General features: G+C 35.7%; 5 protein-coding genes and 2 long non-coding RNA genes across 14 annotated transcripts; 1 reads left to right on the top strand and 6 right to left on the bottom strand.

Annotated features, from left to right (window-relative positions):
• Positions 1 to 1,201: 1,201 nt before the first annotated feature.
• Positions 1,202 to 20,853, bottom strand: LOC126977945 (E3 SUMO-protein ligase PIAS3). Of its 3 annotated transcripts, none has more exons than XM_050826644.1 (13): positions 20,576 to 20,853; positions 19,466 to 19,633; positions 18,690 to 18,843; positions 18,001 to 18,140; positions 16,477 to 16,654; positions 15,998 to 16,099; positions 15,614 to 15,854; positions 14,626 to 14,860; positions 11,181 to 11,338; positions 9,557 to 9,754; positions 7,747 to 7,875; positions 6,203 to 6,305; positions 1,202 to 4,688 (listed from the first exon to the last, which is right to left on the bottom strand). In XM_050826644.1, exons 2-13 carry the CDS (start codon positions 19,603 to 19,605, stop codon positions 4,682 to 4,684), a joined length of 1,785 nt encoding a protein of 594 aa, XP_050682601.1. In that variant the 5' UTR covers positions 19,606 to 19,633; positions 20,576 to 20,853; the 3' UTR covers positions 1,202 to 4,681. The 3 variants fall into 3 exon arrangements, with proteins under 3 accessions (XP_050682601.1, XP_050682602.1, XP_050682603.1); XM_050826645.1 differs by having other exon boundaries at positions 18,001 to 18,131; XM_050826646.1 differs by lacking the exon at positions 19,466 to 19,633 and having other exon boundaries at positions 20,576 to 20,852.
• Positions 20,854 to 23,486: 2,633 nt separating this feature from the next.
• LOC126977943 (probable beta-hexosaminidase fdl) lies at positions 23,487 to 25,653 on the bottom strand. The gene is made up of 2 exons (XM_050826643.1): positions 25,400 to 25,653; positions 23,487 to 25,318 (listed from the first exon to the last, which is right to left on the bottom strand). Exons 1-2 carry the CDS (start codon positions 25,504 to 25,506, stop codon positions 23,635 to 23,637), a joined length of 1,791 nt encoding a protein of 596 aa, XP_050682600.1. The 5' UTR covers positions 25,507 to 25,653; the 3' UTR covers positions 23,487 to 23,634.
• A 1,477-nt stretch (positions 25,654 to 27,130) lies between these two features.
• Positions 27,131 to 42,036, bottom strand: LOC126977880 (uncharacterized). Its single transcript, XM_050826510.1, has 7 exons — positions 41,947 to 42,036; positions 41,724 to 41,873; positions 41,495 to 41,645; positions 36,195 to 36,279; positions 33,598 to 33,709; positions 29,450 to 29,634; positions 27,131 to 27,408 (listed from the first exon to the last, which is right to left on the bottom strand). Coding segments are annotated over exons 1-7 (963 nt in total). The 5' UTR covers positions 41,949 to 42,036.
• Positions 42,037 to 45,205: 3,169 nt separating this feature from the next.
• LOC126977971 (phosphorylated adapter RNA export protein) lies at positions 45,206 to 57,961 on the top strand. Its single transcript, XM_050826694.1, has 6 exons — positions 45,206 to 45,365; positions 45,474 to 45,725; positions 45,835 to 46,186; positions 48,603 to 48,694; positions 52,132 to 52,306; positions 53,077 to 57,961. The coding sequence occupies exons 1-6, from the start codon at positions 45,315 to 45,317 to the stop codon at positions 53,382 to 53,384; spliced, it is 1,230 nt and encodes a 409-aa protein (XP_050682651.1). The 5' UTR covers positions 45,206 to 45,314; the 3' UTR covers positions 53,385 to 57,961.
• Positions 57,962 to 59,266: 1,305 nt separating this feature from the next.
• LOC126978029 (uncharacterized) lies at positions 59,267 to 60,070 on the bottom strand. Of its 2 annotated transcripts, none has more exons than XR_007732455.1 (3): positions 60,034 to 60,070; positions 59,743 to 59,955; positions 59,267 to 59,394 (listed from the first exon to the last, which is right to left on the bottom strand). It is a non-coding gene; the product is annotated as an uncharacterized LOC126978029 (long non-coding RNA). The 2 variants fall into 2 exon arrangements; XR_007732456.1 differs by having other exon boundaries at positions 59,743 to 59,952; positions 60,034 to 60,067.
• An 8,977-nt stretch (positions 60,071 to 69,047) lies between these two features.
• On the bottom strand, positions 69,048 to 99,298 carry LOC126977915 (GON-4-like protein). 5 transcript variants are annotated; one of them, XM_050826599.1, is made up of 23 exons: positions 99,076 to 99,298; positions 98,418 to 98,541; positions 97,968 to 98,077; positions 97,257 to 97,380; positions 95,446 to 95,555; positions 94,045 to 94,228; positions 93,189 to 93,335; positions 92,633 to 92,900; positions 90,582 to 90,730; positions 87,769 to 87,932; positions 86,513 to 86,660; positions 82,934 to 83,065; positions 80,199 to 80,335; positions 80,002 to 80,028; positions 78,730 to 78,897; positions 77,769 to 77,985; positions 76,479 to 76,622; positions 74,805 to 75,396; positions 73,523 to 73,803; positions 72,592 to 72,761; positions 71,508 to 72,101; positions 70,446 to 70,551; positions 69,048 to 69,390 (listed from the first exon to the last, which is right to left on the bottom strand). In XM_050826599.1, exons 1-23 carry the CDS (start codon positions 99,162 to 99,164, stop codon positions 69,085 to 69,087), a joined length of 4,491 nt encoding a protein of 1,496 aa, XP_050682556.1. In that variant the 5' UTR covers positions 99,165 to 99,298; the 3' UTR covers positions 69,048 to 69,084. The 5 variants fall into 5 exon arrangements, with proteins under 5 accessions (XP_050682556.1, XP_050682557.1, XP_050682558.1 ...); XM_050826600.1 differs by having other exon boundaries at positions 98,442 to 98,541; XM_050826602.1 differs by lacking the exons at positions 69,048 to 69,390; positions 70,446 to 70,551; positions 71,508 to 72,101; ... (2 more) ...; positions 74,805 to 75,396; positions 76,479 to 76,622 and having other exon boundaries at positions 77,841 to 77,985; positions 78,716 to 78,897.
• A 12,814-nt stretch (positions 99,299 to 112,112) lies between these two features.
• LOC126978035 (uncharacterized) lies at positions 112,113 to 117,110 on the bottom strand. Its single transcript, XR_007732461.1, has 3 exons — positions 116,848 to 117,110; positions 112,829 to 113,011; positions 112,113 to 112,312 (listed from the first exon to the last, which is right to left on the bottom strand). It is a non-coding gene; the product is annotated as an uncharacterized LOC126978035 (long non-coding RNA).
• Between the last annotated feature and the right edge of the window lie 26,734 nt (positions 117,111 to 143,844).

Genomic DNA, 143,844 nt, shown 5'->3' with positions numbered 1-143,844 from the left:
CTTTCTATGTGTTCTACTGCATATATCACGGGGAATGTTCTGCAGAGTAGTTAGCTAAAATCCAGGTGACTCGTACGCTGGTTTGTCCGTCATTCCATTAAAAAGATCGTTGTTTTAAAACCTCTTAGTATTACGCTTTTTAAAATGTACTTTGGATTTTTCCAGCAAGATTGCGTCTGGTCAAAAGGTATGAAATATCCATCTTTCCATCAAGTAAAAGTTCCGGACTTTATATGCTGAAGACTGGTCTATAAATTATGGTCAGTTTTGGAAGACATGGCCTGCTCAAAACTACACGCCAAGAAATTCGTTAAGAAATCTCTAGAACAAGCAGTAACTAAATTTCAAATAGAAACACTGCCTAAATTTGGTACAAACAGTGGGAGGCTTTTGTGCACAGGATGCCGGCTAGATTATGGGTACCACTACGGCGCTTATTTGTACCGTGAAGGGCAGTGCGTGCAATGTGTAAACATTACTGTTTTGGTCTGAAGGACGCCGTAGCTAGTGAAAATACTGGGCAAATGAGACTGAACATCTTACGTCTCAAGGTGACGAGCGCAATTGTAGTGCCGCTCAGAATTATTAGGTTTTTCTAGAATCCTGAGCAGCATTGCATTGTAATTAATGGGCAGGGCGTATCAATAACCATCAGCTGAACGTCCTGTTTGTCTCGTCCCTTATTTTCATAAAAAAAGACAGGTTAAAGCCCTGCATTAAAAAGCCAAAGGCAGTCATTTCGTACAGAATTCTTATGTAATACTGACACTACAAGAAACTAAATACATCTAAGATTTTTTAAGAATTCAATAAACCTTAGGCTAGGCTAGGTACCTATAGCTGAAAAAAATAGAAGATAGCATGAATACAATTTTTTGATGAATTTATAGTTAGGGAGAAAACTGTTTTCACCTCTACTATATCGTATTAAAACAAATTGATTTTAATTTTACTAGTTTGAGCAGAATATAATCTAGACAGTAAAAATTACAATGTCAAACTTTTAACGCAAAAGCCGTTATTTATGCTGCATTTAATTAACTTGCTTTTATGAAATTTTGAAAAAGTATAACGTAAAATGGTAGTTTTCCATTATCTTAATAACTTCCTAAAATCGATTTTAGGGATGAGAATTTAACGTATTTGCTAAAAGTGGGTGGTATACGTCCCTCTTAACACGTTCCAAAATAAAACTCAAACAGAAATATTTACATTTTATTCTGCATTTAGCTCCGAGAGTGCTGTATTCTAGTGATTCCAACAATTGCAGTAACTGTTTACTTAGTGCTCACACAAACATAAATAGTAACACATATTCTTACATTTCAAACTCCAAAACATACAAACAAGCATTTTGTACAGCAACACTTTACAAACACAATAATTAATAATTGTAAGTAATTTAAACAACATCTGCGTTGTTTGTTGGTGTAAGAGTGTTGGTGATTAGTTTGAATAGTTACAAACTATTAAAAACCAAAAACAATTTTGATTTTGACGGAACAAGTCAAGAAAATTTATTGAATATTGAAATTGTTATTTGTGTCAGCTTTCTTGAGTGTAAATGCCGCTAAGAGTCGTCTTCAATCAATTCGACTCGTGTTTCGCCTCTACACTAGGCATCCTCAGATCATCCTCAATTCAGATTCAAGAATAATTAGGTATAAAAGAGTACCTACCGCAGCAATTTGCATACTGGATAATTTTTATGTACATTACAGTTCATAGGTACCATTCGAGTTTATCTGTTTATAAATTTTCATATTGTAATTTTAGCTGTACTGTCTCTTAGGGCCACCTTACACCAATCAATTATCAAATGAAACGAAATTATATTTTGTTTTCATTTCAATTCACTCAGTCATAACAAAATTTAGTCATATGTAATAGACAATCGTTACTGATTATGGAATGGAGTTCACAATCACTCGGTAACATACAACAATATAACTAAGTATTTCTGTTTTATTACAACCACTCACACGACACGTCATTATTACGGTTTCATTTTGATCCTACGACGTATGCTCGTTTTTCTACTAATTGTTTGTGAATGTGTTAACTGGAGTGGTATGTACCACCAGCCTAGCGAAACTCTCTTAGAAATGAGCGATTCACTGAAACGTGCAGTCATTGATAGATTGACAGATGACGGCTATAATCTTGTTAAAAAGGGAGAAATCCACTACGTTTTAAGCAACTGTTCGCTTTCAAACATAGCCGGCAACATTCACTGCATATTTAATACTAAACTAAATTTCAATTTTTACTTAGGCGCCTCTTATTATGTAGTATTTACATCCTCTTTGTGTACTACGTTCGACACCTTACAGATTCGTCTGCGCCGAGAATGAAACCACATTCGTGAGTGTGAAGCCTCTTCGGACTGATGTAATAATGAAACATCATCCAGCTAACTAGACTTTATTACAAAGCTGTTATAAGGTATAACGAACTATGTCTCATAAACTATTTTTTTTTATATAAGAAGGCGCAAACAGGCAATAGACTGATTGGAGTGGTGAGGCAACCGCCCATGGACATCCGCACCAAAAGGTTGCAAGACATTCGTTGCCTGCCTTTAAGGTGGGAGTATGCTATGTTATGTGAGAGAGACGAATACTTTTTCATGATACTTAAAGCTGTTCTTTATCGCCCCGCCAGCACGCTCAACTTATGGAAGTGTTCATTATCTACGAGCTTCAGTTAACTTACTTATACTTCTACAGCGAGGATCACTGAATGGTATATATCCACATATGAAGTTTAAAGGTTTCTAAACATGTCTGATCCAGCTTAATGTATGTATATTACAGATGACACAATCATTACAAATGAGGTGAACTTTGAATATGTACACAAAAAATCTATACGTACATTCCACTCCGCTAACTTATATCTAAATTATAATTTACTGTGATTATAATTACTACGCGATTCATTTAAATATCAGGTAACAAAGCTAAGTACTACTAGATTTATACACAATCAACTTACAACAATTTTTTTGAGATTTCTCATTGATGTCTGAGTCAAAATCAATTTGGTACATTATATTTATTGTTTGGTAATTAATGATTTAAAATATTAACAATGTAGACCCTGGTATAATATTAAGTTACAATTACAACTACTTTACAGTGAATTTAAGCTTTGTTACCAATTTTAATTACTCATTTGTCAACAAAAAAAATATATAAAGATAGTGGTTGAATATGGTCACTTTACACTGATTTGCCCGCAGGGTATACACAGAAATTAATCAAATAGTCACAATTTCAAACATCCAATACACCTGTACTGCTCAACGACAGGCCTGATATTGAAATATAAATAACACAGTGAAACTTTGCCCCACATGTTTAAGCATTGAATATTCAGACTATTAAATTTAATTTCTATTACATGTTAAGTAAGCCATCATTAGATATTTAACTTACGAGTTTGAATGAAAAGATTCAAATACCATAAGAGAGTGATAATTAAATTTATTTTGATATTTATCAATAGATCATTGAATATATGATAAAAGTCTGTGAAAATAATAAATAAACACAGACACACAAACAAACACACATGTCAAACATAAATATAAGCAGAAGAACTATTCACAAAACTTATATTTATATAATATTCAATAGCTTATTATATCCAAATGCAATTATGCTAATCTGTTTCCTATGAAGAAATGGAACATGACTCAAATCATAAGTCTTTTTTGTATAACAATGATATTACCTTATTATTTTATTCTAACTTGTTAACAATTATTGAGCAGGCAACACTTCTCATAATACAATCAACAGTTAATACATTTATTAATATTGTGCTAGTTACTTTCGCAGCATTGATTATAAATATAACAAAAAATTATAAATATTTCTATCCATTTGGAGCCAACTAGATGAACATAGGAAATTATACTCAAATGAAAAACAACTTTAAATTTTTACATAATATTCTCAGTGAGTTTGACATTTAAACAACCTAGTTACACAATTATACATACACACGGAAACAATGTATACAGGGCATTGAATTGTACAATGATTTGTTCTTAGATTAAAGATTGGACTCCGCTACGCTCAGACTAGATACCGTACTACCTAATAACAATAGCTTTTTATTACAGCAACTATTAGATTGCTTGTGTGTGTTGCATCTTGACAAATTTCAAATTTTGTGACATACACTTCATGTTATTTTACATTGAAATTAATAAAATACAAAATACTAAATACTGCTATGTGATCCCAGTGTCTTTCTTATTTCTTGTAGTATTATTTTTACAAAGTTTTTCTACGCAACCCGGCATTTTAGTTTCAATTATTAGCAAAGTTTAACAGAATATGTGGCACATCAACATCACATGGGCATAGTAATAGTTGCCGCACTTTGAGCGGTATCTAGTTTGAGTGCAGCGGAGACCATTGCTCAATCTAAGGATTTGATGTTAAAAATTTAAATTCATTCAATCACTCATCTACCTTATTTAATATCAAAATGCCACAACAGACCATTCGTGCTCCAGCATCTTAGCTATAACCATGTCCATTGCACCTGGGTGACACTATGCTGCAGTACAATCCAGCTATGTGTAGTAAACAGGTACAGCGTCATACAAGGTCTCATTGCCTGACCAGCCGTACACATTACTCAGCTGCTCACCTGTATCGGTTAGTCAGTACCTGTGAATGCAAACATCTTAATTACTGAATGGAAACTTTGTACACAACAGGTACTTAATAATATTTATGTAACATCAATCTAACATGTTTATGCAAATAAAAACTTTGACTTTTGTCTAACAAATTTATTTATACAGATAATAGGTCGGGGAATCGGGTTTGTAATACTTATATCTCTTTGGTTGCCCTATTTGGTAATTACCAAATAATGATAACATTCCAGATCAATTGATTTTTTTATTTATAATAAGGGACGAGACGAGCAGGACGTTCAGCTGATGGCAATTGATACGCCCTGCCCATTACAATGCAGTGCCGCTCAGGATTCTTGAAAAACCCCAATAATTCTGAGCGGCACTACAACTGCGGTCGTCACCTTGAGACATTTGATCTGGCTGGTTAAAATAACTCTCTAAGAAAAAAGCGATTATATGATACGTGCAGCATTGATAGATTGACAGATGACGGCTATAGTCGTGGAAAAAAAGGAGCTAGCCGAAATCCACTACGTTTTAAGCAACTGTTCGCTTTTCCCGCAGCACGAACCTCGTCGAATACAATTGGTGATGGAAACGCCATTCACTGGCTGCAAAATCATGCAGAGAATGGAGTGGGTTGATGAATATTTTACTCCTGAAGAAGAAGACTGGCCTACAAGGTGGTTACCATTGGGAAAACCAAATGGGCATTAATACCTTTCACCCTCATAAGTCAGCGGGTCCGGACGAAATATTTTCTGGATTGTTACAATGGGGGTGAGAGACCCTTTTAAAACTGCTGATTGGCATATTCGGGGCGTGTCTAGCGCATACCAACCAGGTAAAAGTGACTACTCTAATGTTAGATCATTCAGACCCATCTGCCTTACCTCCTTCGTCTTGAAAACTCTGAAGAGGCTGTGCGAGAGAGAACTGCGGGAAAACTACCTTCGAAATATACCCTTACACCCTAATCAACATGCATATAGTCAAGGTAAAGCACTGAGTCAGCACTCCAGGCTGTAGTAAATGTTATAGAAGGTGCACTTTCAGAAAAGATCTTTTGTCTAGGAACCTTCGACGAGACAAAATTCACTAAAATAAAGGATGCCCAACAAATACCATGGAGTATGTACAACACTTAAAACATGGATTGATAACATGCTCAAAAGCAGAGTCATATTACTTGCTGACGGTGAGTCACAAAAAGCGATTGGTGCTTAAGGATGTGTAAGTCCAAGGAGTTGTAATCTCGCCTCTTTCGTGGAACCTCGTTGTAAAGGATCTGATTGTCACCCTCAATTAAAACCTATACGATAATGTAGGTTATGCAGATGATCTAACCATTTGCATCTAATGAGTCAACAACCTTCCTAGGATTCCTTTGGTCTTGCAGAAGAGTATGGATGTTACATTGTCATCATATTCCCTAAAAAACCTTAAATCCTAATTATAATTTTACAAGTATATTACTGAAATAAAATATTGAAAAATTAATTGTTTACATGTGTATTGTTCACAAGGATGCGAGCATACCTGTATGAAGGCTCATACTGGTTGATTGAGCGCTCCGCTTCACCAAATGTATCCCAAGGCACTGCCGTTTCAGACTCATCCCGCTCACTGGTGTTGCTGCTGGCTGTTGTTTTATATGACAATAAAAAATTTATCATAAATCTATCGCGTCCAAAAAAAAATTTGAGTAAAACTGAACAATGAAACAAATACTGTTCCTAAATTCATAAACGTCTAAAATTACATGTCTTATGATTGTTAAGTCTTACCATTTACCGCCATTTCAAAATGGCGATTTATAAACTCATGATTCTGAGTCTGTGTTCATTCTCAGTTACTTTGCTAAGTTTCTTTTATAAAATGTTGAAACTGTAAATGGTAATTTAAAACAGTGGTTTTTGCACTACTTCTCATAAAATTCAACCTGTCAACCTGGTCATTCAATAAGTCTCATCTTTTATATATATAATGAAAATGGTCTTTGTTTGAGGCTCTTTCACGCCTAAACCACTGATCGTATCTACATGAAACTACCACCATTCGATGCGAAATTTATCCTAGATTTTTGTATTGTTTAATATATTTCCTTTTAAAATTCGCACAGCGGGAGCGGCTAGTTATTTCAATAAAATGAATAAATGACATTATGTTATTTGATGTACTACTAACATTGCTGTGTGGTAATGTTAATAAAATGAATAAATGACATTATGTTATTTGATGTACTACTAACATTGCTGTGTGGTAATGTTAATAAAATGAATAAATGACATTATGTTATTTGATGTACTACTAACATTGCTATGTGGTAATGTTAATAAAATGAATAAATGACATTATGTTATTTGATGTACTACTAACATTGCTGTGTGGTAATGTTAATAAAATGAATAAATGACATTATGTTATTTGATGTACTACTAACATTGCTGTGTGGTAATGTTAATAAAATGAATAAATGACACTATGTAATTTGATGTACTACTAACATTGCTGTGTGGTAATGTTAATAAAATGAATAAATGACATTATGTTATTTGATGTACTACTAACATTGCTATGTGGTAATGTTAATAAAATGAATAAATGACATTATGTTATTTGATGTACTACTAACATTGCTATGTGGTAATGTTAATAAAATGAATAAATGACATTATGTTATTTGATGTACTACTAACATTGCTATGTGGTAATGTTAATAAAATGAATAAATGACATTATGTTATTTGATGTACTACTAACATTGCTATGTGGTAATGTTAATAAAATGAATAAATGACATAATGTTATTTGATGTACTACTAACATTGCTATGTGGTAATGTTAATAAAATTAATAAATGACATTATGTAATTTGATGTACTACTAACATTGCTATGTGGTAATGTTAATAAAATGAATAAATGACATTATGTTATTTGATGTACTACTAACATTGCTATGTAGTAATGTTAATAAAATGAATAAATGACATTATGTTATTTGATGTACTACTAACATTGCTATGTGGTAATGTTAATAAAATGAATAAATGACATTATGTTATTTGATGTACTACTAACATTGCTGTGTGGTGGCCGGGTCGGTGGCGGGGGGCGAAGAAGCCGCGGGAGGGGAAGGACTGTCCAGTGAGATGACGGGCCCCGCGCCGCCGGGCGACCGGTACCCGCTCGACGACACCGCCTCCACACCTACGAACACACACATACTTCATACCCGCATATTTATGCAGGCAGTTGTCCAAACGGCCGTGCTTAAGATTTTTCATTTACAGCTATTTTATCAGTGGGAGGCTCCATTGCACAGGATGCCGTCTACGAGCACCACATCGGGGCCTATTTCTGCCGTTAAGCAGTAATGTGTAAGCATTACTGTTTCGGTCTGAAGGGCGCCGTAGCTCAATAGTATTTTCAATAAATTACTGGGCAATTGAGACTTAACAAATTATCAAAGTGACGAGCGCAGTTGTAGTGCCGCTCAAACTTTTTGGGGTCTTTCAAGAATTCTGAGCGGCACTGCATTGTAATGGGCAGGGCGTATCAATTACCATCAGCTGAACGACCGGCTCGTCTCATCCCTTATTTTCATAAAAAAAAGGCTATTACGCCCAGCTGTCCACTATTGTACCGAACTAATACTGTCAATACTAGTAAAGTATACACAACATCAATCTGATAACATATTCTGCAGCCAAGACGCCAGCAATGTAAGTGGTTGAATGGCATTCATGTTTCGCTCGCGTCCATGTGATTGTTTATATGAGGAAAACTTAACTATTGTGATGGTTGTTGACGCAACATGTCGTTATTATAAAATGATATAATAATACATCATAATCTATATAAAAATGATTACTACAAGAAGAATAAACTTTATTAAAAGATTCACCAATAAATTTAATAATATTGCTAGTTTAAGAGTGCTTTATTATTCATTTATAATATATAAGAGATTTCCACATATATAGTCACTCATCACAATATCTCTGGAACCATTAGATAAAGATTTGAAATTTGGTAGGGATATAGTAGGGATAGGGATCTTTTCACCAAGTAGAAGTCAGCTAAGAACAGATTTTACGAAATTACATCCGCAAGAGTTTTTTTTCTATTATGAACAGAACAATGTCTGTAGGGTCAGCTAGTTCACTTACATATCCCAACTTAATGTATGGTTCAGTAATATGGAATCCTTACTTGAAATATCAGGTTGATACACTCAAAAAACTGAATCGTGTTTACTTGAGATATGTAGCTTATTGAATTGGATCTCCTATGTCATACTCTAATCATGATTATGGTTTTATGCACAGAGTCATCAATATACCCACTCTTATTGGGCTTGGCTGAGATCTGATTATATTTTTACATTCCAAATTTTATCAAGTAATATTGATTGTAGTCAACTTTTAGCTTTAATAAATTTTTCTGTTCCTAGTAGAATCTTGAGAAAGAACGACACTTACTTTTCTACTTCACTCCCCTATTTGTAGGCTCAGCGAAGCTACTAACAACCAGTTAAACTGGATTGATTTATATAATACTAGTTTACTATCTGTGGCCAGACACACTAAAACCATGTTTGTTTATAATTAGAAAGTAAGTAAAGTAAATATTGTATCACTTTCATAGTGTTAATTTTGTAAAAACAGTTCGCCCGTCTATGATATATAGATAAATAAATGATTATATTACTATTTTACAGTGACTGACTGTAAAATGACTCCATACATGCATGTTATAGTACAGCAACACTTTATATTATAACATACAAGCGAATAATTCATATATTACAGTGAAAAGCTGTGTTTCACACACATGCTTTGTTGATGCCTTCTTACATATTTCCAACAGATAACAGCAGTATTATTACCATTATTTGAATAAATTTCCTCCTTCACTGGATTAGGTTGTGGTGGTGTGGCTTTGGGCACAGGGACCTTTCTCTTTAGAGGCAGTTCATCTTCAGAGTCAGAGGTGAGGTCCACTAACACATCTGTGGCCTTTGGTCTGCGATCTTCACCAACCGCCGCACGCTTGTTGCTGCCTTCTGAGTCTATTGGTATGACTTCTGAAAACATTACAACAGAAAACGACAATAAAAGTGTGGTTTAACCGTTTGTCATTGACACTTCATCTGTTTTGTTTATAGGAAAAGGAGAACAAACGAGTGTACGTAGAGAACAAATATTTTAGATAGGAACACGCGCATTTTATAAGGTATAGCAATCATTACAGTTGGTAATATTGGACAAGAGTTGCAAAAGAACTCAATGGAGACAGTGTCAGGAGGCCTAAAGGAGAAAATATTTTTTTTTTTTTAGTTATTTTCATTTTCCATGATTTTGGAGAGCAAGAAGGTAACAATAGGCAATAGGCCTGAGTTTTCCGGATTTGATGTGGCATCTTTTAAAGACTTGGGCTAAACTGCATTAGTATAAGACCATATCTTTGGACTTTGAGTGCCATAGTTATGGTTTTCTGTCTCATGGTATGTGGTGTATTTTCATTGTCAGCAGAGTTTTAGGCAAAGAGAATACGCAGAAGATGCTTCGATGGCAATTGCTAGTTGAATTTACCAAAAGCACCTTTCGACAACACCCAGATCATTCCGGACTTGAAATCTGCTTGCAAATTTTGACGACATGTATAGATTTCGCACGAGCGATTTGCAGCTTAAGGTATCTAAATTAAATATCATCCTTTAGGATGCTCTTATCACATTGCTTTTCAAAACTTTTCGGTTTGGATCCTTTATGTCCAGTGCTGCAGCCCATGTTCGATATGTCTGTTGTTTGCAGTCAGCTGCTGCATTAACTGATACATTGATAATGCAGGGCTGTTATCTGCCACCAATCGGTACGACAGAGCTTGGTATGAAAATATCACTACGCCCTGTAGTATTACATGGGCTACTGCAACAGAGCTTCTTGAGGATTGTTGTTAATAATGGTGTATGGATGAGCGCTGGTTCTCAACACTAAACTATAAGAAACATAGCTGCGATAGTCGTTACTACACGCGGGTTCTCTGTGCGAGTGTGGTCTGGACGGTTTAGGCTATCATTGTAAAATGGTAGCGTGACCCTCCCATATAAAAACCCTTCAGTCGCCTCTATCACATCCAAGGCAGGTAGCGCAAAGCAGGGTTCTCCCGTCTCAGTTGTTGTAACTGATATCTCCTTTGCACAGGATGCCGGCTAGATTATGGGTACCACAACGGCGCCTATTACTGCCATGAAGCAGTAATGTGTAAGCATTACTGTGTTTCGGTTTGAAGGGCGTTATAATAACAAATTACTGGGCAAATGAGACTTAACATCAAGGTGACGAACACAGTTGTAGAATTTTTGGGATTTATCAAGAATCCTGAGCAGCACTGCATTGTAATGGGCAGCGCTTATCAATCACCATCGCTAGCTAAACGTCCTGCTCGTCTCAAAAAAACATCTTGTCAAAGCAAGAGTTTTATTATTGTAGTTAAAACGTTCTGTTTACCGAGATCGTCAGATATGAGTGTGACAGGCTCGGGCTGCGGCGCGGGGTGCGGCGTGCGGGCGGGCGGGGAGTGCGCCGACCAACTGCCGTCGGCGTGGAGCTGGATCTCGTTACAGTCGCTCGCGAGCCGCGCCGACGTCAACACCTCTTGGAAGTACCTGCGTCACACAATAATAATTAAGGCGCGGACTGACTTGGATTGTAAACCCTACAACCAATAGTACAATATTTAGAATAGAATAAAAATTTATTGTTAACAAAAACCACCACCACACAATTATTAAAAATATACAAACCAAAATAAGTAATAATTTCTTAAAACAAATTAAATAATATAATTTACAGCTTAAAACGAAAAAGGTACTGTGCGGCAGTGAATGTCACCAAATGGAGCTAACTCAGTAAAAAGCTGCAATGGCGTGGTGCCAATGTAGCACTGGTTTTCAGTAGCCCCAACATTATTGAGTCTGGGAGTAGCAGCGACTAGTAATTTTTAAATTATAATTATGAATATAAATAAATAGTAATGAGTTGATTGTGAGTCTAAGCTGCAAATGGGCATTTATTTTACTGGTTTTCTTTTGTTTATTCAAAATATACATATTAAATTGAATAATTGTTCGGTTTAAGTTTTAGAAAAATACTAATTCCATTAAATTCTTTAAAAAAAGAATGTTGTTATCACTGAAAATTTAGAATTTTTTAACTCCTAAGTTTATTTTTGGGGAGCAACTTCCAAATTTTTTATTGGAAATTTCAAATTATATATAAACATTCTGTTCGGTTCAAATTTTGCTTTAAGTAATTCTTTTTGTAATGTATTTTTTGCGTCGGAATATTTTCATTGCGTTACGTTGTAATCGACTCTCTTAGAAACGAATTTTTGTGGATATTGAGGCAAGACCACGCCTTAATACAGCATAATTAATCTCTGTTATTATAAACTATCATTCTCACTCATATTTACTATGTTTCACAAAATCAACTGGTCACAATAATATCGAAATTAAGTAAATAACACAAATCTGGTCATGTGATTCATATTAACGGACTCAAAAAAATGTCAGCCCTAATGTCACTCTTTAAATGACATCATGACTTAGTAACCCAACCCACATGTATGGAATACACTAATATTTATTAAACTTTAAACACACTTTTAAGTCCTTAAAATGTGATGTTTGTGGCATGGAAGGTTTTTCAAGAACTACATCCAACTAAAAGTGGACCCTTCCATATTGATTCCACATTGCATTTCTCTCACATCATTCATGCATCTATCCATGAATAGGTTGAACAACCAAGGCGAGGCTACACAACCTTGTCTGACACCTTTGGAGATATCAAACCAGCCCGTATAGGCACCATTAATACGAACACAGGCTTGAGAATCCCTGTACAAAGATTTCAGAGCCCTTATCAGAAAATTGTCCACCCCATACATAGATAAGACCTCCCATAATTCTTTTCTATTCACCCTATCATAGGCCTTTTCCAAGTCTATAAACGCGCAATATACTTTCTGGTTTTTTGCCAGACATTTTTCAGAGATGCAGCGTAGGGATAAGACTTGATCCGTACAACCAATTCCCTTCCAAAATCCCGCTTGCACATCCCATACCCTGTCATTACTCACATTCATTACTCTTTCAATCAATATTCTGGCATACACTTTTCCAACAACAATAAGAGCAACCCTCTCCCGCGATAATTTTGACATTCCTGCTGCGAACCTTTGCCTTTAAAAATTGGGACAATCACAGACATCGTCCAATCGCCTGGAACTTGGCCCTGTTTCCAACATAAATTAAATAGGCGATTCACCTTTTTCTCATTCCTTTTCTTCTCTATACATTCTTTAACTTTCGCTTTCACGCATCTATATTTGTCCTTCATTCATACCGCCACTCACTCTATTCGTTGCTTCTATTGCTAAGACATCCAGCCATGCTTTTTTCTTTTCCTCAACCATTTTTCTAGTTTCGTCATCCCACCAGTCGGCATTCTGGCATTTGTTGTACCTTCTTTTACTCACACCGCATACATCTTCAGCAATTTTTATAATGTTGGTTTTAAATACCGACCATACATCATTCACACTTCTTCCTTATTAACATCACTCCAGCTTTTTTGTAGCCGTTCACTCAATTGCTTTTTATACATCTCTTTTACTCGCTGATCTTTCAATCTTTCCACTTTCCACACAGTAGTTGACCCTTTTGATCTGTGCCGCCAGCGTTTAAACAAATCACTAATTCTGCTTATTACCAAATAGTGATCTGTGCCGACATCTGGTCCACGATAGGCTCTAGTATCTACTACTTTCATTTTCATTCTTTCATCGACTATCACAAAATCTATCATACTCCTTAACACAACATTGCCTTCCTTCTTTTGCCACGTGTACGTATGTATCATCTTATGCTGAAACCACGTATTCATCACAGACATCCACACATACATCTAACAAGTATACGCCGTTATCATTCACACTCTTATCTCCAAACGTGCCAAGCACATTTTCATACCCATCACGCTTCACTCCAACCCTTGCATTGAAACCTCCAAGCATGACAATACGTATCATACAATAACAAAATCTCTCTCGTTTGTTCCCAAAATTCTTCTCTTACCGCCTTACTATGGGAAGAATACACCTACCAAAATAGAGGTGTCAGACCTACTTTCAATCGGACCCAGATAAGGCGGGGACTTACGCACTCATACTCTCGCATGCATTCTGACATTCGCTCTGAAAGAAGTATACCGACGCCTTTAATGCCATGTTCTTCATTGGGAACTCCCGACCATATTTCTGTGAAGGGGCCTGGCGTCAGTATCTCTTTCCCCTTACGTTTTGTCTCATTCACACAGCACAACTAATTTTCTTTCATTCATTTACTCGTAAACTTCATCCAGTTTCTCATTCATTCCTCCTCTAACATTCAACGTTGCAAAACGGCATTCCGATGCCCACTTTCCGCCCCGGCGAGAACAATATATAGACTTAGATTTTGGCATGACGTATGGCGAATATCGTCGCCGCCTACAGCTGTTAGGTTGCTCCCCCCAGAATACGAGCCTCGTCCTGCAGATACAGGAGGAGGCGGGGATTCTCCGGCTCTGTCGGTACCCCCCTGGGGTACAGTTACAGTATTTTTTCCTACAGCCATGTTCCCGACGGTAATTGTTTGTTAAGCTGTATTTCTGTTTGGGGTTTGACAGCAAGCCCCTAAGCGGTGGGACAGATTACCGGGTTTATTTCAAGTTTTCCTTCTCTAAGATTGGAGACATCAAAAGCTTGATGATATTACGGACGTCAAAAAACCTTAGTGAGGGAGGTCTATTCTACTCTGCCGGATACCCCACGGAAAAGTAAATTTTCATAATATTATAATTTGTCTACTTGGTGATAGATAGGGATATATAATAGGGAGAAACTTACCCATCCACCACTAATGAGTCATAGGGTGCTGGCCTATCGCAGACCGGACATAGCCAAGTAGGTTTCCTTTCATTCATTTGTAAGAACAGGGAGGCATCAAAACATTGCAAATGTGGACAGTTAGCTGGTCGACATGGGCAGGACATTCTCATCTTGCCCAGAGGACACATAAGAGACACTCTCAGTGAAGTTGTCGCTATCTCATTGTCATAGTCCTCTGATAATTTTTCTTTTACTAGAAGTTAAAAAAAAGTATATTTTTGGTATTAATGTACTACAGACTACATAATTAAATAAGAAATCCAAAACAACCTATCAAAACCTTACTGGTCCAATAAATAATATCTATTGACAAAAACACTTGCCTATATCGAATGTCTTTTTGTATATAATTTAACAATAGTTAATATACAGCGTGGAGCAACAATAGTGGTATTAAACGAACGCACGGGTAGAGCTACTTCACCATAATCATAAAAAACATAGTTCATCGAAATGAATAAATTTTGTATAATATTATTTTGGAACAACTTGTAAGTAATCTAGTAGCCGTTCGCTAGCGTTGGCACTGACACATACTTGTTATAGGGCGCGCTGTAGCCGTTCATAACTCGTAGGTGACTACCGCCTACGTAAGGATGATTAAAATTTGGTTAAATAAATAATATAGGTATAATTTGTTTGTTTCAAAAGTTCAACTATTTACTTAAATTTTAATTTTTTTTTGTCAAGTTAACGTTAAGTCGTTCTACCCATGTTTTCATTTAAAGTCAATGTAGTTTCACGCTGTTTAATTAAAACTTTGTTTAATTGTTTTTTTTTTGCAAAATTTGACACAGTAGTATCAGTGCATATTTTTTATCATGGCATGTCAAGTTGATAAATAATAAAACTATTCTAAAATTATAAGACAAAATAATAATATTTATATGCTAATATAATATTATTACAATTAAATAAGTGTTTCAGGACACAATAAAATACTTACTTAATGATCTTGTATAATCTGGGTTTTTCGTTCCTTTATTCTTCAAACGTTGCAACAGCTCCGAGGATGTGAGTTTCTTAACCATGAATACACTCACTACATAAGCTCTCGTGAAGTCAGAACCCCATGTCACATTTATAGTGTTAGCTACTGTGGGCGATAATTTGACAAGTGATGATATATTGACTGGTCTCGGTGGCCTCTTTGGTTCTGGTGTTGGTTTATTTGTAGGTATTGGATTCTAAAAATTCAACGTATTTCAGACGTTTGAAACTTACAAGTCATACTTAAAAAAAATCAGCCACACTTAATCTGGATGAAATAAGAAAAATTAATTTGTTGTTTTTATGACTATTTTGACATTGCATTTAATTTTATACTTACTGGTAGTGGACACATTTTATTATTAACTTTAACATTAACACTAGGTGGGAAGTAGTCTTCTTGTTCACATGACGTCTCTAACAGGCAAAACCGTAGCTGAGCCTAAAAAAGAAACACAAATTCCTATAAGGCTTTCCAATTCCAGATTGCACTCTTGCCACTGTGATTATGATTATAACTTATCTTATAATAATTATAGTACATATGTATATGAAGTGTATTTCGTTTCATACATTCAGTCATAGTGCATTCACAGTCATATCACATATGTTTGTACCACATGATACTAACAATGGGATGTTGACTTTGGAACAGTACCATGCAACATAAATCATATGAAAAAAACAAATTCAAGTATACTTGATAATCTTTTATACTAATTATATAAATTCAAACTTTAGAGGTCCAAATGAATAATTCACATATTAATTTTAATGGCCTTTGTACCAACATATTAATCACAGAATCAATATACATACCTGTATAACATAATCAAGCTTATTACTACTCCCCACTATATCCTTCCCAGAAGCAATCTGTGTGGCCTGCTGCGGTGTGAGGTGGAAATTATAGGCGCTTTCCTGCATCCTTCCGGGCTGCACGGGCATCAATGTGGATGGCTTCAGGATTTCCGCAAGCACATCATAAAATGGTAGCCTGAAATTTAATTAAGTATATATTGGTGATTAATATGTACTATTTTTTTTTATGGAAGAGGAGGACAAACAATTATCTGATGTTGTGATCACCGCATTATCTTGCAAAACCAGAGGAATCATAGGAGCATTGCGAGCTTTTTGTGAAGGAACCCATCGTATTGTTGCGGAAACACCTTACAAGGAAGCTCGTTCCACAGCTTTGTAGTACGTGGAAGAAAGTTACCGCACTGTAGAGGAACGTCACACATCCAGATGGTGGGAATGATATCCTAATTTGTGACGTGGCGTCCGAAGATGGAATTCGGCGGCAGGAATCCGGTCAAATAGCTCTTCGGAACAATCTCCGTGATAAATGCGGAAGAAGACGCAATATAGCGAAGTCTGTAGAGACATCGCTATATTGCGTCTACGTCTTACGCAACGCCAATTAATTTAGTCACACAGAACACTGGGTCCCCGATATTTTCAGTAGTTCCGCGTTGCACGCGGTCAAATGGTTAGAGCTGATACTGGGGAGAACTAGACCAGAGATGACCGCTTTACATATCAGACACAATACCCTGTATTATAATAATAAATTTTTTATTTGCGAAAAACTGCCACCAAATTTTTTACAAGTACAATAGATATGACAATTAACATTGTATAAAGAAAATAAAAATAACAATACAAATGATTAAAAAACAATAAAGAAAGAGATTAATGCTTTAAAACTATGTAGAATGATAACAAACCAGGCAGCAGCGCGATTCGCAAAAAGGAAAGTTCTCAGCAAACGTTAGGACGTATTTTCCTAACACTGATATTATGAACTTCATATATATTTTTTTTTTCTTTTCCGTGAAAGCTATTTTGGCAGTAATGAGTGAAACAAATAATTATAATATTTAAATATTTATCGTATCCTCTATCTAATAAACAAAGCTCAGAATTTAATAAATTTATAAATCTGAAAATAAAATATTTATATCAAGTAGTGATGCTGTACTGCTGGACTGACTGTATTAAAAAGGACTAGTTAGTAATGATTATGTGTAATGTGGTTACCATTGTCATTTTGTGATATTTTGTAATGTCTTACTATGTCTACTGTATATGCTTGTTGCTCATAGTTAGACGGACAGATGGCCGTTGGAGCAGTAGAGTCCTCGAATGGCGACCTCGTACCGGAAGACGCAGTGATGGTAGGCCCCACTCAAGATGGACCGACGATCTGGTCAAGATCGCCAGAATACGTTGGATGAGGGCGCGCAGGATCGATCGTCGTGGAAATTTTTGGGGGAGGCCTTTGTCCAGCAGTGGACGTCTTCTGGCTAATGATGATATACTTGTTATCATACTTACTTTTTAAACTTGACATCAGGGTGGACTGGATAAGGAGGTAGTGTTGCAGTGGGCGAGGGCGAAGACATAGCCGTGAGGGCTACGCCGCCGGAAACCGGATATCCGTACATACCGCTCGCGTACATTTGGTTCTGCCGGCCCTAATGTGTACATACAATTTAACTGTTCTGCAATATTTAAACACAAATAAAATTAAAAAAAAATATATTGAATTATGTGGGACACGAACCCACAACCTCTGGCGTTCCATGCCAGTGCTCTGCCAACTGAGCTTACGGTTCGAGTGACATATTGTCATAAAATCTTGTAAGCTTTGTTCAACTCTCAGATTGTGGCTGCATCTAATCATAAATAAAACTTGTGGTCTTTTATATTATTATTTATAATAGACTAAGCAGCTTTTTTGCAGAAGTGCTTTGATTTTTCCAAATGTTTGTCTAGTACAAGAATAGACTTCTTAAACTGGTTAACAATCTTGACATAGCCACATCCTTGGGCAATTTATTCCATATGAAACACCCTGTTGGTCAGAAAGTGTTTTATTGGATTTGACAATACCAATTGTTATGCTAGGGTTAAGGCTAATATATATACCTTTTTGATGTCACTTAAGTGACCACATGTTTGGGACTAAAAGCTATTGTGTGCTAATTGCTGTGTTAATAATTCTACCCTAAGCAATAACTAACCGCTACAGGGTGTGTTGGAGATCTGGTGTCCTGAGTATTGTATCCTGTGACAGCTGGATGTTGATACATGTTTCGTGATGCAGATAATCCTGGTGCCAGAGGATCCTTGCCTTGGGAGCCTGCTCCGGCAGCAGATTGGAGAGCTTGGCTGTTCCTATAATCCATTAGAAAATTAGCATTTAAACTATAAATGGGCAAGTATGGACCTCATAAGCTTTTAGGTACATCACTTATGCATAGGTTATTATTGGAATTAAGACTTATGTTTATGTCACAAATTATATTTGGTAAGATATACCATTAAAAAATATTTATTATAATCCGCACCAATATGTTCAAAATAAATAATAATAAACCCAGAGAAAATAGTTTAACACTCTGACAAGGAATGTGAAAAACAAACAACAAAACAATCCATTTCAGGTACGTAATAATTTTCTATCATACAAATATTACAATTTCCCTGCTTATTTCAGGCATGTTAAATTTATGTTGTATTCAAGAAAAAAATTATGTTGAAGAATTATTTTTCAGTCTATAGTTTTCTCAATTACTTATGTGTTTTACTTACTTTCTTATGTCCTAAAACATATTATGGTAACAATTTAATGACTCTTTCAACAAATCATATGTTTTTCGTTTAGTTTTTAACGCTTATTTCAAATTCACAAAAGAACTTCTAGACAGGCAACAATCCGAATGGAATAATTCCTTACAACATTGTTATAAATAACAAAAATCCTAATTCTCTTCTTTAGTTACAATTGATGACTTGCCTATAATTTGCGATGGCATGTGAATAATGTCCATTCTCATTAGTATTTAATCTTGCTCTGAGTTCTGAAGAGTTCCCATTTGCAGTTGATTCTCCGTGGCCACCATTCACTACTCTTGCTGAAGATCGTGTTTTAACCATTGTTGCTAACCAACGATGTTCGTCTTAACTGAAACGAACAGGTCCGCAAACGGACAGATACTATATTATAGCTGAAGGCAAACTGTACAAGTTCCTAGAAAATCCCTCTGACATTACAGTCACACATGTTTAGGCTTATTTCTCTTACCAATGCTTATGATGGGATAAGGGGAACATCTGCAATTGAATAATTACCCATCAAGGTTTTCAATGGTTAAAACATGTCTAACAGCTCAATACTAGTTAAATATGATTATAAATAATATTGGTGGTCCTTATGTTAATCAATAGAGAAATTATTCCACTGCAGCTGAGAAGCTAAGGAGTAAAAGTTATATTACTTCATAAATCATGGATAATGTGGATAAGGAGGATAGGAACTTATCAGTAAGAGAAATAAGTTAAATATGCCAGAGAGGATATTCTCTAGAAAATAAAATGATTAACAAGTTTCTCCACCAATAAAAAACAATGTAAGGAGTAACTTGCTAGTACTTTTGAATTTATATGTAAGGAGAGGATAAGGACAACCACATAGATACTTTTAATTATTAGCTTCTACACATTATTTAAGCTTTTTAGTGTAATAAAACAAATACTATAGGGTTTAAATTCAGGTTCAAATTCTTTTACTCATAACTGAGATAATATTAACGGTAAAAATTGTGCAGTTCCTTGGTGTAAAATAACAGATGTATTCGTTTATAGGTACATTATTTTTATTATATTGTTATGTACACCTCAATTAAAATTTAATCAATGAAATATCATGTGGTAAAATTTACATATGATTTACCGGCTGATTAATCGGCCGTGGGCAGAACAAATTTGATTTTACCTTCAATAATTAATTGAAGTTTTATCATTTAAATGTTTTAGAGGATGCATAAATGTAAGGCAAAGATGTAAGAAGTAGTTTAGAGCACGAAACAACATGGATGTCAATAAAAATAACAATCAGTTTACTTACCATGATATATTATTACTGTAATCGAAATACCGACTCATTATTAATTTAGTTCTAATGACACAACTTAACCCAATAACAATCTAACTTATTTCACAAACTGCCATCACTTGACGCTCGCTTGATGTTGATGATGAACGCCAGTCGCCACATTGGCTTACTAAAATGAGCATAGACAAAATAACATAGCAATTAGCAGCACACTATGCAACACAAATATAATATGTATTACATTTTAAACTTCTTGTTTCCTATAATTCACGATACAATATTTAAAAAACTTGGAATTTGTTATAGTGTTAGATGAAACAAAACCAAAAGTGAAAACCAAATAAATATAAAATTGATAATATAGGTATTTATAAAGAAACATAGACAATAGAAAGCCCTTTAAATTTTTTGTTTCCGGTTCCTGTCAAGTAGGGTTGAACTACAAATGTTCACTACGAGATCGGATATTCTAAGAAACCAAGAATTGACTAAAATAAAAACCATGTTGAGTAAAACAGGATTGAAAAATATAAAAGAACTTATGATTACGTAGTATTTAGTGTTAATATAAAATTTCTATATATGTTTATCTCTCATATTATAATTTATAAGTACAAAGTATCCGATCTCTTCTTTTCGTTGAGAGTCGTTTTTTTAACATTAAAATATTGAGATAGTTTAAAAATAAAATCTTTAAATCAGATGAATATGTAATTTTAAAGGGTTAATTTTCAATAAACTTTTCTTGCACATAATACTTTTATTCTTCTTAATAGCTTTTTAAGAATATATTAAACAGGAAAAGGATATTTACGTCACTTCTCTTGCATCATTGTTAGGGCTGTCTCAATCCATTTTATATTGTAATAACAATCACATTCTTATTATGAGCATTATTATATCTACGTAGGCTTACAGCATTGATTTGTAATTGCGAGGCACATGAGACATCCTTCGCCTCAGGGTGAACGACGCAATGGCTTGTCCAGGGTTGTATCCATTTTGAGCTATGCCGTCGGTCGTTTTGTATTGCATTACGACTCAAGTACTATTGATACTGTTATGGGGCAGTTGATGCCGTTTAACTTCAGTTGGATCATCGCTCGTTTTGTCACCTCCTACTACCAAGAAAAAAACGAGTGCGCGTACCGTAACCGTTTCATAGCTCCAAATGCTATATTTTCACCATAAAACTTGCCTAAAACACCTAGTCTGCGTGTTTTCTCTTTACTCTTCGCCTTAAATTCGGCTGTATGATATTATGGTTTCTAAATTGACCTATGATTTTGAAGTGATTCCAAGACTAATAAACAAACCACAGTTATTTCCATGTATTCTTTGTATATGTCTCAGGTATAGATATATTATCCCACTGACGTTAGGTATATTGTCAAAGTCGTGATATTATAATTTCACTAGTGATATTGTGTATGTTCCGATATGCACTGCAAGCACTGCACAATGCTATCACAGTAGAAAAATTCGTTCCGTTATGGACTGGCAGTATACTGCAGCAGTACCCTAGGGAAATATATAACGTCATAAATCGCTGCCATATTCTACTGTGAGCACTGGCGTTTTCGAGGTAAGGTATTCGCAGTACTTTGATCACGTGATCAGTCAAAACCACTCGAGTGCCTAACGTTTTATAAATAATACCTACTGTTTAATGCGAAATATTTTTAATTTGACAGTACTCCAACAACAGTTTTTTTTAATGAACTAGAAAACTTTAATACACTCATTTGAATGCTGCGTCAAAAAATGCGGCTGACAGTATACGGGATGGCGTTCCGTTTTAAATAGTAACCAGTATAACTGGCTATAAAGGAACGGCTTTACAGTATACTAAATTGACGTCACACTGTACAGTCGCAGTGCATATCGGAACATAACCCATCATAAAAAACCGGTAGATCAATCGACTTCATTTCTTACAATTTAACGGGCTGGTTTTAGTGGCATTGTTATCACACGCGTAGACTATTTACGGGTACAATTGTCATTTATGTGATGAAAAAAAAAACGAAAGTAGACGGACACACGCATTCGGTAGTAATTATAAAATTGCCTGCTGAATACAGCATCAATAGATGTAACATTGCGTGGTAATTGTAAAAAGCTCCTTTTAAACGTCGGTCCATCAGAGGGTGCACTCACAATTCTTTACTTCTTCTGCGCCTTCATACGTACAAATGCATTGCCCGAAGTTGAGGCCGGTTGAAAGGATTCATAATGAACGGCGTGAATGCTCTGGTGTAGCTTCGTGTAAAATGCCGCATGCCAAAATGTGGCCCCTGAATTGCTTGGACTTGGATCAGAGATCGGACTAGTGCGTAAGCAATATCTGAATTCACTCCGAGATTTCTAGACCTGTATTTTCACGAGTACGGATCGGACTCTGATCGGAGGTAGTTCGAAAGCGCTCTAACGACTCTCAGTGCCACAAATTTTGCGGAACACGTATTCTTTCACTTGTCCCCAACGGTTAAGAGTCGAGCGGCGTGAGGTCGAGAGCCAGGCGGCACCACCTCACCGGATTCCTGGAGTGCCGTACGCTCCTTGTAGATACTATCTACCGACGCCCGAAAAATTTTGCGTGAGCGCTGCCGTAGTGTACTCTCGCATGTGCAGACGGCAACTCCAAACCAAGCGGAAGTGTCATAACTTTGTTCGTAATCTCTATGAGCTGCGGCGTAGTTACAATTATTGCGTCCTAGACAGATGAACATGTTAAAATACTCTTCATTCGAGTACACGACGCACAAAAACTAACAAACTATAACTATCGACATACCTATACTGATGCCATAATATATCTTAACGTATTTGTGCTTTGGGTTTTAATTCCATGCTTTTGGTTGTAAAATGAAGCCTACAAGAGAGGAATGAAAATATAAAAACACGCATACATACACAAAACTATGTTCCGATATAATATAATTTATTAAGAATCGCTTTTAGAAAACAAAACATCTAGATAATTAAAAAAAAAGGAATTACAGAAAATTTATTAAACTGCAATAATTCAGTACCATTGATAATATATTATGAAAAAAATATTATTGATATTAGCACGTATATGGATTATGTGTACACCATAACGACCATAAAGGTGCTACTTGAACACCTCGCTTAATCAGTCGCGTGCGTTGGACATCCAGTCGTGCTTGTACAGACCGAGTTGCACCTTCCGGCCTGTCCGACCACAGCCTCTCCGCCAGTGCAGCCGCTCGGGGCCACACCCTAGCATCCAATCCTCCAGAGCCCAATGTTGGAGACCACACAGTGGCCTCACCACCTAACATATTTTGTATATTTTTCCGTGCCCAAGGTCTATGCTCGTACACTTTCTGCCACGAATTATATAAAGCGCCACCAGACTCGTCATACCAATTTCCATGCCCGCCATTCAAATCCCACATGTCTTCATGAGATACTATAATTTTTAAACCTTTAGCATATTTCTGAGTCCCTGAGAATTCTCTTGTCTGTAAACCTATTTTAGGAACAAATTCCTTTAAGCCCACCCTTAAACTTTCACTCAAGTGCGAATACCATAAGATTATCAAATTTGGTAACTGGACATTAGCCAACTGCAAGCGTTTCAAGGCATTTATATTGAATTCAAACCACAACTTCATAGGATTAATGGTATCAAAATGGTCTGCCCAGCATCTAAGGGACACGTCGTCATTACCCAAGTGAAAAATATCATCAACACCCGTCAGTTTTATTATTTCTGAGTATAAGCTTTGTAGAATATCGAACACATCAGCGCTGCGAGGGTTTAATTGTCCGCAAGGTGGGTATTTACAGTAAGCAGACCACGGAGTTGCATCCAAGCAGAAAACAAGATTGTTATCTACCGAGCTATTGACCCAATACCAACCGGAGCCAACATGTGCTGGAACATCCACCTCTAATAGGACGCGTATTCCGCGAACCCTGGCGTATTGAGCTACAGCTCGGACGTCGTCAGGAGTATATACAACACTGGAACTATAAGTACCGTAAAATGATAACTGGTTAATACCAGACACTAACAGCGGAAATGCTTGCGAGTCGGTAATATGCCAGTGGAATGTGTTTAGCTTACACGCTGACATAGCGTCTATAGTTCGAATTAAATCAGTGATAGGAAAGTAATTGCGTGCTGTATCCAACATAAGTCCTCGGTATTTAAAGCGAGGGGCGTCTTCTACTAAAGCGGCTTCTAACATGATGAGTGAGCCGGCGTACACATCCAGCCAAATAAGCTGAGATAGAGTTTCCAGCGCGTGTCGAACTCCGCAAAATGAATTAGCTAATATTTCTGCAATAAGTGTGCTGCTCGAGGTATTGTCTGGTTTCACAGATAATTTGTAGCTTTCATCAGTATCGAGGCGTAATCTAGGATCCGAATTAGCGTTCTCGTTCATACCTACTTTTATATAAACCGCTCGCCATTCATCAAACGTGCGTACTTTATATTCCATTCCCTTTAAAACATCTTTGAAATTATCAAAAGCTTCTTCTATGTGTTCGCGTACAGATCTTGAAGAGGTAGAGATAATGTTCAGCTGAAATAAATCAGATCTGACTGGAACAGCTGATGTGGATAAGCTGACATGACCAGTGGGTTGGGGCCACAGATACACGGAGCCACAAAGCAGGTTACATGTCGTTAGTGATTGCATTTTCTCCTTCATTGTTGCCTTTACTGGGACACATTTCTCATGGACGCAGTGCCAGCTCCAAATCGGTACTTTATTTCTACAATGAATTTATATTACAATTTATATTATAATAATGAAATGAATACAATAGAACTTGACCTGAAAATGGTTTACATACTGCAAGAGCCCAGGGACTTGGTATATTATAGTAAACATTAATAAATATCCTCTTATCACTTTTAATTTCGAAATTTCCGGAACTTTGATATAAATGTATAGTTGCATGATTTACCTACAACTCTTTGAGGATTTTAAAACGTAAGTATAATCTTGTAGTAACCATTTACGGTGTTTTTTCAACATTGGGTTAGAATTATTTTTTCATTATGAGAATGAATACTAAGCAATGTTAATAGGTTACCACTAACTCCAGTTGTGTACACCTGTCTTATTTTGATTTAAATTGATTACGTATTAGTGTCAATATTCTAAGGTATACTTACTTAGAAGAAGTATTGGTATCATAAAATACCACAGACCAGAAATTTAAAGTATCTGTACTTTAATCTATTTATATTTCACAACATCTTCGAACTTTTATGAACCAGTTAGTTGAGGTAGGTAATTGATAGATCACCAGTGCACCAGCAGAGACAAAAGAGTTTTGGTCTCTTAAATCCTTTTATACAAATGATTTAAGTTTTCTTTAGTATTAATTCCGCCAATATTTGTTTTTATAACAATTCGACACGTGTTTCGCCTCTACACGAGGCATCCTCAGGACGTGTTGTCTCGCCAAAATCGTAATCGTGCCAAATTTTGTTATAAAAACAAATATTGACGGAATTAACACTAAAGAAAACTTAAATCATTTGTATAATTATGGAGTTCCGCAAAGTAACGCCTAATTCAATAAATTTTTTAAATCTTTTTAGTCCTTTACTTAATTTACTTGCTTTTAAGTAATGTGTTTTATTCATTCACATTTCTACAAGATTTGAGCCTTAGAATTACTTTAGAAGTAGTCTCCGCGTGCCCCTTTTAGATAGCGTATCGTTTTTATTTATGTTTTCTGTATTGATGCTAGTTCATTCTCAGGTGTCAGTATGGCATGGTTTTAATTTAATTAATGTAACAACAGTAAATCCGTCAGATGTGTATACATCTGTATAGAAAACCGTAGGAAAACTAACAGGACATTTTGTGAACAAATTTATTCAAACATATAAAAGTCTCAATAGTTATTAATCCTGTTTGGATTATGCTCGAGGTGACACTCGTTTTCTCGTTTCTGTATTTATTTATTTTTTAATCGTACAAAATTCTTGGTTGGCAATTCAGAGCTCAATAACGTTAATTATTGGTCTCTGTGTCCGTGAAGAAACACGTAACTCGCCATCAATCCGCTAGGAGTATAATTGTTATGTGCTCGCAATCATGCGCAAATTATATTTGAATATATTTATTTACATTCTTTATCGTGTCGTTAAAGTAGCTACTTTAGGTTCACTACGAGGAATTCAAATATACGAAAACTTACGGCCGTTCCCAATATTCAGCCTATCTCCGGTTGTGGCCTACTTGAGATAAAAATCATAACTATCGTTGACTTTTCTGTCCCAAGAAACTTATCGACATTAACTCACCTAATCCCTTCACGCTGTCTGTCAGTGGGAGGAGGTATAGCTTACCAGCGATAGAAGTTTGTATGGAAATTGCAATTCACTTGTCCCAATATAAGGCGACAACAATGACTTTTCGGGTATATTGGGACAGCTTCAGATTATTGACAGCTAATTACTGCACGGTAGTAATTTATCTCTATCTGTAGATAGTACATATATTGGGAACGGCCGTTAGTAAGCACAAAATAAAAAAACAATAAAATTCATAACTCTATATTTACCTATTAACGATAAAATTCAACATTGTTAACCGAATGTAATGATAAAATTCTCACATAAATGAGATAGCCACACAGGATAACGCCAAGCAACCAGCACGAGAGACCGAAGATAATAATAATGAGATCTTTTATTAGATAGAATCTATTAACGCCTTTGAAATTTGGATATAGTATGCAAAGCTCCATCAAAACAGGAAACACCACCGCTAACAGGGTTGTGCATAGGTTCCCGACAAACGCCACGAAGGCGCCTTGGACCGGAATGCAGTAGCACACTAAAACTGAAACAATGTATTAAATTAATAATTAAATATGCTTTCTTCCACGTACTACAAAGCTGTGGAATGAGCTTCCTTGTGCGGTGTTTCCGGGACGATACGACCTACTTCGATACCTTCAAAAAAAGCGCATACTCCTTCCTTAAAGGCCGGCAACGCTCCTGTGATTCCTCTGGTGTTACAAGAGATAGTGGGCGGCTATAATCGGCGAATATTTGGTCTCCAGGGTTAGATCAGTAAAGACTTTTCTTTCTATTAAAGTTTCTTGTGACTTCGTCTCAGCTGAGTCACGTTAGTGAAGACAAAGTAATATATTTAACAACTGATCGCAATTCGACCATGATTCATTTAATTTTTAAGTTTGAACTTAATTACGTTTTATTTATCATTGTTGTTTTTATGAAAGAGTGACAAACGATCGTACGGGTTACCTGGTGTTAAGTCATCACCGCCGCCCAAATTCACAGGAGCATTGCCGGTCTTAAAGGAAGGTGTACGCGCTTTCTTTGAAGGTACCCATGTCACATTAAACCTCTATACTTAATGTATGTGTGTGCCATTCTAGCAGTAGTGTCCGTAATATTTTTTAATGTATATTAATCTTTAGAAATAGTTTTATTTGGTACCTTGTCAAATAGAGCAATAGAAAGAAGTATTTTAAATATTCGAAACATACAGAAAACTATGAACTGTAAAATTCTAAATGAGACTTTCGTAACAAATTCACTCACTAAAAACTAAAGTCATGTAGCTGGCCTAACAGAAAGTAGGTGCCTCTAAGAACCAAAAAGTGGAAAGGTTTTGGTCAAAAATAACGGTGGATTGAAGATATTGCAAATGTTGCTGGTATAGACTGTGCAAAAACAGGCAAATATGAAAAAAGGCGAAGGAGGCCTTGACGGACTTGTTCATGTACCTACATTAAGACTTATAACTATGACTATATTATGTTTATATTATATTATACTAATGACTAATAACTTATACTTATTATAAATGGGTTCCAAAATTTTACAAGGCACAGTTTGTAGGCCTCCCTACTTTCCCATCGGTGCAATCCATAAAAATGTAAATAAAGGGTATAGAGATGTTACATTTGAAAGTTCCTTGCGGCACGTCTTTTGCGTACATATGAAACATTTGTTCAGCAATCAAAATAACCAAGAATCTTATATTGAAAAATGGTCGCAATAAATTTTATTTGAAAAAATAGCAGTTCAATTGAAGGCCGATGAAATGTAATCATATTTAGATTGGTAAAGCGGCAGGGAGCGGAAGAGATTCTGCAGAACACTCCCGTGAGTGTTCCGAAGAGCTGTTTGACCTGATGCCTGCCACCGAATTTAAAGGACCTCCTTTAAAAAAAAACGATACGTATAACCAAAATAAGGAAAAAGTTTTCTTGTTCAATGTATATAGGACATGTGGTGTCCTACACAGGCACGTACACTTTTCTAAAAGGCCGTTAACCCTCCTGTGATTCATCTAATGCTGCAAGAGAATATAGGGGGCGATGATCAATCAAAATCATGTGACCCGTACGGTTGTTTGTCACCCTCTTCCATTAAAAGGAACGTAATAAATATTGAAAGACTATATTTACGCTTTGTTTCACGTCCGCCGTTGAGATTTATAAGGGGGTAATCCCCCTTATTCATAATAGTCTGCTAACTTAAAGCATTGCTAATTCTCACTCTGTCTTCTTCTATTGACCTAAATCAGAATGAGAAAAAGCACTCCTAAGCGGCTGTTTAAAGTTAGCGGACCATTATGAATAAGGGGTACTTAAACGCTGGTGTATCTAAGACACGTATGAGGCGACATGCTTAAAACAGCTATACATACCAGTGGTATGATACCATTTCCTTCCTATTTGGTACCTTCTTATTTAGATTTCTATGTGCGTGTCATTAAGTAATTCATGATCAAAGTCTAAAATTAAAAATAAAAGAGAGCAGATTACGTATTGAGACGTCTCCTTATTCACGGAATAGTGTGTCTGACGAGGGTCTTGATAAACATAGATAAAAAGAAATTGACCTACATGAAGTGAGCACAAATGTCGGCCTTGCAATTTTCTCAATGAGAAGAACATTTTCGTCCGACATTGATTCCGTGGGATCCCAGTTCTTAATAACATCGGTAATCATCTGGATAGCTGGATAGCATTGTATGGGGTAAATAAAGGCAATGGCAATGAGATACAATCCGATGGCGGCCATGGCTGAGCTGAAAAGTAATTTCATTTCATTATTATATACGAAACTTCGATCTTAGTCATGAGTTTATAAAATAATCATATCTAAGGACTTATTGCAAGATTGATTTAGAAAAAAAAGTAGTTCATTCTACCGTTTGGTTGGGCCTTTACAAATTTCACTTGACTGGAACTTCCTATTCAGCGGCAGAAACTCTTTGTAAGGGTAAAATCATGCCGAAGATGCCTCACTGAGATATGTCGCGGTCGCGGTTTCGCTTGCTACCTCGATGTCACGATTTAAAACAAATGTCATATGCAAACAGACAAGCGCGAAAATGTCGAAAGGTACCTCTCACTGCGACACATCGGGGGTCACTTCGATATTTACCTACGAGAAAACAAAATATTTTGTTTTTAAATCGCGGTCGACTGCAAGCATCGATGTGATCTAGCTTGTTGTGGTTGTTTAAATCTGATTATGGTTGTGAATTACACTGTCGCAGCCACTTTACCGTAAGCAGACGTCTAAGCAACTAAACTGAGCATCCAGCCGACTATTTCGCACCGACATCCATGTAAAAATCGCGATATTGACATCGAGGTATCGAGGCAGCGACTGCGAGGCATATTCTTACTCTTAGGGTAGGGTAGGTGAATTTCAAGAAACATATGAGTTTATTATTAAGTCTTTTTAGGGACTCCATACAATTTAAATTAGAAAATATCGGCTGAAGAAACATACTCGTCATCGAACGGCAGAAACCGTAATACATTCTCTTCCATAGTACCAAATGACCAATACCCTAGCACACCGAACAGTGTACTTATCAGAGTGGGCACAAACAAACCAATCGTAAGTATCCCAAATGGTTTGGTCAAAACTCTCGGATCCTTCAAAGCCTTGTCTAGTGAAAGAATCTGCAAGTTTTAAAATCAATGTTTAGCATTCAGCAAATTTTCTTAAATTTGTATTCAAACTAAAATAAGTACCTGCTTTTACTTCTTCTTATTTATCAGCCGGAAGACGTCAACTGCTGGACAAGGGCCTCCCCCAAAGATTTCCACGACGATCGGTCTTTGCCCTCATCCAACGTATTCCGGCGATCCTGACCAGATCGTCGGTCCATCTTGTGGGGGGCCTACCAACACTGCGTCTTCCGGTACGTGGTCGCCATTCGAGGACTTTACTGCCCCAATAGCCATCTGTCCGTCGAGCTATGTGCCCTGCCCACTGCCACTTCAGTTTCGTAATCATTTGGACTATGCCGGTAACTTTGGTTCTCATACGAATCTCCTCATTTCGGATTCGGTCTCGCAGGGAAATTTCATGGAGCTTCACGGAACGCTGCCCATCCGAGTTGGATTCGACGAGTGACCTCTTTCGCGAAATTGGACCTTTGTACATTGTAATCATTCTTTTTAGATCGAGATTTTTTGTCGGAACTGTAATTGTCCATATAGCACTGATTGTTGTCTCGCCCGCGTCAGCGCGAAAAGGAAGCTGGAAAAGGCTCAGCTAATGTTTCCTCTTACGCACATGCCTAACACTCTATGCCCGGGTGTACTGTAAGTACTGCAAACCCTGCGCCATAGTTAAAGCCGTCCCTGGCTCGAAAATAAAATTCTTTTGATGAACATGTAAAGTAAAAACCACTTACAACTGCCAATGCGCTCAAATTGAAAAGGCAGCTGCCAATTACAAAATAGAAAGCTAAAGGATCAGTAGTGGCCATGATAACGTGTCCATGAGGCGAAGCAAATATATGGTAAGTAACAATAGTTAAGCCAATCAAGTTGAGGAAGTTACCTGAAACAGACAGATTTAAATAAAATGAGACTCCAGTTACGTTATTTAGTAGTGACGACATGTCAGGCACACATTATAGTCTATAATTCAATGAAAAACCGACAAATTATTTGAGCCTTGGAATAAAAATAGATAAGTTAGCGCTCAATCAATGGAAACCCTCCTTCGACGCGGGCCCTAAGTAAAGCGTTATAGGTAGCCCTGGCAGTACGCGTGGACGACAGAATGTGCATTAAAACATGTGTAATTCGGAAATGAAAATACCCTAAAACAATAAAGTCGTCATGAAATCGTCAATGTTGCTAAGTGACATCAATAATAATTCATTGAGACATTCAGGCCGCAGAGCGTGCCAAACAATTACAAACTCTCGAAAAACAACCCTCCTTCTAGCATAGGGACTTAAAAATTAATATTTGAAACAGACTGAAAAAAATTTATTAGTAGTATGTGCTGAAGGGGAAAAGGTATTTACGGGGGGACATTTCTAATTTCTAGTTTATTTTATAATAGTTAATGTAAAAGATTCTGATCATCACTACATATTCAAAGTCCACCGCCGCGTCTCTCTGTCTGTTCGCGATAAACTGAAACACTACTGCAGCAATTTTCATGTTGTTTTCACCAATGGATAGCGTGGTTCTCGATGTACTTTGCATGTCGAAGGATTCCTTCATATGAAAAACCATTTCAAAAAATACTTTGGTTCCTTAAAAAACGATCAATTGGATCAGTTTTTGTTCGTTTCTCGGTCGTTTTTCACAACCCCTTTTCAGGTAAGCACGAGTGTTTACCATTTGATAACAATGTAGTTATTTTCAATTGGAAGCCGTGTAGTATATTCAGAGGGTCGAGGTGAATGGCAGGAGATCTCCTGGGACTCCTCTCGGTATGAGGGTACCACAAGGATCTATTCTTGGACCCTTCCTCTTCCTAATTTATATAAATGATCTACCTAACCTTGTAGAAAAAAAACACAAGGTGGTATTGTTTGCGGATGACACTTCACTTATATTCAAAGTGAAACGAAGCCAAGTTTTATATGACGAAGTAAACAATGCTCTATCTGACATCGTGTACTGGTTTAGCGCCAATAACTTATTGTTAAATAATCATAAAACCAAATATATTAAATTCACCGCGCCAAATGTCAAAAATGTAGATGCGAATATTTTATTAAATGGAGAGGTGGTAAAACCAGTGGAATCTGCTATATTTCTTGGCATTACTCTTGATTCCAAATTGCAGTGGGGCCCCCATATTGAAGGATTGGCGAACAGGCTTAGTTCTGCAGCATATGCGGTTTAGAAAATCAGACGGTTAACTGACATAGATACGGCGAGATTAGTATACTTTAGTTATTTTCATAGTATTATGTCCTATGGTATATTGTTATGGGGCAGTGCGGCCGATATTAATACTATCTTTGTGCTGCAGAAGAGGGCTATTCGCGCGATTTATAACCTAGGTCCTAAAGAATCATTAAGAGAAAAATTTAAAGAAATAAACATTTTGACTGTTGCTTCTCAATACATTTTTGATGTTTTTATGTTCATAAGCACATTGAGGAATTTTCTAGAAACTGTGACATTCATAATGTTAACACGAGGAACAAAAATAAACTTGTTATGCCTACTGCTCGGTTGGGTTGAGTTAGTAAGTCTTTTGTTGGGCGATGTATATGCTTCTACAATATGATCCCAGAAAATGTACAAAACAAATGTGTTACGAAATTTAAAAGAATTGTTAAAGTTTTTTACGTTTGTTTGTGTGGGAAAGGTTATTATAGCATAAACAATTTTCTTAATGACACCACGGACTGGGATTAAAGCGAACACCCTCAGGCTCTTTAATTATTAATGTTTATTGTACGATATTACATTGTAATCCATATTTTATATAAAAAAAAAGCCCGCTGAGTTTCTTGCGCCCATTCTTCTCAGGTCTGAGGCAGTCTCTTTTGAATGGGTGGTAGATTTTGACGTTCAATAAGTGATTATAAATCCTATTTTGAATAAAAATATTTGAATTTGAATATAAAAATTGTTTGAAACTGTAAAAGACGATGTTTCTTGTCAACGCAGTTTAAGTTAACACACTGTTGCAGTAAACCAAAATTGCATAATTAATGCGAATTATTTGTTTCAACTCTATCAAACTTAAATATCATCTAAACAAGACTTACCAAACAAGGACACGTAGCTGATTATAGACAAAGTCTTCATGAAGTATTCTAGCAGCAAAAATGGAATTAACATGGCCAAAATTGCTGGTTTTGAAGTTTTCCAATCCATAATCTAAAATTAATTATTTGATTAATCTGTAATTTGGGTTGTACATAGTCTCAATGTTTACTAAAGACAGGCTGCTGTTGTCGAGATTAACGGCGAAATACGACACTGTGGCGGCGACATGGGACGGGTCGTCCCCTTCCCTAAAATATGGTTGAGGGAGGCGATGGCTGGCTCATGCGTCATGCTCGTGAACGGGCGCTGCTTGTGGTGGCAGGATGATCCTGTTGCCGGAGACTCGATTTCAGATTCTTTAAAGTTATTGTGTGTTTATATATGTATGGATACATATTTATTTATTTATATTTATTTATTATTATTTATTTTAAAAAAGCGCGTACACCTTCCTTAAAGGCCGGCAACGCTCCTGTGATTCCTCTGGTGTTGCAAGAGAGTATGGGCGGCGGTGATCACTTAACAACAGGTGACCTCTACGTACGCTCGTTTGTCCTCCTATTCCATAAAAAAAAATATAATCGCTTATAAAATGCTCATAGAATACCTTTATTTATTTATGGTGTATGTGGATGATGCAGCTACTGTACACAATAACTTTTGTATTAATTTACATTTACTTTTTTGACTTACTCGTGTAAGACATTGACCATTTGACGTTTGAGTGTGTTTGTTGCATCATTTTACATTTTACATATTATATTGTGATTGAAATGATTTGTAAATCGATGTAAAGGTAAATCTGGATATAAAAGAGTGGCAATGAGTTTCTTGCTACTTCTTCTCATTAGCTCAACCCTTTACGAAGTAGCGGTAGATTCAATAAGAAAAATATATTTTTTTGACATTCATAAGTGTCATTTCCGTGACCTACGTGAATAAACTGATTTTGATTTGATTTGATTTGATAGTTTATCAGTTTTGGTGGGAATAAGGGAAGAGGTCATTGTTGCAGGATGTGGTTAAATTTGCTCCTGGTTTGGTTTGTAGGTACTCACTCATGTTAGTCTCGTAGCACTATAAGATGGCAATGTATTTGCGTATTTTATATTTGACTAGCTGATGCCCCACGACTTCATCCGCGTCCACACAGGACCACTCAGTAGCAACATTTCAATTATTTTTTTTAAATAAAAGAACACTAATAACATAATATGCTGTCGCGACACTTTTGTAAAAAATGATTTGTTCTGCAAAGTCGTAGTACATTATTTTATTCTATCATCAATACTTTTCGCAGCGCACGCGATGTAAATAATATTTTTGGAAACTTTTATACACCTTGGGTTACATTATTGGAGTTTTAGAAAGGATCCCAATTTAAAAAAAATAGAGCCTATGTCAACTGTGTAGCAACAACCAACAGTGTAGCTTCCCAACAGTGAAAGAATTGTTCAAACAGGTTCAGTAGTTTCGGAGCCTATTCAATGCAAATAAACAATCAAATCTTTCCTATTTATAATACATTTATTTACCATAAGGAGTGATATAACATATTGCAACAACACTTGGTAAACATCATGAAGCTACGTTACTTCGTAAAGGGGCTATGACACGGGAAGAAGAACTGTTATGAAACTTCCAGCCCATCTTTTAAATCATACAAAAACTTAGCCTATTTACTATCAACTTAAAATAATATTATACAATTTTAAGTGGCACGCAGAATTTATACAAAGAATTAAAATTCATTGAAGTAGGCGTTACTCTGCGGAAATCCATAATTATACAAATGATTTAAGTTTTCATTAGTATTAATTCCGCCAATATTTGTTTTTAAACAATTCGCCAAAATCTGGCACGAGACATCTCGAGAGTCTTGTGCCAGATTTTGGCGAGACAACACGTCTTGAGAATGCATCGTGTAGAGGCGAAACACGTGTCGAATTGTTTAAAAACAAATATTGGCGGAATTAACACTAAAGAAAACTTAAATCATTTGTATAAATATAGATTTCCGCAGAGTAACGCCTACTTCAATAAATTTTAAAATTAATTATTTGATTAATCTGTAATTTGGGTTGTAGATAGTCTCAATGTTTACTAAAGACAGGCTGCTGTTGTGGAGATTAACGGCGAAATACGACACTGCTTGTGGCGGCGACATGGGACGGGTCATCCCCTTCCCTAAAATATGGTTGAGGGAGGCGATGGCTGGCTCATGCGTCATGCTCGTGAACGGGCGCTGCTTGTGGTGGCAGGATGATCCTGTTGCCGGAGACTCGGTTTCAGATTCTTAAAAGTTATTGTGTGTGTATATATATGTATGGATAAATACATATTTATTTATTTATAATCGCTTATAAAATGCTCATAGAATACCTTTATTTATTTATGTTGTATGTGGATGATGCAGCTACTGTATATATATACTCAATAACTTTTGTATTAATTTACATTTACTTTTTTGACTTACTCGTGTAAGACATTGACTATTTGACGTTTGAGTGTGTTTGTTGCATCATTTTACATTTCACATATTATACCTAAATCTAAAAAACATAACACATTGTTTATACAAAGAAATAAAACTTACGTCTCTCAAACTGTCCGTTGTAAATATAACGAACACTGTACAAATACCAAGCTGGCTCAGCATCATTAACACTGCTATGATTGTTCTGAAAGTATAATTATACAAGTGAGTAACTAAATATTATAAACTACTAGCTGGCCCAGCAAACGTTGTATTGCCGATATTAAAATCGCGATACAAAAGTAACTGTTGATCGTAGATGGGTGAAAATTTGAAGTTGTATGTAATTTTTTAAGCTAAATAAACTAAAAACAAAAAATTTGGCGTGACCACCTTTAACACTTAGGGGGATGAAAAATAGATGTTGTCCGATTCTCAGATCTACCCAATATGCACTCAAAATTTCATGAGAAACGGTCAAGCTGTTTCGAAGGAGTTTAACTACAAACACCGCGACATGAGAATTTTATATATTAGATTGACATAAATGATAACTTATGTCTTTCGCAGAACTTATTACGAAGATCGACTAAAAAGTTCAAAACAAGATATAAAGCTAAGCTGTTATAAAGGATAACTGATAGACAATAGATTTTGTTTTTATGCCAATACGGAACGAGACGAGCAGGACGCTCAACTGATGGTAATTGATACGCCCTGCCCATTACAATGGGCCTTTCAGGATTCTTGAAAAACCCAAAAACTGAGCGGCACTACAATTGCGCTCGTCACCTTGAGACATAAGATGTTAAGTCTCATTTGCCCAGTAATTACACTAGCTACGGCGCCCTTCAGACCGAAACACAGTAATGCTTACACATTACTGCTTCACGGCAGAAATAGGCGTCGTTGTGGTACCCAAAATCTACCCGGCATCCCGTGCAAAGGAGCCTCCCACTGGTATAAAATAAGAAGATATTGTATCTATTTTTTTATGAAAATAAGGGACGAGACGAGCAGGACGTTCAGGTGATGGTAATTGATACGCCCTGCCCATTACAATGCAGTCCCGCTCAGGATTATTGAAAAAAACATAAATTCTGAGCGGCACTACAATTGCGCTCGTCACCTTGAGACATAAGATGTCAAGTCTCATTTGCCCAGTAATTTCACTAGCTACGGCGCCCTTGAGACCGAAACACACTAATGCTGCAGTAATGTGTACTACTTCACGGCAGAAATAGGCGCTGTTGTGGTACCCATAATCTAGCCGGCATCCGGTGCAAAGGAGCCTCCCACTGGTAGTTTCCCTCCAAGTTTTGCTTTACTTAGAATGAAGGCGGGGAAGACGCAGACTTAGGGTATACTAGCGTATAGACGACCCGACAGCCCGACAATGGGTGACCAATTTTGATTTGTCAATGTATGCTTTAGCCAATGTATGGTTCTATTCTATTCTTCCCATTGTGGCATCTATGGAAAGAGACACCACACCAGTGGGAGACTCCTTTGCACAGGAAGCCGGCTAGATTATGGGTACCACAACGGCGCCTATTTCTGACGTGAAGCAGCAATGTGTCAGCATTACTGTGTTTCGGTCGCGGGCGCGGTAGCTATTGAAATTACTGGGCTAATGAGACTTGATATCTTGTGTCTCAAGGTGGCGAGCGCAGTTGTAGTGCCGTTCAGAATTTTTGAGTTTTTCAAGAAGCCTAAGTGGCGTGGCATTGTAATGGGCGGGGCGTATCAGTTTAACGTCCTGCTCGCCTCGTCCATTTTCATAAAATAAAATATCTAAGTATTATAATCTATTGACATAAATGATAACTTATGTCTTTCGCAGAACTTATTACGAAATTCGAGAACAGAGTCGACAGAGATCGAAACAGATACAGGATAGGTGATAGGCAATTAGATATTGTACCTATTATATTATAAAGAGCGTTTCCCTCTTACAATGAAGGTGAAGAAAACACAGACTTAGAATAGACTAGCGTATACACGACTTGACAGCCCGACAATGCGTGCGCTAGTGTTTCCATTCTATTCTATTATTCGTACTGTGGCTTCTGTGGAAGACACACTAGCTACGGAGCAGTGGCGTGCATTGGTTTTCTAATAAAGTAGGCACTGTAGAACTTAATAGTAGTAGTTGCGATTTAATCGGACAGCGCTAGGTTTTGAGATCAAAATATTGAAGTTGTTTGTATATAGGTTCCGGATCGTTTGGTCAACCTAATACTTAAATTTGTGTCATGCTAGGTACACGTAGGTAACTAATATAGTTAGAAATTTAGATATTTCACGCATAACGCGAAGAGGTTGACGTTACCTCGCCAAGCAATGGTTTTTACTAGGTATTTAGCGTAATGTAAGACTTACTGGGTGGGTGTTCAATAGAAGTTTGATTATAGATACGAAACTGAGTGAACTTTATACTAGTGGTATAATATATTAATTTAGGTTCTTATTAAGGTAAAAACCACAGCTATATCAACCGATCATTTCCTTTTAAATCAGCTCTTTATATACTTCAATCAGCTAAATTAAAATAAAAAATCTCTCCACCTTGACGTTGGCCGAATCGTCGACATTCAGTCGACGGAGCCAGTTATTTAAAAAAAAAAAAGGTAGGCATTGCCCAATTGCCTATATGGAATGCACGCCCCTGCTTAGGAGCTAATTCCAAGCTTGGCTGTTCACGACTTATCAACCGTGACCATTATCAGACGGCAGTAAGGTCCTCGAATGGCGACCACGTACCCGAAGGCGCAGTGTTGGTAGGCCCTTACAAGATGGAATGACGATCAGGTCAAGGTCGCCTGATTACGTTGGACGAGGGCAGCGCAGGACCGATCGTCGTGCAAATCTTTGAGGGAGGCATTTGTACAGCAGTGGACGTCTTCCGGCTGATGATGATGATGAACCATAATCGGTTACAGTATCAATAGGTTCTTGCTTTAACTCTGTTAAAGATATTCTTGTTTCCTGCACGCTTAGTTTGTCTATACGTTAGTATTTTGTAAGGCTATGGCTCCTACGATTCCCATGCTGCATATAGGACATTAGACATCGCCGACCATTACTATCTAACTCAAGGATCATTTACGGCCATTCCCAATATTCAGTCTATCTCTTACTTGAGATAAAAATCGTAACTATCGTTGAATTTTCTGTCTCAATAAACTTATCGACGGTAACTCACCGTATCCGTACGCGCTGTCTGTCAATGCGACGACGTATAGCTTACCAGCGATAGAAGTCTGTACGGAAATTGCATTTCACGCGTCCCAATATAAGGCGATAAGAATGACTTATCGCGTATATTGGGACAGCTTCAGATTATTGACAGCTAATTACTGACAGCAGAAGGTAGTAAGATAAGAATGACTTATCGGGTATATTGGGACAGCTTCAGATTATTGACAGCTAATTACTGACAGTAGAAGGTAGTAGTTTATCTCTATCTGTAGATAGTATATTAGGAACGGCCGTAAAACGTCTGGATAGACTATGACAGCTGTGAAAACGTCGAAAAAATTGGACTTATAACTAACCTCTATTTTGAGCAATTCACACACACTAACACAAAGTTTCATACTGATCTCGAGTGTAAGACCTTGCTTGTCACGCACACTAAACTAATATTCCTGGCCTGTTTTTATCGGTTGTCTAACAGCAAGATACTATCTAGACGTATAAATGATCCAAGCTCTAACTCAATAATAAAAAATATATTATCTATATAATAAAATATAAGGTATGGTCTCTTTGCCGACTATAATAGCTACTTCATGTTCTGATATTTCTGGTTTTGTTTCATCTATACTCGACTTGCAAATCACAACGGTGCTAAAGAAGATATTAAAATACTTACGGTCCTCGTCGTCCTATATTTTTACAAATACGTGGACCATGCATTAATGCCAGACGAAAACCATATCTGTACGAAATATACGGTATTTTCAGTTGACGACTTATTTCATTTAAGCACCACAGCTGCAATCAGTTTTTCAAACATTTTTTTAAACTCAATACTTTGGGTTGACTACAACTAAACTGTGTACTTCGTTGTGATGTAGGTCCTGTTTAATTTTTTGAGACGGTTTTTGAAGTAAGGTATACTTCTTTTGGCGCATTTATGAGAGTGAAATATCGTGTTGTGTTCTTTGTGATAAATTGGTCTATCTATTATAAAATGTTGTTCTTATTTTTTCAATTTTAAGAGTATTACTAGTAACTACTTTAAAGTTTTTATCTTACGCCAAAAAGTATAAACTTTTAACCCGTAAAAACTGCCTATGACCAATTTCTGTCATGAAGCAGTAATATGTAAGCATTACTGTGTTTCGGTCTGCAGGGCGCCGTAGCTAGTCAAATTACTGGACAAATTAGACTTAACAACTTGTCTCAAGGTGACAAGCGCAGTTGTAGTACCATTCACAATTTTCGGGTCTTTCAAGAATCCTGAGCGGCACTGCATTGTAATGGACAGGGCGTATCAATTACCAGCTGAACGTCCTCCTCGCTCATCCCTTATTATCATTAAAAAAATGTATCATTAGTGTTTTTAATACCACAATAGACATTTGCAAAAAATATTCCACAATAATAACAAAGCATTTATCGTTTATCAACACCGCTTTACAGATAAACCATAGGTAAACATCTTACATTCACTAACCTAAAACACAACAGAAAAAATAATCAACGCAAGGGACAGGTGGAGCAATATGGTGACACTCACAACGATAAATTTCCACAATCGCAACTAAAAGCTGGTGCAAACGAAGTTTTCCTTGCGGTGTTGTGACTTGTGGGAGGAGGGTCGAATTCCAGCGAAGTAAAAGATTCGCTGACGTTGAGAACTGATCTCGTTTTGATACGGGGCAACATAACTGGCGAAAATACCACAGCGAGGTGCTATATCCCATGGTTCACCCATTCCCATAAACTGCAAGTTCGGTGAAGAACGTTTTGCGTGAACAAAACATCGTAGTCTGATACTGCCCTCCACAGTCTTGTGGAATGTATCGTAATGAGCACGCCTGGGATTTACTAAGAAAATTGGAACATCCCATCATTTGGACCAGCAAGAAGATCTTTATCGGACATGGAGCATGATTCGTTCGCCCGAATAGATAATTTAGTATTCAGAATACCAAGGAGGTACATAGCCTTAGTTACAGTAACGTCTGTTTATGCACTGATGAAATTTATTTAATTCTATTTAAAAAAATATGTTTGTATTCACATACCATTGTTTGTATCAAATATCTAAACATTTAAGTTAATTCCGAACAATAGTGAGTCTTACACAATGTTGACTAATGTTGACTAAAATTGATGACAGGCATGGTTGGCCGTTCCATTAGTCTTTTAATTTAATAAGTAGAGAGAATATTATTTAAAATACAAACCAATGTTAAATTTGTGTGTATCATTAAAATACCCAACGATATACACATAAAGGGACCTAAAATGATACCAGCTTGGCTAACAGCTAAAGGGAGCCCTAAGACTCCAGCACCCGATATTATTCTTAGCAGATTAAAATATGCCATGGAAGTTCTGCAAATCAAAATATATATATATACAGATACTATTTAATCAAACTCAATTAAAAATAATAAAGTTTTTACAACTTGCGTTATGGGAGATTTTGGTTCCCTATGATCTCTTGGGTCATAACCATCATCAGGGGGTATTTCTTCAGAAAGCCGCGCAAAACGATAGTCTATTAGTGACAATCTGCCTTCAGCTCTTACATTTAGTTTGCTGACGTACTCAAACGCAGCCCTGAAAGTTTATAAAAGACTACATTAGAATCACTGCCGAAAGTAAAGATCCATGAATACGAAATATTATCTACATGATTTAGCTTCTTTATTAGATCAATTTGATTTTCAGTATATGCCTTCTCATATTTTCATGTACTTGTATATTGAAATGTCGAAATCTTATAGTGACGAATGACACAACATATCAAATGAAGTGGAATCAAGATAAGAAATTACATTATAATTGGTACTCTATGGTAGAAAAATTTTGTTCTAATGTGTCGTTTTAATGTATTTGAGGAAACCAATCTGATAATGGTGGAGCAGTTGCGTTATATTTAAATAAGAGCCATTAACTGGTTTTCAAATGGGCTCAAATTTTGTGTATTCGAGTATTTTCGGTGAAAATACCGTAAAACAGACCTTATGATGTAGTGAAAAAGTGGGCCTAGGAACTCCTATTAAAGAAAACGTATAGGCCTCACCCAACGTTATGTAAGAATAATACGCCCCCTAGGGGTTTAGATGGGAAAGTAATAAAACAAGCAATGAAAATATAGACCCCACGCACCCCAAGTGTAATCATATGATATGGTACTTACATCATGTAATCATGATGCATCTTTTCTCGAATATACCAAAAAAATACTCTAAAGTATTTAAAAGTGTTCTATTGCAAAGTCTATGCATATCAGACAAATAATTAAAAATGCAAAAAAATAAAGTTGACATGGTATGTTATTAATTGGGAATCTGTAAAAGTGATATACCACAACAAATTATAATAATTTAATCTCAGCAGGAAGTTGCTTTCAAGATTTATTTTTTCTGACATTCCAGTTTCTATAACAAACAGTCTCCACGAGTGTTGCTGATTCATTTCTTCTGTAAAATGATAGAGAATGTCAACAAATTTTAGTTTTGTTAGCCCTGGAGAAATAATTAAAATTTTAAATTTTCTAGACATGAAAAAAAACGTGTGTGGCATTTCTGTTTAAATACTAAGTTCAATAATTGATGTCATGCACACTATCTTGCAATTGTCTTTAATAATTTTATTAAACATGGCGTGTTTCCTAAAAACAAAGTAAAATTACACCAATATTTAAGTCGGGATGAATTTTGACCCGAATAACTATGGTCCTGTGTCGGTTTTGCCGACCCTTATTAAAATTTTTAAAATATTTTTTGGCCAAATGCTTACTTACTTACTGTTTAATTTGGCTTTATTAGGGGACGTTTAACAACGGAAGCAGGTGTTGAGCTAAGCAAGAATATTGATGCGTGGGAGGAATCGCAGAATGCACTTGACATCTTCTGTGATTTATCTAAGGCTTTTGATTGTATTCAACGCTGGTCAGGAAGCTATATGTACTATGGCATAAAAGGAACTGCGCTCGATGTTCTGATTTCATATCTAAACAATAGAATTCAGAAGGTTGACGTTAATCGCAGGAGATCTCCTGGGACTCCTCCCAGTGTGATAGTACCACAAGGGTCTATTCTTGAACCGTTCCTCTTCCTTATCTATATAAATGGTCTTCCTAATTTTATAGAAAAAAAACATAAAGTAGTATTGCTTGTGGACGACACTTCACTTTGACACAGTAAACGATATTTTCTGACATCGTGTACTGGTTTAGTGCTAATAAGAATAAGTTAAATAGCAAGAAAATGAAATTTATAAAATTTATCGTATCAAATGTCAAAAATAATATAAATGCAAGTGTTATGTTAAATGGAGAGAAGATAAGACCGGTGAAATCTGGTATATTTCTTGGCATTACTCAGGATTTCAAATTACAATCGGGCCCCCATATTGAAGTATTGGCGAACAGACTTACTTCGCAGCATGCGTGGATAAAAATATTAGAAAATTAAATGACATAGATATAGTGCGATTATTATACATATACAGATGGTCTCGATGGTAAGTCTCATTTGCCTAGTAGTTTAACAAGCTACGGCGCCTTTCAGACCGAAACACAGTAATGCTTACACATTACTGCTTCACGGCAAAATAGCAGTTGCGGTACCCATAATCCTGCCGGCATCCTGTGCAAAGGAACCTCCCACTGGTAACAATCTTAATATAATCTGATGTACCTGAAATAACTGGGCAAATGAGACTTAACAACTTATGTTTTAAGGTGACGAGCGCAATTGTTGTGTTGCTCAGAGTTTTTGGGTTTTTCAAGAATCCTGAGCGGCACTCCTTTGTAATGGGTAGGGCGTATCAATTACCATGAGCTGAATGTCCTGCTCGTCTCGTCCCTTATCTAGTAGAATCCTCATAAATTTAACAATATATTTATAATTAAATTTCTTTTATTTTATTTTCGTTCAGTGAGCAAGCAAACAAGTCAATCCTATGCGAAAGTTTATATTAATTTTAATTTCATTTCCATTTTAATTTCGTAAAGCTACTGTAAAAGGCGTGTCTCGCATAAGATTGGTTCTCGCTCGCGGAATTACGAGCAGCTGCTCGTAATTCCTTGTAGCGCGTCCATCCGGTATTCGCTCCAGTAAGGCTGGATGACTCACCATACCACGCAAAATTTTCCATTAATATATAACCAGGAGTACGTCCCTCCTAGTTTCTAGTTTATTATACCTTACAAATATCAACGATGTGTTCACGGAAGTTACAATTCGCATTGAAACGAACTCCAAGATCTTTGATTTTGTTGACACGCTGCAAAGGCTGGTTGTCTAGATGGTATGTGTAATGCTGTGGATACCGAAATCGACTAAATGATGTCACCGAGCATTTGTCAATGTTAAAATATAATTGATTATCCCGACTCCATTTTAATATTCTATTTATATCATCTTGTAATTTGATATGATCCAATTCGACTTTTATTTGCAGCGAAAGCTTAAGGTCATCAGCAAATAACAAACATGTTGATTCACGGACGATTTCTGGCAGATCATTAATCATAATGATAAATTGGAGGGGTCCTAAATTGCTGCCCTGACTTACATAAAGTAGACTGTCTTGCCGGGCGTCTACGGTACCGTCGAAGTTGAACTACAGTCCACGATTTGAACTAGTCCATCGACTAGTCGACGAAAGAAAATGGACGGTCTAGTTTCGTTCACACTTAATACGTCGACGAACCATCGCTAGTTAAAATCTCTGTTCGCCAATATTTGTATACATTAGAACTAGTAAGTTTATTTCATGTTTATTCTTTCAAAAAATTATTTTATGAAAAAATTTACATACTCTAAGTAAAACAGCCGTAAGACAGGGCAAAAAGTCTAGGAACAAAAAAGAAAAAACATGCCTTACAATCAATGTCATGTCATCTATAATCTATTTTGACATTTATAACAAAAGCGGCGTTCAGACTTGGGTCTTATACTGAGACGGAAAAGCGAAAAGAAAACTACCTAATTTACAAACTTATTTTAATGTGCAAATACAATTCCACAACTATTAAACATTTCAGTGATGATGTCAACTACAGATGGGGATGTAACCCATGAACGAGAAGATGGCGAGGTCAATAAAAATATATCAACTTTGTTAATTCTTCGTTTTATCGTAGTTTTCACCTGTCTATTACGTTCTACTTTAGAAAAAGTGTATTACATGTTTTTATATTTACAGTTGGTGGATTCTGATGTTGAAGAGGGTACCTATATACCGTTAGAGAGACCAATTTTTAACCCGCCTTCTTTGGTGAATATGCAAATTCAAGATGAACAGAGCGAAGAAGAATCACTTACAGGGTCTTCAGGCTCCGAATCAGATGATGAGCGACAAAGAAGGCCTAAAAGGTCGAAAGTAAGGCCAAGGCGCCCCCAGCAACAACAAGCTGGTCGTAATAAAAAATATGATATATGGTGCCAACCTTTGCAGGTAAGCATATTTAAAAATTTTACAGTATATGTAATGTTGAGGTATTATAACAGAAACAACTATTAAACTTCCAATTTGCCAATCATTAAGAGATATTTTTAATTTTTAGGAAGACCTTCTTACTGATAATATGGTGAGTTGTGATGTGTCCAAGACAAAGAAGAGTGATTATGGTGTTGAATCTTATGATTATAAAATTAAGTATAGACTAAGCAAGAAGTGTGTACCAAATGTTTTTACAAATAATAGTGACCACAGCAATCATAACAATAAAAGAAGATTTTCGGAAAGATCAAATGTCAAACTAAGACTTGGGAAAAGGGTGAACAGCCATCAGCCTAGAGAAGAGAAACAAAACCCTAGATATTTGCCTGATTTAGCTGTAACTGTAGAGGATCCTGTGATTCACATCGGATCTGATATTGCAGAAAATTTGGCTGAAGAAAAAAAGGAATTAGTTGGTATGTAACCTTTATGTCTCTATTGAATATCACTTAATTTATAAATGATATGGTTACTACTAACTTTAGAAAGTCATTATTTGGTCGTTTACTAAGCTGCCACACCGGCGATGGCTCACAAGCCATTCCTGTCTTACCAACTCCAAGGTCAACGGGCTTGGGTTACAAAATAAAATTTATTGCTTTTGAAGTGTTTGGGCTTGCAAGCTAGCCCTTTGTTAGATAACATAAACAATAGATACTGCATAATTTAAACAAATTTCATATAAAGTAGGGCTGTCATGCATTTTTTATGATTTTAGATTTACCTACAGATAACATTTCTATTATTACTAATGAATGTAGTAATTTTTTATAACTAAAACATACTTCGAAATACTAATTATTAATAGAATAGTTACATCATAGATAATATACAAAAGAATTTTTAAATCAAATGCTACAGATAATTTATACGGCTGACCATATTTTGATGGCTTGTCATATATTACACAGGTAAAGTTTTAAAATTAAATATTTTTACTTATATAGTCTGTTAAATTACTTTATGATTGACTTTATCTTTTATAGTTTTTCTTGTTTAATTTTTTGCTGAATAATAAACATTAAATAAACAAAAGTGCAATAAATACATGCGAAATATAAAAGTCGAAACACAATGCTAATGGTTGAAGCGCAGTGTGACATCAAAGTCTTGATAAATAAGCAATGGTATGGTTCGAAGATATTTTTTTTGGTGATAAGATATATATTAAGTTTTGTGTTGGTTTTTTATTATTCAATAGTCTGTATTATTATTATGTACAATGACTGAAAGTGTATTTGTTAAAACACAATCAGATAATCTTCCAAAAATAGGCATATGATGCTATTTGATGACACGTTTTTTGTGTTTCAAACTCAAATTTTATTTCTGCTGAATTAAAAAAAGTGAAAGCTACAAATTAATTAATGTGATAAATAATTTAATTTTAAAGTTATTATCAATTTATATTTTCTTACATTAACTTATGTAAAAAATAATATCTCTCACTCCCCGTGGAGGTATCGAAATCATAAGTTCGTGCGGCGGTTCCTACACAGTAAGCTAGCGAGTAAGGACGCTAGAGCAAGCAGTAACACACGCGCTAGTTTTGTTCACCTCAAAGAGTATAATAATATATAGGGAAAAGAGAGCCCTCTCTACCCATTATAAGCTGTCTATTTGAAAACTAGCGCCATCTGGAGATTGGCCCCGAAAATAACTATATATAAGCTCGAAATTATAAAATTCATTTTTAATGTTGTGACGCAATTAAATAACTAACTCTACTTTTAATGTAGGTATTTCAATTTTTTACCATGTTGAAATTCCGCGTAGAGTTAGTTATTTAATTTTGTCACAACATAGAACATAAAGGTTAGATTTAGTAGTGTAAATATGCTAAATGGAACACGAGAGCTACATACATGCGCAAACGCTAGAAGTAGCCGCCATTTTATGACCAGTGACACAATTATAGAAAAGTTGAAAGCTTTCAAAGCGAGTGACAGCTGACAAAGCTTTCATTTTTGGTCCAATTAACAGATGGCACTACAGTCTTCTGAAAACGCACTTTAAGGTGTCTGTCCCACCCCTGGTTCACCTACTCCACTGGTCCGACCAATCTTTTTAAAATGGAGAAACATAAATAAAGCAAAGCATGTTAAGGGTCATTTCGATCCATATTTAAATTTTTTAAGCTTCCTAATGACCCTGCAACAATCTAATTTATAGAGATTATTATTATAATGACCATTCATTATAGCTACTTTTTTTTCCTTTAAACTAAGTAGGTTTGACTATGTCATGGCATACATTTCTATCTGCAACTAAAGTAGGTTTGAAAACTAAAGAATATTGTTTTAAAATTACGATTACATCCCTATTTATATTATAGAAAAAACTAGATAGGTACAGTTTTGGGTAAAGAGGACAACCCTATTGTCGTTAGAATAGGTAAGAGTCATGCAATACAAAGAGTGGCAATTTCTACATACATACATAAAATCACGCCTCTTTCCCGTGGGGGTAGGCAGAGACCATACTTGTTTCGCTTCGTTCACTTTCATACATGCTCTCCGGTTTAGGGTACTCTTGACCTGGCCTTTTTTCAAGACGTCCCTGATTTGATCTTGAAACGTCCGCCTAGGTCTACCCCTTCCAACACTTTCATTCACACTGGCCTTATACACTTTCTTCGTCGATCTTTCTTCATTCATTCTCTCGACATGTCCAAACCATCTCAGCAAGTGTTTGCAGATCGAGACTTCTGTAATATATTCTTTGGTATAAAATTGCATTCAATAAGCTCACCTTGTGTAACGTCAACATTATTCAAGTTGGTAATAATATTGCAGAAACATTCATTGACTTCTTTAAACCAATTGATTACAGTAAGGATTGTAGAGGTGCTCGGAGCAAGTAAAGCTATAGAAATCTATAAGGAGACACAGAAAATTGAAGCCGAAGGTGGAATGCTTGTAATGGTATGTATTTACATTTTGTATTCTGAATTCTGTAAAGTGTAAAGATGTGCTGGGTGTTTCTTCTCCCCATTTGAAAGCACTTTTACAAACTGGTTTACCTTCATGACATTTATTGCAATGTTGGACTAATGTTATTAGAGTTGGTTTTTATTTTTAATCTTTGTACAATACTAAGATATTTATGGACTACTAAATCATAATCATTCAGGTGAACAAGAAGAATTTAATTCTTCATTTCATTATAGTTTTCACTTTGTCTGTTTCATTCTACTTTAGATAAAGATTATTGAATTTTTTAGATTTACAGTTGGTGTAATATTTACGGACTACTGAATCACTATCATTTAGGTTAAGAACTTTTGTATTGTGTATATCAAAAAATAAAATTTATATAACTTTTTTTTTTTATGGAATAGGAGGACAAACGAGCGTACGGGTCACCTGGTGTTAAGTGATCACTGCCGCCCACATTCTCTTGCAACACCAGAGGAATCACAAGAGCGTTGCCGGCCTTTAAGGCAGGTGTACGCGCTTTTTTTGAAGGTACCCATGTCGTATTGTCCCGGAAACACCGCACAAGGAAGCTCATTCCATAGCTTTGTAGTACGAGGGAGAAAGCTCCTCGAAAACCGCTCTGTAGAGGACCGCCACACATCCAGATGGTGAGGATGAAATCCTAACTTGTGGCGTGTCGTGCGAAGGTGGAATTCGGCGGCAGGAATCAGGTTAAACAGCTCTTCGGAACACTCCCCGTGATAAATGCGGTAGAAGACACACAATGAAGCGACGTCTCTACGCAACGCCAAGAGATCCAGCCGTTCACAGAGCACTGAGTCCGCGACAATTCGAGCTGCTCTACGTTGCACGCGGTCAAATGGATCGAGCAGATACTGGGGTGCGCCAGACCAGAGATGACAGCAATACTCCATGTGTTGCCGGACCTGCGCTTTGTAGAGCGCTAGAATGTGGGCCGGCTTGAAGTATTGCCGTGCTCTATTGATGACGCCCAGCTTCTTCGAAGCCAATTTGGCTTTGCCCTCCAGATGGCCACGGAATTGGCAATCGCTCGAGATTTCGAGACCCAGTAATCCGATACTAGGCGCGGCTTTAAGAGAAGTGTTCTCGAAGAGCGGTGATACGACAAATGGGGTTTTTTTAGTGGTAAACGCGCAAACTTGAGTCTTCTGGGGGTTAAATTGGATTAGGTTCAATTTACCCCATTCCGCGACCTTCTCGAGAGAGGACTCGATAGAAGACACAAGTTTCTCCCGGCACTGGTCGACGATTTCCCGAGAGAGACCTGCATGGCCCGTGTATACGGCATCACCAGTGCTGTCGTCCGCATAGCAATGTATGTTGGAGGTGTCCAACATATCATTGATATGCAGAAGAAACAGCGTAGGAGATAGCACACAGCCTTGGGGCACTCCAGCATTCACGGGCTTCGGGTTCGAGCAATATCCGTCGACAACGACCTGTATGCTACGCCCAGTGAGGTCCACTTGCACAAGCTCTCGGAAAGCCCAAATGATGGAAGTTTTGAGAGGAGCGCCTTGTGCCATACACGATCAAAGGCCTTCGCTATATCCAGGCTAACTGCCGGCCTTCCCCCTTGCTTTCAATAGCCGCCGCCCATCTATGTGTTAGGTTTACCAGAAGATCACCTGCCGACCGTCCATGGCGAAAGCCGTACTGTCGGTCGTTGATCAACTGGTGACCCTCTAGGTATACTAAAAGCTGGCGGCTAATTATGCTCTCCATGATTTTAGAGAGCAGGGAGGTGATAGCAATAGGCCTGTAGTTCGCCGGATCCGAACTGTCTCCTAATATAGTAGTCTCCTAATAACCTATCTATTTTGTTTAATAATGAATACATTGGTATTTTAAAAATATTTACTTCTGTTCAAATGTATATTGTTACAATATAATATTATGGTTTTTAAGTAAAATCCTCACTATTTGATTAAAATTATTATTTTTTTTAGTTATATAAAGTATTTCAACAAATGCACTCACATTTATAGAAATACTAGCTGACCCAGCAAACGTTGTATTGCCGATATTAAAATCGCGATACAAAAGTAACTTGATCGTAGATGGGTGAAAATTTGAAGTTGTATGTATTTTTTAATGCTGACTCATAATCAAACAAATTTAAAAAAAAAAACTGTCAAAAAAAATTAAAAAAAAAATTCGTGTGGTTCACCCTTAACATTTAGGGGTATGAAAAATAAATGTTGGCCGATTCTCAGACCTACTCAATATGCTCACAAAATTTCATGAGAATCGGTCAAGTCATTTCGGAGGAGTACGGGAACGAACATTGTGACACGAGAATTTTATATATAAGATTATGTAGTGAATAATATGTATCAATTATCAGAGCACTGGTATGCTGCTGTTCTGCTCAGTTCCAAGATCCAGCTAAGTATAGGCCTATTACTAATGCATCATTCTCGAAATCATCAAGATTATTATAAGCCAGCCCTTGGCATACCTAAACGATCACAAGCTGATCATTACCTAGAGTTCTCATACGCCTAAGCCCACATACACTTGTATTCAAAGCTGTGTGGTTTCAAGTCTGTGTTCAATCACTGACATAATTAATTATTCTGAATACTTATCAGAAATATATGTTGGATATCCACCATGTGAAATCTTAATATATATAAATTCAGTGTCCTGATGTTTGTTTCGAGTGAAGTGCTTAACTAATGAACGGTTTTAATGTGGATTACTTCATGGAGTGCAGTTTAGTCCAACTTGAGAGAGTTTTTTTTAGTTTTTATTTCGATTGTTAGTTTTATTTCCAATATTTGTTTATATTTGTACTGCTGTGAGACAATTTCACTGTAACAACAGGGAGCATATTTTACTCTTTTACTCCATACTCTTACTTTAATAATTCTTGATGCTATGAAACATTATTGACAAATTCATAAAAACAGTATTTTATTTATTATGTACAGAACAATGTCCAACTCCGGCAAACGCGCGCCTCTGCAGTGCCTATTTAGCACATACAATGAAATATTTTCAGATATCGATATATTAGGTATATCGGAACTACAGTTCAGATCAGCAATTAATAGCACATTGAAACAGCATCAACTTAAATAATGTTATTAACTTAAATATTCTCATTGGAGACATATCTAACCTCATAATAATATTGTAAGCAACATCTGTTTGTAATAATCTCTTGATAACTGCGTTATTAGAGTCTGCTTTTCTTTCTTCTTATCTAACACTTATATAGTAACCCGTGGACATTGTCTTTGGTTATGCACTTAGTACTACATATGTTATTTCTTCCTCTAATGTAATCATCTAGTGTGTAATTGTTTTATGTCCCAAATAAAATAAAATAAAATGTCTGTCGCGTCAGCTAGTTTATGTATAAAAAATACATTAAATATGTTTCTCTGTTATAGAATGGTAAGAGACGCCGAACTCCGGGGGGGGTTTACTTTTTCCTGTTGAAACGAGACGATGATGTCTCTATGGAAATGGTGAATAAGATATTCAGTGAGGATCGTAGGGAGAACGCACGACGAATCAAGAGGAGTCGTCAGAAAGTTGTGGAGCAACTAAAGCAGAGTCTAACAGGTATTGTATACTATTTTAAAAATGATCTGTACCGTCATTTCTGTGTATTTGAATGTTAACTGTAAACTAGATCCAGTAGATGAAGCCTTTGCAAGAGGATCTTTACAAGTAAGCAAAGATTTCGTTATAACGATGGTTAGAAGAGAGCAGGGTTTCAACTCTGTATGCACTTTTAACCCCACATTGTCTAATTATTTTGGAACGAATAAAAATTTGGGGCAAATTATTGAATTATACTGACAAAATATATTTTCTCTTTATGAATAATAATAGTTGGAAATATAATTAATTTGTATAATTCATATGTTAAAAATGAAATACCAATCAGTCTTATTACTATTGATTTTTTTAGGCCCAATATTGGAGAAGCCTCTCAAATTTCAATATTATTCTTTCAAGGGAGTTTCAAATCCTGACATGATGCACTATCCTAAGTAAAACTTCGCTTGGACATAATTGATCCCATTGGAGATTGTAATGATTTCAATTGTTTTTCTCCTTTCATAAACATCAGATATTAATTTACTGTTATATATCAAAACTTTAAGTTTATTATATACTTTACATTGGCAAAAAGAAATGCGAATTGGCGAATGAAATGTTTGTCATTTCTTTGACACTGTTTTAAAGTAGGTACCCCTGTTATGAACTAGACATAAATAGTTACTGGATCATAATACAGCTGAAATTTCGGATGCTTATAGAAATTATTACATAAGATATCAAAATAAATAATGTAATTAGTAATTTTATTCACTTCTTTGTTGCAGATTCTGAACTGCCGTCGTTGTTGTCTCGAGGGGAAGCCACCGTTCAAAGCGAGCACGGGTCGAACCCGCCGCCTTCTCCCGCAACAGACGCTCGCGAAGGCTCCAGCGATACAGACGCACACTCGCGCCCCGCCTCTCCCCTCCCCGACGCTGACACACCGCTGGAGGAGGAACCAAGTTCACACACCACGACCTCTGTGCCTTCACAAGACACAAGTAGGCCATTCCATGACACCAGGCAGCTGCAGGAATATGACGATGACTGCTTAGAGGTGATGTGCAACGATGATATAATGGACCTGTTCTAGCTGGATTGGAAACGGTTCAACTTTGGGACTTGTTTTACTTTATTGTAATATAACTACACTATGAAATATTTAAGTTATAAGCAGTTGCGATTAAATTGCTGCATGAGGATATTGAAATTATTAAAGTTCCTGCTCGCAATGCCATCTGTTCGCTTTATGTGAATGAGAATGAAATAAATTAATGAGAGAAAATGTGTGTAATATCAATCTAGAAACACGGAAACTTATTAAAAATATATCATTGATGATTCCTGACATCAGAGGGTGTCAATGTTAAATAATGTTTAGTTTGTTATGATATTTTTGTAATATTATGTTATTCAAGAGAAATACCAAATCTTATAAATTGAGACACAGACACATTCTCGCTTATGCTGTCAATATGATCCATTAATATTAGGTATGACAATTTTACAAGAAGTCTGTATCAGTATGGAAATAATATTTTATACAAAGTTTTACATACCATACTAATACTTCTATACTAAGGCATCACCTCCACGAGCGAGTTCATCGTTGCACATACAAATTTACATATATAACTATACACAGCAATCACTGTGAGTGCATTTCATCTACTCATTGAACTCTCGCTTTAAGCTCATTGTCAAATGATTTCCTTACAAGGAAGCAAGGAGAGTTTCCATAATGACCTGGATTGATTTTTATATAAGAGGGCTCAAACGGGAAAGAGGCTAATGGAATGGGGAGTGGTGAGGCAACCGCCCATGGACATACGCAACACCAAGGGACATAAGATGTGTTGCTGGCCTATAATAATACCCTTAACTCTTGGAGATTACCCGATGAGTATAGGTCACAATTGGCATGATGCACTCGCTCGTGGAGGCAGAGCCTCATATGTCTTCCTGCAACTAAGTGTACTGCCTATAGGAATGATTTTGGTTTTTTTGTCACTTGAAATAAGGTGGACCACTTATGATTTACCATGTTTAGCGGAGTCATTTGTCAATAACTATCAAAATAATCGAGTAGTAACACATCACAAACATTATAGTATTGTATGTGTTAGGTTGTTGCGGTATAGTTTTTTTACACTAATGACATTTAGTTTACAGTATTAAGATCTTATAACTGACTGTTTTTATTTGTTTTACTTTTAAGGCCTTTTGTTTACAACATATGTGCAAACGTCATAATATATTCATTACTTGTGTATTTAGTTATAGTAGTAATTATTATGTCATTTTTTGTTGGCTTTTATGTTAAAATGTGCTATATGTGTGTATGAATCCTTTGGATATCCTTAGACCCGGCGCGCCCTGTATCTCTTCTGTGTGTGACCCACTCTTGTTCGAGTCAGGTGTTTCCCACCCCTGACTGCCATCACCTACCAGTGGGAGGCTCCTTTGCACTGGATGCCGGCTACATTATGGGTACCACAACGGCGTCTATTTATGCCGTGAAGCAGTAATGTGTAAGCATTACTTAGGTTCGGTCGGAAGGGCACCGTAGCTAGTGAAATTACTGGGCAAATGAGACTTAACATCTTATGTCTCAAGTAGACGAGCGCAGTTGTAGTGCCGCTCAGAATTTTTGGGGTTTTTCAATAATCCTGAGCGGCACTGCTTTGTAATGGGCAGGGCGTATCAATTACCATCAGCTGAACATCCTGCTCGTCTCATCCCTTATTTACATAAAAAAAAAGACGTATTCCCCCAACTTGCGAGAGCCTCCTTAGTGGGGTCCGCGTATTCCCATATCAGGGGCTTTTGTGATCCGTGGTCCCAAGTACTCAGTCCTTAGTTAATACTAAGTGGCTGCACCCTTAGACCCTGCAAGTTACTTAACATCGCTTGGAACGGTGCTAGCTGACTAATCCAAAGATTTGCTACCTGCTTTAAGGTAAGCTACACTGAAAAAAAATTAAAATTGACACAAAGATAATTCGCACCTTTTTTGGTACTTGTTTTTCTAACACAAGTCATATAACAAACTTCAAGGCCCTTTTTTAATTTAATGGACATCCCTGCCGCCCAAAAGATCTAAATTTGATCGACTTATATTCTGTGGACATACATTTAAAATTAATTTAATCGGTGAAACTTGCCTTATTCAAATTCAAATATTTTTATTCAAAATAGGATTTAAAATCACTTATTGAACGTCAAAATCTACCACCAATTCAAAAGAGACTGCCTCAGACCTGAGAAGAATGGGCGCAAGAAACTCAGCGGGCTTTTTTTGTAAATATAAAATATGGATTACAATGTAATATCGTACAATAATCATTTATAATTAAAGAGCCTGAGGGTGTTCGCTTTATTCCCAGTCCGTGGTGTCATTAAGAAAATCGTGTATGCTATAATAACCTTTCCCACACAAACGTTTTTTAACAATTCTTTTAAATTTCGTAACACATTTGTTTTGTACATTTTCTGGGATCATATTGTAGAAGCATATACATCGCCCAACAAAAGACTTACTAACTCGACCCAACCGAGCAGTAGGCATAACAAGTTTATTTTTGTTCCTCGTGTTAACATTATGAATGTCAGTTTCTAGAAAATTCCTCAATGTGCTTATGAACATACAATACATTATCAAAAATGTATTGAGAAGCAACAGTCAAAATGTTTATTTCTTTAAACTTTTCTCTTAATGATTATTTAGGACCTAGGTTATAAATCGCGCGAATAACCCTCTTCTGCAGCACAAAGATGGTATCAATATTTGCCGCATTGCCCCATAACAATAGTATTAATATCGGCCGCACTGCCCCATAATAATTAACCTTATTCTCTTCAAACCCAACATTGAGTAAAAAAAACAAGTGCGCAATGCAGCGAAAACCATTTTATGCAAATATTAACCAAGATGTTGAAAATATTTTATTATAATCTTTTATAAAAAATAAAGTAAAACTCTAACAAACTTAACTTTTTCTTCGAATATTGCGTTATTAGAAATCAGTCGCACAAGGTATGCTTTTTTGAAGATACACTTCTTTTTGCGCGTTAGGGAAAATTATCTATATATTAGAGTGAATTTTTACGCTGCGCGTGTCACGCAATTTCGACACCCTTCAGCTACCAAGCCTCTTGTAACTAAAATGTCTACTGAACCACAAATAATGGACGAGATGCAAATAAATTTCAATATATAACTAACTTAATTTTTTATTACGTTAAAGAAAAAATACTTCTTGCGTGCGTACATGAGTACACACACACACTTTTTTTTAATTATTTTTCTTCAAGTTTTACTTCAATCGTGTTGCAGTTCTTGTAATATGTCCCAGAAGAAGCCTGTCAACAGACATCTTGAGACATAGTGGACATAATAAACAGCTTTTTGTAATTAGGCCCACATCTCTTAAATCTTGTATATCTGAAAATTTATTGAAGTAAGCGTTACTTTGCGGAAATCCATAGTTATATAAATGATTTGAGTTTTCTTTAGTGTTAATTCCGCCAATATTTGTCTTTAAACAATTCGACACGTGTTTCGCCTCTACACGAGGCTTCCTCAGGACGTGTTGTCCCGCCAAAATCTGGCACAAGACAGTCTCGAAACACGTGTCGAATTGTTTAAAGACAAATATTGGCGGAATTAACACTAAAGAAAACTCAAATCATTTATATAATTTTGTATATCTACAATAAAATTACTGGTGTCGTCTCCATATTTTTCACTATTCTATCAAGTCTTAAATTATTTTTGTATTCTAATTACTTAGTTCGATCACAGTTCATAAAAAGTAAAATTCGTAGTTACATTTACCATTATGTTTTGGGTTTAAATTAGCTTTTAGTAAAAAAGAGAAAGATAAATTGTCATAGACACAATTGCTTTGCAAATTGTTACAAATGATAAGCTGAGATACATATTATTTAGAATGTTGTGTCAACCTTAGATTGAGGATTGGTCTCCACTGCGCTCCAACTAGATATCGCACTACCTAAGCACGATAGCTTTTTTATTACGGCGACTATAAGATGCTTGTGTGTGTGCCATCTTGACACTCAATGGCATCTTTCAAATTTTTATAACATACGCTTCGTGTTATTTTCTATTGCAATAAAATATAAAATACTGATGATATGTGACCCCAGTGTCTTTTTTTTGTAGTATTATTTTTACAAAGTTTTACTACGCAACCCGGGATTTTTGTCTCAATTATTAGCAAAGTTTAAAAGAACACGTGGCACGTCAATGTCACACATTTTTCGAGACTGGCTCGAGAACGCGTAGTATTCGTTGCCGCACTTTGTGACTATTATGCCTGCGGTATCTAGTTGGAGCGCAGCGGCCAATCGTTAATCTAAGACGTTAACGTATTTCGTTTGCCAATGTTGAGAAAAGCATAATTATCTTACAATTTATTCGGTTATATGAAGTTATGTTTGTATGTCGACTTAAGACTAATAGCACATAAGAAATGGTGCAGAAAGCACACTGGAAAACTTTCATATAACGAAGAAGTTTAAAGCATTTTATGATGCAGTACTGCATATTGGTTTTATTGTACATAGGTTAATATTGTCTGTGTTGTACAGTGAAGTGTGGTAGCCAGGACGATATAATATTATTTGTACTTTACATTTTGTAGACAACATTTGTTTTATTTCAATCCTTTTAATGTCCCGTAACCGAAGGGCAAACAAACAGAATTAGAATCAACTGACTATGCCGTATTGCCGCCAAAACAACAAATATAAAAATCAGTGTGGCAAATTCGAAAATGGCTGCCAAGCAAACTAAAACAATGTTCCTTTAGAATTAAATAGTACTAAGTGTTAAATTATAATAATATATTGGAATGCAACACATCAGTAATATTATTAATGGCGAAGAACTTGTACGATGGCTTTTAGGTCTATAGTTACTAATATCATCTAAATCTTCCACCTTCGCACGACACGCCACAAGTTAGGATATCATCCCCACCATCTGGATGTGTGGCGGTCCTCCACAGTGCGGTTTTCAAGGAGCTTTCTTCCTCGTACTACAAAGCTGTGGAATGAGCTTCCTTATGTGGTGTATCCGCGACGATACGACATGGGTACCTTCAAAAAAAGCGCATACTCCTTCCTTAAAGGCCGGCAACGCTCCTGTGATTACTCTGGTGTTTGAAGAGATTGTGGGCGGCGGTGATCACTTAACACCAGGTGACAAGTACGCTCGTTTGTCCTCCTATTCCATAAAAAAATATGTCCTTTTTATTGTACCTAGTAGAATTGTTACTTGAATTGAATACCTAACTTGAGTATTTCATTCTTAATGTGTTTAGAATTGGGCTTGGATATCTGACTGTGCTTCTCATTAGTTCATTTGATATATTAAATAGATTGGTGTTAAGTTATTTCGCATATTATAGGTATACATTATTATTATATTATATCAAATAAAATCTCTAGTGTCACTATTTATGTGACTGCCCCATGAATCCTACTACACTAATAGCACATTAAGATGGTTTACAATTTACATGCAGGTTTCTTTGTTAGGTGGACTGATATATTATGATGAGAAATTCACAAAGTAAAAATATTTTTCCACAATGTGTATTATAATAAAGCACTTCATCCTCAATGGTTTGGAAACAAATTAAAAAATTTAGAGGCTCATTTTGTGCTCAAGAGCATGATTTAAGTGTGGATTCATCTTTGTGGCTTGAATACTTTTCAGATAGAATGTCCCCCCCTTCAGCTCCAAACATGGACTATTTTCCATCCCCTCCAGGCCCTCTTGCCTCTACTCATAGTTTAGAGTCTCCTTTCTCTTTTTCTGAACTCCTTCTCGCTTTAGACGGTCTAGCTGATTCTGCTCCTGGCGCAGATGGAATCCCCTATTCTTTCATCAAAAACTCATCAACTACATCCAAGAAATATTACCTAGATATTATAAATAACCTTTTTGACTTTTGGGGTCATCCCTCCACCCTGGAAAAATCAGGTAATAATACCAATTCTTAAACCTGGTCAGAATCCATCTGAAGCCACAAGTTATAGACCAATTGCCCTCTCTTCTACTCTTGCAAAAGTTTCTGAAATCATGATAAAACACAGACTTGAGTGGTTTGTTGAAAACAATAATCTCCTTTCCAACTCTCAATATGGTTTCAGAAAGGGCAAGAGTTGCCTAGATAGCTTAGGCATCCTTACAACTGACATAAGAATAGCACTCCTCAGTAAAGAACACCTTTTAGGAGTTTTCCTTGACATAGAATCTGCATATGATAACGTATCACTTCCTCTACTCAGGAGTAAACTCAACCAGCTGAGTATCCCCGTGAAGCTATCTCGTTTCATATGTAATATGTTAATGGAAAGAACAATCACTATCAAAGGTCCATCCTCTTACCTCCCTCCTAAGTCAGTTTGGAAAGGCTTACCTCAAGGCTCAGTCCTTAGTCCCCTTCTCTACAATCTGTATACATATGACCTCAATAGCTCTGTATCCCCCTTCTGCCAAATACTGCAATATGCAGATGATATTGTTCTGTATACTTCCAACAAGTCCATACAGGATTCATCCAATCAGTTAAATTGTGCACTTGAATATCTTGCTGATTATTTAATGCAACATGGGTTGTCACTATCAACTGCTAAAAGCAAAGTAGTTTTATTTACAAATAAAAGACTTTTTCCTCATATTAAAATTAAAATTTATAATGTTGAGTTACCTGTTGTTACCAATGTTAAATTTCTAGGGATTTGGTTAACTCAAAAATTATCAGGCATAAAGCACTTTGATTATGTCTCACAGAAATGTTAGAAAAACATTAATATCCTGCGCTCTGTATCTGGTGTCTGATGGGGAGCTCACCCCTTCACCCAAAAATTATTGTACAATGCAATCATTCGCAGCCACATGGATTACGGCACTATGTTTTTGATCCCAGGAAATAAAGCAGGTCTGAATAAACTGGACAAAATTCAGGCTAAATGCTTGCGCATAATATTAGGAGCCATGAAATCTAGCCCGATTAATGCCATGCAAGTAGAGTGCCTGGAACCCCCCCTTTCACTTCGCCGTCAATTTCTTGCCAATAAATTTTTTCTCAAATTAGCTGAATGTTGTGGACATCCCTTGCTTCCAAAATTAGACCAACTATTTGCTTTATACAATAATAATAATATTCCTGAAGACAAAAGACCCTGCATTCTCCACAGTTACTTATTATTCTCTCACCTCTCTTACCCCCTCTTCCAATATTCTAAATTGCCTCTATTTACTATGCCTTTTAGTGCACTCACTTTCCAACCATCTGTAATTTTAAACTTAGGTATAGATAAGTTTTCCATAGAAGCCAATAAAACTTTTTCTCAGATAATGTACTCTGATTTTCAAAATTGGCATAAAATCTACACTGATGCTTCAAAAACAGACATGAGCCCTGTTGGTGCTGCAGCATGGATTCCTTCAACAAGAATTATACTCAGTTACAGCTGCCCATCTATCACTTCTGTTTTCACTGGGGAATCAATTGCCATTCTTGAAGCAATTTTATTTGTTAAGGCTCATGGCATGAACAACTCTATTATTCTTTCAGACTCCAAAAGTTGCCTTCAATCAATACTGTCAAATCCATTTAGGTCTAAAAGTCATTTTCCAATTATATTTAAAATAAGGGAATCTTTGAAAGAATGCTATGACCTCAATATTAACATCGTTTTAGCATGGATTCCAGGTCATTCAGGCATTCTTGGTAACGAAAATGCAGATGCCTGTGCGAAGACAGCTATTGCAACAGGTTCCCTCCAATACTCAAAAATTTTCTCCCATGACTTGCGCACCATCCTGAAACCCACATTGCATGAGAGTTGGTCCAGCATTTGGCAAGTTTCCAAAAACTCTAAAGGCAAATTTTATGGAGATCTACAACCCGTAATTCCTCAGAAACCTTGGTTCTCGAAATTTAAAATTCCCAACAAGTCAGTGATTTCAACTATTTGTCGTCTACGTTTTAATCATGCTTGTACCCCAGTATTTTTGGCTAAAATAAGAATTAGGGACAATTCCTTGTGTGAATGTGGTCTAGATGAGGGAAACGTGGATCATTTATTCTTCAATTGCCCTTTAACACAACCTTCTTTATACAATTTTATACCTCCTGAAATTCCCCGCCCAACTTCCTTTAAATGTCTCCTCTCCCTAGTTTTCACTCCTTTTGTATATATTTTGTGTAAATATATTAAAATAAATAAGATTAAGTTGTAAATAGCACTAAGTACTAACTACTAAACTTGTTTCAATCTTAAGCACCGATCAATACCATTAAAATTAGTAAAAAAATACTCTAAGCTTGGTGGTCTACCTTAACGTGACATTGGCAAACTTGTGGTATACCTTCCACAGGAGCCATAGTAGGAAGAATAGAATAGAATAATATAATATTGACACACACAAATTATCTTGCCCCAAACTAGGCATAGCCTGTACTATGGGTACAAGATAACAAAATATTTAATACAATATACTTACATAAACATACCTTATATATAAACATCCATGACTTGGGAACAAACATCCATATTCATCATATAAATGATTGCATTAGGATTGAACCCGGCACCTCTAGCTTAGTAGTCAGGGTCACTAACCATTCGGCTATATGGATTGTCTTGTCGTATTGACTATAACTTGCCACAAATGACATAAAATACAGTAACATGTGTGAGTGTGGCAATATTTCTCTCAGTTATATAGCATGTTATAATTTATAGGTATAAAATTATTGGGATTTAATAATTAGAAACGTTGAGTATGTACAAATTATTTTAATTCTTAACAAAATGCAACAAGTTGTATAACAAAAAGACCTCGTTTCTCAAGCAGTGTAGATGAAAAACATGATCATTTCATGTCAGTTATGGCTACTAATATACCCTTGCTGCTTCTACTAGAAATCAGGATAAACTCAGATGAACTCCCATTTCTAATATGAGTTGAACATATTATTTGTGGCCTGAATCCCTAGTACCTATATCAAAAATTCAGTATCATATTATGTTGCTCTGGTGAAATCCTATGAGAACAATTTATCACAAGTATATTTTATTAATTTAGCAATACATATATCTCATGTTTTCTGTCTTTATTACCACTCAAGTTCTCATCAGCACATCATAATATACATGTATTTCCTTGAAATTTTTTTTTATGGTTGTATGGTTTTTGTTGTGGGTTATGCTCTCCTATCAGAAAAAACCATACTGAACCATTTAATATCACAAATTACATCTTGTCGGCTTACTGCAAGAACTCACTAAAGAAATTCTAAAAACTCACAAGAAATCATAAAGTGCAGTTAATAACTGTGTGAACATAGTCTTGACAAGCATATTATTATACATGTATATTGTTTCTATTAAAATCACAGGTTTATTTATTCTATTAATAGTGAAACCTCGAACAAAGGCCCAATGGAAATTCATTAACTTCTCATTTTTTTTTTAAATTATGGCTTGTTAAAAAACTAGCTTGATTTTAATAATAAATATATTCAGCAACAATATAATAGTATTTAACTTTTCTTTAACATAAACAATAGCAAACATGACATAGGGAAATCTATATTACTAAAACTGGCTTTATTCATAGTTCTGTTTTTGTCAGTTAATGAGTTCTTGCAGTAAACCAACAATATACAATTTTCAGTTATCTTAATCTATGTCTGCTGCGCCATTTTTTCATGTTTGTTAACACAAAAACGTTTTATAAACATGTAAGGGATGTGCCTTAACAGTTTTGTTAAATAAAGCATCTTAACATGTTTACTGCGAGAAATTGACATCACCAGCGTTAACCTGTGGGGAGGGAAATTAACATATAATTTGTTAGTGTTCACTGAATGAAGAGATAACTATCATTTGTAGCTAGTGATGATTCTATTTTATTTGTTTGTGATGGAGTGGAATTATGAAAATACTTTGTTTTTTATACAACTGATAACAGAAAGACCCGTTCTTTGGGATGTTACATTAGTAGATCATAAAAATAAATATGAAAAGCTGGATGCACTTCATTGAAACACCTTTTTGAAATGAAATAAAAACAGGTGCAGTGAACTGACTGTTTTTCTGGTTTGTTAAAAAAATGGCACAGCAGACCCGGCATAAAGGTGTTGATTTATTATTTTAGTGAAGATATGATAAGTGATAACTGTGTTACAGATTTGATATGGAATACTCTTAAGGAAAGTCCAGCATCTGGAACAAAATATTTTTCATTCAAATTAAGAAAGCTAAACTTTATATGCTTTGATACACTAAAACTTATGAACATAATAATAGTAAACTAACTAGTAAAAAAAATAATGTTGTAGTAATTATCAAAATAAATAAATAAGCATCATAAATAAAGACTTATTATATACGTAAATAAGCAATGAATAGATTCATGAATAATAATCTGCACTTTCAACTTACTAGTTGTGGCAAGCATTTCTCAACATGTTCAATGTCAACCTTATCAGAACCTTCTCTAAGGGCCTGAGTAGACGCCCTCAAACAAGTCTCAGTTACAAGGGCTTTGGCTACCTCTACAACAAGAGTCAATGCATCATTTCCCAGTTTTGTTTTATTGTCTTGAAAGGATCCATTAAGGAGCTCCTTAATGATTTCCTGGAATCAATTATCGTACCATTTATGTGGATAAAATAAGACGATTTATGGTTTTAAGCAATTTAAGTTCACACATACCTGTTTTATGTTATTTTGTAAATTTGCAAATATACTTGCTGTATCAATATGTTCGTCTTTATTCTCATTACTTTTTCGGGCCATTTCACTTAAATTATAAAAGTCAATGAGATTATCTTATTTACTACAATAAGCATTGCATTAGTTAACAATAAGGATAAAAAATAAAAATTAATTCAATCCTAACGAAAATAAAAATATTGTTTTTTTTTAGTGGCACGGGATGCAGGTCCATAGGACTATTTTACTCGTTGGGCACATAAATTGCATGAGATACAAGTCCATTGGCGATGCTTTTTTATAATCTATTTAATGTCACGGGACGTAAGTCTATAGACCGACAAATAATTGTCGATTCAGCTATATTCTCATCAGTCGATCCACCATTAAGTTTTTCCTTGGGAATCGATAAAAAGTTAATAATACTATGACAGATTAACTTAAAAATATAAATTTAGTTCGGTTGTTCCCCACAGATAAACGGCATAATTATACTAAATTTTGTCATAAAATATATTTTATGGCTTACTGCAAAGATAATTTAACAATTAATTTCATGAGACGGGAGTTCCATAGAAAATAATGAGATATGTCGCTTGTATTGCATTGTACTAAATCTTGATACCAATATAATCAAATAATGACGTAATATCAGAGCTGCCAATACAATAAATATATAGGGTTGGAATCAATCCATAATTTTTATTTTTACTTAATTAATATGTATATTATAAATGAATATGAATAATGTGTACTTTTAAGGTTCTCTTTTGTTATTTTTAAGATGGACCAAAGCCAAGTCTTACTAGTTTAAACTAGGGCTACGTTTTAGTTTTCTCAGAGAAAAAAACAAATCACATAATTAATATTTTTTTCATAGTTTTGTTTTGCGTTATGTAGTAGTTTTACTTTAGACAGTCTTTGGTATTCGTTTTTCAGATATTGCAATGTTTTTTAAGTCGTAGGCGTGGGTCCTGAATTTGAAATTATAACAGAATACATATTAACAGAAATTAGTTAACCCTAATTTTTAGGCTTTAAATATTTTTTGCACATGATGTACAATATAATATAATAAAAAGGATTGTAAAGGTTAATAAACTTATTAAACAAAAATTTAGATACCATAAGAATGAAATATCGATAATCGATAAAAAAGTGTCAAACACTACAGATAGATTAAAATATTATAATTTGTACTCCAGATGAGTTAAATCAATACGTACACTTTAAGCATTCTTTATTAGATTATTATTTGTTCTTAAGTGCTTACCTTTCTTTATCCAAAAATAATTTAGCCATGAAAATCTGACCGGCCAGATTTTAAAACACATATTTTACAACTTTTTTATTACATTGTATACCTTAGAAATGTCTTACGCAATTATTGTATAAATAATTAAGCAAATTACCCTGAATAATACATACTAATAATACGAATACAGTAAAAGAAAACAACAATTCGTAACAAAAAATTGTTAATAGTCACTTTTATTTTGAATGAATGACATGTCCCATGACATTCAAACGTACGTTATATACGAGTCGTATATTCGAGTATGTTAGAGCGAGACAGCGTTTGCCGCCATTATTTTTAGTAAAATGCAAGTAGAATGTCATACATTTTCAGGTTTAGACAGTTGCGACAGGCTGGCTTACTGTATAGCTACTTACTTTTACTTTTTATAAAGGCATAAAAGGCATTTATTTTCTCAAAATTGATTCCTTTAGAATTATTTTTGATGTCATTTCTTATACTACTAGATACTACTACCGCTTCGGAAACAAATGGCGCTCTGAGAGAGACGAAGCGGCGCAAGAAACTCTCCCAGCATTCTTTTTTTTGCGCTCTTTTCAATAAAAATATACAATATTGTACAGTCATTTCTATCGCTATAAAATAATCACAATCTAGTCCCAGGCTGTCCGATCATTTAGATATTCAGCAGTGGAGTAATAGGATTTACGACAGAGACATTTTTTTATAAAACATTTAAATTTATTTATAGATAATGCCTGAACAGTGGCTGGGTCTTTATTGTAGAAGTGTATACATTTACCCTTAAAGCTATTATATATCTTATGAAGCCTACTAGAATTAGTTACAAGCAATCCCTTATTTCTAGTATTATAATAATGAAAATCATTATTAAGAGCAAAAAGGTGACGATTTTTGTGAACATTGAACAGTCATAATATTTATTTCTTTAAATTTTTCTTTGAGAGGCTGTCTATAACCAAGCTGATATATAGCACGAACAGCTCTTTTTTGCAGAGCAAACACTGTATCAATGTCAGCAGCATGACCCCATAGTAATATACCGTACGTCATGATGCTGTGAAAATAACTAAAGTACACTAATCTAGCGGTCGCAACATTCGTGTACTCTCTAATCTTTCTAACTGCATATGCCGCAGAGCTGAGTCTATCTGCTAGATGGGTAATATGTGGACCCCACTGTAGCTTTTTATTTATATAGTATCCTCTGGTCCTCGACACTAATAAGGATTATTCTCGAATGATGTCGAACAGTGTCAAAAGAAGATGTTTACAAAACACGAGTATATGAGATTTCTGTACTCCAGTAGGAATGGTACCTGGGATTTCTATAACGAAAATTCGACGTGGAACGTGACCTTCGCGTAACAATATATACGTTTAATATATTTTTGCCGACTTTCCGCATACCTTGTTAGACAGTGCGTACTTGACTACGCGCGCTGAGCGTTTAAGCCAGATCATAACTTTAGTAGCAAGGAGTTACATAATAAGTAATACAGATTTTATAAGAGGTTGTAGCTGTACCTTCAACCAATAATATCAATTAACACAAATGTCTAATATCTAACTTGTAACGTAGCATTATAGATCGTAGAAATAGTAATCGTGCATAATAACTGTAATAAGCGTATGCCGAAAGATTCGTTCTGACAAGAACATTTTATTTTATATAACGTAGTATTAGGTCTGATAAGAACATTTTATTTTGTATAACGTAATATTAGCTCTGATAAGAACCATTTCATAATGCTGTACATCAACTCATAGAATCATACAGATCACCAGTTTAGTCATCTCAGTGAAGTTTCAAGCATCGTACTTTCTCTCGACGATCGCAGATATACTCACGTGATCAGTCATATGCTCCGCGTTACACAACCGCACAGCAAGGCCGAGCGTCCTCGAATGAAGCGTCGGGACTCGGGGGTCGATCGCTATTCATGCAATTTTAATCAATGAGCAACAGCCGTAGGTGCGGAATGCTCATTGACATCGTATGATCGAGGTTCGACGCGAGTTTACACAAACTGCGATAGCATTAGTTTTAGAGCGTGATAGAACACATAATATTATTCTCAAATCTTATTGAATGAAACGTTTTACTATTGGTTAAAATGTAAGCTCTAGTATTGGTGTGTATTTTCTGAACTTGTAAATATTTTTTAAGAAACGATTGTAATTGGGTAACTAGTTTTAAGGATTTTGTATATATATCGTAACTTTTTAATAAATCATATCTTCCAAATATTCCTCACAGTCAAGCAGTTGTTTTATTTAATCATCAAACGCTCAGTCTCTAAAGTGGTGACCCCGACGTGACCCAGTTCTAAAAGGTTAACTGTATGAATCCGTAGGTACGTCTTAACATTGAATTCTCAAAATTCTTCTAAATGTTTATTATACCGCACCGGCGAGGTTAGTTTTCTGCCGCCAAACTGTAGTGTAAAACAAGAATAAAGTAATTGTGTTTCGGTTCGTGTGTTTTATGAATCCTGAACGGTTCTGCATTGTAATGGGCATACTAGTCATCGTCTCTTCTTCTTATATAAAAAAATGTAATCTTTACATGCAGTTGCAGAAAAACTTAATAATAAATTTCTTTAGGAATAAGTAACAGATCATCAACAGCATTTCAGCCGGAAGACGTCCACTGCTGGACAAAGGCCTCCCCCAATTATCGCCATGACGATCGGTCCTGCGTTGCCCTCATCCAACGTATTCCGGCGATCTTGACCAGATCGTCGGTCCATCTTGTGGGGGGCCTACCAACACTACGCCTTCCGGTACGTGGTCGCCATTCGAAGTAGATATACCTATCAATAGAATTCGTAATTAATTATTATTAAAAGCCGTGTTATCAACTAAACACTCACGTATTGTTGGAGTTAGGAGCATTGTCAGATTCATTACCAATTTTTTTTTTCTCGCAAACGCTGACGGTATAGTTTACTTAATAATTATATTATTTGAACAAGTGAGATTTTATAAATTTTACAAAGAATGATATAATATTATTCATTAAAAACTAAACAGGTTTTTTACAGGTCAAGTCATTATCAGGTTCTTGATTTTCTCTTTTATACTTTTTATTTATAGATATAAGAGTAAAATGCTGGGACTATGCCATTTCATTTAACTGATTATTGTTTTATTTTAAATTCTACATAAAATTAAGTTACAAAACTTTTACATTTAAAAAAATGTTTACTCTAGCAATTTGTAACATTTTTAAGATAGTTAAATTTTAACGGTTAAAAACTTGGTTTCAAATATTTTTATTTTGACGGAAGTAACCGTTAATTCGGTAAAAAAAAAGATACCCTAACGACCGTTCCCAATATACTATCTACAGATAGAGATAAATTACTACCTTCTACTGTCAATAATTAGCTGTTAATAATCTGAAGCTGTCCCAATATAGCCGATAAGTCATTCTTATCGCCTTATATTGGGACGCGTGAATTGCAATTTCCATACAAACTTTATGTGTGTAGCTGGTAAGCTAAACGTCGTCCCATTGACAGACAGCGTGCACGGATAAGGTGAGTTACCGTCGATAAGTTTATTGGGACAGAAAAGTCCACGATAGTTACGATTTTCATCTCAAGTAAGAGATAGACTGAATATTGGGAACAGCCGTTAGCCACCTAAGTTGGGCCTAAAGAAGTTTTACTTCAAAAATGTTATTTGCAAGTAAATAATACAACGATAAATGTAAAAGTAGTTTATATATTATTACGCTTATTTATTAATATCGTATCTTTATGAGTAATTGTAACAGATAAGAGATCCGATCCTTAACATCTAACAAAGTCTTTGTTGACAGGCATTCTGATATCATGTTTGGCAAATTTTTTTCTTCAATAATTTCTATTATTGTTTTATCTTTTATTTCGTCTGGAGAGAGATTCTCCTTTAGTACTTCAAGTATTAATTTATCTTCATCTCTTTTCCACTCAGAAGTTTCCAATTTAACTCCCACTTGCGAATATATATCAACCTGGTCTGTATTTTCGTCCACAGCCATTTCATTATCATCATCACTTCCTGCTTCCTGAGAATCATGAATCACAAATTTTACTACAAACAATATAAACTTTGATGTGTGAAAAACGTCAAACGAGCATTTATTAATAATGAAAATTAATTTTGTTTCAGTCAAGTTTTGATTTAAATATTGAATTTCTGGGTTTATATTGAGATACTTTCCATATATTGTTTTTTTTCTGAAAACCTACTCTTTGATGACATGATCAATTTGAACTTCTTATCATTTGTTGACATTTATATTATATTATAATTCTTTCAAAACACCTAATAAAACAAATGAGGAAGGTTATTTTATCTACACCCATGCTTTAAATACTCTATTAAAGATTCTGAAACAGTTAGTTTATTAACACACCCAATGTTCTAATAACCATTACATCATCCAAACGAGTGTTGTAATGTTGTACTGAATTTCATAACAACACTCCTATTTTTTTTTCAATCCCTTCATGCTCAAAGAGTTTCAACAGACAGCCACATTCTTATTGCACGATGTGTGGTACCTGTATGAATTTCGAAAAAAGAACATTTTCGTTTACGCGCGTTCCACACTACCAAAACGTCGCGCGCCGTAAAATAGAGTAGGTTATTCGAATCCCCGCCATTATCTTTGATATTTTTATTGTTATGTTTACAAAAAATGAGCGATTAATTTTAAACGCTGAACATTCGAGTGAATTTTAATTATTGCACTATACAAAATGTAAATTACTACTAAAATAAATAATTGATACAATTATACTTAGTTTATTTCTATATAATCGTTGTTATTGTATAAGTAATGAATTAAGATATTAGAGTACTACTAGGACTGGTGTTTTAATGTTAGCAGTAAGCTAACTGTTCCAGAATCTTTTAGAGGATTCATATTCTGGGTGTAGATAAAGTCTTGTATGCAACTGTTGATAATTAGCTATTAAAACACTCATGTGATACTATTATCACACTCGGCTTCGCCTCGTGAGATAAATCCACATTCATGTTTTAATACCCCTTATAACACAACAGTTGCATAAATAACTATTAATTTATAAAATGAAAATATTGTGTCATACTTACAAATTTAATGGTGGTAATTAAGTTCATTTGACTGTTCGACTCTTCATCAGTGCCATCATTTGGACCCTCCCCAATGGTTGCACTTGTTTGATTAGATGTAATCTCACTGGAAAAAATATAACGCCGCTGAATATTATACAATTACTAGCTGACCCAGCAAACGTCGTATTGCCATATAACATATTAGAAACAAATCAATTATTAAAATTTTGATGCAACCGATTCTCAGACCTACCGAATATATCGTACTAAAATTATTGTATTCGATTGCCATCTTGCAATCCTATAACGGTTTGGTGGATGGAACAGAATAATATAAAAATCGTGATACAAAAATAATTGTAGATCGTAGAAAGGCGGTTAAATTTGTATGTATTTTTCAATGCTGAATCATAATAAAATAAAAATAAAAAATACATTTTTGGGGTGGACTACCCTTAATAGATAAAATAGATAATAGCCGATTCTCAGACCTACTGAATATGCATATAAAATTTGGTAAAATCAGTACAGCCGTTTCGGAGGAGTCAGGTAACTAACATTGTGACATGAGAATTTCATATATACAATTATGTAAAATTGATTATGCAAACTAGCTTCTGCCCGCGACTTCTTTCGCAACAGGCCTCGTATACAAATAACGACAGCAAAGTGGAGCCAGACCCCATTTCCATTTCTAAAACCACGCTACAAATTTTCTTCCCCTTTCTTTCCATAGCTTTCTTCGCATTGGTTGGTTATATGTGGACTCAACCCAAAATCCGTGAGGTGCATCCTCGCAAAGCCCTTTCCTCTAAAAACTTCGGGAGCGTACGCTGGATCCTTTTCTGTATCCCTGACGTAGTTAGGGCGTGAAAGCGTAATATGTAAACTTACATTTGTATTTATAATATTACAGGAAGTAACTAAGAGAATTATCACATGTCAGTGCACAGTGATTTCGAAGTTATTGATTAAGGAGGGTTTAATAGAAGTTAAAATACCCGTATTATATTTACCATCAAAATATACATTAGTCCTAAAAATACAATTTTTACTGAGCAAAACAAAATATAAATGTACCTCGTTGGTTTTTCTTGTAGGGTGTTGGGACTATCTTCAGCTTGCTCCATTGGTGTATCGCTAGATTCTTCATCGCTACTATAATACAACTTCATTGATATTTCAGATTTATCGTCCTCCGGTCCTTCAAAATAAATTATATTACATGTCCTGGTATTATCACACTCCACTTTTTCATCATCACCACATGTCTGGGTATTACCCCGTGATTCTATATCACCATTACATTCACGATCATTACCCTGAGATATTAAATTATTACTACCATTACATATTAGAGTATTATCATCACCATAACATTCCCGTGTATTATCCTGGGATTCTACATTATCATCAACATTACTTATCTGAGTAAAATGACACTGCAACTCTTTTTCATCCCCACCATTACATTTTTGAGCATTATCCTGCAATTTTTCATTATCACTACCATTAGATATTCTAATATTACGTTTCATTTCATCATCATTACATATTGTCAACATATCTTCGGGCTCATCATGTTCGTCAGGCAATTCAGCAACCCTCGCCATCTGGGATTTAGTTAAACCGATATTCTCTTCTGTTCGTCCGGTCTCATTATTGTCATTGAATCTGCAAATATTAAACGAATATTAATAAGACCTTGTACACAAAAAGCAGGTACAAGGGCGACTGAAGGACTACCCTAATATTTAATACGCCACGACACACACACTCTCTCTCTCTATTTCATTCGTTATATTTAGTCCCGGCATTATATTAACATCAATATAACTCATGCGGTTGTCAAATAACTTAACTACACAAACTGCAAGATATACTATATATCTTGTTATCCCTCTGGGGTTGAAAGAAAGTGTTTAATGCGACGGGCAATTTAAAATCGTGACTTTTGAACTCTTATTTCATTAAAAGAGGAATAAAATATGCATTAAAAACTTTTACAGTTTCCACGGAGTGGCGTCATAGCCCCTGAGGAAATGCTCGAAACTCGATTTTAACCAAAAAGCTTGGCCAACTGAGGCCAAAAACGCAATTACGTATTTTGTGAATGGCGATTCGGTATAGACCATTAAAATAATAATAATTCACATATCCTTACGCTTTCCTTTTGTGCGGGAACAGATGGAAGCAGTATCGTGCGAGGTCGGGAGAGTCTCGCACGCAATGAAGTAATTCACAGCACAACTCGCACGCAGACAACTCACTGGTTGCCAGGGACATCATACGTTGAAATGCTGCCCGCTTCTTTGTCCTATCTAGTGATGATTCCTGAAATATTAATTTTTCAGTAGATTTCAACTAATCAGCACCTCTTTTTTATACTTTGTTGTCAAGTCTGGTCCCCGTGCAATAACATCCACATCAAAAGAATAGAAAGTATTCAAAAAAAAAAGATTTAACTTATAAATTTCATAAACCCAGAATACTGTAGCCGGCTTGAGTTCTTTAAAATACAGAGTTTGGAAGAGAAGCGTAAATTGTTAGATATAAAGTTCTTACATAAACTGTTTCACAATTTACTTGATAGCCCAGACTCGCTGACGAAATTGTGTAAAATGTACCTCGAAGTGCTCCTCGAAGCCAACGTCAGTACGAAAGTAAATACAAACCTGGGTAAAAATTCTCCAATCGAGCGAATGGCAAGAGTATATAATGATTACCTAAATAAAATACTAGACTTCGACATTGCTGCAATTGGGTTTACAACATTTATAAATAAATGTACTGAAATTTATAAGAAGTAAATGCTGTTGTTTTGTATTCAACTTAACTTTAATATAATATTTAGATAAACTGTAATTTTACTAACATATGTAAGTTAGTTATTTGTACACTTAGATATATATATTTTTTTATTTTTGCATGTAATTTATGTATTAGTGTGCGATTGTTAGGTTTCCGAATAAATAAATAAATACTGCTTTTTAGTTAATTCAAACCAATTTTTCTATACAAAAAGGCTTTAAATGGGCACTTTTGATTCTTTTTACATATCCTACTTTTAATACTTTGTTGTTGCAATGGCTTACCTCAATTTTGTCTATCAAGCCGTGGTAGCAATTGTATATAAAATAATCCTTAAATTTGTCCAACTTGTCAGCTTGCTCCGGGGTTAAGAAACACAGGAACTCTTTGTACACGTCGGCTAATTCAACATCGCAGGCATCATCTATATCTTCCATTAACTTGATTGGATCGCCATTTTCATCATCAAACTTCGCTAAGGCGTTGAATATTCTACATTTCAACATGGGATTTTTTGTCTTGTTCTCTCGCAATAGAAGTCTTATTAGAAAAGCCGTGACGAATGCTAAAATTATAGATTCATATAAATCTAAACATTTCTATGTAGGACAGTAGGTATGTGCTACAGTAGGTAACTGCACTGCGAGTATAACTAATCAGGCCATAGAAACTGTCATACATGCTACACAATGCTTTTAAGACTTTTCAGCAAGACACCAAGTCACAAGGCATAGGAGTCCGGACTTTATAAAATCTGAAATCTTTCCCTTGTCTAGCTGAGATCTGAACCCCTACACAAATTATGGTCAGTTTTAGCAGACGTAGCCTGTTCTTAACGACACGCCGACATCGATTCGCTTAAGTAATCTGTACTAAGAGTGACTAACGTTCCCATGGAAACAGTGCGTTAATTCATACATTTCGAATAACATCCTTTTTATTTAAAGGATTGGTCATCTAGCAGGTCAAGTCTACGCACGTCATTCTCAAATCCAGACTATATTTATTAACATGTTGTGTTAATTAAATGTTTTTATGGCAACTGAGGAAAAACCAGGGTACAGATGTCCTATATTGCAACACCAGAAGTATCACATGACGTCTGTCGGACTTACGTCGAAACACTACACGGACAATGTTTCCGTCGTTCATTCCGTAGTTTGGTCGTCTATGGTTGTACATGCATTTGGATGAACAATTGGCGACAGTTATAATTAAACGATTTTTATTTTTTATGTCCATAAAGTTTGAATAAAGTTACAGATTATATTTAAGTTTGTGAGGTCAAATATACAAAATTTAAAATCAATCAAAAGATCCTAAGAAATCACAAAAATGTTAAGTAATTTTCATCATCAGATTCTCGTCCGAGGTTTATCTCAAATAAGCCTGAAAAAAAGAGGCATAAAAGGCATTTATTTTCTGAAAATTGATTCCTTAAGAATTCTTTTTGATATCATTTGTAATAAACTAGATACTACTACGCTTCGGAAACAAATGGCGCTGTGAGAGAGAAGCGGCGCAAGAAACTCTCCCAGCATTCTTTTGCGCTCTTTTTAAACTTACCTAAATCCTTTGGATCACTCTTTTCTGGCCCTACATCAATAGCATCAGCAATATTCTTCACATCCTTAGCTTCACTCAACAATCTCTCCAACCTATTATAGACAGACTTAAAAGTTCTTCTGAAATACGTACACACTAATCGAAGCCGGTTCGTTATTCTAGGATATTTAACACTTCCACAAGGACACACTTGTTTAGACTTTTTAAAATAGTCTGTTATAAGTTTCTGTCTAATTTTGCATATTCTCCGTAGTAAGACACAGCATGAACAATGATTTGGATCACTTGGTATTGTTACTTTCCTTTCTTTTTGCACTGGTTTACTTACATTATTAAAAACTTCACCGGTCGTGTCTAACGGTACTAATACTGTCCCCTCACTGGTATTAACCAAAGTGTATATCTGGGAGGCCACTAACGATTCTTGGGTTTTTTCAGGCTCTACTTCCACAAAACCTCTCTGAATATGTTTTGGTACTTCTGTGTCGACTGGGAACGGGGCTTTTTCTGAATGCTGGATCACAAGCTCAGGATCCAGTTCTGTACCCTCAGGTTGTATTACCTTATGATGTGTTTTGCGGTTGAGGTACTTCTGTAAATTAATTAAAATTCAATTTTATATACCAGTTTTTTAATGTATGAAGAAACCAAACTAATTACAAATAATTAACGACGCCAGCCGACGACTTTTTTCAAAGTACCCGCATGTCATATCAAAGTCAAATAAACTTTATTCAAATAGGCTTAAACTAAGCGCTTCTGAATCGTCTCTATAAATATTTCTTATAAATTACTGAATTTACAATATGTTCGTAAAAAGTTGAGCTCATGAGAGCGGTAATTGGAACATAATAAAAGAAACTCAAAGGCCATTATTTTTAATCAAAAATTATTTACTATAATTTTATTTACAATCTATTTTACAATGGCTGTAATATACATAACAAATTAGTTGAGTCGTGTTTAAATAATATAAATTATTTCATGAAAACTAATAAATAATGAATTTAATGCATAAATATAAATTACCATATATTGGATGCATCAACCTTTAGAGCTTGAACGCACTGTTTGTGTAAGGATGCTTCGTGAACATGATGGTCGTGATTACTGTCACTATTAGTAATTACATCCAACAAATACAAAGATTCATTAATTATAACAACCTGGGAACACCCAAATAGTATTGCTTTTGATTGCTGAAATTGCATTTGAGTGTTTATTGCAGCGTTTTGGTCAAAATAATCCACTATTCTAAATTTTGCCATCACAATTGATATTATAACTCTCGTTTTATTGGTTTTGATTGCGTCACTTTGTTTGTTTGCACACATGTACAGTCATGCACAAAAACGATATCACCAACAAACAATACAATGCAAAGTGTTCAAATTTATCTCAAGCATTTAGTAAGCGAATGTATTTCTGAGGCATCGACAAATTTCCGACCATAGCGGTGTGCAAGTGATATGCAGCGCTTTCCCCCTCCCCTCACCCCGCAACATTAATTTTACCGCCTTTTAATTTTGATCGGCAAGACAACAACGCCAGTGTTCTTTTCACGTGGCGGGAACTATAATCGAATTAAAATTTCGTCGGCATTCCATCATGTTGCGGGTAGGGGTGATCATCTACTAACAGTTGAGCCTTGAGTGATATAAAATTGTAAAGTACCTGAAACCTCTTGCTCGTCTTTGCAAGATAGCGGACCCAGACGGTTGGCATCTTGTGTTCCGGCTGTTGGTAAAGATTCATTTGTGGGTCGTACGGTATCAGGATGTGCTTCACCGGCTCCACATAACCAGTTTTCATGTATTTCTGAAATTGTTTACATAATATCATCAATTTATTGTAGTTTTTTTATTACGATAAGCGACGAGACGAGCAGGACATTTAGCTGATGGTAATTGATACGCCCGGCCCACTACAATTCAACTAGTACTGCGCTCTATACAATTATTGCGACCCATATAGCCGAATGGTTAGTGACCCTGACTACTAAGCTAGAGGTCCCGGGTTCGAATCCCGGTAGGTGCAATTATTTATATGATGAATATGGATGTTTGTTTCCGAGCCGTTTTTTGTTTTGTTTATATGTATTTATGTATGTTTAAGTAAGTATATTGTATTAAATATATCATTGTATTGTACCCATAGTACAGGCTATGCCTAGTTTGGGGCAAGATAATTTGTGTAAAAGTGTGCCAAATATTATATTATTATTGCGCTCGTCACCTTTAGTTGAGTGTGACTCAAAAAGAATAAGTTTATATGTTCGTTTTTATGACAGTTCTAGTTAAGTATATTTGTAAGTTTATGATTTAATTGATGTAAGCATACACAGTTTACCCCCCTATTATATAAAAAAAAAATCGGTAACTAGTTACTACTTCAGCAAAAAACACGACTGTGAAAATGCTGTTGTACGAGGCACGTTTTCAGAATTACCCTCACTTTTACAATATATCACAACATAAATAAATAAATAAATTTCGTTTATTTCAAAGATTACATATACATTTTTAGTGGTTGAGACTTCCCAGTAAGTTGTCTTACGACACTTGTATTGGGAATATCTCGCAACTTCCTTAGCAGATACATATTATTTAATAAACAAAAATGATTAAAAACCAAATTTCACAATTATCGCACAATGAAAACAAGTCTGAAAACTGTGTGTCGGTGTATGTGTGTGTGTGTGTGCATGTGGGTTTGAGTTTGGACCTTTAATTGGGTCCATCTGTGGAATGCGTGTGCTTGTCATGTCAGTCTGATCAGAAGATTTTCCACTTCTTCATAAGCAAGACAAGTTAGCCAATAATTTTAAGTTTTTCTGCATAGATGTATTGTCATAGGGTATATATTACAGCATATTATTGTGTATGGAATAAAAAGTTCGCACTCTTCCAAATGAATTTAGAAAATATGTTGTTGGCATTTAAATTTTACCATCCAGTCACTCACCATGATGGGGTGCCGCTCATTGCCGTGCTTCTTCACAGAACGCACGTGTCCGAGCAGTGTCTTCACGGGCATCCACGGGAACACGTACTTGCTGACCAGCTCGAGCGTGGCGAAAATTCCCCAGCGGTATGTGGTGGGCGGCTTGTTCGGTCGGTTGAACATTTTCGGATTATCTTCCACGTATTGCCAGAACTGGTCCATGGCTAATACTAATAAACTGTAATAGTTTCGATAATTAAGCTTTTTAACCGACTTCAAAAAAGGAGGTGGTTCTCAATTCGTCGGTATGTTTTTTTTAATGAAAATAAGGGACGAGACGAGCGGGACGTTCAGCTGATTATAATTGATACGCCACGCCCATTACAATGCAGTGCCGCTCAGGATTTTTGACAAACCCAAAAATTCTGAGCGGTACTACAATTGCGTTCGTCACCTTGAGACACAAGATGTTAAGTTAAGTTACCCTTCAGACCGAACCACAGTATTACACAGGGATGTATAACACTCAACTAAAATATAAGTTTGTTAAGGGAGATTAACATAATGATCGATAAATGTTGCTGATACCGACTGATATTTAACAATTCAAATATATTGTTATGGTAAAGAATTAAAGAGACGAGCTTCTCGTTGGTCGCCTCAAGGTGAAGAAATAGACCTTGTAATCTAATAATAGATTCTTAATAACTAGCCAAATATTCACAGTGCAAACAATTCAGTGAAGCAACTGAGGTGAGCGTGCGCAGGATACTGAATGCTCATTGGTCAGATAATGATCACAAGGAAAAAATCGTTTCTAAAACTGCTGATAAGTGATTTGATCCATAATATGTTAGTGTCCATAGCGCAGTAAATTCCAAACGAAACTCAATCACTGCTTGCGAACAACTGCTTTCTCGAACAGGTGTTTGTGGCCAAATAATGCATTAATTCCAGTATTTAATTACGTTAAGGCACTGACTGTTCTTCGGAGTCGAAGTACTGCTGCCTCCTCTTGATGTTCTCGGTGCGGTAGGGCCCGGGCGGCAGAAGGTGCGGGTACAGGAACACGGAGCTGGTGGCCACAACCTTCAGGAACAGCTCCGGGAAGTTGCCCTTGTAGTGGTTGTTGGACAGCATTCGGCGGCAACTATCGCCAACAATTATATTTAAATTGACCGAACCGACTGATAGATCAGTTTTTATCGAATATCAATCATCATGGCAGTTGGGGCAGTAGGTCCTCGAATAGCGACCACGTACCGGAAGACCCAGTGTTAGTAGGCCCCCCACAGTTCCAGTACAAAAAGCTTACATACCTAATGGCGATCTCTTAATTATTCTACATGGCCCGACCTTCTTTATACTTTTTTTTTATGAAAATAAGGGACGAGACGAGCAGGACGCTCAGCTGATGGTAATTGATACGCCCTGCTCATTACAATGCAGTGCCGCTCAGAATTCTTGAAAAACCCCAAAATTTCTGCGTGGCACTACAACTGCGCTCGTCACCTTCAGACATAAGATGTTAAGTCTCATTTTCCCAGTAATTTCACTAGCTACGGCGCCCTTCAGACCGAAACACAGTAATGCTTACTTACATTACTGCTTCACGGCAGAAATAGGCGCCGTTGTGGTACCCATAATCTAGCCGGCATCCTGTGCAAAGGAGCCTCCCACTGGTGAATATTATTATATACGGATAAGCGGCATTATATTCTCAAAGCATTGATAATATACTAGTAATCTTCATATTTAAAGTTTAGAAGACCATACAACTTGCGATGGCAAAACGCGTGTTGAAGGCGCGCGAAAGAAGCGTAGTGTGATAGCGCCCTAACGTAAAACGGGTACGATCATTTATGTTATGTGCATCAGTAAAAGTATTACATTAACGGCCGTTCCCAATATACTATCTACAGATAGAGATAAATTACTAACTTACTGTCAGTAATTAGCTGTCAATAATCTGAAGCTTTGCCAATATACCCGATAAGTCATTCTTATCGCATTATATTGGGACGCGTGAAATGCAATTTCCATACAAAGTTTATATCGCTGGTAAGCTATACGTCGTCCCATTAACAGACAGCGTATACGGAAAAGGTGAGATATCGTCGATAAGTTTATTGGGACAGAAAAGTCAACGATAGTTACGATTTTTATCTTAAGTAAGAGATAGACTGAATATTGGGAACGGCCGTAAGAGGGTAATTAGGTATCTTTAAAATGTATGAAATATTCGTATATTTACCATCTATCTGCCTCACTTTTGATAAACCTGAAATAAAAATCAAAATTATCAATCACATAAAAATTGTAAAGTGAATACATTATTTACAAAACAATTATCCAAAATAATACCCTAGTCCTTTTCTTAAAATTATAAATGTTCATAACATATTGTTTATACTTAAACATTGCATGATAAATAAAATGACATAAACTTACTCCACCATCTCCTTATTCTGGGGTGTATCAGTGGCCACAGAACTCTCCCAGCTTTTGACGAGTTCCAACGCCGGCTTCAAATTGCACACGTACACCACAGACGAGGGGTTCATCTCCACTATGTTGTTCAGTGACACCTACGTATTGGACAGTTATTAGATAAGTAGTGTAAGCTTATCACAATTTTTACCAGTGGGATACTCCTCTGCACAGGATGCCTGCTAGATTATGGGTAACACGACGCGGACGGCGCCTATTTTTGCCGTGAAGCAGTAATGTGCAAACATTATTGTGTTTTAGTCTGAAGTTCAAATTCAAATATTTTTACTCAAAATAGGATTAAAAATAACTTGTTGAACGTCAAACACTACCATCCATTCGAAAGAGACTGCCTCAGACCTGAGAAGAATGGGCGCAAGAAACTCAGCGGACTTTTTTTTTTTATATAAAATATGGATTACAATGTGATATCGTACAATAAACATTTATAATTAAAGAGCCTGAGGGTGTTCGCTTTATTCCCAGTCCGTGGTGGCATTAAGAAAATCGTTTATGCTATAATAACCTTTCCCACACAAACGTTTTTTAACAATTATTTTAAATTTCGTAACAAATTTGTTTTGTACATTTTCTGGGATCATATTGTAGAAGCATATACATCGCCCAACAAACGACTTACTAACTCGACCCAACCGAGTAGTAGGCATAACAAGTTTATGTTTGTTCCTCGTGTTAACATTATGAGTGTCACAGTTTCTAGAGAATTCCTCAATGTGCTTATGAACATACAGAACATTATCAAAAATGTATTGAGAAGCAACAGTCAAAATGTTTATTTCTCAAGGGCCCTGTAGTGAAATTACTGGGCAAATGAGACTTAACATCTTTTGTCTCAAGGTGACGAGCGCAATTGTAGTGACGATCAGAACTTTTGTGTTTTTCAAGAATCCTGGGCGGCACTGCATTGTAATGGGCAGGGCGTCACAACAACTATCAGCTGAACGTTCTGCTCGTCTATCCCTTATTGTCATTAAAAAATCTCTGGTTTCGTTTTTATAGTTATTTGACAGCTGAAATTATGCTTAAGCTATGATGCTAAGCACCTATTGTACATGCAAACATATCTATACTAATATTATAAAGCTGCAGTGTTTGTTTGTTTGAACGCGCTAATCTCTGGTACTACTGGTCCGATTTGAATGATTCTTTCAGTGTTGGGTAGTCCATTTATCGAGGAAGGCTATAGGCTATGTTAATATTTTTCAAAATTAGGGATCCGTAATAAAATTTCTATTTTGTAACACAAGGTGTAAAATCGAAAACCTATTTTTGCGTGCGCTGCAAAAACTATTGACAATAGAACAAAATGATGTACAGGCTATAATATAGGCAATATTTTATTACTTATAAAACTATCGCGTGAATTATACTTTATATGGCAAACCAACGTTTGCCGGGTCAGCTAGTTTGTTATATATCTATTGATTTGGTGTTGGTGTACTAAACAGAATATTTTACCATTACTTTACTTTTAAGATAGACCAATGGAAAAGTCAAGTCAGTAAAGTAAAGTATGCATTTATTCATGACAACGCAACACATAGTAAAATTAACAAATTAAAAAATACGGCGTCATGAAAAGGACACCCACTCAGCATTCTTGGAATTGAAATAAGGATCACCCCATTTCCAACACTGATTTTCAGTAGTTACCTACTAAATCAACCTGTTGACAGCAGCCGTAGACAACACGGTTCCTTTTGTTATAGGTCTTAAAAGTGACCGTCTAAAAATAGAAGAAACTAAATAGATTGAATTCTAATGGGAGTTTTAATTTTTTTTTATTGAAGCTGTTTATTTTCTTATTGTTATGCCTTTGAACACTTTTGTTTCTCTTATAGAAAATACTTCAGTTTGTTTTTAAAAGAGAACAAACTTTTTTGATCTTTAATAGGTGTTTACAATCACGTTTTATCACACTCAGCAAAGTTCTGTATAAGTAAAGTCTGAGCAAAGTCTAAGAAGACTAACTAGATCTCAACCTAACGGCGGTTCCCAATATTCATTCTATTTCTTACTTCAGATAAAAATCGTAACTATCGTTGACTTTTCTGTCCCAATAAGCTTATCGACGGTATTTCACCTTATCCGTACACGCTGTCTGTCAATGTGAGGACGTATAGCTTACCAACGATAGAAGTTTGTATGGAAACTGCAATTCACGCGTCACAATATAAGGCGATAAGAATGACTTATCGGGTATATTGGGACAGCTTCAGATTATTGACAGCTAATTACTGACAGTAGAAGGTAGTAATTTATCTCTATCTGTAGATAGTATATTGGGAACGGCCGTTAGATAACTAGTCTTATAATAAAGTCCCAGCCACTGTTCAGGCATTATCTATAAATAAATTTAAATGTTTTATTAAAAAATGGCTCTGTCGTAAATCCTATTACTCCACAGATGAATATCTAAGTGATCGGACAGCCTGGGACTAGATGATGATTATTTTATAGAAATAGCAATGACAGTACAATATTTTATATTTTTATTCAAAAGACCGCAAAATAAAGAATGCTGGGAGAGTTTCTTGCGCCGCTTATTCTCTCTCAGAGCACCATTTGTTTCGGAAGCGGTAGAAGTATCTAGTATGTTAGAAATGACATCAGAAAGAATTCTAAAGAAATCAATTTTGAGAAAATAAATGCCTTTTTATGCCTTTTACCCTTACCAAATACTCCTTATAGGCGGGCGCGTAGGTCCAGTGCACCGGATTCACGAACAGCTGCAAGAAGTTAGAAGCGGACAGCTGGATGTGCTGACGCAGCTGTTGCTGCAGTATCTGGACCTGCTGCGATGTGATCTGCGCGCGAAAAAGAAAACGATTAATAAATTACACAAAAAAAATTTGAAAAACAAAATTTTATGAATGATACGTCACTCTAACGGTCGTGGGTTCGAGTCCCGCATCGGTCATAAAAATTTTGTTTTTCAAATTTTATTTGTGTATTAATCCTAGAAGTGAGGGTTATCACTTTAAAAAAAAAACATAACAAATTGTTTAGATTAATTAATTTACAACAGTTATTTATGCCGACTTTAGATGGTCTAGACTCTAGTCCATTAAATTGCCTAGCTGCGCCGCCTTACTGTTGTATAATAAAGGGTATTAAAACACGAATGTGGGTTTATCACATGACAATAGTATCACATGAGTGTTTTAATACCTAATTATCAACAGTTGCATACAAGACTTTATCTACACCCAGAATATGAATCCTCTAAAAGATTCTGAAACAGTTAGCTCACTGCTAACATTAAAACAGTCAGTCCTAGTAGTAACCTAGTGTCATCCATTATTGATTATATACAAATAAACTAAAGAATTTTTAATTTTAGTAGTAATTTACATTTTGTATAGTGAAATTATTAAAAATCACTAGAATATTATGTTCTTTTGCAGCGTTTAAAATATCCGGCGGTGTGCTGTCAAAACTTGAATCGGTCATTTTTTCAACAAAAATGGCGGCGTTTCGAATAGCCTACTTTTTTTTTACGACGCGCCACGTTCTGTTTGTGAGGAACGCGCGTAAACGAAAATGTTCTGTTTTTGAAATTCATACAGATACCACGCATCGAGCAATAAGAATGTGGCTATTTACTGAAACTCTTTGCGCATGAAGGGATCGAAAAAAAAAACAAGGAGTGTTGTTATGAAATTCAGTACAACATTACAACACTCGTTTGGATGATGTAATGGTTATTAGAACATTGGGTGCTTTAATATTGGTAATAAGCTAACTGTTTCAGAATCTTTAATAGAGGATTTAAAGCATGGGTGTAGATAAATAATTTTAATACACAAGGGGCAGTTTCTTGGCAAGCAGAGGCGGTTGCAAGAAGTCGCTTCTAGGTTTTTTTTTCAACACACATATTAACATGAAAAATATTTAATTTCTTGACAATATACACAAATAAAACTGAAAACAAAATTGTTCGAGTGACATATCGTTGACAAAATCATGCATGCATTGTTCAACTCTCAAGTTATGGCTTCATCTACTTTACAGTTGATAACTCAACCCCAATATTTGCATATTAGGAAATTGACTTGACATGTCGCTCTTGTAAATCTAAACAATTGTTTATGTTTTGAAAGTGATAACGCTCACTTCTGGGATTAATTACAAAAAAAAAGCTGAACACGAAATTTTATGAACGATGCGGGACTCGAGAGGTCACGTGTTCTTGGCAATAATATGTTTTGTTGAAAATAGTCGCTGGATGATTAGTATCATACACACAAGGTTCACAACCCACTTATTGAATTAAATGATGCGTCATTCCAACAAAATTCAAAATACCTAATTTTGAATTTTGTTGGAAAAAACATGTGTACAAAATTTCGTTATCGGTAACCATAAACGCATCGCGCAGAAATTGTACCGGCGCTGAAACCAGACGCAGTTCAAGGCAAACGCATGTCTGCACCGTACGTGTTTGCGCCTCACCGTAAGCCTTCATTACTGCTTGACGGCTGAGCAGCGTCAGACCGCTTTGACACCTCAAATATAACTTTGGCTTTGCCTTCAGAAGACCGCGGAATTTGCATTTGCTCGAGATTTTCAGACACAATGCTCTATCTATATACCTATGTGTCGGAGAATTAGAATATAAAAGTAATATGGCCTGTGTGATTATATTCTACTCTGTGTATTGGGCTGAACTGATGGCGAACGTCATCTGTCAAAGTGGGTTTGAAGTTGTCACTGTGTACGTCAATGTCGGTGACGTGATTGAATTTAGTTATTATTGTCCATCAGTAGAGCGCTCATCAGCGTTGCCAGATGTACCGCTTTTCCACTTTTTACACCGCCTTTCTTGATAATGGTCCACCGCTCCGCTTTTAACTGACGCGGTTCCGCTTTTTTTGAGACTAGTTAGTTCCATGTCATGTTCAACTTTGAACAAGTTGAAAATTTACTCGATTGAATGAATACTTCCAATCTGAAAAGATTGTTGTAACAGTAGTAAAAATGGTGACTTATGGAATGAATGATGAAAGACGAAATTGGTGAACGGCCGTTCACAAATCTTCCTAACTTCGCGCCCACAGCTCTGTCAGTTCCTATTTCAAATGCAGTATATGAGGGGAAATTCTCAAAAATAAATAATATAAAAACTGACAAGCGAAATCGTCTAATTACACGAACAGTCAATGGAGTACATTTGGCGGACCAAGCTATAACAAAAAAGGAAGGCTCTTCCAAAAATTTCAAAGCTTCTCCAAACATGTTGGCAAAGATGAATGTCAAACAGATTTACAACATTCCAAAAGCAGAGGTCAAGAGACAATGCTGAGGATGTGTTTTCCATCGAATAAAGAATAAGAATAAAATTCCTTTTAAACACTCACATTTTTTATGAACACTGACATATTCCCTTTAATTTATAAAATCTCTTGTCCTGGTATGAATAAACATATAAAAAAATAAAGCTTATGGAGAAAGAACAATCGATAATGTACCTATAATATATAATGTATATATAACATACAAGAAGTTCCGCTTATTTTGTTGAAAATCCGCATTTTTAAAGTACCGCTACCGCATTTTCAACTTTTGTATCTGGCAACACTGGCACTCATTGAGAAGTGGCAGTCGTCTTCAAGCTAGCGCCCGCGCCGGTTGTGCGCACTGATCGACTTAAAACGACATGGCGGATACCAACACGGTGACGCCCGATTTTAAATCCAAATAAATCTCCGAGATATATATAAGAGATTTCCACGTATATACTCACTCATCACGATATCTCTGGAACCATACGCCGTAGAGACTTGAAATTTGGTAGGAATATTCCTTTCGCCGAGTAGAGGTTAGCTAAAAACGGATTTTACGAAATTCCACCCGCAATTTTTTTTTATTATGAACAGAACAACGTCTGTCGGGTCAGCTAGTATTCTAATAATAGACTGGATCACGAGAATGTTGTCCAAGAGCGGTGATACGACAAATGTGGCTTTAAGTGGTTAACACTCAAACCTGAATCTTCTGGTGGTTGAACAAGATTCATTTTACCTCATTCCACGACCCTCTCAAATCACAGCTCGATAGCATGGCTTGAATGGCTGCATGAATTGGCAATAGCTCAAGAATTTTACAACCAGTATTTCTAAACTAGCTGAGGCATTAAGGGGAGTATTGTCGAAAAGCGGTGATACGACAAATAATTATTTTTTGTGATTAACGCACTAACTGAAGTCTTCGGAAGTTTAATATGTCTGGATAGGATAATTCATATGACTCACAACACACTCGGATTGTATCTCCACAAACAGCACATTAGGTTGTTGTAGAACGGTTTGTACACTGGAAGGTGGCTCTGGTTGTCTCACTTCCTTCCGTTCGATGCGTTCCTCCACTCTCACTGGCACCGGCTCACTTGGAGCTGCTGTACTGAAACAAATTGGCTGGATTGGAAATCGTGGACATCTTTTTTTAATTCAATTTCAATTTTACATACATGTGAAAAAGGATTTCGTTTGAATGTGTTAGAGCAATTAGAAATAATAAAACACAAAAATAACATGTATACATTGTTGCATGAACAAACTAATTTGAACCCTTCACCATTGTTACGCATCTCTTCCGGAGGTAAGACGTCACAACAACCGACCAATCACAGCGCGTCATTACATGGGACGAGGGTATAAAACAGCGGTTTCCGGCTCATTTAATCCAGTCTCGTGCAAGAGTTTGGCGAGTCAACATCTCCTGGAATCCCTCGTGTAGAGGTGAAACACGCGTCGAATTGGTTAAAGACAAATATTGGCGGATTTAACATTCAAGAAAGCTCAAAAAATTTGGATAAGATTGCACATTTTACGAAAGCTACTACTTGTGAGAATTTGTGGACGCGGTGAAATATATTCCGTTTTCACTACTATAACGAAAATAGAGTGATACTTTTCCAGAACTATTTAATTTATCTAATTAATTTTACCTAAACAATGTTCAAACTTCAAAATACAATAATATTCTAATGTGGCCCTCCCGCCTACCACTTGCTATTGCAAGTGTTACTTATTATAAAGTGTTACTTATACACAAATAAAATTTTATGAACGATGCGGGACTCGAACGAACTCTCGCGTTTCACTTTTGAACATAACAAATTGTTTAGATTAGCAAAAGCGACATCTCAAGTTAAATATTGGGGTTGAGCAGGTTATCAACTGTAAAGTAGTTCCTGTAGATGAAGCCACAACCTGAAAGTTGAACAAAGCATACAAGATTTTATGACGATACGTCACTCGAACGGTTAGCTCAGTTGGGAGAGCACTCGCACGGAACGCGAGAGGTCGTGGGTTCGAGTCCCGCATCGTTCATAAAATTTTATTTGTGTATAACACTTTATTATTGCAAGTGGAAGGCCAGAAGTCCACATTAGAATATTGCTGTATTTTAAATTCTGAACTTTTCAAATTTTATTTGTGTATTAATCCCAGAAGTGAGGGTTATCATTTTAAAAACATAACAAATTGTTTACAAAGTGTTATCATACATAATCTGAATCACTGTGTTGCTCCCGATATCAACCATGTCGACCTCTTCTACCTCGGTCTTGCCGACGGATACGAGCCTGGGTACGGTGACCGGCGCTGCGACTGACCGGCCCTCCTCATCCGATGTTGGCTCCTGTTTACCTTCCCAGTGCGTTTGATTTAACTGCAACAGAATAAGCAGGTACAACTGTACAGACTGTCCCTATCTACTAGTACCTTGAGGGAAAGTTGAAAACAGGCGCGATGTATGTTGTCACGTCTGTTAGTGGACAGTCGGTATAGGGTGTTCAGCTGTACTTCAGGGTGCTCACCCAAAAAAGTTGGCCAAGTAGCCACCTCATCTCGGTTATCCGAGCAACGGGCGCGGTGGCCTTCAATTGACCTGAAGTAGATGGTTCCGTAAGGTTCCTCGGCGGTTACCCGTCAAACGTGGTGGAGGTAGCTTTACCGACACGGGGGCTATGGGGGAGGGGAGCTCACTGGGTATCAGTGCCCCTCCATTGGTGTCGGAGTCGTAGTGGCTTGGCGCAAATGGGATGTAGATCTTGATAACCGAAAGGTTGGTAAGTCCATGGGAAGGGTAATGTACAGACTGTAAGTTTATTTAAATAATTTTGGGTTCTCAAGAAATCTTAGCAACACTCCATCGCATAATGGCGTATCACTTCTTGCTTGTACAGCATTGACCTCCAATAGCCTATTAAAGGTCTCAAAAAATGACCGACTGGCGCGATAGTTAATTTTAGTATATGTTACGTATAAATTAACGATTGTTCCCTATATTCAATCTATAACCGGTTTTGGCCTACTTGATAGATAGAAAACTATCTTTGACTTTACTGTCACAATAAAACACATCGACGGTAACTTTACGTATATGTACACGCTGTCTATCGATGGGAGGACGCATAGCTTACGTATAGCATAGGACGGATAGTAGTTTGAATGGAATTTGCAATTCACTCATTCCAATATTGTCTGTATCTGTAGCTGTCAGTAATAAAGATTGTCTTTCGTACCTAATTTATTCGTCAAACCCAAGTTTAAGTTTTCATAGACATGCAATCCATTCAGTATATATATCACTTTTGACTTTTTATGAATCTTGTGGCTTGTGGCCAGGATCTACGCATGACGCCACAATATTTAATCATTCAGAGTTACAAGGAGCTTCTTATACTTGTCTCTTGGTTTTAGTGAGTACTGTATTTACTAACTTACGAGTTTTCATAATAATAATTATTTTAGGTGAATATGAAGGCGGTATTTATGTCAATCCTACCTTTTTCAACATTACCAAGTACGGAATCGGGTAATTATCTAAAATATCACCGAGCACACATCAAAACTAGAAATACTATAAAAAGGTAAGAATGAAAACATCACTCCCTCACTCACTGACTCATAATTCCGCCCAAAACCCTTGTCCAAGTTGTTGTTCTCAATCAATTCGTTGAACTACAGGTACGAAAGGCACAATTTTTTATCAAAATCTTTCCGAACTGTACATTTTATTTTATTTCGGGTTTGGATTTGTAGTGTTATCACTGAACCGACCGGCTGTGCCTCCACCAGATGGACCAAAGTTTGGACTTCGGCCTGAGTGAGCGGCATGCTTTTGGCCTACAACATGAAATGTTATGATCGCATAGTAAAATACATATCTACAGAATAGTATCATGAAATAACACATAACAATACTCATCTTGTAATTTTGCTGTTTATTTCATAAACTCCAAAAATCATCATCAACAATGCAAAATGTATCCGTCAATTTAACGTGAAACGTCAATTTCAAATATCTAGAATTACGATTTACCGCCGTTAGAAAAACGTTCCGTTGTCATCACACCTGTTTTTTTTATAATTAAACACATAAAATAAGTTGCAATATTATATTTTATTGGCGTTAATTCTTTTATAAAACCATACCTACCCAGAAAAATATTGAGAGAGAATTTGTCCCTAAGTTCCCACCGTAATTTTCAACTCGAACGCATAGTACTCAGATAGGCAGCTTATCTACAGTGAATTGGCGATAGGAAACACTTATCGGAAATATTGGAACAGCTTCAGAATATAGTTAGCGAATTACTGACAGTAGAAGGTAAATAATCTATCTCTATGTAGTATATTAGGAACGGCCGTAACACATTAACTTATTGAGATCGCACTCATTCAAATTAATACCTTATTTCGTGGCAGTAATGTTCCAAATCTATTGTATAAAACTCTGCCTAATAGACGCGTAGGCAGAGTTTTTCTTTCACACACTTTTTCAGTGTGATTGTTCGTCTAGTTGTTTATTGTATGCCAATATTAAATAGTCACTTCTCATCACAATTTTTTTTTTGAAAAGTTGCATATAACCATGTCAAGAAACTTATATATTACTAGCTGACCCAGCAAACGTTGTATTGCCGATAATAAAATCGCGATACAAAAGTAACTGTTGATCGTTGATGGGTGAAAATTTGAAGTTGTATGTATTTTTTAATGCTGACTCATAATCAAACAAATAAAAAAAAATGTAAAAAACATTGGCGTAGACCACCCTTAACATTTAGGGGAATGAAAAATAGATTCTCAGATCTACCCAATATGCACTCAAAATTACATGAGAATCGGTCAACCTTTTTCGAAGGAGTTTAACTACAAACACCGCGACATGACATTTTTATATACTAGATAAGGTGTAACACCTGTAACTAAGCCAGCACTTTGAATTAGTTATTTATTGTAATAATATTATAATGCTTTCGTTAAAGTGTGTCTTGTAGGAGTCTAATAAATAAAAATAAAATTATCTCACCTGAATAAATTCCTGCGACATTGACAGCGTTGTATTATTAGCACGCTCGCTGTCATCGTCTTTCTGCATCACATCGTCTAACTCCTTCATCAGATCGTCGAGTTCTTTTTTTGATATCCTAATAACAGCGTTTTCTTCATCTTCAATAGCTGTTATTAGAGGAATTGCGTTGAAATACCGTGATAATCTTTGATAACGGACAACTTGTACTTCATGAAATTAATTGGTGGGTATTTGATAAAAGGAGACGGACATAGGGCTATTCTCGACCGAGTCTCAATTCTCAAGTCTGGATACATTGTATGTTCAAATGGGTGACAATTTGTGAAATTTACGTTGCCCGATTTTCCAAATGGCAAAAACAATTACACATTTCATTTATTTAGTACAGTTATCACTTTCGAACCTCACACTGAACCGATATGAAATTTCCAAACTTGTGCGACAGTATACAGATGAAATTTTCAAATGGACTTGGATCCAAATCAGAAACTATGAGGAAGAGCGAAAATAACCCAAGAGTCTCTAACTCAATTTTGAATAAAAACTAAAACTGGTCCTTGGATTTATGAAAAAATATATTTCCTAGCCAGAAATCGAACTCGAAAGTATACAAACTCGTATAATACATATAATAATAATATTGACACACTTTTTACACAAATGATCTTGCCCCAAGTTAAGCATATATAGCATGTGTTATAAGTCAATGATATATTTAATACAATATACTTACTTAAACATACATAAATTCATATAAACATCCATGACTCGGAAACAAACGTCCATATTCATCATATAAATCTAGAGTATAGTTTCGGATTTGGCCACAGCCACTTGAAAGATTTACCTGTATACTGTGTCACACGGTTGGCAATTTCGTAGGTATCAGTTCTGTGCTAGGTTCGTAAGTGATAACTGTACTAAATAATTAAATTCGCTATTGTACTTCCATTAGCAGGATTTAAGTGGGTGAGGGCAAACGTACATTTGCCCGATTCTCATCCACTTGAACCCACAAATCACAAAAAACAACAACGTCAAATAAACCTTATTCAATTATGCTTAAACTAAGCGCTTTTGCATCGTCACTCAGGGACGAGTAAAATAAGAAGGACTCCGTGTCACCTTAAATAACAGTGAGGCACCAAAACAAGCCAAAAAAACCACAGCTATTTCAACCGATCATTTCCTTTTAAATCAGCTCTTTATATACTTCAATCAGCTAAATTAAAATAAAAAATCTCTCCACCTTGACGTTGGCCGAATCGTCGATATTCAGTCGACGGAGCCAGTTAATATAAAAAAAAAGAAAACGTGTATGTACATAGCCCCACGCATACACTTACACTAACACAAGCATATCGGCCGCCATTATGAGATTTGCCATCGTCTGTGACAGATCAGCTTGCGTCGCAATAAAATATTTTAAAAATGCATTGTGAAAAAGTGTAAAAACAATACTATTTTATAATTACAAGTATTTGTGGATATATGATTATCTAAGGGAGAAAAAATTGTGTATCTGGTATACCTTGAACCGCACACACACTAGCATAAAGGTGCTTCACTTGCTAATATCACGGCGCGGACTCCTTTTTTTACTAGTCCGTGTCGTCATTATAAATATTTCTTTTAAATTACTGAATCTACCATATGTTCGGAAAAAGTAGAACTCAACAGCCTTGAATTTTAGCATGCCTTTAAAATACTTAGATGTGTTAATCGCATGTAATGGTTGTTATATTTTTGGTTACTATCGAGACGTCATGTTACGGAAAGTGGCTAATCGCGACTGAGCCAATGTTGCGGACCACCGCATAATTGTGATACACTCGTACCTAATAGTACTTCCACTAGTATTTTCTGTTACGTAGTTCATTCCATATCTCACATAAACTGGTGACATTTCAATGACAAGGATGTAAATTGACGAAATGTTGTTTGTTTTTTGTTATTTTTTTGTTATATTATTCATATTTCGAGGCAGTAAACATTAATGGCCCTATTGAATTATTCGTCATTCCTAAATATTACTCTTATGAACACACCTGCATCAGGATCTGCTGCCACATTATATTCAGGGTCTGCTTCATCATCCTCCTCCGTTCTCGGATTAGAAGGGTCCAGACATTCCTTTAAAAATTCACTCCACAAGTCATCAACATCTGGTAGAGGTAACTCATCCGGAGGTACAAACGCATTCTCAATGTGTTCTATCGGTGTCTTAGACAGGCATAGTTTTGATCGAGTCCTGAGAGCGATGGTCGCTTCTTCTTCTTCTAATTCTAATCTTCGACGAGCCTGGGCTGTTACTTCCTGAATATATCAAATGAATTTATAATATGTAAAAGAAGTAATAATAATTTGTTTCACAAAAAGTACTTATCCTAATTTAGAAACAAATGCAATAAACCAAGTTTAGTATTTACATAAGATTTAGCAGCTGAATAATAGTTATTCCCTTATCGACTCGAATTAATATATTCAACAGCTGTTGATGGCCTTTATAAAGACAATGTTAAAATATCCGATATTGCGGGATGAAAAGTAGAGGGAGCAGGAATCATAAAAAAATATTATGATTGTTTAACTAATCAACTATACCTGTGGGACTTTAAATGGTCCGTCTGTAACAGGAGTCTCACTAACAGACTTCTGGCTACTTCTGGGTGTGGCTGGTGTTCTTGGTGTCGCTGGGGTTCTGGGCTGGGATTCTATGTCACTCGCCTCCAAGACATGATCATCGTCACTCTGTCATTATTATTTAATTTAATATCTTATATATTCTAAAAGTTATCTAAGGAGCTATAGAATATTCTATACACTGTAAATTGTTTTCCCTTTGGGTTTTAACCCTGGGGCATAAAATGACCACCCTTCCCTGTGTTTGCAAGGCTATGGTATGGTATAGGGGCTCCTGTTTCCGCGCAATTAAACCACTAGTATGGGTCCATTTTGTGTGCAGTATTGGCCAGTTACTCCAAACAGCCCAGCTCCTTCCAGAAGTTCAGAACATTCCTGGGGTGTTCGCAGACTTCCTGGAGCGACCTCGTATTGGTTAAGATTTTTGCCCGTTGGTTGGCCACCCCCGCACATTCCAGGATTACGTGAGTGACCATTTCGTCTACGGCTAGCCTCTGCACTTAGGACTGTCCGTTACGCCGATTGTGAAAAGATGCTTGTTTAATGATGTGTGACCCCTTAGGGAGGCCACCATTATATGGATGTTGAGGCTGATAAGTTTACGTGTCAGTTTGGGCGACAGTGCAGGTATCGCTTCTTTCGACTGTCTACAGAGACATTCATCCATCGGGTTTGTGTAGGTTTATCCATGAACGCATTTGGCTGAAGGGCAGTGGCAGAAGTGGCAATAAGTTTTAAGTTCGCAAGGCTAACTCGAAGATCTAGAAAATTAGCGTATGTAGTATTAATTATACACTGTTGTACAAAAACAACTTACCACAATATCATTATGAGGGTTATACTCTTCATCTTCGTCGTCTTCTGGTAATTCCTGAGCAATCAGGGCTGTCACTTCAGGTGTAGTTTTCACCGGTATTTGATCAATTGGACTTAGCTTTATTTTCCAAGGGGCATTCTCTGGAGTAATGTTTTTATTTTCTGAGGACACAGCCATTAAAGCCCTGTAATTCAAACATAATTTTTTTAAACTGAAATACGAATGTTAATTACTTGTAATTAAAATTATCTATCCCCAAACTAGACAGTTATTTCTTTTTTAGATATAAAAGGTAATAGAATACATAAAAACGAATATTATCGATAAAAAAAAATTGTGTAGAGGCACTTAATACTTTTTAAGGGCTATTCAACATTTGGTAAAAATTAACATTGTTTTATCTTATTTATTGTAATTTATTTATTTTGTACTAGCTGACCCAGCAAACATTGTATTGCCATCATAGTTGACAATTGTAGTAAATCAGTTAAGTAACAAAGTTAAATAACTAAATAGGTAACTAAAATTAAGTTTGTTTTTTAACTCCTGAGAAACTAACAAAGATATGATAAGATAAGATTCTAATTAGTTATTCATTTTAAACTATTCTATCAATTTCATTACTGAATGACGGGGGACACATTAATGAAAAAACAAAATTGTTGTTTTTATTTAATTCAAAATATTTACATATTTATTCACCTTTTAAACCTTCTCTGGACTTCCACAAATAATTCAAGACCAAAATTAGCCAAATCGGTCCAACCGTTATCGAGTTTTAGCGAGACTAACGAACAGCAATTCATTTTTATATATATAGATTTATATATTAACCTGACATTTCATTATTTTCTCAGAATAACAGGATTCATGAAAATAAATTAATTACAAGTAAAGATGTAAAGATTATACAGGGCGACACTCCAGTCATCTTTATAATATTAACTTCAACGGTCCTTCAACCGTAGTGAGCCATGAGAGATATTTGATCAGAAAGAATAGAAAAGACGTTTAATTAAATGCAGATTTTACAATACTAACTTATAAGCTATTTATTTGTGTCATATGTTTTATAATACTGTGTATCCATTAGGTTCTGCGAAGCATTATAGATATAAAAAATAATGACATACTTGTAATGAATATTACATATTCCTTAAAGAATAATTGAGATAGATATCATTGAATGTATTGCTATCTTGAAATGGCAGATATACAAAACAAGGTAAAGGGCAGCGTGAAAAGTGAATTGGAAGAGAGAAGAATAAATTCAGTGTTATTTTGAAGGAAAAGGTCAAAAGATTAGTTAGCCTCATATATATATATAGATACATATGCCCTCTAATAACCCTTTAATACAAGGGATTTCATTATATTATTACGTGATTTATAATAACTCACTTTGCCTTAGCCCTGGTAAGTTTAGTTTCATCACTTTCATCTAGCTTTGTACGTTCCACATCTTCATGTAACTTCACTGCAAGGGCTACGTGATCATTTGTGGCCAATTTCTGTAAATAAGAAAAAAATTATAACAATATTTAAAACTACAAATGCTATAGTGATAAATATAAGCCTCATAATTTTTTGTTTTACTAAATAGTTACAATTACGCAGAGTTTTAAGCATCAATATCTATAAAGCCAAGAAATTCTATTCCAAATTAAAGTTACAATAATTAAAGCTGTCTCTATCATAGATTTTGTTTCATTCAAATTGTCACCAAACATCTTTTACTGTCTTTTTAATACAAATAAAGGTCTTCCTTCTCTTTCTTGCACATACTATTGCTATATACACATATCTGCTAGTTATCCCCTCAACTAACGCCATCTAGCGGTAAAGTAGAATACTGCAATCACTCTGTCTACGTATTTTTTTGTGATGTTAGTAGTGAACTTTTGGGCTTTCACTGTATGTTATATCTTTATATATATAATTCTTGTGTGCGTGTGTATGTCACTGAACTCCTCCTAGACAGCTGGACCGATTCTAATGAAACTTTCTGTGTGTATTCAGGTGGATTCGAGAATGGTTTAGATTCTCAATTCCGTCCATATAATATAATTCTCCTGCTCATGTGTATGTTAGAGAACTCCTCATAACGGCTGGACTGATTTTTCAAATTTTAGACGTGTGTACAGGACAACGTCTGTTGGGTCCACTAGTAGTAATTATAAGTTTCAATAATAAATAGCTATTTAAAAGGGAAGGATTAAAGTTAGTAGTACCATCAAACAAAATGAACACATCTAAATAGTTAAATTATATTTCATTATTGAGCGGAGCCCCCACCGGGTGACTCCAATTGATTTCTGTGTTAAATTGTTTATCGGCCATTTCTGGATCGATTTAAAAAAAAAATTAAACCCATAGAAACCCTTCGGAATTTTCTAGGTTATTGTCGAGACAGAATTATGAATTTCGACTTGATTCAATTATTATAATTAAAAACAAACAAGATTGACCAAATAAGGCGCTAATTCCGCATGTTTAAATATGGCGCCAAATTCTAAAAGATTCTTTTTATTGTTTTTGTTTGGATTCAATTTGTTTTGTTTTTGTACACACACTTAGTTTACCTCGCTTCGCTCAAATATACGCCCCAGCGAAGCGGTACGAAGAGCTACTGCGGCATCCTAGTAACGATACCCACTTTCCAATTGTAACATACTGAACCGTATATTTTGAATAGATTTAATTGTTCACTCAAAATCTTTACATCACTCAGATATAACTTAATGAGACACAAAAGTCACATCATTAGTCTAATGTGAAAATCGAATTTAGAGTATTTATTAAAACAGGGTCAAATTAATCCATTTAAACTTTGGTTAAGTGGCAATCTGACTTTTGATCGTTCAGTTTCATTGGCTTTAATCCTGAGAACTGCATTGTAATTGCTAGGGCGTATCACTTACCATCAGAAACCTCTCGACCATATCGTTGCTTTTTCTTACGCGGGACGCGGGTCCCTTCCAACGGTTGGCTCAGTCAGTTAGAGCGCTCGGTCGGAACATTCGAGTCCAGCATCATTCATAAATTTTTATTACAAATTTGTATCATAATCACACCGGTGACGGTGTGTTTAAAGTAAACTATTGTATAACAAACTTTAAAAATATTTTTTATAAAGTATTGACAATACAATTGAGTGTATTCAATAAAATTACATTGCAATCAAACACTTAAATAATCTTTACTAAACAAACCTTTGGTATTCGTTCAACACTGTCATCATCAAGATTGTTTTCATCAGCAGATGCTTCAACATTCTTCTGTACTTCAAATGAATTTTCTAGTGTAACATCATGTTCACTATCTGAGCTTTTATCTCTGTCAACAGAATTTTAAATAGAAGAGAAGTAAAATATCACGAAATCACAGATCTCAATTATTTAAGTGGATTGTTTTCGTTGATGATATTTTGTAAACAAATAATATCAATTAATATTGATTTTATAGTACTTTGTACTTGAATTCTTGAGCTATTGGTAATTCGTGGATTTGTTTGGACGTCTCGTGTTTCCTTACAGTGCTGTTATCAAGAAACTATCTTCATTGTACAACCAAGCTGTCGAATCATGTTCCTTGTGCAGTGTTTCCAGCATGAAACAACATGGGTACTTCCAAAAAAATGGGTACTTAAAGGTCGGCAACACTTCTGTGATTCTTCAGATTGACTTTGGGCAGTGGTGATCACTTAACATCAGTTAATCAATCACTTAACTCTTCCATTAGTTGTAGATAGCAATTGCCTTAGCAAATTCATTGTTCTTTAGAAGAGTACTCCTAGCAGATCAGCACAAACAAGTTGACCGAATAGGAGTGGTAAAGAGACTTGATAGAATTGAAGCAAAACATCTGCCATTGTTAATGTGACAGAAGCTTAGCTATTATATATGAAATGTATAATAACTCACTTAGTTTCAGTGGTGGTAAGTTTAGTTTCATCACTTTCATCTTGCTTTGTAAGTTCCTCTTCTTCACGTAACTTCACAAGGGCAAGTACATGATCATTAGTTACCACTTTCTGTAAAATAAGATTACATAATAAATTAAATAAGATTAAAAATATTTGAATTTGAAGATTAGATATTTACAATCATGTAAAATTACCTACTGTAATCCTAATTCGTAATTTATAAATATATTATCTGAACTATCCTTTTCCCATGAGGTGTTTGAATTTTGAAACTATTGACAAAATTTATCAATCATGTAGTTTTTTACCAAGAGAAACAGACTGACAACAAAAACTTTAAAATATGCTATTCTTGTTATTTTATCATAAAATATTCATATTAATTTTAGTAATGAGATGTTACTTTGATATCACAAAGGGTTACTTCTATTTCATTTATTAGACAAACCTTTAGTATTCGTTTAACACTGACATCATCTAGGTTGTTTTTAACAGCCGATGCTTGGACATTCTTCTCCACTTCAAGCAAATTTTCTGGTATAACATCATCTTCACTTTCTGAGCTCTCTTCACTGTAAAAATTATGTTCTTAGAAATAACAGATCAATGTGAAATTAAATGTTACTATAGGCCAGCTTAGTTGACAAAATTTTAGTTAGATATAATATTAATTCAGCACATGGGAATAAGAAGGGAAGTCAAAATATAAGGAGAATAAGTATTGATTATTAAAAAAATCCTTTTCTTAAAGTAGATGAATAGATAGAAAGAGAACAGCACCATTGGAGTCTAGATTTTTATTTCATATATATATATATTTTGTTTTTATATTTAATTGTAGCCAAAAATACTTGTTTTCTTAACTAGATACAAGTTAACCCTTGTATACTGTACCTATGGCATGTTTCAGTTCTAGGGTTAAAGTTTGTAATCAAAGATTGTGGATGTAAGCTGTAGTCTGTAAATATAACAATCATTTTAAATCAGATGACAAAATAATATAGAAAGTACACAGTATAACACTAATTATAAGAACCTAAATAAATTTTTAAGCTAATATCCCTTCACCCGCTACAAGAAAAGGTTTTTGGATACATATAACATACCGTTTTCTTTTAAGACTGCGGGTTCTCACTTTATTCACATTTTTTTCAAAAACTGTGTCTTCCAGATTACATACTCGATTCTCTTCCATAACTTTACAACTTGAAGCTTTTCAATAATTATTTATAACTATATCGATAATACTTATTCCTATTTTCAAGGATTAATAACAGTGTTGGTTATTTTTCACATATTTTTCATAAATATTGCAACCATACACAGCCAAAATAATATGTAAATAAGTATGTAATTTTCCAGACTGGATTGAAGCCAACTCTCTAATAAGCCAACGAAACAGTCCTGAGAGTATCACAAAAAGAATTATTCAGTTTTCACATCGTATTACGAATTATTTTTCAACTTTTACTTCAAAGTTCTACAAAGCGGCTAGCTTCTGCCGACTATTGTCGCTTCAGAGTAAATATAAGAGAAATAAGAATAATTATGTTTCCGCTCGTCGGCTGTTTGGGTCAGAGAATTTTTTAAGAAACAAATTTTTGCAATTTTGCGCAATACAATACAATTTTATTGACTTATTGTACAATGTGTGTACCACACTCGCATTTGATTTGGAGACTGGAATTCTGACATCTGCCGCTGCCGCTCTGCCATGTGCCACTTGTCATCTGTCAGACGTCATTATCAGCATGTAAATATCATAGAGCTGAGGAGCATAGAGATAAGAAGGTATGTTTCCCCTCCCCTGAGAATCAATAGAGATAGACAAGCTATTTTATAATTTTATTTTATTAAGTCCCATGGCCTGAACAATTCCATTATACTTTAGAAGTCCAAAAATTGCCTTCAATCAATCCTAAATGCAATACTCAATACGCAGTCGAGGAGTTCCTCTAGTTAGACGATCAAAACCTAACGTCGGATCGCTTTAGAGTGGCACGTCCACTACGCCATGCTTCACGTCGCTCGACGGTACCTATCGCATTATAACTGCAGTTGCAGTTGCAAAGTGGCAGCTCGCATCAATACCAGCATGCGTGTCGCTTAATCTTCACGCGCGATTGAAGTAAAACTTAATCATTAACTTTAGGAATAACGTGTTACTCTCAGGTATAACCGAAGAGATACAAGCATTATGGGATTATTTTGTCTTTTTTTTTCTTGGAAACGCTGATGATATAACCTCATCTTTTGAGCGAAGGTGGCATTTCATTCTCTTCCTAGAATAGAGAAAATCTTTATAATTATATTATATTAAAAAGTGAGATTTTATTTACCTTATATGAGTATAGAGTTATCCCCGACAATTCGAGCTGCTCTGCGTTGCACGTGGTCAAATGGATCGAGCAGATACTGGGGTGAGCCAGACCATAGATGAAAGCAATACTCCATGTGTGGCTGGACCTGCGCTTTGTAGAGCGCTAGAATGTGGGCCGGCTTGAAGTATTGCTGTGCTCTATTAATGACGCCCAGCTTCTTCGAAGCCAATTTGGCTTTGCCCTCCAGATGGTCACGGAATTGGCAATCGCACGAGATTTCGAGACCCAGTATTCCGATACTAGGCGAGGCTTTAAGGGATGTGTTGTCGAAGAGCGGTGATACGGCAAATGGTTTTTTTAAAGTGGTAAACGCGCAAACTTGAGTCTTCTCGGGGTTAAATTGGACAAGGTTCAATTTACCCCATTCCGCAACCTTCTCGAGAGAGGACTCGATAGGAAACACAAGTTTCTCCCGGCACTGGTCGATGATTTCCCGAGAGAGACCTGCATGGCCAGTGTATACGGCATCACCAGTGCTGTCGTCTGCATAGCAATGTATGTTGGAGGTGTCCAACATATCATTGATATGCAGAAGAAACAGCGTGGGAGATAGCACACAGCCTTGGGGCACTCCAGCGTTCACGGGCTTTGGAATCGAGCAATAACCACCGACAACGACCTGTTTGCAGCGCCCAGTGAGGAAGCTGGAGGTCCACTTGCATAAACTCTCGGGAAGCCCAAATGATGAAAGTTTTGAGAGGAGCGCCTTGTGCCATACACGATCAAAGGCCTTCCCTATATCCAGGCTAACTGCCTATGGGCCTGGACAAGGGCGGACTTCCATGAGTCAGGGACTATGCCTTTGGAATGAGAGTGCTGGAATAAACGCGTTAGCACCGGCGTCAACTCAGGGTCACACGTTCTAAGCACGATTAGAGAAATGCTATCCGGCCCGCTCGACTTCCTGACGTCCAACGAAAATAGAGCTCGCCTATCAGTCTTCTGTCTGAACTGTACTTCAGGCATGGAGCTCTGACATCGCGGGATGGTCGGCGGTGTTTTTCCATTATCGTCAGGAGTCGAGTTGGAGGCAAAAAGAGTGCACAGAAGATCGGCTTTCTCTTTTGCCGTATGGGCCAGGGTGTTATTCCCCATGTGCAACGGCGGCCTCGACGGCTGGTTAAAGTTACCAAGAGCAGCTTTCGACAACGACCAGAAAGAACTTGCGTATTCCAGTCGGGTAACTGGAAAGCTGCTCGCCGATTTTGACGACGTGCTTTGACTTAGCACGGGCGATTTGCCGCTTTAAGAAATCTGGAGGCACGGTTATATTTCCTCTTTAGAACTTTGCAGTTCGGATCCTTTGAGCCCAACGCCTCAACCCAAGTTCAATACGCCTGTTGTTTCAGTCAGATGCTGCTTTAACTGACGCATCGAACCAGGGCTGTGATCTGCCACCGATCGGTACTACAGAGCTTGGTATAAAATTATCCATGCCCTGCAGTATCACATTGGCTACTGCAACGGCACAGGTACTAGGATCATCCGAAGGGAAACAAACCTTGCCCTAAGGGTAGGATGCAAAAAGGAACGCATCCTATCCCAATCTGCTGACTTGTAGTGCCAAACGCGGCGGGTCAATAAATTAAGTTTATATCGCATTTGTTCTCTGTATAATGAAGTCTGTCAGAAGGTAGACATATTTAATCCGTCAGTCCCTAGGTTCAGAAGACTTCTGCTAGAAAAAGCGGATTATTGGCTTGGGGACTGTGGGGTTGAATTGTGTTCATCTAGCTTAAGTTAATGTTTATAGTATAATATAAAATCTAGAACACATTTAAAAGCATGCTGTGTTCACTTCCAGAAAGAGGCACTCGCCCAATAATATTTAAAACTATAGATAGGTTACCTAGACAACATTCGGTGTTTGTAAATGATACGCAAACACACACATGAATAATTTAACATTGCAATAGCACATGTGTAAGCATAACTGTGTTTCGGTCTGAAGGGCGCCGTAGCTAGTGAAATTACTGGGCAAATGAGGCTTAACATCGTATGTCTCAAGGTGACGAGCGCAATTGTAGTGCCGCTCAGAATTTTTGGGTTTTTTGAGAATCCTGAGCAGTACTGCATTGTAATGGGCATGGCGTATCAATTACCATCAGCTGAACGTCCTGCTCGTCTCGTCCCTTATTATCATAAAAAAAACTACATTACGATAACACGTCAAAGAAGGATAGTAAATGCAATTATCGCAAGTGAAAAAGAGATAAGTCTAATTTGCTAATTGCTTCGTATTTGCATAGCAAAAACACAGAATAATTCACCAGATATGATTTTTTACCGTTCAACGTGATTTTTGCCTAAAATACGATTAATTCATGAGTTCATGTAATAAAAGTTATAAAGTAGTACAACTACATTTAAATTAGGTAAATTAGGTGTTATTGATTTACAAAATAATAATTTAATATTGATTATAATATATAGCCATAATGATGATATTAATTATATTTTGTACATAAAATAATACAGACATATCAAAACAAAACCGAAATGTATTAACAATAAGGGTTCCATTTTTACAATTTTACTAACGACGGCTCCAAAAAAATTTTAAGTTTACAATTATTATTTCTTGTATACTACCTATATTATTTATGAATGTATTTCTGTTCAGGGTTTATTACAATAAGATAATGGGAGAAATACAAAATGATCCATTGATTCTTCTGCAGTTAGCAAGGGATATACTGAAAGGGCAGTGTTACTGAAAAAACTCCTACGCAAGCAGATAGCACTTACTGTCTACGTCCGCTACCGATAGTTCAGCTATACGCACTTGTTTATTAAAAAATATTAAATTTTGTATTACATTCACTGCAACAACGCCTTTTTTACATCATTTCCTAAATTGTCCTAAAATATACTACCTTGATCATCCCGCAGCAGACAGGGTAGTTGCGGTATATTCGGAGTATTATCGTATCGTTCCAAATGTGTCGTTGTCGATTTTGCGAGTAGACCTCCTGGTACGTTACATACATTCCAAGATTAAGTACTTATAAAATATCAAATAGCCTGCTATTACTAATCTCATTCTATTCCACCTTTATTATAAGACTTTGAAAGCCAGAACTTATTATAATCATCATAATATTATTAAAGAAAGACGCTCACTAACTAACAAGAAAACTCAAGTTCCGCAATCAAGCGGTTACGAACGCTATGTATTCTGCCTACGATTTCACTTCTGGTTGATTAATCTATGACACATACTATTTGTCCTTGTCGCGCTGCAGTTGATATCATATTCTCTATCTTGCTCGAACCACCATGTTAATAATTCGAGATTTATTTGTAAATAAGAAATAAAATCGTGATAAAATACAAATACGACGTTCTTTTATATAATTTCGTATGGTATGAAATACCTTCACTCTTAAATATCTTGCAAACATAGTTTTTATATTTTCTTAACACACAGGTTGGCATTTTAGATTATTATTGTCACGCCACGAAAACGTTCCGCTTAGCTCGCTGCTATTAGCCGACTTAACGCCGTTAAAAGTACTTCAGAAACCGAGCATTATGCTAATGCAAATGAAATTACGACAATTGTCTGAATTTTTCTGCAACATTTTGCGCGAACTAGTGCGATGTCTACCTCTTTATTGTATATAATATCATTATTGCACTCGCCCCAACATGTTAACGTATTTTTCTGTTTTATACAATATTAAGAGTGTATCCCGTTTAGTGAACCTAATAAAAAAAAAGGCAATACTGACTGTATTGCCTTTTTTGTTGTATAAGTCGTGTAACAACATAATCTCTAACTGTATACGCCTCGTTTCTAAACTGAACATGTAGTATTTTTTAAGTCGTAATAATATAACTTTTTGTATTTTTATAAAATACTAGTTGACCCGACAGACGCTCTTCTGTATATAATAAATAAAATATGTATTTTTATGAATTTGTCAATAATATATCATAACATCAATAATTATTTCGTAAAATATGCTCCCTGTTGTAATGAAATTGTTTTGCAGCAGAACTGTCAAACCGTGCGTCAATAAATTCTCTCATAGAAAATATATCCATACAAAACAAATATCGGACGACGGGGGACACATCAAAGGAAAAATAAAATTGTTGTTTCTATTTAATTCCGAACACTTTCATATTTATTCACCTTTTAAACCTTCCCTGGACTTCCACAAATAATTCAAGACCAAAATTAGCCAAATCGGTCCAGCCGTTCTCGAGTTTTAGCGAGACTAACGAACAGCAATTTATTTATATATATTGCGGAGAAACTATTTTTGTATCATTTCAATATTTGTTACATATTTAGTGTAAAAAGGGTTCCATATGCTCACAGAATACTCTAACTGCGATCGAACAAGTGATCTATACAAATGTTAAACAGTTGAAGTCTTCTTAAAACTATGAATGTAACGCATCACACAGCCAAACATCTTATAAGCTTTATTAATTATGTTATTATATTAACATGTGCATCAGTAATAAGTTTACTGTCGAGTGTAATTCCTAAATCCCGTAAATAACATACCCTGGTTAATCTAGTCCCACAAAGTAAATAAGTGAAGTTAATGTGTTTTATTTTCTTTAAAATGATATGAAGTTACATTTTTGAAGAGTTAAGCTTTGTTTGTTTTTAGCACAATAGACAGAGAATCGGTCCAAATCATTCTGAAATGATATGAATGAGAATTGCTCTCTTTAAGTCATTCTGCCAGTCGTTTTACACATGTCAGCTCTGGACTAATTATTCTAAGAAGTCGCATGTAGGGATATAAGTCGCCTACAATAACATCTTTAGATTCCTCATGGGCCTGAAACGTTGCTGTAGCGCTTCAGAAATGTACGCGGAGGCGTACGTTGATTCGTTTAATTCTATTCAGCGTAAAAGAATTGCATCGTTCATGTCCAGGGCTGAGACGTGTAATAACGGCATTATCAGAAGTCTGTCTGTCAGGCTGTTGCTATCAGCAATGAATCGACGCTGGGTGGATATTGCAACCTAGTTTCTATTTGTAATTTATATTTTGGACTTCATTTTAATTATATATTTTATACTGTGTCTGTACTATGGATCAAGGGTCTGAAATAAAGTCTTTTTTATATAATATAATATTTTTTTTTAATAAAAAAAGTATTATTATTACTATTATTAAAATATTGTGACAAAAAAAGCTTTCAAAATTTTACTAAAATTAATAATTACATTTCTTTAGCTATATAAGATGTCAAACTATTTACGTGGATATTAGCAACTTTTTTCTGTGTAAACCATAAAACTACTTTTTTAGTCAATATATTTTTGTCAAACATAAAAATACACAAATAAGAAATTTTAACGCTTCTCCCTTACTACTTGTAAGAAAAATCTGAATAAATTGAGTTATTGTAATTTGTGTTGCTCTTAACGATGACGTAAAAACCAACAAATCGACATAAGACCACTTATGCTTTTTTTCATCTCAAGGTACGAATATGTACGTTTATTTGACGCTCTTACATTAACCATAATCTGAAAAGATTGAAGATATTTCAAGGTTTGTGTGTAAAATTGACCAACTGGCCCTGGGCTTGTAAAGGCATCAATCCATGTTCCACGCAAAATAGGCACACAGTACACATTGAGTTGAAAATGGCATGAGAATAAGAATTTAATCAATCATACAGCGTGGCGCTATAATGGTCTCATTAAATAAACACGCGGGTAGTTAACTGTAATTATATAAAATAATTCTAAAAATCGTCACGCCAGCATTAATGAAGTCATCCGCAGGGCATTTGCCGCTCTTAATATACCAGCTGTTTTAGAGCCAAATGGTATTACCCGCCGTGATGGCAGGCGTCCTGATGGAATGACGCTGGTAGCTTGGGCACGGGAAAGGGCGCTGGTGTGGGACGCTACTTGCGTCGACACTCTGGCTCCTTCTCATGTCCAAGTTACGTCAGTTGGTGCTAGGGCTGCTGCTTCGACTGCTGAAGACAGCAAGCGTCGCAAATATGTTGGTCTGAGTGAGTCATACATCTTTGTGCCGTTTGGTGTCGAGACACTTGGCCCAGACGCGCGCAGAATGTTCAAAATACTATCTCCGCGCCTAAATAAGGCTACTGGAAGCCCAAGCGCTGACAGCTATTTCGGTCATCGGATCAGCCACTATTCACATATAACAGATCAGTATTCTTGTACGCTTCCACGTAATGGTAGTTTTAATTTTATGTAGTCGTAGTATTGTAAATATAGCTATAAGATTTGTTTTATTTGAATAATAAATAATATATTCTAATAATTGAATTTAATAATTGAAATTTTAAAACAAACAAAATATACTTATATTTAATAAACAAAATATTTATAGCTCTTAAAGTATATGTGGACCTACTCACCTGAGATTTCTGAACGGCTGCAACGCTGCGTAGGACAAGTTGGTGTCAGTGCCTACGCTGGAACTCGGCTACTAGATTACTAAAAGTTGTGCTGAAATATTGTAATAAATAATTTATACGTAAAGATAGAGTCTCTTGCTGTTAGGCAACGGATGCCAACCGGCCAGGTTTATTACTTTAGTGTGCATGACAGTCACTTTGTTGTATTTTGCGTACGTTGTTGAACAGCCTAACAAATCGCCGCTGTCTTTTCGACGTGTTCACGGCTGTCACAGTCTATCTAGATATTTATAAAATACTAGATGACCCGACAGACGTTGTTCTGTATATAATAAATAAAATAATGTTTTTATATGAATTTGTCAATAAAATATCATAACATCAAAAATTACTTCGTAAAATATGCACCCTGCTGTCGTAATGAAATTGTTTCACAGCAGAACTGTCAAACCGTGCGTCAATAAATTCTCTCATAGAAATTATGTATGGACACATCAAAGGAAAAACATATTTGTTGTTTTTATTTAATTTTGCAGCATTTTCCTATTTATTCACCTTTTAAACCTTCCCTGTACTTCCACAAATAATTCAAGACCAAAATTAACCAAATCGGTCCAGTTATTAAGTTAGGTAAAGATTTCCTTTTTTTATTTCGAATCAGTAGCTCTAACCGCGCGTTCCTTTAAAGATGCCCTTGTAGCTCTACGCTTTATATAAAAAAATAAGAAATCCAATCACGAGGCAGATACTGAAAAAACTATAATATCATAAACGTACAGATATCGTAATAATATGGTTAATAGGTACGTACCAGCGATGTTAGTACTTACAATAATTATTATGGCGTTTGTAAACTCGGTACTAGGTCATTCTAATTACTACTACCTACCTGATAATAATATATTCCGTATTGACCTTGCATTTGATGTATAAACTACTGAATGTCCTATTTTCTAATGTTATAAATTTAAAAATGATTGTTTTACGCACAAGTAACCAAGTAATGTAATTAAGATGATACTACATTAATAATATAATCTATATCTTTGCTATTTGAAGCTAATAGCAATTCTTGTTTAAATGTATATAATCTGAATCTCCGAAACTGCTCCAACGATTTTCATAAAATTTTGTGTACAGGGTATTTCGGGGGCGATAAATCGATCTAGCTAGGCTTAAATTTATAAAATTATCATCGGTTATTTTTTGCTTATAATTAATTAAAATTTTAAAATTTATTTATGTCAAATAAAATTAAATCTTCATTGTTGTGGAATGTCGTATTATGCAAAGTTGTATTTAATTTAAATATTTTTCTATTTTGCTCCTGTGTCAATTCCGAGGAGTAAGGGGAATGTACACATCATCACTTTAGATTTGGTGCTATAGCATTGATACTACTACTGCGCGTAGTGTTAGTGAGTCTTTTGTTGGCGAAATATTTTTTTACAACAGTATCCCAAAAATGTATAAGATACCACTGTGTGAAAAGAGCTATTACAGCATAAATCCTTTTATATTTACTACCCTATTATTTTTTTCGGTCAGTTAAGAAATAACCAGTACGTCTCTTGTAGGCTTCAAGTCATCTTTTAAAATATGCTACTTATGTCTATCCCACAACTAATGAGCGAGAAGCAAATAAATTTCAATATATAATTATATAAAACGTTATTTACACAAGCAATGAAATTTAAGGGAAAATCACTATCGACAATAGAGATTATGTGTATCTACTTCATGTATGTATTCCCTATCATATAATAAAACATAAGAGGTCTACTAGAGTGGTCAAAGGAACGCGTTACAAATTTAACGTTTTTAAAAATAATCAAAGATATCCTAATTGTTTGAAAGTGATTTGAAGTGTTTAAAAGCTTATTAAATATGAATGACAAAATTCAAATTATGTTGAACAAGCTAGAAAAGCTTGAAAAAATATTTTGAAGAATTTGCAAGGTGGCAAAAAATTTATTATTAATCGTGTGACATAAATAGCAAGACACTCATCGTTTATGGATTCCCCGAACAAATAAATCATCGGTACGATAAACAAAGTCTTCTCGATGACAATGGATACTACATTTACGAGACATATGGGGTGGACATACATGGCTACATTGAAGATATGTATAGAATAGGAAAATGCACACATAGTCATATAGTATAGAATATCCGGACGACCGAGCCTTGCTCGGATTTTTAAGAATGTACAAAACTTGAACAAAAATAAAACTAGTTGGACATCTGGATTCGAACCAGGGTCTTCTGCTTCCCGGATCACCCAATGTCCCATCTGAGCTATTATAATCTGGTATAGAGTGGCGAAATTTATTTTTGTATTCGAATATTATTGTAGCTGTTTCTCATTAAAATACGGATAAAACTACATTTTTTTAAATTGAAACCTAGCTAGATCGATTTATCGCCCCCGAAACCCCCTATATACTAAATTTTATGAAAATCGTTGGAGCCGATTCCGAGATTCCAATTCCAATATATATATATATATATATACTAAATTTTATGAAAATCGTTGGAGCCGATTCCGAGATTCCAATTCCAATATATATATATATATATATATTTAAATGAGCAATTCTTGTATATATAAAAGATATAAGATATAATAGTCGTCGAACTAATCAGCAAAAGGATGGTTAAGCACCTTCTTCAAACATCTTAAAACATTCGATACCACTACAATAACAGAATACGTCTTAGTGAGATTTTAACGCCTGAAGCAAAGCCGTTTTGAATTTCGAGGACACTGCCCCGACACCTCAATCTCCATCACATAATTCAACAAATCCACCACAATCGATTATCAACACTTCTACAGACTTAGAACACAGCACTTCAACGCTAGAAAACGTACAGCATATTAATATAAACAATAAGAAATGCAATATTACCTACCGATGGCGCAAAATCTAAATCTACCTCCAATAAATCGCCGGGCGAGCACTCAACTCAACGTCGTACACACGTGACGTTACACAGTGCACACGAAAAGCAAACTTATTACATAAATATTATGCAATGGCCGACTGCCAAATACAGGTTCACGCTATTTAAGGTACAACATTTAATGCTCTTATAACACTATAATTAAAACATAAATAAAAAAAATAAACCAATAAGATTTTGTGTTGTGGTTGTGTGTGTATAAGTGTATGTGTGTATGTCCTTAGTCTAAATATTAGTCATACAGTCTGATTAAATCGCTCTGAAGTTTTATTGAATATACTTCAGTCTTAATGTGAGCGTAAATTTGAGTATTAACAGCGTATAAAAGAATCTTAGTAAACTGGAACAGCCACCGATAATAAGTAGATACTTACATGATAATAAGTAGGATAAATATAATAATGGTCCCAAAATTTACCCTTGCGGAACTCAAGAAAGAACATCCACCATGTTCAGAACGATGTCCAGCCACAGCTTGCGATCGATTATACAGGTAAAAATACGTCCATTGAAGAGCACCACAAATTCCTAGTTCCTGCAACTTGCTTAAAAGTATAATATGGACGACCCGATCAAACGCCTTCTCAATATCAGTATAAATTACATCAATTTGATAACCATCATCCATTCCACGCTGAACGTAATTAGTAAAAACAGCAAGACTTGTATTAGTGGAGCGATCACGTATGAAACCATGTTGCTCTAGAGATTTGTGATGAATGATTATGGGATACAGGTGATTGCGTGCTACCCTTTCAATTAATTTACCTAACGTATGTAGAATGGATAAAGACCTGTAATTCTCAACGGATGCTTTAGATTTTTTTTATGAATTGGAATAATATTAGCAGTTTTTCAGATTTTTGGAAAATATAATTCAAGAAAGCAGCGATTAAAAATTATAGGCGCTGATAGTGATGCAGAACAAGCTACCAGAATACTTGGTGGAGTTCCATCCCGAATTTCATTACTATATATATATATACAGGATGTTAAAAAGATCCTGTACTATATCTTAAGGCATATGTTGGTATCAAGTAGTGAGTACATATAAACAACGTTTTTTCAGGAAATAAGTACATTTAAAAAAAAGTGAAAAAAAAAAAGAGTTATAACATACCCAGTTATAAAAGTTTGGACACCTCTGCCTGCGGCCATATTATTTTTTCCCCGCCCACACACCACCACACACAAAGTTTCACGAATGTTTTGTATTATTAAATACTTCATTCATTATTATATCCACTTGCTCAGCGTCCCTCAACCGCAGGGTCTGCTCGACGTGACCGCCACTACTACGATACATTTAGTACAACGTTTCACGACATTGTTGTGACGCCGTGACGTGTCAGTCTTAATCATATCGAATAACTAATAATACTGTAACGAACCGGGCTTTTATTTCCTCCTCAGAGTCACAAATTTTTCGGAACACGTATTCTTTCACTTGTCCCCAAAGATGGGGAGGAGGAAAAGTCAAGGAGCGTGAGGTCGGAAGACCGCGGCGGCCAGGCGAACCACCTCGCCGGATCCCTCGAGTGCCGTGCTCTTTTTGGAGATACTCTCGACGGGCGCCCGAAAATTTTTGCGTGGACGCTGCTCGTAGTGTACAGTCGCATGTGCAGACTCTGGAAAGCATTGCAAGACGACAACTCCAAACCAAGTGTCAAATACATAACATTGTTCGTAATCTCTACGAGCTACAATTATTGTACCCTAGACACATGAGCAACTTAAAATACTCTTCATTCGAGTATACGACGGAAAAACTAACACTATAACATCAAAAATCACGCAATTGACGCAAGCAAACAATTTGCACATATTCTGTTCCAGACGCGAGCTGCCACGTAACTGAGTGAGTGTAATTTTGTAAAACAATATTCTCATTGCTATTCAGGTTCAGGGCAGTGATCTTAGTTTACTGATAAAATAAATAAGTCAGGGATTCTCAAGATTTTTGAAACCATTTGATATGAAATTTTCTTTTAACAGTAGCATTTAATCTAAGGAAGGGGTTTTATTTTTTATTTTATGTCTCCGTATTCTACTTCATATCCGTGTCAATTATCGTACAGGGTTTTTTTTAAGGCAGTGTATATTATATTTCAATACATTATTATTATTACCATAATGTCATAATTTTTACCATCAAATCTAGTTGTACTCGATCTAAGAAACCTATTTCTATTCCATCTACATCTTAATTTTTTTGTATCTTTATGAAACAATTGGGTTATTTTATTATGATAATTAATGTAATTGTCACAGTACATAAATAAAACAACTTTTGTGATTCAAATCCAAAACAATATTGTTTACTTAAGCAACACTAAATACATAAAATGTTTACAAACATGCATTAAGACACCCAAGTGCACACACTTGCAATAATAATCACTATAGTTTGAATGTCACTTTATTTTATCATTTCTGTAAAATCTAAAGAAGAGGTAGCTTCCATATTAAACTGTAAAACTGATGAAATATAGAACATTTCTACTATCTAAGATTCTTAAAGGTGAATATGTAGATATAATATAAAACACATCATTTTTGTTAATAACTCAATCCATTATTCTTGAATGAAGAGGAAGTAAGTGATTAAACTTCCAAGTATCTGCAAAAAACAATACAAGTGTTATATATAACTAGCTGACCCGACAGACGTTGTTCTGTTCATAATAAAAAAAATCTTGCAGGTGGGATTTCGTAAAATTCTCTTAGCTGACCTCTACTCGGTGAAAAGAATATTCCTACCAAATTTCAAGTCTTTAGGTCTAATGGTTCCAGAGATATCGTGATGACTATATACGTGGAAATCTCTTATATATATATAGATGTTTGATATGCGGAGTGTAAATGAAAGATACAATTAAAAGTTTGGCACAAATGTTAATTATTTACTACATCTAACTAATGCCACAACCACTATTTAAAAACTCACGCAAATAGATGAGGAAGAAATGACGTGGCATCAAAATTTATTTTAAATAATTTTTGTTTTACAACTAAACTCATTTATAGCAAGTATATAATATAAAAAAAAATTCAAACCAATGTTTCAAAAATTATATGAAGTACCACTAGACTACTAAGAAATTGTACCCATAGATTTTGATTTTGTAAAACTTACAGTTAAGATAAAAGGTTTGTCTAGCAAACAAGCCCCAAACGCCGAGTAGATCGGCTGTTCGTACTGCAGATACGTCATCAAGAGATATAACTCGTCCAGGAGACCCAGTTGTGTAACTTCCATGTCAGGCTGAGAGACTTCGTGATTCAGGATTCTCGCGACCAGCAACTTCGTTCGTGTCATCTGCGGCCAAAGATAGTTCCTTAGCAGGAAGCCAAATAACATATCCACGATTCATTGGGAGATTGCAAAGTATGTCCAAATAAAACCTCTTATTTATTTTTGTACAACTAACCAACCAACCAAAAACATTGGCAGCATTTCCGCGTTTAATAGCTAAATTGATACTTCAGTATACTTATATTTAATATTGGAAAAATTTTAAGCCCTAAGGAAGAATAAAAGCACTACACTGGATAAATCAAAGTTGTGGCAAGGAAACTAGTGTAAATTTTGATACCTACCTCGGTGCGTATCCGATAAGATGGCTCAAGTAGAAGCAACAGCATGAGAGCATACATTACAATTGATAATAATTTCTCTATAAGATTTATTAACGAAGAGATTTCTATAGCTGTAAAATGAAAAAACAGTTAAGTTATAACAACCGAACCGAACAATATACACTATTGAAGAAAAAAGGGTCATATGAACCTCTCGCTTTCTATCAGTAATCGCATTGTTTTAATAAATATATATTTTTTATCTATGTTCCTTTGCATACGTGTCGCATTAAGAAGCATCTCCTACAGCATCTATCAGCTGTGTGTTTTAACCATCGAATTAATTATCGGAATATCTATCTATATAGTCTACAATGTACATATTAAGAAAACATGAGGCAGCCTCATGGGGTGGGTCATTACCCTAAACTATTGCCAATGACTGATGGATGAGTGTGAACAGACGGATTGTCTGGACGGTCGTATCATCGAGAATCCTATTTTGTTGTTAAAGGTATATAGGTACAATATATATTAAATACTTCCCATGTTTTACATATTTTTATTAACAATGTCTGTAGATTGACGCATATATTCAAAAACTCCGAACTTCTTTTTTCACTTATTTTTTTGCTCAAGTGTCTACACACTGTCTACACATCTACGTCCATTTCTCTTCAGATCCATAACTAATTCATCATTTGAAATGTTCTGAGGAATCGGTTGAAATAGTGTGTACATTCTTGGGAAAATACTGACTGAGTGTTCCGAAGAGCTGTTTAACCTGATTCCTGCCACCGAATTCCACCTTCGCACGACACGCCACAAGTTAGGATATCATCCCCACCATCTGGATGTGTGGCGGTCCTCCACAGTGCGGTTTTCAAGGAGCTTTCTTCCACGTACTACAAAGCTGTGGAATGAACTTCCTTGTGCGGTGTTTCCGGAACGATACGACATGGGTACCTTCAAAAAAAGCGCATACTCCTTCCTTAAAGGCCGGCAACTTCCTTCGGCAATTCCTCTGGTGTTGCAAGAGATTGTGGGCGGCGGTGATCACTTAACAACAGGTGACCCGTACGCTCGTTTGTCCTCCTATTCCATAAAAAAAAAAACATTTCGAACATGATTTAATTGGCCCTGCTATGACAAACTATACTATACAAAACGAAGTTTCATTCGAAATATAGAAGATGTCGCAAGGGTTTTTCTTATATGATTCATTATTTGTTGTAACAATGCAATCAAAGAAACAAGTTTTCAAATAATATCAGTCAACTATGGATTTATAATACTTAGTTACTTACTATAAAGTTCGACGACTCCAGAGGACAACAGAAATCAGGTAGGTTTGTAAGGCCAACAGAAGGTCTAACATACATACCGCAATAACCAGTTGTGTCAGATCATATTATGTCAAAGCTTAGTCGCGAACAGATCTCCCGTTATAAGGTGGCCCAACGCCAGCCATTCAGTGTGGTGAGCATTAAAATAGACAAGAATCAAAATCCAGAGATATCCCGCAGACAGAGGGGATCTGCTCCAATAAAGAATCGAGTAGATATTTAAATATTTCTCTACGTTACCGCTGTGGGATAATAATAATAATAATACGATACCGCTTACAGGTGTGTTTAGATTTGCAGATGGTCACCGTAAATCTTAACAATCAAGGATACTTATTAAATAATAAATAACTGATTAATTAATAAGTTCAAAATTCTTAATCGTGTATTTTTATACAATACTAGCTGACCCAGCAAACGATGTTTTGCCGATATTAAAATCACGATACAAAAGTAACTGTTGATCGTAGATGGGTGAAAATTTAAAGTTGTATGTATTTTTTAATGCTGACTCATAATCAATCAAATTTAAAAAAAAATAAAAAAAAAATGTGTGGACCACCACATTTAGGGGGGATTTTTAGGGGGATGAAAAATAGATGTTGTCCGATTCTCAGACCTACCCAATATGCACTCAAAATTTCATGAGAATCGGTCAAGCCGTCGAAGGAGTTCAATGTTTAACACCATGACACGAGAATTTTATATATTAGATAATTAATTAGTCTAGTTCTAACGTAGTTAACGGTAGTCGATTACTACCCGCCACTTCTTTATTCCGGATGCATCCATCTTTTTTGAGACGACCCAGATTGGAGATGACCAAGGGGATGTTGAAGGCTTAATAATTCCTTCTTCTAGCATTTTGTTAATTTGTTTTTGAACCTCACTCTTGTAAATGTCTGGGAATCGATAGGATTTTGTATGTATAGGGATTGAGGAGGATGTTTGAATTTCATGCTGAATACCTTCTGTAAAAGTTAACTTATCACTAGGCAAATGAAATATATCCGAGAATATGGAACATTAATTAAACAGAGCGTCTCTTTCTTCGCAATTTAAATGGGATACTCTCAAAAGATCTAAAACTTTATCAGTTCTATCTGAAATATTTTGATCATTAATATTCGAATAAAATATAGAGTTATTTTCATTGTACTCTAAAGGATTAATTATTAATTTGAGGTCTGAATTTATCGCTATTTGATTTTCGGATGTATTTACCACGGATATATTAATTCTAGAATTAGGTTTTACTTTAACAATACAGTTAGCGATTAATAGAGAATCCATAACATGTTGATCTAGAATGAGACCTTCTTTGATTTCGGTATTATGTACTGAGCATTCTATTACCGTTTCGGTTCTTGGCGCAATTGTATAAATGGGGTTATTAAATTTTAAATCGAATTTTACGTCATCAATACTAAGTTCCTTCAAAGTGTAATCTATTTTACTTTTATGTAAAGAAAAGAAATCATTTCCGATAATACCGTCGTATGGAAAGTCGAAATTAAGTTAAAAGTTTTGAACGACATGTTTCCACGCGTAAAGAAAATTGTGACACTGATTCTGTATTATTTTGTTGACATTCTTGCAATTCAAGTAAAAGGTGTGCATAATGCTTTCTTTCTCCAAATTGTGTTTTGAGAAAATCGCTAAGTTGATCCCAATTGTCGAATTCCTTAATAGAGCAAGCTAATTCCGCTTTGCCCCCAAGTTGAGAAAGTATGAATTTAAATAAAATCGATTTTTGAGAATCCGGTGCTAGTCCAATAGCATTATTGCAATTATTAATAAAATAATTTAATTTTTCGCGTGTCCCATCAAAAGTACTAATGAATTTGAATAGAGTGCTAATTTGTAACTCACTTTTTTCATGTTTAATTTGAGATTCTTTAACCGACATGTTTAATTAAATAAAATATTCACTTATAAAATTTAACATGTACTACGGTGTGATAGACGGCCACCCAGATTGTTTATAAATTCGATGCGATAAGCTACTCGACAAACTGTTCTCGGAACCTAAGATGATGTAATTAAATTAGAATGTAGATGACAATAACGCTCTTTAATATAATATTTATGCAATAAACTTTGGAGTATTGTTAGTTAGACCTCACACCTTGCACTTTCACTGTAGTTTTAGAAATATGTCTATTTAATATCTCAGTTATTATGGGTTTTGCACTTTCACACTTGAAATATTTAAAATTTGAAGACTTACAGGGCCACGGCGATATTCACGGCGAATTCAAATCGAGTCATAATTGGCACAATTTATGGTAAATCGTTAGGTACCAGAGGACTCGGCGTTGATGAAGAGAAGAATATTCGGCGATGTTGGAGAGCACCACGTAGATAGTTATTTCTTTCCGGTATAGCAGGTCGAAGCTTGTTAGCAGTTCACAACCATTGGATTCAGGCGGTCACTAAGATTTTTGTGTAGTACTCGGAATTAATACTATTTTGTTAAACACTTATTAGAACCAACCAACACAGATATTATTTTCACTTTTGAACTTTTTGGTATCACTATAACAATCAATAGAGTCAAAATCCTAATAAAGGTATTGATCGCTGTGATCCAACAGCCCCCTGCGGTGAATAATAATAATTACAACTACAGGTCTTAGGTTATCATAAAATACATAGAAATAAAAATTAAAAAATATCTAATAAAAATAAATAAACAGTTATAAATTAAGCCCTATATATACTTACAGATATCTCTGAGAACATAAATTTAAGCATGTTGATCGCATAGAGATTATTAAAACGTTTAGACTAATTAGCGTTAAGAAAACTAAAGATCTCTGGGGAATCTCTGTTAACGTAGTGAAATCTGTAATAGAAATTGTAGCCAAAGACTTAGCTTTTATTTTCAATAAGTGTGTAGATTGCGGTATATTTCCAAACCAAATGAAACAGAGCAAGATCGCTCTTCTATTTAAGTCGGGAGATAAAGCTGACCCCACCAATTTTAGACCCATATCAGTACTACCAACCTTTAGCAAGATTTTCGAAAAAATTATGTTAACGCAATTAATTAGCCATTTTTACAATAATAACCTCATGCATAATAAACAATATGGTTTTACTCAAGGTCTTTCAACCACAGATGTATCGAGTTAATAAGCTTGGGAGGATTCATGTGATGCGTTAAGAGTCTTTTGTGATTTATTTATTTAATAAAATCATACTTGTGTAATAGTATTCAAAGAGTAGACGTTAATGGAAAAAGATCAACTGGCTCTATCATATCGATGGGTACCACAGGGCTCAATCTTGGGTCCTTTTTTGTTCCTGGTTTACGTCAATGATTTACCATACCTTATTCAAAATAAACATAATATTATACTGTTTGCTGACGATACATCTTTGTTATTTAAAATAAAACGCCAGCAAAAAACTTTCTGTCAGGTTGACGACGACATTGCTGAAGTAGTAAATTGGTTTAATGTTAATAACTTACTTTTAAACGAAAGGAAAACAAAATGTGTAAGGTTTACACTTCCAAATATAAAGCACCAACCAACACCTATAAAAATTAATAATGAAATCTTGATGTAGTAGAAACGACAACATTCCTAGGCATTACATTAGACTTTAAGCTATAATGGGGTGCTCACATAAAAAACTTATGTAATCAACTTAGCTCTGCAGTATTTGCGATAAAAAAAATTAGGCAGCTGACAGATGTTGAAACGGCTAGACTTGTATATTTCAGCTACTTTCATAGTGTCATGTCTTACGGAATTATATTGTGGGGTAGGGCTGCAGATATTGAAAACATATTTGTGCTGCAGAAAAGAGCAATTCGAGCAGTCTATAAAATGCGTTCAAGGGATTCATTGAGAGAAGAGTTTAGTGAAATAAATATTATGACAGTACACAGTTTTGCCACTAGTATACTTTAGTTATTTCCATAGTATTATGTCCTATGGTATATTGCTATGGGGCAAAGCTGCCGATATTAATACAATATTTGTGCTGCAGAAGAGGGCTATTCGCGCTATTTATAACCTAGGTCCTAGGGAATCATTGAGAGCAAAATTCAAAGAAATTAACATCTTGACTGTTGCTTCTCAATATATTCTTGATAATGTAATGTATGTTCATAGGCACATAAGTGAATTTGCCAGAAACTGTCATAACCATAATGTTAACACCAGGAACAGACATAAACTGATGATGCCTACTACTCGGCTAAGTCGAGTTAGTAAGTCTTTTGTGGGGCGATGTATATGCTTTTACAACAAGATCCCAGAAAATGTTCAAAACAAAGGTGTTACGTTATTCAAAAGAATTGTTAAAAAACGTTTGTGTGGTAAAGGTTACTATAACATAAATGACTTTCTTAATGATACTACAGATTGGGAATGGAGCGACCGCCCTCAGGCTATTAAATAATAAGTTTAATTGTACAATGTTACTTTGTAAATGTTACTTTAATTGTAAAACATATTTTTGATGAAAAAAAAAGCCCGCTGAGTTTGTTGCGCCCATTCTTCTCAGGCCTGAGGCATTCATTTTCTATTTTGAATAAAAATATTTGAATTTGAATTTGAACTGCCAGTACATATACGAGAACCTCCTATACGCCCATAAAAATATTAGCCAATTTAAAAAGAATAGTGATGTACACAGTGTCAAATCTCGAAACAAACATAAACTCGCAATTCCATCTACTAGGCTCCGTAAAATTGCTAAATCTTTTAAAGTGGATTGTGTTGTATTTTATAATAAACTCCCAAATGAAATTAAAATGTTACCTGTTAAAAAAAATAAAATGTATCGTAAAAAATAAATTAACATCTAAGGCCTATTATAGCGTGAAAGATTATTTGAATGATAAAGATAGTTGGAATTAATGTTCTAAATTTTGTTAATGAATATTGTTATACTCATTTGAATGCTATTGTAACTTTTGTACTTCATCCTGACTTGCACTAAATAACTTATAAAGTTTTACAGTGTATAAAGATTTTTTGACTTTGACTTTGACATATGCATCCATTATAAATAAGATCACGGTCATCGCAATGGTTACAATAATAACGTAGTTTTTCACAGTTTCACAGTATAATTTGGGAACGTTTATATTTTTTCGTATCTGGAATGAGTAGTTTCAAATTGAGTGATTTATCATTTTATTTATTGAGGGTCACCAAGTAGTAAAAATATTTTCTTCAGTTGTGAGAGAAAGGGTTTCTCTGGCAAATAAAACGACTGCTGACGAGTCTTGAGGTATGATTATATATGATATTTTCGATACCCACAATAATTAGTGTGTGTATCAATTAAGGTGACTTTAAATTAGGTTTCGATAAGTATTACTAGAGTAGACATAGTCTACTACACTTAAAATTTGATTGAGTAGCGCAGAATCTGAATCTCAATGTTGCAAATAATAATAATAATAATATGTCATTTATTTCAGGCATTTAAAACCCATTACAATAAATTGAATAATATAGAATAAGTTGTAAAAATAAAATTATTATACATGACAGTAAAATAACTTAAAACTAAAATTGCCCCAAAGAGGGCTTCGCACAAAGAGTAATGTGCTGATAAAACTATTTTTTTCGGTTATTGTCACGATGCACAGAAATAGTAGATGCCAGTATTGGAGTATAGGATTCTCCGGTTGCTTAGAGCATACACTGAGAATATCGTTTTCGGATTAGTGAATGCGAGAACAAAAAGCCGCAACTCGAGATCTTATCACTACGAAATAATCGGTGACTCTGGCGTCAGCAAACATGCCCGATGCACTGCAATATTTGGGCAGTCAATTATCTCTAATGCTGCTTCGTGCACTTTTAGTGCAGTTGACCCAAAACTGACACGTGTAGAAGCATTGACAATATGCTCTAAACAGTGTCTGCTTCGCCTCAGGCTTACACCGTGCAAACCGGCGTGCGAGCATATTGCAGCGAACAGCCAGAGCCCTACACTCGCAAAGTGACTAGAATAGACTTACCGCCGCACTCATATTCGTTCCTTATCTTAGTGCTAAGGAATATTTAGCTAAGTATGTAATAATCTACTAAGGAGAGTTCTATCCCAGAGACGTCACTTTTGATTGGTTACCAACGTACATCTCCTCTCCTCTCTGTTTTCGTGGATACCGGGCCTAACGCGCCAAAAATAGTTAGTATGGTAGTGTATCAAGTCAAAAAGATAACTTTTCAAGTGATACAGCGGAGTTTTATTTGGTTTTTACTTATTTTAATAGTAAATGTATAATTTTAAACTTTTTCAATAATATAATGCTTTATTCTAAGGAACGATATTATGTATTACCTCAAAATGGCTTTGCACAATAGCGATCATGACATGCGCTTTTTTATTCTGATAGCTGCATTCCCGTCCAAAAGAGTAGTCAGCGTTATCATCAGCGTTGGCAACACATATTTAATTCCGGTTTTTCCTTTCTTTTCTTCAGTGTAAATGCTGTTGATACCTTTATCAAATTTCCAGGCAAAGGAAAAAACTGATTTTTTTTATATACATATTATAATAATATCCCACAGAGATTAACATTAATATTAACATTTTTATTATTTACTAGCTGACCCGACAGACGTTGTTCTGTATATAATAAATAAAATAATGTTTTTATATGAATTTGTCTATAATATATCATAACATCAAAAATTACTTCGTAAAATATGCACCCTGCTGTCGTAATGAAATTATTTCACAGCAGAACTGTCAAACCGTGCGTCAATAAATTCACTCATAGAAATTATGTATGGACACATCAAAGGAAAAACAAATTTGTTGTTTTTATTTAATTTAGCAGCATTTTCCTATTTATTCACCTTTTAAACCTTCTCTGGACTTCCAAAAATAATTCAAGACCAAAATTAGCCAAATCGGTCCAGCCGATTTCGAGTTTTAGCGAGACTAACGAACAGCAATTCATTTTTATATATATATTAAATACGCTTATAAGGCAGTGGACCATATTTTCTCTGAAAATGTATTCTTTATATAAAACATTTTATATACTTAAATATTTTTTTTAAAGCTGATAAATATTTGGGCTTTTTCTGAAATTTGGTTTGCCGGCCAACAAATAATTATGCATTTTAAGCATTGTACCTATTTATGCCCGTACGGTAAATTTGATTTGAAGCATTTTCATCATAGCGCCAAAACTGTAGTATCTGTTCTTTTAAAGAACCTAGAAACAGTCCATCAGCCTAATCCGTATGTAGAGTCAAACTAAAATATCGTCCTCTACAGCTGGATGTGTGGTGTTCCTCCACAATACAGTTTGCAGAGAATTATTCAACATGCAACCCAAGTGTAAATAAATTCCTTGCGTGATGTTTCCAGGACGACACACCAAGAGTGTCTTCACAAGAAACTCGTAACCCCTGTGCTTCCTCGCGGCGTAATAAGAATAGGGGAGTCCCAGGCCCAAAAGTGTCGTAAGAGGCGACTAAGGGCTTTTTAGAAGTGGGAGAGTCACGCTGCCGTCTAATGACAGCACATTCGGGACAGACTAGTCCGGGTTAATTACCACACTCGCACAGAATACCGGCGTGAAATAGCGGCCTAGTGTCGCTATGTTTCGCATAAGTTAGTGTCGAGGACTACAGGCCTTTGCCTGTTATAATAAAAGTTTTTTAATTTAATCTAAAATTTTAATCTTATGAATTATTTACCTAACTAAACATAATTGTTATTAGTTTTATTTGGATTATCATACATATATAAGAAACAATAAGAAAAGTTATAAAAAAAGAATAATATATATAAAATATAAGTAATATTAGTGCAACAGTGTTATTGTATTTAAGTAAGTTTGAAGTATAGTTACTTGTACATAGTAAATATGATAAAGTGTCCGTGATAAATACAAATAGCATTAGCATCAACAAATCTTGTCATAAAGACATTTAAAGTCTTCAAAAGAGCAGACTAGCAAATATTTCTTCATATCCAACTTTAATTTTTTTTTTCGAGAGGGGTTTTGAGCACATAGGATTACATTAGTTGCCTCCGGAGGGAGGTTGTTGAATAATTTTGGCGCCGCAGCTGAAAAATGTCTTTTTGCGAATCCAGACGTTCGCAGTGGAACCAAACATCTTTGTTTTCTTCGCCTAAGGTGACTCTGAACTTGCTCAAGTGGAAAGTCATCAATATATTTTGCCATATATATTGCTAATTGCCATACATATAATTTTCTTGGAGTTAGTACTTTACTCAGTTTAAATAACTCTTCCGTTGGAAACCTGCGATTTAATATCCGAACCTCCAACAAATGGATCCTCAATATTTATTTGAGGAGGTTTTTTAATTATCCTAAGGCATTTAGCAATGGCGTTATGTTATAGATCTCCCAATGTTAACCAGCAGTTAACAATTCGTTGTTCGGTAGCGTGACGTAGTGCGATGGTTTGTGTTGTGTTAAGTGTATGTTGATAACAAATTGAACTTCTTACTGCCTGCAACGAAGACAAGGAGTCCATAGACGCAGACAGCATTAGAAATATACACGTAGTTTGACGCGTGTGTGGTATGTAAGGCGAGCGTGGCCACGAACAGTACCGGAGCGAGGCCCAGCATGCGGGTCATTTGCCACATCTTCACTGACGAGCATTTGTCGCTGCACACTCTTGACACTGGTGATTACTACCACAATCAGGTGCGACTCGTGCAAAACAACTAAAACATAATTCTTCATATTATTATTGTCGTCGAGCGAACGCTTACAAACGCGCGAAGCTCATTCCACAATTTGGCTGTACGTGGCAGAAAGTTCCAAGAAAACTGCACCTTTATAAGGTCGACAACGAACTAACTTAATTGAGCTATGTTGGAGCTGATACTGAGGGGAACTAAACCAGAAATGAGAGCAATACTTTGTATATGACCAGACTTGCCTGATAAATAAAAGAATGAAATATTTTCCACGTATTTACTCACTATTAAGTGCAGTCGAAGTTTCAACTGAATTCTGCTTTTAATGCACTTTTATAATGTGAATAAGGTCACACATAAATAACCATTAATTGGGTAGGGTCTTATGATTCACATTATTAGCTTTTAGTGGCGAGTGATCGACCAAGTAATGTAAGTCAATATGCTGTGTTCATCCATAAATCATGTTGATACAATATATGTAAGTTCATAAAAGACATGTTTCTGTCTATAATTTATGTTTCATATTTAATATATTTCACGTAGTTAAAGAATATCTTCAATAAGTTGATCATATTAGAGTTCTTCTGTTGGATTTAACATCTCATTTAAATTTTACTAAATCAGGCATACAAATTGAAATATGGTAATTTAAGCATTATATTATTAATTATATAATATAATGATAACTCGATTATCGACTTCCAAATTGTTTTTTTTTACTCAGCTTTGACAAGAAAGATGGAAACTTCGAAAATTCTAACGCGGTAGAAACAGCTCGCAATATTTTGACTTTGGCGGTAGTTATAAGACCTCAGAGGAATGCGTGGTTACTGTATTTGAACTATCTATAATCTGTAGCGTAAGAATTAAAATGCCCTGCTCTTCCCCGGGGCCGGGGCAAAAAAGAATAGGGAAGGCCCAGGATTAAAGGTGTCGTAAGAGGCGACTTAGGAAGGGCACCAAAACGGTGCTTTTTTCTGCCGTGAAGCAGTAATGTGTAAGCAGGGGTCTGAAGGGCGCCGTAGCTAGTGAAATTAATGCGCAAATGAGACTTAACATCTTATGTCTCAAGTTGGCGAGCGCAGTAATTGTAGTGCCGCTCAGTATTTTTGGGTTTTCCAAGAATCCTGACGGCACTGCATTGTAATGGGCAGGGTGTATCAATTACCATCAGCTGAACGTACTGCTCGTCTCGTCCCTTATTATCATAAAAAAATTAAAATATTACCTTGTAAATAATCAACTTCAAAATGAAATATAATACAATATAATAATAAAATAGTTTAATGTAAAATCAATAAATATTGATCTCTATAGAACTATAATATTATGACATTTAAGTGGGCCATAGTAGGCAATTAAAGAATTTCAAATATAAATAAATGTAAAAAATATAATCAATAAATAAATATAAAAAATATATAAAAATATAAATAAATAAAGTTAGATGTACTATAACGTCACAAATAATCATTTTTCATTCTTCTTTTTTCTTTCACTGCAATATAAAACTGATAATAATGATTAATTTGTAATTCATGAGGTTCAGATCTGGGTTAGATGAGGGCTAGTCTTCAGGGCTTATGAAGTCCGGAACGTTGACTTGGTAACCAGGTGCAGACCCTTGCTAGAAAGCCCAAGGTGTATTTTAAAAAGCATATGCTAAGAGGTTTCACTACACGATCTAAGATCTTTTTTTAATGGCAAACCGCAAATCTGTTTCATTTACTTATTGTGATTTAATATTAATCTGGAAAACGATATGTGAAATAGCAGGGAATGATCGAAGTTTCCATCATAAATTAATATAATAAACGCATTAAAATTTTAATAAAAAATTAGAAGTTTCAAGATGTAACAATATAGTTTATCTATGTGTGGAGGTTTCCGGATCGGCGCGCTCCGGATCTCGCTGTACATTATAGATCGGCAAGCTTCCGGCAATTTCGCGGCATTTTCCCCGTGTGTATTATTTTACGTGTAGTTATAAAATGCTTAAAACTAGGGTGATTTGAGTGACTGTCACTGAAAGCTTTTGAAACAAGCTATAAGACCATGTATAAATTATTCATATTGTCTTTCTTTTTTATTTCACACAGACTTTTCATTCGAAAAAAAGTGTAAAAATAGGTATATTTTAAAATAAATATTGTTATTATTGTTAATTACTTGTTTTATTTATTTTCTTTTATGTTTTTGTAATGAATAGTATATGTTAATTATAAAATAAAGCTTAAATCTACACAAAGAACGATCTTCGTGTAAAGTCTTGATAACGACCGCTCGCTGCGCCGGCCGGGAACAAGTGGACACATAAGTGCTTTGTCCGTAAAGCTATGACGTCGAATATTGGTGGCCTTGAATCGTAACGGATCGAAATGTGTTTGGGAATTCACTCGTTCATAACTGCGTAGGCAAATAAACCATCTTGTACACCTAATAAGGGTGAAAACTGGATGAGGTAAAAGAGTGCCCCGCGGCACAGCCGCTCTCATTGTTTTTTGAATTACCAGTGCCCGCGGGCACGGCCGATGCGGAAAGGTTAAGGCCTACTGACTGACTGTTTGTGGTATTGACATTCTAGTGTATATTCTATCCATAAAAACATTTGCCCAGTAATTTCACTAGCCCCGGCGCCTCCCAACCGAAACACAGTAATGCTTACATTACTGCTTCAATAAATAGGGGCCGTCGTGGTACTCATAAACTAGCCGTCATCCTGTGCAAAGGAGCATGCTTGGAGAAATGGTCCAATGCCGCCTTCAACGATGAGTACATCATCAAGCCGAGAATTGGACTAACGCGCTGTCCGCTGATACTGGAAATATTTACAATATTTCCCATTGTTTGTTTCAGATATGGTGCTGCCAATTTGGTTAAATATACAATGGCTCGGAAGTTAATCTTGAACAGTTCATCCAAGGATCTCATGAGATCTCCTGTGAAAAGACTTCCACATAAGGATATTCCAGCGTTGTTTACAAGAATGTCAAGTTTACCGAACTTCTGTATTGTTTCGTCGAGAATACGTTTGACGTCGTCATCATTGGCCAACTCGGCCCTGACGACGAGAGGGTCGCTGCACTTCACCGCAACTGCGTTGAGTTTGGTTTGGTTCCGACCGACGAGCACAACTTTGGCTCCTTCGCTGCTAAACTTCACCGCAATTGCTGCTCCAATCCCTGAACTCGAGCCCGTCACTATTGCTACTTTATTTTTAAGCTCATTGTACTCATCGTTAACGGTAGAACAATCAAATCAAGATATCGCTAGCGACGCAGGTACAGACTGATTATGATATCTACACACCAGCTATATAAATTTATGACGCATTCACACTCAGAGTGAATGTTATACGACCCGCGCACGATATGTATAGTAGTAGCGCACGCGCGTAAGCCTCTCATTATTGTTGCCATGCGTCCACATGAATGCTAATGTATCATAATTATTTAAATGTTGTCCATCTTTGGTCTAACCGAATTAAAGAATTGCCACCCCACCCATTATTTTATTGATACGCCGTCGATAGATTATAGATTAATAGATTTAAAAATTTGTCAATGTGTGAGTGGAGAGCAACTATGACTAACACTGCCACATTATGTTTCAATACAATTGTTAAACATGGCGTACTTTCAGAGGCTATAACTCACACAGAGTACTTACTTAGAGTGGATATTAACGTATTATCTATTATAACCATTATTCGAAAATAATCTTTAGCATAAGCATCTTTTACGTGGTCATGACTTTCTTTTACGAGTTTGATCATTACTTGTAAAGATTAGTTTTTTTTTCAAGAAGTTTTGTAATTTTTTTTATTAAAATTTTTATTAAATTTAATTAAGTCGAAAATAATTTAGAGCGATGATTTTTTATGGTTTTTAAAGTGAAAAGACTGTGCAGCTCATCTTCAAAATGCTTTTCATGACGAATTTCGTGAAGGGCGGCCTTCAACTGCCGTCAACGAACATAATGTGGCCACTGTTAAGGGGCTAATTGAAGAAAACCCGTGGATTACCTGTGAGGCAATTCGAGGACTATTGGGGATTAGTATGAGCCAAATTCAGAAAATTTTACTCGAAGAATTGAATTTTCGGAAACTTTGTTGTCGTTGGATCCCCCATGAACTCATAGATGCTAATGAAGTACGACCACGGACATTCAAATGTTGTTTATGACATTGTCGAAGGAGACGAAACGTGGATTTATTGTTTTGAACCCGAAGAAAAACAGCAATCTTATGAATGTTTGAAAATGAGAACAGGCCAACTAAAGTGAGGCAGGCGAGAAACGTTGGTAAAAAAATTATCGCATTTTTTTCTCAACTACGGGTCCCATCTGCACAATTCCACTTGAAGATCAAAAAAAACATCTTGGTTTTTATGTGTACGTTAGCCTCTGTTAAAATTAAAGTTTTAAATTATAAATATAGTGAAATTAATGTTACCTCAGTGTTTAAAACAATGATTAGTATCCTCATTCGAAGATAAATTGGTGTTGCACCAAAATTTCCAGTGGATCCGGCACAAATCACTGTCAACATTTTATTGTACTATCGCGTCTATTAAATAATAAGCAGAACACAACAACATAAAAACAAGAACAAGAATATTTGAAACAGTGTACAGAGAAACAATTGAATCAATACGCTACAGTTTATAATTTTTTTTAACAAAATGTGTAACAGCTATCCTTCACTGTGTTCAATCTAATTTAACTGTATTGTGTTGGGTATTACAAAAATACATTTTTTCTTTTTATGTGCGACGGTACTTTTAAAACTACAATTAAACTTTACGTTGAAACACCTGAACTGCTTGAATTTTACGAATTACATATTTCAGACCGTACTTCAAATACCGGATAGCTCTGTAATAAGACGGTGGACTGATACAGTGACGACCCCAGCTCTAATCCCACGTGGAATCAATTCATTTCAATTAAACCATTCAATTCAAAGTTTATCAATGTTTCGATTGGATAAATTGATATATTTTATTGTAGACAGCATAAAATAATGATGCAAACCATTAAAAAAAATATCTCCATTATTTCTAAAAATTAACATTTTTGCAAAAATAATTAGTGAGGAAAAAATTTCTGAAAAAAAACATAACAAAAAAAACTTACAGTGTTCATGATAGAATCGTCAATTTGACTGAGTTGAAATCCGTCTTAAAATCGTGTAGAATCAAGTGGTTCCAATAAATTATCAAAAACTACCCACTTTAAACAATTGTGGAATACTCAAAAAATGTGTGACACCACGATAAATAATCAGCTACATGAGAATGCATAAAAGATAAATTATAGCTAACGAGGTCAAAAAAATCAAGTGGCCCTTATATTGTTTTGACTATTATATAAACACAGTCGGGCCGATCTGCCAGTGTAGCCAGCATGCCGTTGTTGCTCCCTCGGACTCGTTGCACCAGCGACGTGCCTCGCTTTCGCATTATTGCATACAAACAATCAACACGGGCTTCGGTAAACATCGCTGAGACGCTGCACTAGCGAGGGAGCCACAACAGCATCCTGAAAGCATTGTTGTACTGGACCCGAAGGGCGCTGTACGATCTTTGCGTATAGTCAGTCCACAGGCTGCAGGTGTAGAATTAGGTGCCCTAAAAAGAGTAATCTTAACATCTGAAGAGCACCTTTCAAACCTACGGATATTCCCGCTAGCTATAAAGCTATGGTGGCATTTCTGTTACTTTTCTAGGCCCTCTCTGAAAGACCATGCACTTGCTCTTTTTAACATTATAAATCAACCCGTGTTCAGCTGCTATAAAATTAAAACTTAAGCAAAGTTGAGGAATATTATTTTCTATACGTCAAAAAGTAGTCCCAACTCAACATTTTTGCTGGTTTGAAAACCAGCGCTGGTCATCCATTGGGCCATTTTGTGATGTTGCCTTAAAGATAATATTAATATTGTTCTACTACAAATACAGTGCTCTCTAAACAAAACTTTAACGTTGAGTCGCATAAGAAAACTCTAGTACAATCAGTGACTAGTTGTCCCATGGAATGTAAAACGCTACATTTATTAAGCTCGAACACTATTCAACTAGTTCAATATGGTTTTTACCAAATACAACCCTTACAATAGCACCTATGAAGAATTTGTTTCATTAAAATTGACGCCATAATATGTAAAGAGTTAACCATAAATTTTCTTCGCATTTCTAAGAAAACTTAAAGTATTTTTTTTTAGAAAAACAAGTAGTTTTGACAGTATTTTTTTATTGCCTAAGTTTACCGCGCGATCAGAGTTTCCTGGAACGGAAAGGCTATATTATAGCCTCTTGCTTTTAGTAAACGCATGAAACAGGTATGTATGACAGCTACGTCTTACACAGAAGAAAGAAACTTACTTATAGACTTGAGTCTATAGAGATCAATATTTATTGTTTTTACATTAAACTAATTTATTATTATATTGTATTATATTTTACTGTGGTGATCTAGATTCGACAAACTGTGTGAAAGCATTTTGTACTGCTCCCTGAGAAAAATATAGCATTGCAAGATAACGTTAAATGATGCCTCTTATTCCTAGGTAGTTTGGCTGGATCGGCTTCCACCATCTCTTTCAATTCATTGTTAATCACCTGTGGTCCTTCCACTTGATTCGCTCTTCAAATCAAAGATTCCATCACGAAAGCGGTTAAACAAAAATAGCACGGTGCATTCATTAGTAGTCCCTTCTCCAAACGCAACATTGATATTGTGAGCTGTTTCTAGAGCCGCGTTAGATCTTCGTCGGAAGTTATATTAAAAAATCACTCGAATTCTCGAAGTATCCATCTTTCTTGTCAAAACTGAATGAAAAAAAAATTTTTGAGGAGATAATCGAATTTTGCACATTTTTTTTAAATTAAGAACTACACACCATGTGATAAAACTTTCACTCAAAAATCTCAAACCATGAAGGTTCTATGTCAATTCGAAGTACCTAACCTTATTGTCACCGAAGATTATCCCTTAAAATATATTAATTTCAGGTTAATAAAAGCAGTCGTTTCATTTGATCAATAGATACAACGTAGTTATTATACTCATAAACATAGAGTTATCATGTTTAATTAATATTAAAATACTTGAATTACCATATTTCAATTTGTATGCCTGATTTTTCAAGTCAAATTTAAATGAGATGTTAAATCCAACTTATTGAAGAGATTCTTTAACTACGTGAAATATATTAAATATGAAACATAAATTATAGACAGAAACATGTCTTTTATGAACTTACATATATTGTATCAACATGATTTATGGATGAACACAGCATATTGACTTACAATACTTGGTCGATCACTCGCCACTAAAAGCTAATAATGTGAATCATAAGACCCTACCCAATAAATGGTTATTTATGTGTGACCTTACTTACATTATAAAAGTTCATTAAAAGCGGAATCGAGTTGAAACTTCGACTGCACTTAATAGTGAGTAATCACGTGGAAAATATTTCATTCTTTTATTTATCAGGCAAGTCTGGTAATATACATGGTAAAAATGGCTCTCATTTCTGGTTTAGTTCCGCTCAATATCAGCTCCAACACCGCTCAATTAAGTTCGTTCGTTGTCGACCTTATAAAGGTGCAGTTTTCTTGGAACTTTCTGCCACGTATAGCCAAATTGTGGAATGAACTTCGCTAGTTTTAAACGTTATTAAGCGTTCGCTCGACGTCAGTAATAATATGATGAATTATGTTTTAGTTGTTTTGCACGAGTCGCACCTGATTGTGGTAGTAATGTCAAGAGTATGCAGCGACAAATGCTCGTCAGTGAAGATGTGGCGAATGACCCGCGTGCTGGGCCTCGCTCCGGTACGGTTCGTGGCCACGCTCGCCTCACATACCACACACGCGTCAAACTACGTGTATATTTCTAATGCTCTCTGCGTCTATGACTCTATCTTCGTTGCAGGCAGTAAGAGGTTAAATTTGTTATCAACATCAACAACTATACACATAACACAACACATACATTCCACCTTCGCACGACACGCCACAAATTACGTTATCATCCCCACCATCTGGATGTGTGGCGGTCCTCCACAGTGCGGTTTTCAAGGAGCTTTCTTCCACGAACTACAAAGCTGTGGAATGAGCTTCCTTGTGCAGTGTTTCCGGGACGATATGACATGGGTACCTTCAAAAAAAACGCGTACATCTTCCTTAAAGGCCGGAAACGCTCTTGTGATTCCTCTGGTGTTGCAAGAGAATGTGGGCGGCGGTGATCACTTAACACCAGGTGACCCGTACGCTCGTTTGTCCTCCTATTCCCTAAAAAAAAAATACACAACGTACAAACCATCGCCCTACATCACGCAACCGCACTCGAATTATTAAGTGTTGGTTAACATTGGGAGGTGTATATTGATATTTAAAACCCTTATCATAAAAGGGATTACGAGTTTCTTGTGAAGACACTCTTGGTGTGTCGTCCTGGAAACACCACGCAGGGAATTTTATTCCACACTTGGGTTGTATGTTGAAAAAACTTCTCTGAAAACTGTATTGTGGAGGAACACAACACATCCAGTTGGAGAGGACGATATTTTAGTTTATGGTGTGTGGCTCGACATACGAATTAGGTTGGAGAATGTTTCTAGCTTCTATAAAAGAACAGATAATTATATTATAGTTTTGGAGTTATAAACAAAAAGGAGTTACAAATAATAACGATTTAAAATGATGAATCGTCAAACGTCTACAGTTTTTACCGTACGGGCATAAGTAGGTACAACGTTTACTATGTATAAATTTATTTTTTGTTGGCCGGCCTTCCAAATTTCAGAAAAAGCCCAAATATTTATCAGCTCTAAGATGTTTTATTTAGGTAAATGTTTTATTTAAAGAATATAATATGTTCAAAGAAAATATGGTCCACTGCCATAAAAGCTTATTTGTATGAATCCCAAGCGGTTAATACTAATGTTAATCTCAGTGGGATATTACTATTGACTTGTGACTTTTTCAGAAAAAAATTTGAAGTAAGGACAATAATATAATTGTTCATTGATCGAAGATATCACAGATATGGATCAGGCAACTAGATAATGGATGTTTTAAAATTTATAATATTTTTCAGTGTTTCCTTTGCCTGGAAATTTTATAAAGGTATCGACATCATTTACACTGAAGAAAAGAAAGGAAAAACCGGAATTAAATATGTGTTTCCGATGCTTCTGTTTACGCTGACCGCGATTTTGTACGCGAATGCAGCTATCAGATAAGATATAAGAAAACGCATGAATGTCATGATCGCTATTGTGCAAAGCCATTTTGAGGTAATACAATATATCGTTCCTTAGAATAAAGCCTTTTAATATTTATTAAAAACATACACTTACATTTATAAAAAGTAATTATTGTATAAGTTAGCTATTTTTAGCGCGTTAGGTCTGCTATCCACCAAAGCGGAGAGGAGAGGAGATGTATTTTGGTAACCAATCAGATTTCTTTATTTCCTCATCTCCTCTCCACTTAGCTCCGGTGAAAATGGATCAAGCGGAGAGGAGAGGAGATGTATATATATTATATATATTGTATATATATGTCTAATTTTCTGCCGCGTCGAGTGATCAAGCGGCGCGGCGCGCGGAGCGGAGTTGCATGTAGGCAGGAGGCCGGGCGGCCCGCGCTTGCGCGCTCTTTTCCCCGCTGCCTCTCCCGCGCCTCGCACACCTGATAGCGTTGCAATAAACACAGCTCACATCTCCTCTCCGCTCAGCAGAGCTGTGGAGACGCGCTGAGGTTATTTACCTGACAGTTTCGCGGCTTATCTCCTCTTGTCTCCTCTCCTCTCTTTAATTGATACCGATTATCTGAGTGAAATTTTACAATGCGTGCACACACCACCACGTAAATTTGACACCCTGACGTTAGCTGGTCAACTAGACTCAAGCCTCTTGTAACTCATATGTCCACTGAGTCACAACCAATGGACGAGAATTAAATAGTAGACTTTTCATTTTGAGCCAATTTAACGGTACTGTAGAATTAGGTAACTGGGTGAATGATTCAATGAACTTGAATATTTTAATATCATAAGCAGCGTTGCCGAATTGCCGTACAACAGTTGCTCGCCAGCCGCTACCAAAGACAAGCCGCCTCAGTGACCTCAGACAATGGTCTGATTTGGTCCGGCCGAACTATCAGACGTGGTCTGGTACCGGACCATATTCGATGGTATGTCGCATTGTCCATCGCACAAATTTATTATTATTACCGTCTGGATCGTACTGAGTACGACGGCGGTCCAATTGGTGCGAGGCTTCCACCCACGCCCACCGGACCGTCCTATGTTCCGGCCGTACCAAGTCCGACCATGTGTTTAAGCTATAACACACTTGCCGGCGGTATCTCTTTCACGGTCACGGGCGGCTCTATTCAGAGGCAAGGTCGAGCTTCGTACGGCTCAGGCTAAGGACATCTTCTTTCGATTATTAACTTTCTTTAAACAGAGTTGTAATCGATAAACATTAAGCTATTTATGTTTCATTTTAAATTGTTCTGAAATTATTACTGTTTAAATACTACACCCTAGGTTTAGAAACTAAACAGCTTCGTAAGTTTGTTTTTATAAATTATGAAGTAGTTTAGAGATAATTATAATTGTGAATAAGGAAATACTTTGGAATATAAAGGAATAACTTAACAATTACAATTTATTATTTGTTTGTAATTTGAAAGCAACCTATCAAAAATTGTACCAACTTACTTGTTCTCTGCTCAGGAAATCACTTAGAAAACTGAAGAGACAATAACAAATAAGAGACTCTTATATTATCCCGTAGCACAAAATGGGAGGTAAAAAATATTGTAGTTGATAGAGCTTTAGTCCTCGATTATAATGATACCACTCTTCTTACAAGGTAATGCACCGTTTTAAGAATATAACGAAAAAATATTCATAACTATATCACGTAAATAAAACTGTAGATGATCGCTGTCATAGCGCCGGGAGGCTAAAAACTTACTATTAACTGTCAATTATAAATGAAAAATAGTAAAATGAAATCAACTTCTAGAAACCTAATCCTTAAAAATTACAGAATTTGAGGTAAGTTATAATACTTATAATACTTTTTTCCTCTGGAACGGTGCATTACCTTGTAATAAGAGTGGAAGCATTATAATCGTGGACTAAAGCTCTATCAATTACGATATTTTTTACCTCATAATTCATGCTACGAGATACTAAGTTTTAACCAAATAAACTATTTCTTTACAAATCTTATCCATTCATTAATAATTTATTAATTGTTAAAAATATTAAAACATTCGAATAACACAAAAATACTAGTTTTTAATGCCATGTTTAGGTTGTTGGTAAGTTATTGTAAATAAAGTATCGATAAACTAGAATTGTGGAGTTATGGCCTGTGTACGCCTTTATTTTTTTCGCCATTTTATTGTTTGTTGATTAAGTCATCAGTTTTCCGCTAGCTTCCGGGATGTGTGTCCGTGAATCCTTACGCAGCGAGCGATGGTTTTAAGTGATTTACTGTATTTATTAATTTAACTTTCTAAAAGTTCAAGTGAAATGTTTATTAAATTTTCATTTCTTCTACAATTGTTAAGAGCTTGCTTACGAGACGAGAAGTAACAGCCGATTTGGCGCTTGTGTGCTACGTTGTAGCTCCTCAGGGTCAAAGTACGTTTTCTAAACAGACTTTTTTATTTTTTATAATTCAATTTTGATATTTATTTTCTTTGAAAATTTCACTTTTATGAGTTAGGGATTTTAATTTAATTTAATCTGCCTTATTTATCACATTTCATTTTTACAAATCATTGGAAGTGCATTTTCTATATAAAGTGGCTGTATGTATATATAACGTCCTCTACTGAAGTGAGAAGGCTTCCATCGCAAACTGTGAAGGTACAGAAGAAGATCCATCTCCTGTTATAAACAGGATGCCACGTTCATTTGCTCGAGCTTTATAAGCATAACATATCTTTTGTAATGAATTACACAGATTATATATTCCCAAATCACAACAATCACATTTGAAGGCACTGACATGTCACTGACTGATGTCACAGTAAAAAATTACCAGGCACTTTAACACTCAAAAAAATTTATTCATTATTTCACACAATTATGGTGTTTCCCGGCTATTCAATATATTTGGAAAACAAAATTAAAATTTATTTTTATCAAAAATAAGTGTTTCTGAATAAATTTATGAGCTAAGAAATTAATTAGTCTTATTATTGTTTATACTGTTATCAGAAATAATTTATCGATATCGATATCCTGTCGATTTTGAAGGCTCAGCACTAAGCTTACTGAAATATGTCCTTTGTAGTGTTTTAATTCTCTTTGTCCTTAGCTAAGGAAATAAAAAGTAGCAACTCTGGGAAAGAACTCTCTTTATTAGATTAATACATACTTAGCTAAGTACTCCTTAACACAAATATAAGGAACGAATATGAGTTTGGCGGTATTCTTGTCACTTTGCAATATTGAGATATCCTCCAGATTCTGCACTACTCGAGCAAATTTTAAGTATAGTTGAGTATTTCTACTCCAGTATGCTTATCGAAATCTATTTAAAAGTCACCTTAAAATACACACACTAATTGGTGTGTATATATATTCCTATATATATTCCTCAAGACTCATCAGTAGTCGTTTTATTTGCCAGAGAAATCCAATCTCTCAAACAGAAGAAAATATTTTTACTACTTGGTGACCCTCAATAAATAAAATAGTAAATCACGCAATTCGAAACTACACATTCCAGATACGAAAAAATATAAACGTTCCCAAATTATACTGTGAAGAAGGAAACTACGTTATTATTGTAACCATTGCGATGACCGTCATCTTATCTCTAATGGATGCTTATGTTAACAGAGATATCTGTAAGTATAAGGGGCTTAATATATAAGTGTTTGTTTATTTTATTAGTTATTTTTATATTTTATATCTATATAGTAGTGTATTTTATAAGATATACCTAAGACTTATAGTTGTAATTATTATTATTCACCGCAGGGGGCGGTTGGATCACAGTGATCAATACCTTTCTTAGGATTTTGACCCTATTTATTGAGTTGCAGTTCGTTCGTTGAGCTGGTTGCGTTTCATGTAGTTTCAGCAATCAAGACCATCAACGCATCGCTCTGCAACATACTGAAAGGTATGCAAAACTGCAATTCTAACATATCTTCCCCAGTATACTTAGTCTGGCCATAAATACAGTTACAATTAAAAATAAACAAAATATTACATTTGAATTTGGAATCTGTCTTTTTTTAAGATTGTACATTGAGTTTTCTACCTTGTAGCGCCAATACATTGTACAATATTTTGCGGTATTAAAATGGAGTGGGGTGATAAATAGAAGCAAATTTCTGTGATTGCATTACATATAGTAGGAATGGAGCCAAATGCTATTATTAAAACAAATAACTCTCAAATAACAATGATATTAAAAGAGGGGTATTAATAGGTACAATAAGACTAACTCTGTTTGTGACAGAAAAAGATCTACCCGTCCACGTAGTGTTCGTACGAAAAAGGTGGTCAAACCAGTAAGGGAAAGAATTCGAAGAAATCCTGTCCGAAAGCAAAATATTTTATCTTGAGGGACGAAGATAGCACCTTGAACCCTCTTGGGTATTTTAAAGGATGACTGAGGACTTGCAGCCTATAAGAGCCGTACTGGTCATTTCTTATTAGATAATTTAAAATCGTAACAACTACTAAAGCGGTACGTGGTGGTCAAAGCTCTAAGGAAGGTTTCCAATTAGTCGACAGAATGCAACGTGGGCACTATCCGACCTCAGTGATGGTTTGGTAGGATTATGGGGAGGGAGGTATGAAGCTATGAAGGATTGACTGAGCACATGTACTTTTGTGAAAAAGGTATCAAAATATCGGCACAAGTGTATCTAGATACCAATCTTGAGACGGTAGTGAAGCCCCTTAACAACACCATGGTCAATAACCAAGAATTGTCCTGCCAGCACGAGTCGGCACCGGGTCATAAGGCTCGGTCTACGCAGTCTTGGCAACGAATGCATCGGACTTCATTCTGATGAAGAAGCTTAAGCTTAAGACTGGGCGGCGTCTAGTCTTGATCTAGATCCGCTGGATTATGATCTATGGTTTGTTATAGAGAGTACGGCTTCCTCTAAACACCATTTGCAGTTCCTGAAACAATCCGTACGATTGGCAGTGAAGAATTTTCCTATGGAAAGCATGCGTGCTTCAACTGATAACTGGATAACCTCAATGTTTAAAGGACTGTATTGCAGCCAATGGAGACCACTTTGAATAAGCTTTTTATATTTTCATTATTTTATATTTATGTCTTAAACTAACACACTGTAAAAGTAATAAATGTTATTTGCAATAGATTTTTTTTCCTATGATTCAGTATTTATGCCAAGTAGACTAGGTACATACATATATATGATTGAGTATTGTGAAACTAAAAATATAATTTTCTTGCTAACAGGTAAAAATTATAATTAATTTTGATCATGTGACTAGTGCTTCGTCTCTGCACGAGGCATACTCAATAGATGTAGACTCGCCAAATTCTGAAACGAGTTTTTAGTATACCTTTGTTTATAAAAGGATTTATGCCGTAATAGCTCTTGCCACACAGTGGTATCTTAATGATTTTTTGGGATGCTGTTGTAAAAAATAAACATTACCACTGTGCATTATAATATTATGTACATTTGTAAATCGCAGCACAGTAGTAAGCATATGGCATATTTTTTCCTAGTTACTGGACACTTATCGTTATAATTTGGTTATTCACACTTCTTCATAAATTCTACCATATTATGTGTTATTCTCATGTGTTAGCTACATTATAAGGTTTTAATAAAATCCATTAGTAGCTTTTACGTGAAAGAGTAACAAACATACATCTGTACATTCTTACAGACTTTCGCGTTTAAATTATTATTATAGTAGGACTAGTAGGATGCCTACGAGCCACGGGCGTACGGGCGAGAGTACAGGCCAAGTGTCTCGATACCAAACGGCACAAAGATGTATAATGACTCACTGAGACCGACATATTTGTGACGCTTGATGTCTTCGGCAGTCGAAGCAGCAGCCCCAGCACCAACTGACGTAACTTGGACATGAGAAGGAGCCAGAGTGTTGACGCAAGTTGCGTCCCACACCAACACCCTTCACCGTGCCCAAGCCACTAGCGTCATTCCATCAGGACGCTTGCTATCGCGGCGGGTTATACCATTTGGCTCTACAAAATCTGGTATATTAAGCTGCAAATGCCCTGCGGATGACCTCATTAACGCTGGCGTGACGACTGATACGGCCGATTCTGCCTATTTTAGGCAGGATAACCCGTGGCGCCCAAGAGCATCTACCTGAACGCGACATCTACATTGATGTGGTTCATTCAATTTTATACCTAGCCGGAGTAATACGAATATTGACAATGTCATATTGTTAAGTAGCGCTCCAATCGACGCAGAAGGCAAGGCTTGTAACCAAAAGCCCGACTCATTTTGTGTCACGGCCAAAAGACGAGCACGCTCATTCTGTCAAGGCTGCCTTACAAATTGCGTCACATGCTTTTTCACACTTTAACTCTTTTGGAAAATTTTGAATATTTGCTATATTAAGCCAAGAATTGTTAGCTTCGTTCAAATACGCAATCTCTGAGTTACCTGGTACATGATTTAAAATTCTAGTAATCAAAGGCTGCGCACTATGAACTGAAGATAGAAATGCTGGAAAGGCAACCCCCGTAACTGCGAGTACCCAAACCTCCAAACCGTATCGGTAAAGAGGCTTGTGACCATGCACGATCTGTAAACGCGCAATTCAAAACGGTTTCTAAAATACACTGGCCTGCAAAAGTAAGTATCACACTTTTCAAATTAAAGGGCCTGCTTTAGTGCCCTGAGGGTAGTAGGTGGTGGTCTGCGATTTCTGACTAGCCTCCCAAGCTCATCCCAGGCGTGTTCAATCGGGTTGAGATCAGGACTTCTTGATGGCCAAGCCATTACGCTGATACCGACCTCCTGAATATACTCTTGTACAATATGAGCCGTGTGTGGCCGGGCATTATCATGCATCAGCATCGATCGATCACCCATATTTGCTAAATACGGCCCTGCATACTCATTGAGAATCTCTTGAGCATATCTTTGCCCAGTGAGGGTGCTATTTTCTATGGCTACTAGCTCTGTGCGACCTTCTGAAGATATGCCAGCCCATACATGTACACTGCCTCCACCGTATTGGACTCTTTCTGAGATGCAGGCTTGAAGGTATCGCTCACCAGGTCGCCTGTAAACACTTCGCCTTCCATCAGAAGTGTAAAGGGAGAATCGAGACTCATCTGCAAACAAAATTCTTGACCATTCTTCTTCATCCCACTGCATGTGTTCACGGGCGTATCGCAGTCTCGCTACTCGATGCTGTCTCTCGAGTTTTGGGCCACTAGCTGGTCTTCGGGGTTTCAAATTTGCTTCAGCAACTCTTCTTCTCACTGTACTGTCACTAATGTAGTCCCTCCGGGTCTGAAGTAGCTGTTGCTGGACTTCAACTGCATTTTGGTGGCGATTTCTTAACACAGTGGAAATAATATAACGATCTTCTCGGGCACTGGTACACCTGGGTCTGCCATTACAAGGTCTCCTCAGATGGTGTCCAGTCTCTTCGTACCTTCGCATTACCTTCTGGACCGTTCGTACCATCACACCCACCATTCTTGCAGTGCGACGCATACTGATGCCTAGTTCCAGAAAAGCCATGATCCTAGCACATTCTTCAACTGAAAGAGGCATGATAAATAAATGTTATGTGCTTTTTAGCATAAATTTTAAAAACAAGACCCATCGATCTTGAAAAAAAATTTAAAACATAAAGAAGAACATAGTGAATGGTAATATTGTAATTCGGAAACGTCCACTTTGAAAAAGGAATGGTTTTGTTTTTGAAGTATTTTTTCAGCCAATTCTTAAAAGAAGGTTACCGACTATAAAGTTTTTATGTACAAAATTAAATTCTCTTTGGAGTCCTTTTTATTTCGAAAGTATATCTTGTGAACTTAAAACGTTATCCCAATTTTAAAAGTGTGATGCTTACTTTTGAAGGACAGTGTATTTGTAAAATGTCAATCACTTTAAGTAAATTACGAAATTTCCGTAACGGACTAGACCTTAAAAGGTCTGTAAATTTACAAAATTTACGAATGAACAAGACCGAATAATAGGCCTTATAAGAATTAATTTGAAATAGTTTGTCTGAAACAGTTATTAAATTTTTTAATGTGATCGTCTTAGATTGTTGGAAATGAAACAGGAAATAATGGAGCTCCAAGAAGGTGAAGTGAATTCTTATCCAAAACTTTAATATTGGGGGCCATAACAGTTAATTTACTGGCAATATCGATAAATATTGCCAGTAAATTTACTATAAAGATTAACAACACCAAATTATGTATTAAATTAAATCCATTTTCTTAACGAAACTGGAAAATTATTTTTGGAGCAACTTTCCTTAACAATTTAAGAAATTTACCGCTGCTGTATTTTATCTTATTCATTTTTTATTTTATTTTATAGTATTTATTATACCCAAATATAGAATAAACGCATGATTTAATGGCATAACTTATCCATAGATTTTGTTGATGTGTGTACATTCTTATTCAGGTATTGCCACATACATGCAAAACCTTTTTACTTACAGATTTCTGCAATCATAAAGAGACGAAGGTATCATATGATCAAGTACAACATAAACAAGTGCTGGTTCCAATAACATATATTCATATCTCGCAAACAACAATAGGATTTTTGGAGACTAATAATCTATGTATGTAACGATTTAAATTACTCTTTTTTTAATACTTATGTGTGATACTTTTTCTTAGTAATATAGTGGGTGTACTATACTTTTTGCAGCATGGATTTATAATTAAAACATGATTGAGTACTTTAAAAGTTATATTTTCTATTTTCCAAAATGCCTTAAACAGAGGCTAATCTAAGCCGAGAAGGAGAGCTATAACGGAGCCTTTTGTCCCGTTTTTTATCTCGCCAGCTTAAATATTTGGTTCATTAAATTAGGCTCAATAACCTTAGTAAATGAACTTATACTTTGTTCGTTTTTTTTTACTAAATGAAAAATATATTGTATCCTTCAAAGACATGACCTTTCCATTCTTTGCCTGCGCGTAGACTGCGATGACTCTCTCTATTTACCTTTCCCATATGCCTGTCACACAGCGGCAACGCAGGAACAAATATTCAAATAACTTCCAGATTCTGTATAGGAGCAGATCCCCACTGACTGCGGATATCTCTCTCATGATAACGAATCTCAGACGTGCAAGATCATAATAGTACCTAGTCTTAATAGTACCTAGTCTTGCCATAAATACCGAAACAGAGAAAAAAAATTGCTATTGCAAATAACATTTATTACTTTTACAGTGTGTTGTTTCGATTTTAACACCCTATTCGTTTTTAAATAATCAGTTAAGTAATTAACAGTACGTCTCTTGTAGGCTGCAAGTCCTGAGTCATATTTTAAAATATCTCGATTGATATTGTGATTCGTTCGGAAGGACACATTAATATTGTTTTTCCTAAATTTTTTAGCTATTTTATCTGCTATTGGACCAATATATGTCAAACTACCCACATAATATTTGGTATTTAATTGTGGTGGGACTGGATAGAGTTCTGAATTAATTAAATGTTTTTGTTTATTTTTAAGTACACACATATCGAATATGTAATGGCAAAAATGACACTTGTAATAGGTCAAATAAATCGAAATTTTCTAAATTAGATTAAAGGAACATATTGCTGCATTTAGGAATAATCATCCCAAAAAATCACATTTCGCGAAACATTTAATTGATACCAGTCACTCACTTGGAAACAATAATAATTTTAATATTTTACATACATGTAAAAAAGGATTTTGCTTGAATGTGTAAGAGCAATTAGAAATATTAAAACACAAAAATAAAATGTTTGCATTGTTGAATGAACAAACAAATTTAGTCCCTTCACCATTGTTACGTATCACTTCCGGGGGTAATACGTCACAACAGCCGACCAATAAGTTTTTCATAAGGGAGGTCCATTTAAATCAGATGTTTTAATTGAATATGTCATCCGGAATCAGTCATCCATTAAAATTTTGTATGTTTTTTTTGCAGGTAGTAAAATTAGGGAAATAGGCCGCTCGCTGATAACAGTTTGCAATAATGTGAAAGAACTCAATGATTATTTAAGTCTGTTCGTTCAGCTTGCACTTCAGTCAATCCGTTTGCTTAAAAACGTCTTCATGACCGCGTCTACCATCGCCAGGATGTAAGGTACTTTTCAATAAATAATCTCTTTTACCCTTATATTATTTACTTTCTCGTCAGAATTTGCGCAACGGTGTACGTATAATTTCAACCGATTCCTCAGAACTTTAAACTTTCGCTGTAGGTACAGTTCTCAAACGATTTACTAGTTTGAATTTTAAAATAACTTTTTTTTTAGCTTATTTTAAATGTATTTGGAGAATAATCGACTTATTGGTCGAGAATTATAAGTATATGTCATACCGCTTCGGGTGTGATATCGTCTGTGACGAGGCAGGTATTATGTTAGGACAGGTATAGGGGGAGAGTTGTCTATAGAATAATGCTCTAATCAAATGCACTCTTTAAAATTCAAAATAATTATTATGAAAACATAGTAATGTAACAAACATACTCACACATTCAACTTACTTGAATAAGTAAATAGCTAAGTGATAAAAAAAACTTCAGAATTTCTGAATAGATGCATCAATTTACACACACCGTTAAATTTAATTCGAACATTTATATGTATGTGAAGTATTTTTTAAGAAAATATATGTCATAGTCAAGAACGTCGAGCACAAGAAACTAGTATGATAATGATTCGGTATTCGTCTTAGCTCGGGTGTAATCAGTGTGCGGTGCGAGTGCGTACGCACGAGAGCAGGCGCCGGGTGAACGCCGAGCGGGCAGTCGGGGAAGAACTATCGAGCGAAGCGCTTGTGTCGCACGCACATGCCGGGTACATCGCGTTCTTATTACGTTACTATTATAGCTGTGAAGTAAAGTAAAAGCTTTGTGGAGTGAAGCTGTCGTGTTGAATGCCCACAACAATGGACAACGAAGATCCTGACAAAACAGAGTTCTCGTTGACACTACTGTCCAGCAGTCCGGCTGTTCACGAACATAACTCATCCATCAGTCATTGGCAATATTTTAAGTTACGGAATGACCCACGAGTCTGCCTCAAGTTTTCTTAATAAATACATTGTAGGCTATAATATAGTCTAAACTACCCTAGGCTCTAGTGGCTCTGTGCTTCTCATTGAGTGGGTCTCCGACCTCTAGTGGCAGAATTAGGCGATGCAGTTGCATCGTCTGCACCAGCTGCATGGAGCAGGCCTGTTTTGGATATGGGACGTCACATAGGAGATGGCACTGTACACCGTATCAACCGAGTTAATTAAACTATGTGAGCCATTTCATTCAATAGAA

The sequence above is a fragment of the Leptidea sinapis genome, chromosome 46, assembly GCF_905404315.1.
Source record: "Leptidea sinapis chromosome 46, ilLepSina1.1, whole genome shotgun sequence".
In the NCBI taxonomy this organism is placed as follows: domain Eukaryota; kingdom Metazoa; phylum Arthropoda; class Insecta; order Lepidoptera; family Pieridae; genus Leptidea; species Leptidea sinapis.
This window is presented reverse-complemented; position numbering and strand designations above follow the sequence as displayed.

What these genes read in the sequence shown, in the direction of transcription:
- LOC126977945 (XM_050826644.1), bottom strand. Translation starts at nt 19,605, where the DNA reads ATGGTTAAAACACGATCTTCAGCAAGAGTAGTGAATGGTGGCCACGGA. An exon ending in CTCCAACACACCCTGTAGCG is followed by an intron (nt 18,141 to 18,689) that starts GTTAGTTATTGC and finishes TGTACACATTAG; the next exon opens with GGCCGGCAGAACCAAATGTA. An exon ending in GACTCATTAGTGGTGGATGG is followed by an intron (nt 11,339 to 14,625) that starts GTAAGTTTCTCC and finishes TGTGTGACGCAG; the next exon opens with GTACTTCCAAGAGGTGTTGA.
- LOC126977943 (XM_050826643.1), bottom strand. Translation starts at nt 25,506, where the DNA reads ATGCAACTATACATTTATATCAAAGTTCCGGAAATTTCGAAATTAAAA. An exon ending in CAAGTCCCTGGGCTCTTGCA is followed by an intron (nt 25,319 to 25,399) that starts GTATGTAAACCA and finishes AATTCATTGTAG; the next exon opens with AAATAAAGTACCGATTTGGA.
- LOC126977880 (XM_050826510.1), bottom strand. An exon ending in TACACACAAATTTAACATTG is followed by an intron (nt 36,280 to 41,494) that starts GTTTGTATTTTA and finishes TTATACTTTCAG; the next exon opens with AACAATCATAGCAGTGTTAA. An exon ending in CAGCTACGTGTCCTTGTTTG is followed by an intron (nt 29,635 to 33,597) that starts GTAAGTCTTGTT and finishes ATTACTTTTCAG; the next exon opens with CTCAGCCATGGCCGCCATCG.
- LOC126977971 (XM_050826694.1), top strand. Translation starts at nt 45,315, where the DNA reads ATGATGTCAACTACAGATGGGGATGTAACCCATGAACGAGAAGATGGC. An exon ending in ATGAACGAGAAGATGGCGAG is followed by an intron (nt 45,366 to 45,473) that starts GTCAATAAAAAT and finishes TTATATTTACAG; the next exon opens with TTGGTGGATTCTGATGTTGA. An exon ending in TATGGTGCCAACCTTTGCAG is followed by an intron (nt 45,726 to 45,834) that starts GTAAGCATATTT and finishes TTTAATTTTTAG; the next exon opens with GAAGACCTTCTTACTGATAA.
- LOC126977915 (XM_050826599.1), bottom strand. Translation starts at nt 99,164, where the DNA reads ATGGAAGAGAATCGAGTATGTAATCTGGAAGACACAGTTTTTGAAAAA. An exon ending in GTGTTGAACGAATACCAAAG is followed by an intron (nt 95,556 to 97,256) that starts GTTTGTTTAGTA and finishes TCTTATTTACAG; the next exon opens with AAATTGGCCACAAATGATCA. An exon ending in CTACAAGAAAAACCAACGAG is followed by an intron (nt 70,552 to 71,507) that starts GTACATTTATAT and finishes TATTTTTTCCAG; the next exon opens with TGAGATTACATCTAATCAAA.